Source organism: Hyperolius riggenbachi, chromosome 11 (assembly GCF_040937935.1).
Source record: "Hyperolius riggenbachi isolate aHypRig1 chromosome 11, aHypRig1.pri, whole genome shotgun sequence".
Lineage (NCBI taxonomy): Eukaryota > Metazoa > Chordata > Amphibia > Anura > Hyperoliidae > Hyperolius > Hyperolius riggenbachi.
The window spans coordinates 248,109,056-248,214,719 of NC_090656.1; the positions used below are offsets into that span (position 1 = coordinate 248,109,056).

Sequence of the window (105,664 nt, forward strand, 5' to 3'; positions counted from 1 at the left end):
CTATCGGTGATCCCGAGCTCAGGTCGGGGTAGGCATTGCAGAGCTTTACTTGTAGTTTTGGAGTCCCGTGCGCGATCTCGCTGCGCAGCGGGACTCCAGCCTCTCTCCCCAGCAGTGTGGGGTCTTTCCCTGGCCACCAGGATCCCCCATGTCCCCGCTATTCTTCCGGGGACCTGGCAGCCAGTTGGAGCAGCGCAGCTGTGGTGGTGGCAGCAGAGCGGTGGTGGCAGCGTGACGTCATCGGGGGCGGGGCTAACATTGAAAACGAACTTCTCTATATTAGAGAAATATAGAGAAGTTCGTTTATATGTATATTAGCGCCATCTTGTGGGCAAAGAGAAAACTGCAGCCCAGGAGCCCAGGAAGGTAAAAAAAAATTATTTTGCTGCAGATCTCCCTGCCAGAATGATTTTTTTTCAGGTTTTAGGGTCTGAAAGAGTGAAAAAAAATTGCACCGCTTTTAGACCCTAAAATCTGGAAAGAATCAGACCGCCAAGGAGGTTAACTAACAGGAGATATCTCGCTGCAGAAGCTGCAATGGGAGGAGGAAGAGCAATTTTTACACGTTGCCCTGGGAACAATTTAGCCTAGAAACTGCCCTTCTTCGCACCCTTAAAGGGAACTCGAAGTGAGCAAAATTATTTAAAATAAACACATGACATAGCTGCAAATGAATATTACATACTTACCTCACCATCAGCTCACCATTTTCTTCTTACAGTGATCCCTTCCAGTTCTGCCAATATTTTGTTAGAACTGAAATATACCAGTTGCTGTCAGTTATATATCAGCAGCTGTCAGTTACAACTGAATGTGCAAGGTCATGTCCATGTTTCCCTATGGCTCAAGTGGGTGATATTACAGTTTAACAGTGTGCTGAGCAGGAAGCTGTTATGGGGTAATGGCCATTTTTAAAATGGAGGACGGAGAATTCCATTGATCACAGTGGACAAATGGGACGCAGGAGAGGAGAAAGAGATTGAGGAGTAGACTACACAGGAGGAAAGTATGACCTGTGTATGGTTAGTTTGACTTTTTATTTTCAGTTCAGGTTCTCTTTAAAGGACAACTGAAGTGAGAGGTTTATGGAGGCTGCCATATTTATTTCCTTTTAGACAATACCAGTTGCCTGGTAACCCTGCTGATCTCTTTGGCTGCAGTAGTGTCCGAATCACACCAGAAACAAGCATGCAGCTAATGTTGTCAGATCTGACAATAATGTTAGAAACATCTGATTTGCTGCACGCTTGTTCAGGGGCTATGGCTAGAAGTATTAGAGGCAGAGGATCAGCAGGATAGCCAGGCAACTGGTATTTCTTAAAGTGAACCAGAGACGAAGCACCATCATGTATTTACTATAGATGCTTGATTCACTAAAGTGTGCTAAATGTTAGCACGCCAGTGAAAAGCCCCTTGCACGTGCAAAATGCCTTTGCATGCGCTAATATGCGCACAAACTTTAAGCGCTGCGCGGTGTGCGTAAAACATTGAACCGGTGCGCACGAAACGTCGCACCGTTCGTGTGCAAAATAGCCTGATAAGCGTACTTTGCATGTGGAGGGTGCAACATTTCACGCACACCGGTGCAACGTTTTGGGCGCACCAAACAGCGCACGATCAATAACAGCTTTGCCCGTGCAAACTACTTAGCACTCTAGTTTGCATGTGCAAAGCTTTTAGGCGTGCTAACTGTGTTAGCGTGCTTTAGTGAATCAAGGCCTATATATCAGTGGGAACATTAGAGAAAACACCTACCCTGCTCTCTGTTTCATCCTTCACTGCTCAGCCTGCTTGTTATCAGCCCTGAAAAAATCCCCAACTGAGCAGTCAGTCTGGCTTTGCTCGGGAATCTGAGTCTGTCTTCTCTAATGTCTTTTCAAGTCCAAGCCTGCCCCCTTCTGGCTCTGCTTTCCTGTTCTGTATATTCACAGCATCATAGAGAGCTGTGATGAGGTGGGAGGAGCTGGTAGTGCCGAGGAAGGAGCTATATCTGTTGAAAAATGTTTTTTTTTTTTATCTATATTAGTCATAAGAGGTTTTTAGAAATGGTGATTTCATTTTGCACACAGCCCACTAAATAATATGCTTTTCTGATAAACTGTGTTCTGCATGGAGTTTTAGTAAAAAAAACAAAACACAAAAACCGGCACACCAGAGCGGCGAAAATACCAGGTCTAGTATTTATTTTGTAAAATCTATCGGAGGATATGTTTGTTTTCTGCCAAAGCGTTCATCTCTGGTTTCCTGTAAAAGGAAATAAACATGGCAGCCTCCATATACCTCTCCCTTCAGGTTGTATATAATAAACAGAGGAGCCAAAAGTATAAAATTAGATTAAATGAGCTTAAAAACCAACCTAATTGGCAAAAATGAAGGAGGAAGTGGTGGTCTTACCTCCCTCAAGCAGGCACGACAATGTCTGTGATTCAGACAGTCAAACACATTTATTAGAAACTCCCAAAAAATGTCAACGCGTTTCGCAGGCTCAATCCCGCTTCATCAGGCAATACAGGGAGGAGTATCAAGCGATCTGCACAAGGATTCAAGATAAGCGCCTCTGTTTTTTTCTCTGCCTTCGGTTGCACTTTCCAGCATTGGAATGCTTCAGCAATAGATATTTTTAATCTAAACAGAAACAAATAAAAAAAAAATACACTTGATGATAGGTGCATGCCAATTAGCTTGATGTGATAAAACAAAAAAATTAGGTGCAACTAAAATACTTTATCACTAACACCGTTCCGCAAGCTCCATCTGTAAAAAAAAAATAATAATAATAATAGGTGTCTTTCAGATCTCAGTGAGTCTTTTTTTTACTTATAAACTATTGCTATTATATCTCTCACTTAAATGTTATCTTCATTTCAGCAAATTATGAGTATTTTGTAGATTGTCGCTTGGCCTTCAGCCTATGCCGGTTGTCATTAGATTTTCATCTGCCCTGTATGCCCTTCACCGACCCCCACCCCCCATCCTTTTACTATAGCTGAGACTACAGTATATAATATACATTTGTCAGCCAGCTTGTCATACTTAAATTAAATATCAAGGTATTAAGCATCCGAGGTCTCATTAGGCTCGGCTTATTATCGATCTGGCGAGGAGAATTGTCCTTGCATTTTTCAGTCAGGATTATTTCCCCACGACGCAGGTAGTTATTCGCCTTGCTTATTGCAAAGCTAAGTCCACTACAAACAGTGGCAGATGGTCGAGACGTAATTAGACCATGTGGTTGTTGGTGAGTAATACCGCTATATTATATTATAAACCACAATACCATCTTTCTTATGAATTTGATATTGTCAGGGACCGTCGTGATGTCATTGGCTTTGTAAATATACCGGCTGTTTTAGTGCGTGCATGAAACGAGGGCGTGAAGAAAAATGGGCACCGGGTGAAGCTGCTATAAGTCAAAATGATAAGTACCGTTGTGAATTGGGCGCCAAATGAAATAAACACAAAAAAAATATTTACAGTGGTGATGACGATAGTAAAACATTGGTAAATTTTACCGAAATTTTACTACAACTAAACCTAACCGTACTCTCATATACTGTAGAACCCTCCGCTCTCCAACGCCTGACATTAAAACCCCTCTTCCTGACACCTAAAACTAAAAACCCCCTTCCTGATGCCTAACCCTAAACGCCCCCTTCCTGATGCCTAACCCTAAACCCCCTTCCTGACGCCTAATCCTAAACGCCCCCTTCCTGACGCCTAACCCTAAACCCCCCTTCCTGACGCCTAACCCTAAACGCCCCCTTCCTGACGCCTAATCCTAAACGCCCCCTTCCTGATGCCTAACCTAAAACGCCCCCTTCTTGACGCCTAATCCTAAACACCCCCTTCCTGATGCCTAACCCTAAAACGCCCCCTTCCTGACGCCTAACCCTAAACGCCCCCTTCCTCACGCCTAACCCTAAACGCCCCCTTCCTGACGCCTAACCCTAAACCCCCCTTCCTGACACCTAACCCTAAAAGCCTCCTTCCTGACGCCTAACCCTAAAACCCCCTTCCTGACGCCTAACCCTAAAACCCCCCTTCCTGACTTCTAACCCTAAAACCCCCTTCCTCACGCCTAACCCTAAAACCCCCTTCCTGACTTCTAACCCTAAAACCCCCTTCCTGACTTCTAACCCTAAAACCCCCTTCCTGACGCCTAACCCTAAACCCCCCTTCCTGACGCCTAACCCTATAACCCCCTTCCTGACGCCTAACCCTTGCCTTCCTGGAGATCCCCCCAGGAAGGCAAGGTCCCAGCATGCTTCAAGAGGTCGACCATCATCCCCGTCCCCAAAAAACAGGGAATCACCGACCTCAACAACTTCAGACCTGTGGCTCTCACATCCGTCATTATGAAAGCTTTTGAAAGCATGGTCATGCCTCTTCTAAAAGTCTCCACAGAGCCCCTGCTGGACCCACACCAATTCGCGTACAGAGCAAACAGGTCCACTGACGACGCCATTAACATCTGCCTGGAGACAGTCTATGAGCACCTGGATAGACCAAACTCATTTGCCAGGATCCTCCTCCTTGACTTTAGCTCAGCGTTTAACACCATCAGCCCTCAATTACTTCAGGAGAACCTTGCTGAGCTCAAAGTCCACCCCACCCTGCGCCTGTGGATAACTGACTTCCTCACAAACAGATCTCAGGTCGTCAAGCTAGGTACCATCCTCTCCCAACCAAGGTCCACCAACACAGGGGCCCCACAAGGCTGCGTCCTGTCACCAGTCCTGTTCTCCCTGTACACAAACAACTGCAGATCCACTGAAAACTCTGTCAAAGTTATCAAATTTGCAGATGATACCACCATTGTGGGCCTCATCACCAATAATGTTGAGCAGGCATACCGTTATCAGGTTGAGAGAATCTGCAACTGGTGTAAGGAGAACGGGCTGGTCCTCAATTCCGCAAAAACCGTTGAGATGATCATCGACTTTAGGAAGCGTGCACCCACACCACCCCCAATCCACATCGACGGCACGGAAGTCACACGTGTCCCCTGCGCTCGTCTCCTGGGCACAACCATCTCCAACGATCTGAGGTGGAAGGCAAACACCACCTGCACCCAAAGGAAAGCCCAACAGAGACTATTCTTCCTCCGCCAACTGAGGAAGTTCGGCATGGACCAGAAACGTCTGACGAGCTTCTACTCAGCCACTATCGAATCCGTCATCTGTTCTTCTATCCTTGTCTGGTACGCTGGCTCCTCTGCCAGCGACAGACACAAACTACAGAGAGTCATCAGATCTGCAGAAAGGATAATCGGAAAACCACTTCCCCCACTGGACCTACTCTACAACACCAGACTGCGCTCCAGAGCCTTGCGGATAGCAAATGATCCTTCGCACCGAGGCTCCCGCTTTTTCTGTCGTCTCCGTTCAGGCCAGAGGTATCGGGCCGTCTACACCAGGACCTCAAGACACAGGAACAGCTTCTTCCCCTCAGCTGTCAAATCACTGAACTCTCTGGGCTCACTCCCATCCCCTACCACCAAAGGAAGAGCGGCCCCTCCTTAGGCCGCTGGCTTTACTAGATAGAATAGTCTTTCTAAGCATGCCTGCACTGAAGTACTCTTCTTTTTGAAAAGGGTTGTTATCCAATTACTTGTACCACATTGTATTTTGTTTTGATGTATTGCTATCTGTGGTGTGTGTCTTTTAATGTTTCTATGCCCTGCCTGTGCCAAGCCCAATTCCAGGCACGACCCAGTCGTGCCTGGCGAAAAATAAATTCTGATTCTGATTCTGATTCTGATTCTGAAAACCCCCCTTCCTGACTTCTAACCCTAAAACCCCCCTTCCTGACTTCTAACCCTAAAACCCCCCTTCCTGACGCATAACCCTAAACCCCCCTTCCTGATGCCTAACCCTAAACCCCCCTTCCTGACTTCTAACCCTAAAACCCCCTTCCTGACACCTAACCCTAAACCCCCCTTCCTGATGCCTAACCCTAAACCCTCCTTCCTGACACCTAACCCTAAACCCCCCTTCCTGATGCCTAACCCTAAACCCTCCTTCCTGACACCTAACCCTAAAACCCCCTTCCTGACGTCTAACCCTAAAACCCCTTTCCTGATGCCTAACCCTAAACCCCCCTTCCTGACTTCTAACCCTAAACCCCTCTTCCTGACACCTAACCCTAAACCCCCCTTCCTGACTTCTAACCCTAAACCCCCCTTCCTGACACCTAACCCTAAACCCCCCTTCCTGACGCCTAACCCTAAAACTCCCCTTCCTGACGCCTAACCCTAAAACTCCCCTTCCTGGTGCCTAACCCTAAAACCCCCCTTCCTGACACCTAACCCTAAAACCCCTCTTCCTGATACAACGCCATGTGTGGATAATGTGAGGATCGACTTCCCCGTTCCGCTGGGCTCCTGCTTTTACAGGGAACACAACACCCACTGTGAACGTAGCCTTAAAGAATAAAGAGAACCTGAGGAGGATTTTCTAAATCTTAATAGGACACAGAGACATGTTCTCTGCCCAATGACATGCCTCCGTGTCTTTCTATTGCCGCTGCCAGTCCCCCCCCCCCCCCCTTGGGCTTTGCTGTTCCCCCTGAAAAATACCGACCGGCTAGCGACAAACTGCTTGTCGCTAGCCTTCTGTTTACCTGCAACTTGTCAATCACCGTGTGCCTCCCTAATTTCATGGCTCCCGCCTCTGTCCCCTCACTCCCCGCCTCTGTAAGTTTCCTCCAATCGGGAGCTAAGCTGCAACCTGGAAGTACTTCAAATCCCATAGTTCTATTTCCTCTTTAAAAGCTAAAAAAGTAGGTTTTTAAAGGACCGACTGGTGGGTAATTTGGGTCAATCACTACCTATGGTGGCCTGCCAGGATGCTCTTTGAACCTGGAGTGGTAGCTTACGTTTGAGACACATCAGGCAGCTCCCCCCCCCCCCCGCATCTCTTGGCAGCAGTACAGGGCTGTCATACTCTATCATCTGTGCTTGTGCAATCTGTGGCTTGGCACAATGCCGTGGCAAGCTGGCTGCCTATAGCTGAGGAGGAACAGCCTGTACTGTACACACTTTATATAGGTAAACACAGGGAACATACATACTGCGTGCAAGAACTGAACACGTACACACGCTAGATCCATTCATGATTGTTTCTGGCGACAGACTACTATCGTGTGTACAGGTGTACCCGACATCAGTGACCTTCCCTTCACCAGTGTGCTGAGTTGGATAATAGTCAGCTGACTGCTGCTGTAGTTATTATTATTATTATTATTGATTTATAAAGCGCCAACATATTCCGTGGCGCTGTACAAAGTAAAAAACAAACATGGGGTACATAATACAGACAATGGTGTACACTAATATACAAGATACATAATTGGTGACAAAATACAAAAATGATACAGCAGACAGAATACAAAGTACAGAAGTGGTAATGACAGTGATAAAAGTAACATGATGAATAAAATGTATAATGATTTCCAAGACACAAAAGGGGGAGAGAGCCCTGCCCTTGCGAGCTTACAATCTAAAGGGAATGGGGGGAAACAAGAGGAGGGGTAGTATGCAGCAAATATATAGAGGCTGTGTGTTTTAGGATACCTAGTAGGAGTGCAATTTGGTCTTAGGACAAAGGGAAGTGGCCTAAGGTAGCGCATATGCTTGTCGGAACAAATGAGTTTTTAGAGAGAGTTTAAAAGTAACAAAGGTTGGCGAGTGATGGATGTGTTGTGGGAGGGGATTCCAGAGAAGGGGTGAAGCGCGTGCAAAATCTTGTAAGCGTGAATGTGAGGAGGTGATTCTAGAGGAGGACAACAGAAGATCGTGTGCAGATCTGAGATTGGGAATTGGGATTGGGTTTGTATCTGGAAATGAGTGATGATATGTACCGGGGAGAGAGATTGTGGAGAGCTTTGTAGGTTAGGGTTAGGAGTTTGAACTGAATCCTCTGGATAATTGGCAGCCAGTGAAGAGCTTGACAGAGAGGAGCAGCAGAGGAAGATCGAGAAGAAAGATGAATGAGACGAGCAGCTAAGTTCAGTACCGACTGGAGCGGGGCCAGTTTGTTAGAAGGTAGTCCACAAAGTAGTACGTTGCAGTAGTCCAGACGAGAAATTATAAGAGCATGTATTAAAATTTTAGTTGTGTCTTGGGCGAGAAAGGGACGGATGCGAGATATGTTTTTGAGTTGGAGATGGCAAGAGCTGGTTATGGAGTTAAGATGAGGAATAAAAGAGAGAGATCAGTCGAATATTACCCTCAAGCACCGTGCTTTGGGAACTGAAGTTATGGGAGTGTTATTAACATTTATAGTTACTTCAGGCAGGGAGGTGGACAGAGACGGTGGAAAAATTATTAGTTCAGTTTTACTCATATTAAGTTTTAGGAAGTGAGAGGACATGAAGGAGGATATAGCAGACAAGCAGTCAGGAACACGTTTGAGGAGGGAGTTAGGGTCTGGGGCAGAGAGGTACAGTTGTGTATCGTCTGCATACAGGTGGTATTGAAGTCCGAATGAGTTGATTAAGTCACCAAGACCGTGCATGTAGATGGAAAAGAGGAGGGGACCAAGGACTGAGCCTTGGGGAACCCCGACAGACAAAGCATGAGGAAAAGAGATCTGATCTGAGTAGGAGACTGTGAAGGACCTTCCAGAGAGATAGGAAGATAACCATGTGAGAGCAAGGCCCTTTATTCCTACATTTGAAAGTATTTGTAAGAGTAAGGTGTGGTCGACCGTATCGAATGCTGATGACAGATCAAGAAGGATGAGTATGGAAAATTGACCTTTGGATTTAGCTGTAAGAAGGTCATTGGCCACTTTGGTAAGGGCTGTTTCGGTGGAGTGGTTAGAACGAAAGCCAGACTGGAACTGATCAAGTAGGAAGTTAGCAGATAAATAATGGCTTATTTCTGCATGTATGTGGCGTTCAATTAGTTTGGATGCAAATGGGAGAAGTGACACTGGGCGGTAGTTGGCAAGTGTGGTAGGATCTAGAGATGGTTTTTTAAGTAGTGGTGTCACAACAGCCTTTTTGAGTGGCGACAGAAAGATGCCAGTAGAGAGGGACAGGTTAAATAGCGTTGTTAGTGCAGGCAAGAGAGATGAGGATAGCTGCGGAATGAAATGGAGGGAATAGGATCCAAAGAACAGGTGGTTAGATTAGCTTTGGCAATTATAGAGGAAAGAGAGTGTGCAGAGAGTGGAGAGAAGGCAGTTAGAGAACAGTCAATGAGAGGTGTGGAGGTGGGATTTGAGGGCTGCATGGAGAATTCACTTCTGATTTTGTCAATTTTATCAGTGAAGTATGTTGCAAATTCTTCAGCTGATAAGCAAGATGAAGGAGGAGGAGGAGGGGGATGGAAAACGGAGTTGAAGGTGCTGAACAAGCGTTTTGGATTGTGTACTTGGGCAGATATTAGGGAGGAAAAATAGGACTGTTTTGCCACAGAGAGTGCTTTACTACTTAGTTCCTACTTATCCACCTCCCTCCTCTCTACACAGGACAGAGCAAGCTCCTCAGATCCACGCCAAACAGCTCATCTGTACACTGATCATCAGCAAACTATCACCCAAAGTTATCATGAAGGATTATTTGCGGCATAATGGATACTAAGGGCTTGATTCACTGTGCAGTGGTATGGCAGTTTGGACGTCTTAAAAGGTTAAGACGTCCAAACTGCAGTGCAAAGGACTTTGTGCGCCGAAAACGTCGCACTGCATGCAGTGCCGCGGTGCGGCGAAAATGTTGCATGCGAGGCACCGAAAATGGGGCATAAGGTGCCCCTTTAACGTCGAACCAGTGCGCCCTAAAGGTCGCACCATTGGGTGCACTGGTGCAACGTTAAAGGGACTCCTTATGCCCTGTTTTTGGCACACCTCGTCGCACGGCGCGATGTTTTTGGCGCACCGCGGCACCGCGCGCAGTGCGAAGTTTTCGGCGCGATGTAGCTTTGTGCAACTATTAGTGCGCGCAAACCTACATGCGCTAATGGGCTTTTCACTCCGGCGCTAACACTTAGCGCCGGTTAGTGAATCAAGTCCTATGTGTGTACACAGCTAAAAGAGCATCTGCCTTAATGTTTTTACTACCCGGCCTGTAGCATCTGCCTTAATGTTTTTACTACCCGGCCTGTAAGTAATAATAAACCTGAACCTTGTAAAAAATAAAGACCAGCGGGCCTGTCTGGGATTGAGGCGTTTGGCTGCTTCAATACACTACCTCATTGATGAGCTCTTGGAAGACGGCGGGTGCGTTGCACAACCCGAAGGGCATAACTAGGTACTCGTAGTGCCCGTCGGGTGTGTTGAACGCCGTCTTCCACTCATCACCCTTTCTTATGCGGATCAGGTTGTACGCCCCTCTGACATCAAGTTTAGTAAAAAACACCAGCGTCAGTAATCTGAGAGAATAAATCATTAATCAGGGGAAGTGGGTAACGATTCTTTACGGTAATTTTATTTAAACCCCTGTAATCAATACATGGAAAACCACCGTCCTTTTTCTGCACAAAAAAGAAGCCTGCCCCGGCCGGGGATCTGGCCAGATGAATGAAACCTTTGGCCAGATTTTCTTTGATATAGTCTTGCATGGCAAGTTTTTCAGGCCCAGAAAGATTGTACAGATGGCCTCTAGGGGGCATACAACCTGATCTCAGCTCAATGGGACAGTCAAAACTTCGATGAGGTGGAAGTTTGTCTGCTGCCCTGGGACAGAAGACATCGGCAAAATCTGAGTACTGAGTAGTGTTGGGCGAACAGTGTTCGCCACTGTTCGGGTTCTGCAGAACATCACCCTGTTCGGGTGATGTTCGAGTTCGGCCGAACACCTGACGGTGCTCGGCCAAACCGTTCGGCCATATGGCCGAACTAAGAGCGCATGGCCGAACGTTCCCCGAACGTTCGGCTAGCGCTGTGATTGGCCGAACGGGTCACGTGGTTCGGACCCGAACGCGCTCTGATTGGCCGAACGGTCACGTGGTTCGGGTAAATAAATACCCGAACCACGTCATATCTCCGCCATTTGTCTGTGGGTTTAGCTTTGGGTAGGCAGGCAGGGTAGTTCGCGCTCCAGCCACGCTAGCCAGGGTCCCCCCTGTCATTGTGTCACTGCTGGGAACAGTAGTACACCGCTTGCTCAGCCACACTATATAGCATTCTGTTTACTGCCACTCTGTGTACCTCGCTCAGCCACACTATATAGCATTCTGTTTACTGCCACTCTGTGTCTGCTGGGAATAGTGGTACACCGCTCGCTCAGCCACACTATATAGCATTCTGTTTACTGTTCTGTGTCTGCTGGGAATAGTAGTACACCGCTTGCTCAGCCACACTATATAGCATTCTGTTTACTGCCACTCTGTGTACCTCGCTCAGCCACACTATATAGCATTCTGTTTACTGCCACTCTGTGTCTGCTGGGAATAGTGGTACACCGCTCGCTCAGCCACACTATATAGCATTCTGTTCACTGTTCTGTGTCTGCTTGGAATAGTGGTACACCGCTCGCTCAGCCACACTATATAGCATTCTGTTTACTGTTCTGTGTCTGCTGGGAATAGTGGTACACCGCTCGCTCAGCCACACTATATAGCATTCTGTTTACTGTTCTGTGTCTGCTGGGAATAGTGGTACACCGCTCGCTCAGCCACACTATATAGCATTCTGTGCACTGTTCTGTGTCTGCTGGGAATAGTGGTACACCGCTCGCTCAGCCACACTATATAGCATTCTGTTCACTGTTCTGTGTCTGCTGGGAATAGTGGTACACCGCTCGCTCAGCCACACTATATAGCATTCTGTTTACTGTTCTGTGTCTGCTGGGAATAGTGGTACACCGCTCGCTCATCCACACTATATAGCATTCTGTTCACTGTTCTGTGTCTGCTGGGAATAGTGGTACACCGCCCGCTCAGCCACACTATATAGCATTCTGTTCACTGTTCTGTGTCTGCTGGGAATAGTGGTACACCGCTCGCTCAGCCACACTATATAGCATTCTGTTCACTGTTCTGTGTCTGCTGGGAACAGTAGTACACCGCTCGCTCAGCCAGAGTATATAGCATTGTGTTTACTGCCACTCTGTGTACACCGCTCAGCCAGACTATATACCATTGTTTACTGACACTCTGTGTACACCGCTCAGCCAGACTATATACCATTGTTTACTGACACTCTGTGTACACCGCTCAGCCAGACTATATACCATTGTTTACTGCCACTCTGATTCTGCTGGGAACAGTAGTACACCGCTCGCTCAGCCAGACTATATAGCATTGTGTTTACTGCCACTCTGTGTACACCGCTCAGCCAGACTATATACCATTGTTTACTGACACTCTGTGTACACCGCTCAGCCAGACTATATACCATTGTTTACTGAAACTCTGTGTACACCGCTCAGCCAGACTATATACCATTGTTTACTGCCACTCTGATTCTGCTGGGAACAGTAGTACACCGCTCGCTCAGCCAGACTATATACCATTGTTTACTGACACTATATAGCAGACTATATAGCATTGTGTGTACACCGCTCAGCCAGACTATATACCATTGTTTACTGACACTCTGTGTACACCGCTCAGCCAGACTATATACCATTGTTTACTGCCACTCTGATTCTGCTGGGAACAGTAGTACACCGCTCGCTCAGCCAGACTATATACCATTGTTTACTGACACTCTGTGTACACCGCTCAGCCAGACTATATACCATTGTTTACTGCCACTCTGATTCTGCTGGGAACAGTAGTACACCGCTCGCTCAGCCAGACTATATACCATTGTTTACTGACACTATATAGCAGACTATATAGCATTGTGTGTACACCGCTCAGCCAGACTATATACCATTGTTTACTGACACTCTGTGTACACCGCTCAGCCAGACTATATACCATTGTTTACTGCCACTCTGATTCTGCTGGGAACAGTAGTACACCGCTCGCTCAGCCAGACTATATACCATTGTTTACTGACACTCTGTGTACACCGCTCAGCCAGACTATATACCATTGTTTACTGCCACTCTGATTCTGCTGGGAACAGTAGTACACCGCTCGCTCAGCCAGACTATATAGCATTGTGTTTACTGCCACTCTGTGTACACCGCTCAGCCACACTATATAGCATTGCGTACTCTGCCAGTCAGTGTGTATATTGCTGGGATCAGTAATACTCCACTCACCGTCAACCACTATATGAGCTCAACATGAGTTCCCCAGAGACCTCCGCTGTGAGCAGCACTCCCAACAACAGCAACAGCCAACGCCCCACGCAAGCTATAACATCCACCCCAGCAGCCAGTGGTCAGCAGCAGCCCTCCCCGGAGGAGAACGTTGTGTCCATCAGTCCGTCGCCAGAGCGATTAATGAGGGCTGCCATTGAGGAGATGATGGGGCCTGATGTGGAGGAGGAGGTCTGGCTCAGGCCAGCATCCCAAGTTAATGTTGAGGACGATGAGGGGTCTGTGTCTGGGGATGTTGGGGTGGCAGAGGTGGTGGGTGGGTCAGACTCAGGAGAAGAGTTGTATGATGAGGATGATGATCGGGACCATCTGTATGTGCCTCAGAGTCCGACCCCGGAAAACATGTTGTATCGTGTGTTTAGGTACTAAAATCTGCGTTCCCTCCCAGTAGTGTTGGGCGAACAGTGTTTGCCACTGTTCGGGTTCTGCAGAACATCACCCTGTTCGGGGTGACTATATAGCAGACTATTTAGCATTGTGTTTAATGCCACTCTGTGTACACGGCTCAGCCACACTATATAGCATTGTGTTTACTTCCACTCTGTGTCTGCTGGGAACAGTAGTACACCGCTCACCCGCCACTGTATAGCATTGTGCTCTGTGTCACTGCTGACAATAGTGGTACACCGCTCACCCACCACTGTATAGCATTTCTGTACTGCCACTGTACTGCTGCCAGTCAGCGTGTACTTTAAGGATAAGTGAAATGAGGAAGAAATCCGGTGAAAGAGGGAGGGGCAAGGGAAGAGGTGTTTCCCCTGACGGTTCACGTACAGGCCACAGGGGAGCACCCAAGAAAACCCACTCAATACTGCCCATGTTGTCCAGGACAACAACCCTCACAGATCCAAAAGAACAGGACCAGATAATTACTTGGATGACCTCTCAAGCGTCCAGCAGTGGGTTAAGCAGCACCAGCCAGGGCCGGCCTTAGGTTTCACGGCGCCCTGAGCGAAACCTGAATTTGGTGCCCCCACCCCCGTCATCCTACACACACAGTTGTCCTAAATATAGGTAGCCAAGCATAGATGCCTGCAGTATAGGAAGTTAGGTGTAGGTACCCCTCCATAGATAGCCAGGTGTAGGTGCCTCCAGTATAGGTAGCCAGGTGTAGGTGCCCTCAGTATAGGTGGCCAGGGAAAGGCGCCTCAGTATAGGAAGTCAGGTGTAGGTCCCCTCTGTATAGGAAACCAGGCACACGTGCCCTCAGTATAGGTAGCCAGGTTAAAGTGCCCTCAGTATAGGTAGCCAGCTATAGGTGCCCCCAGTATATGAAGTCAGGTGTAGGTCCCCTCTGTATAGGTAACCAGGCATAAGTGCCCTCAGTATAGGTAGCCAGCTATAGGTGCCCCCAGTATATGAAGTCAGGTGTAGGTCCCCTCTGTATAGGTAACCAGGCACAAGTGCCCTCAGTATAGGTAGCCAGGTTAAAGTGCCCTCAGTATAGGTAGCCAGCTATAGGTGCCCCCAGTATATGAAGTCAGGTGTAGGTCCCCTCTGTATAGGTAACCAGGCATAGGTGTCCCCAGTATAGGTAGCCAGGTTAGAGTGCCCTCAGTATAGGTAGCCAGCTATAGGTGCCCCCAGTATATGAAGTCAGGTGTAGGTCCCCTCTGTATAGGTAACCAGGCATAAGTGCCCTCAGTATAGGTAGCCAGGTTAGAGTGCCCTCAGTATAGGTAGCCAGCTATAGGTGCCCCCAGTATATGAAGTCAGGTGTAGGTCCCCTCTGTATAGGTAACCAGGCATAGGTGTCCCCAGTACAGGAAGTCAGGTGTAGGTGATCTCTGTATAGGTAACCAGCTATAGGTGCCCCATGTATAGGAAGTCAGTGTGTAGGTGCCCTCTGTATAAGTAACCAAGCATAGTATAGTTGCCCCAGTAGATGTAGCTAGTATAGTTGCCCCCAGAATAGGTAGTTGTTTCGCCAGCTTATGTAGCTAGTATAGTTGCCCCCAGTTTCTGCTCAGTCAGTTTCTGCGCTCCCCCTCCAGATAGTGTCAGTGGACAGCAGGCGGAGAATTACTCACCTGTCATCCACGTTGCAGACTTCCAGCAGCGACGTCACTCTTCTCTCCCTGCTTCTCCCCGCCTCCTCTCTGTCTGTAATTGGAGCGGGACTACAAGAAAATGGCCGCCGATGTCCGCATTTGTGGACATCGGCGGCCATTTTGTTGTAGTCCCACTCTAATTACAGACAGACGGCAGGGAGAGACAGAGGCAGAGCGGGCGGCAGAGCGGCGACACTGTACTGTGCGCCCTTGTAAGCTGGCGCCCTGAGCGACCGCTCCGGTCGCTCAGGTCAAAGGCCGGCCATGGCACCAGCACATCACGCACGAGGTCCGAGTCCTCAGCCAGTTAAAGTCTGGGCTTTCTTTGAAGACTGCACTGAGGATGTTACCATGGCGATTTGCAAGGTGTGCAAGACCCGCCTGAGCAGGGGGAAAAGTATTAACAACCTCTCCACCACCAGCATGAGCCGCCACATTCTATCCAAACATCCCACTCTGTGGGCAAACGCGGCAGGACAGGGTACCACCAGCAACACTGCCTCCCTTGGGTTCACCAGACTCACCACCAGACCCGCCTCAGCAGCAGCAGTAGCCCAGCCATTGCGTGGTTCACAACATTCACAAACATCAGACGATGCTGACACTGTCACTTTCCGGACTAGTGCTCTTGAGGTCTCCCAGTGTTCATCAAACACAACAACCAACAGCCCTTCGGTGTGCAGCGCTACGGTTGAGTTGTCTGTCTCTGAGATGTTTGAGCACAAGAGGAAATTGCCAGCAAATGACCCCCGGGCCGTGGCAGTAACAGCCAGCCAGCATAGCCAAGCTTCTGGCCTGCGAAATGCTGCCATATCGAGTGGTGGAGACAAACAGCTTCAAGGGCATGATGTCAGTGGCCATCCCACGTTACGTTGTTCCCAGCCGCTACCACTTTGCGCGCTCTGCAGTGCCTGAGTTGCATGAGCACGTGGTCAGCTAAATAACCCGAAGCTTGAAGAATGCCGTTGCCTGCAAGGTTCACCTCACCACTGACACCTGGACGAGTGCGTTCGGCCAGGGTCGATACATCTCCCTTACCGCGCACTGGGTGAACCTTGTGGAGCCTGGCAGCGATTCCTCACCTGCTACGGCGCGGGTGTTGCCCACGCCGCAAACAGCTGGATAACAACAGCAGCACCTACCTCTCTGACTCCTTCTCCTCCAACGCATCTCAAAGCTGTACCTCATCCGGAAATGCTAACCCAGCACCAGCAGCAGTAGGATCGTGGAAGCAGTGCAGCACAGCTGTTGGCATGCGTCAGCAAGCGTTGCTGAAGCTGATCTGCCTTGGGGATAAGCAGCACACAGGGGAGGAAATTTGGAGGGGAATAAAGGAACAGACGGATTTGTGGCTGGCACCGCTGGACCTGAAACCGGGCATGAAGCTAGACACCTGGCACGAACTGGCAATGTACGCAATAGAGGTGCTGGCTTGCCCGGCAGCCAGCGTTATGTCGGAACGCTGTTTCAGTGCTGCCGGAGGCATCATCACAGATCGGCGTATCCGCCTCTCCACAGAAAATGCAGACCGTCTGACTCAAATTAAAATGAATCAATCCTGGATTGGAAACGACTACGCAACACTCCTGGACCCCAACCAAGTAACATGACCGATGAACATCTGGGATGGTTTAGCGTTTCCGGTCCCTGTTTATTGAACCTCTCATCTGTATTACATTTATGACTGCATGGCGGCAAAAAGCATTGCTGCTATATCCGCACGCTTTTTGTCCTCATGCAAGGCCTGGGTTGTTGTGTCTCACAAAGCGTGGCCTTCTCCTCCTGCGCCTCCTCCTGTTCCATCACGTGTGCTGCTGCTGCTGCTGCTGCTGCTGCTGCTGCTGGGTTACCGTTGCCGGTCCCTGTTTATGGAACCTCTTATCTTTATTACATTTATGACTACATGGCGGTACAAAGCATGCTATCCGCACGCTTTTTGTCCTCATGCAAGGCCTGGGTTGTTGTGTCTCACAAAGCGTGGCCTTCTCCTCCTGCGCCTCCTCCTGTTCCATCACGTGTGCTGCTGCTGCTGCTGCTGCTGCTGGGTTACCGTTGCCGGTCCCTGTTTATGGAACCTCTTATCTTTATTACATTTATGACTACATGGCGGTACAAAGCATGCTATCCGCACGCTTTTTGTCCTCATGCAAGGCCTGGGTTGTTGTGTCTCACAAAGCGTGGCCTTCTCCTCCTGCGCCTCCTCCTGTTCCATCACGTGTGCTGCTGCTGCTGCTGCTGCTGGGTTAGCGTTGCCGCGTGGTCCCTGTTTATTGAACCTCTTATCTTTATTACATTTATGACTACATGGCGGTACAAAGCATGCTATCCGCACGCTTTTTGTCCTCATGCAAGGCCTGGGTTGTTGTGTCTCACAAAGCGTGGCCTTCTCCTCCTGCGCCTCCTCCTGTTCCATCACGTGTGCTGCTGCTGGGTTAGCGTTGCCGCGTGGTCCCTGTTTATTGAACCACTTATCTTTATTACATTTATGACTGCATGGTGGTACAAAGCATGCTATCCGCACGCTTCTTGTCCTCATGCAAGGCCTGGGTTGTTGTGTCTCAAAGCGTGGCCTTCTCCTCCTGCGCCACCCTCCTCCTGTTCCATCACGTGTGCTGCTGCTGGGTTAGCATTACCGGTCCCTTTTCCTGGAACCTCTTATATGTATTACATTTATGACTGCATGCCGACAAAAAGCATGTTACCTGTGCAAAGAAAACAGACATTTCCCGCATTTAAAAGACAGTTTTCCCTTTGAAACTTTAAAATCGATTTTCTCAAAAACTATAAGCTCTTTTTGCTAAATTTTTTTTTCCTCTTGTACCCACTCCCAAGGTGCACATACCCTGTAAATTTGGGGTATGTAGCATGTAAGGAGGCTTTACAAACCACAAAAGTTCGGGTCCCCATTGACTTCCATTATGTTCGGAGTTCGGGTCGAACACCCGAACATCGCGGCCATGTTCGGCCTGTTCGGCCCGAACCCGAACATCTAGATGTTCGCCCAACACTAGTACTGAGTAGGCAACCCTCCACTTGAACCTTGGTGGCACATACCGTGACTTTCTCCAAACAGTGATGATTGCAAAAGGAGAACCAACTTAAGAGTTGTTTGGAACTCCAGTCAATCTGAGGGGAGTGTTTTTGGAGCCACGGCATACCAAGGATAACGGTGGAGGTAGCCATTTTGAGAACAAAGAATTGTATTTGTTCTCTATGCAAAGCCCCTATCTGACATAACAACTCAGGAGTCTGAGAGAGGAATCGTGTCCCCTGCAGTGGAGAATCGTCCACTGCAGTAACAACGAGCTGATGTCCCAAAGAAATGAGAGGGAATCCAAACTTAATAGCAAAATCATAGTCCATAAAATTGGCTGCGGAACCGAGTCTATAAAGGCCTGAGTAGCCTGGACTTGCCCTTTCCATGTAATAAAACACGGGAGAAGTAGACGACTATCTCGTAAAGGCAAGACTGGATCGTCTAGAGTGGTGCTGCCAACCACAATGGAACGATAAAGTCTCTCTGTCTTATTGGGACAATCCAGGACCACATGCCCTGTCTCTGCACAATGCAGACAGAGTACTTCAGAGTCCTTCTTAACCTCAATAAATCTGGCCTGTCCGACTTGCATCGAGTCAGCCTGAGGAGAAGAAGGAGCACTAGAGGAATATCTCTCTGGGGCTCTACCGCGAGTCTGCTTTTGGTATCGGACTCGTCGGTCAATTTTAATTGCTAATGAGATTGCCTCATCTATAGTCCTGGGCTCAGGATGACCTAACATCAAATCAGCTACAGCATCAGATAACCCTGAAAGGAAACAGTCAAGAAGAGCATGTTGCCCCCATCTGGCTAACACTGCCCACCTTCTAAACTCTGCGGCATAAACCTCGACAGTGTTATGTCCTTGTCTGAGGATCTTGAGCTTCCTTTCTGCTGTCATAGCCAAATCGGGATCACCATATATAATTGCCATAGCTTTGAAGAATTCCTGAATTGAAGCTAAAGCCTCATGGCTATCGGGGAGACTGTAGGCCCATGACTGCGAATCTCTGGATAACAATGTCTTTATTAAAATGACTCTCTGACTCCCAGACCCTGATGAGATAGGACATAACTCAAAGTATGAAAGGCACTGATTTTTAAAATTCAGAAAATCGGCCCTATGCCCTGAGAACCTTTCCGGGAGAGGCAATCTGGGCTCCAAAACCAGAGGGAATGGCACTGATGCATCAGGTGCTTGAATGGTGTGCACCTCCTCAGACAATTGACTAATCTGAGTCTGTTGGGTGTTAACCGTGAGCGTCAACTGGTTAACAGCCAAGATTAAAATCTCAACATGATTGCACAGTACATCCATCGACATTTTTCGGGTCTGCTGTTCTGTAACGATTGGTGTAGCAACACACACAGACGTCTGATTATGTGTGATCTGCAGAATCACCAATAATACAGACGCTATACCTGATTATGTGGTGATCTGCAGAATCACCAATAATGCAAGTATAGCTAGCAAGGTGTATAGTGCTTGGTGCAACAGTAACTGAATAGTTTTGCTAGACCTCACCAGAGGAGCTGGTGGGTACTATTAAAGAGCACCTCACCAGTGACAGGGCTCACTGGTGAGTAGAATAGACAGACAGGCTAAGATCAGTAAAAGGCGGGAAGGTACAGTACAGAATCGGCAGGCAAGAGAGTAGTGAGATATCAGGCAGAGTTCAGCAACAGAGTCAGATGGGCAGAAGTACAGAATCGATTAGCAAGAGCAGGGTCAGAGGGTAGACAGAGTCATACACAGAATATCAATATACAATAATACAATAATCCTAGTCTTGTGTGAAATCCCTGGTTTCCTCTCAGATCAAAACACACCGGATACTATCTAAGGTCTGAGCGCTAACACGGATGTATTCGCAACAGCAGACAGGTTGCGAGTGAAGACTGAAGGCTTTTGAAGCAGAGACCCCACTGCCGCGCCCACCACCAATCAGCCAATCCGGAGAGCCGTGAGTCTCCTCTGACGTCAGCCGACCGGCTGGTCAGCTAACACGCCTCCTCCCCGCACAAAGGTACCGTCTCCACGCGCGCCTGCGCGATACAACAACCCTATGAGCAATGGACAACCCCGTCCTCGGCGTACTAGACGCCAGAGGAACGGGCGAAGTCCCAGGGCAGGGAAGCGATGCGGCTGCGGAGACACCCTGCGTGCCCGCAGCCGCTGCTTTCAGTTACCGATCACCGATCCGTGTCCCCAGCAGAAAAACCGAAGCGCTCTTACAAGAGGCTTCAGTCTTTCTGCACGTAACATTTTCCATGTCCCCCTTGTGCTTCCGGTTAGCGAGAAGCACAAGGAGGAAAAAAAAACTCAGGTGGCCATCTTGTGGCCAAATAGTAAAACTACATCTACATATTTTTTACATTACAATTTACATATATAATAACATTAAAAATTAATTGTTTATTTCCCACACCAAAATATTACCCAAATAAAATTTTTAATGGAAAAAAATACAATAAAGAAAAAAAAAAAGACATAAATAGTTACCTAAGGATCTGAACTTTTTAAATATGCATTTGAAGGGGGTATACTACGAACATTTTTTAAATTATAAGCTTGTAAATAGTGATGGACGCAAAACGGAAAAAAAGCACCTTTATTTCCAAATAAAATATTGGCGCCATACATTGTGATAGGGACATAATTTAAATGGTGTCATAACCGAGACAAATGGGCAAATAAAATGCATAGGTTTTAATTATGGGAGCATGGATTATTTTAAAGCTATAATGGCCGAAAACTGAGAAATAATAAATTTTTTCCATTTTTTTCTTATTAATCCGGTTAAAATGCATTTATAAAAAAATAATTCTTAGCAAAATGTACCACCCAAAGAAAGTCTAATTAGTGGCGGAATAAAACAAGATATAGATCAATAAATTGTGATAAGTAGTGATAAAGTTATTAGCGAATTAATAGGGTGTAAAAATTGCTCTGTTGCATAAGTTGAAAAATCCCCGCGGGCTGAAATGGTTAAACAGAAGAGTAGTGATGTCGCGAACCTCCGATTTTCGGTTCGCGAACCTCTGCGGAAAGTTCGGTTTGCCGCAATAGACTTCAATGGGGAGGCGAACTTCAAAAATTTGAAAAATTTCTACTTGGCTGGAAAAATGATATAAAACATATTTCAAGACATCTAATACCTGGAGGAAGAGGGTCTCATCTGCCAGGGAATTACAGTATTTCAAAAGCCAGCTTACATACCGTGGCTGGGAATTGAACCCAGGTCTCAGTGTATGGTAGGTAACTAACATATCCATTATACCACCAACACTACTAGCTGAAACTAGCTGAAACTAGCTGAAACGAGCCTAGCATGTACCATTTATGCTCCAACCAAGAGATAAATTAGACAAGACAAATAACATTTATATCACACTTTTCTCCTGGCGGCAGTGGCGGCTCCAGCTTTAGATTTTTGGGGGGGCTCAAAGGGGGCACAAGGTGGCAGGTGTGGCTTACGGGGGGGATTTGCGGTGCGCTAAGCATGCCGTGCCGAGAAAAAGGGGCGTGGTCATTATGTCATGTGGGCGGGGCTAACAGTAATGTAGTTGTACCAGCTAATGTAGTTACATAAAAAAATTATGAAGTAAATGCATATAATGACAAACAGCGTTTCACCAGTAAATACACGTAATGACACAGCCTTTCACCAGTAAATGCACATAAGAGACAGCTTTTCACCAGTAAATAAACATAATGACAGACAGCCTTTCACCAGTAAATGCAAATAAGAGATAGCGTTTCACCAATAAATGCACGTAATGAGACACAGCCTTTCACCAGTAAATGCACATAAAAGACAGCTTTTCACCAGTAAATGCACTTAATGACAGACAGCCTTTCACCAGTAAATGCACATAAGAGATAGCTTTTCACCAGTAAATGCACGTAATGACAGACAGCGTTTCACCAGTAAATGCACATAAGAGACAGCTTTTCACCAGTAAATGCACGTAATGACAGACAGCATTTCCCCAGTAAATGCATGTAATGAGAGACAGCATTTCACCAGTTAATGCACAGAATGACAGACAGCCAGTGTTCCCAGGTAGCCAGGTGTATAGATGTCCCCAGTATATGTAGTCAGGCTAGTGATGGTGGGCTGGGGGACCCAGGGCACCTCAGGCCTGGCTGGTGGTGGGCATGAGGCCTCAGGCCTGGTTGGTGTGGTGGGAAGGCCTCAGGCCTGGCTGGTGGTGGTGGGCTGGGGCACCTCAGGGCAGCTCAGGCCTGGCTGGTGGTGGTGGGCTGGGGCACCTCAGTGCAGCTCAGGCCTGGCTGGTGGTGGTAGTGGGCTGGGGGCCCCAGGGCAGCTCAGGCATGGCTGCGGGTGGTGGGCTGGGGCACCTCAGGGCAGCTCAGACCTGGCTGGTGATGGTGGTGGGCTGGGGGGCCCAGGGTAGCTCAGGCCTGGCTGGTGGGGGGGAGGCCTCAGGCCTGGCTGGTGGTGGTGGGCTGGGGCACCTCAGGCCTGGCAGGTGGTGGTGGGCTGGGGCACCTCTGGGCAGCTGAGACCTGGCTGGTGCGCTGGGGGCCCCAGGGCAGCTCAGGCCTGGCTGGTGGTGGTGGGCTGGGGCACCTCAGGCCTGGCAGGTGGTGGTGGTGGTGGGCTGGGGGCCCCAGGGCAGCTCAGGGCTGGCTGGTGGTGGTGGGCTGGCTGGTGGTGGTGGGCTGGGGCACCTCAGGGCAGCTCAGGCCTGGCAGGTGGTGGTGGTGGGCTGGGGGCCCCAGAGCAGCTCAGGGCTGGCTGGTGGTGGGAAGGCCTCAGGTCTGGCTGGTGGTGGGTGGGCTGGGGCCCCCCAAATGGGCGCTCAGAGTCAGGCCTGGTGGATGGGGGTGGTGCCGTGCTGGGCTCAGCTTAGGCTCAGGAGGGCAGCTCAGGCCTGGGTGGCTGCCTGGTGCAAAAAAAAAAAAATTGGCAGTTGGCTGGCTGGAGTGGACAGGACAGGACACCCACCCATGACCCACCTTGAGCTGCCTTGTCGGAGTTCCGAGTCCTGCTGGCTGCTGTGCTGAGCTCTGGGCTGGCTACTGGCAGTGGCTCGGCTCCAGCCTCCAGTCCTGGCTGTGCACAGTGCTGGCCACCGCGGGTGCCTGGGTCACTGGGTGTGACTGAGTGCTGGAGAGTGGAGACTGGAACTCAGTGACAGACTGACAGTGTGACGCAGTCTGTCTGACTGACTGTCTCCTGTCGGCGGATGGCGGCAACTAGCTGCGCGGGCTGGCGAGGAGAGTGAGCTGCACGTGTCACGTGACGCCGGACGTCGTCACGTGACACACATTTATATGGCAACACACAACGTACCCTTGCGGTGCGGGCCCCTCTGCGTGGCTGAGCCAGCACCCGGGCTGGGGGGCGGTGACTGATTTCTGGTGGGTGGGTGAGTGACACAGCTAGCGCCAGCCCAGGCCCTCCTCCCAGGCTCGGCACCTTCCTTGTGTGCAGCCAGTGAAGTCGGAAGTTCTCGTAACTTGCGGCGGCCGGCGGGGGGGGGGGGGGGGGGTTTAAGGGGGGCTAATGAGCCGCCAGTTGGGGCTGAAGCCTGGGTAAACCCCAGCGTGGCGCCGCCACTGCCTGGCGGACTCAAAGCACCAGAGCACCAGGTACTAAGATAATGCTGGTGATAATAAGGCAGGTGAAAACTTATCACCACACATCGATCGGTATTTAGTGCTAATTCACCAAAGAAGCTTGCCCTTATTAAGGCCTCTTGCACACTGCAAGTGATTCCGATTCCGCTTTTTAATCAGTTTTTACATCCGATTCAGATTCCGATTTGCAGTGTGCAGGGAGCAAACTGCAAATCGGAATCTGAATCGGATGTAAAAACTGATTAAAAAGCAGAATCTGAATCGGAATCACTTGCAGTGTGCAAGAGGCCTAAGGTGTAGTGATAAGTTTCCATAGTGAGACTGTTATTTTATCACTTCAGTCCTTAAGTTATCACTTCTGTCTTTATTTTTACATGCAGTAGATAGGGAGGGGAGGAGCACACGCATGCGTATGGCAGCCAGGGAAGGAGAGAGAGCGAGAGAGAGAGAGACTGTTTGTGTTTGTGTCTGGTGTGTGTGTGTCCGTGTATGTGTGTATACATATGCTCGATGTCTCACTCTTCTTCACTCTCTGTATACAGAGTCCCCTTCTTCGTAAACTACTAAAAAAATGAAGCAGACAGCTCAGAATCCTGCAGTTTACTTTGCTGTCTCTAGTAACACTCCACTTAACGACAGCTCAGGCCAGATGATAACTCCTCACACACTTTACAGTTGTTATCCCTTGCATTCATCTCTGTGAATTAACATCCTGGCCTATATGCAATTCACTTTTCCTCCTGAGTTTTTTTCTCCTAGGAGATAATTTTTCTATTTAGACTAACTTTTCAGCACTTTGCAATTGAACCAAAAACTAGGTGAACATGTAGTTTTAAAATTATTTTAAGTATTTATTTTGCTTTCTGGTAGCTTAAGGCCTTGATCACTTTGCGTTCCGTTCGCGTGTCCATCCGCGTTGGGGTTTTTTAGAGGCGTCTTTTTTTTCCGATTCCCGGCGCTTGGGTGGGCGATTCGTTTTTCTGCTTAGCGGTTTTCTCAGAGCAGTTTTGTAATTCACTCCCTGACGCAAGTCAGGAAGTGAACCTTTGACCCGGAAAAGAATAAATACAATGTATTTATTCTGTTATTCTTAAAAACGCAAGCATAATCGCCTTATTGCGCATTTTTGTACACATTCGCCGATTTTCCTATACCTTCCATTGACTCCGAATCGCCCCAAAAATGGAACACGCACCGCTTTCCTAGCCGCACCGCAAACGACCCGCGCTGATATAACCCTTCTCATAGGCATTCATTGGCCAAGCAGTCAAGGGACGTTTTTAAAAAACGCAGGCAGCCGAAAAAAAATCCTGAAACCGCCTGCAGTGTGAACAAGCCCTTAGGGCTATGTACCTGTAACGATCGGTGTCAGTACACAGAGAGAATCTGATTATTGGTGATCTGCATATATTGCTAACCTCTGGACACCTGGATAATGTGAGTGTTTGGTGTAATGGTAGTACTTTGAGTATAGCACAGGAAATTAGAGACAGTATGGGCAATACTGCTCTAAAGATAAGGAAACATTCCAGTAGCCTGAGACTCCCCAAGGGGTGGAGTCAGGCTGGAAGAAGGAAGGTCCAGAGAGTGAGTGACAATAAGGACAAATGTCACTGAGTGATCTGGAAACTATCTCTTAATAGTAGAGATAGCTCTCGAGGTCGGGCAAGCCAGGTCGGCAACACATGGACAGATAAGGTACATAGACAGAAGGCTGATTCGGTATCCAAGGCAAGCATGGTTTGGCAACAGAGTATCAGATGTGTAAGGTACCGAATCAAAGATCAGAGGAGTAGTCAGGAAAGCAATAAGTCATAACAGATATCAAACAATGCCTAGTCTGGGTGTGAGGTCCTTGGTCTCTACACCCTGGAACTAGTCTGATGTATAACAGAATGGTAACACAAGTTCCCTAGTCTGGGTGTGAGGTCTGTGGTCTCTACACCCTGGAACTAGTCTGATGTATAACAGATTGATAACACAGGTTCCCTAGTCTGTGTGTGAGGTCCGTGGTCTCTACACCCTGGAACTGGTCTAAGCATAAACAGAATACAATACAAGTAATCTGATGTTGTTGTTCTCATTGCTGAGCAACTGGGAGGGGTGATTAGGACACGGGACAGTTGGAACTGTGTCTCATGCTCCCTGTCACCTCCTTTCAACCAAAAAGATGGCTGCCCTCATGAAATCAAACATTTGCCTGTTCTTTTAAAACAGGGTGGGTAAGAGATTATATTACCTATCTATTTTAATTAACACAACTAATGTAACTTAATGACAGTATGTTTGTTTAGGCTGAAGTTCCCCTTTAAGAAATCACTCAAAAGACGGAATCCTTTTTTAAGGACACACTGAGGTACATTGCTTAGTGAATAGTACATAACTTATCGCTATGACGATAACAGTAAAAATAGCTCAGCATCTTTATTAACTACTTCGGCCTCCTGGGCGTAGCTAGTACGTGGCTAGGCCATGTGCGCGTCCGCGCACTCCCACGGCCGATCACGCACGTGCACGCGTGCTCCCGTCCCGCGGTTCGTTAGCCAGGCAATCAGTGAATGGTGCCCGATCACTGATTCCTCTCCCTCGCAGAAAAAGCGACAGCTTCTCTCGGAAGCTTCGCTTTTTCTGGCTGTTGCATGGGGGATGCGTCTCTCTAAGCGTACGTTACGCTTAGAGTGACGTCATGTAAACAAACTCATGGCCGCCATCTTGTGGCCAAAAAGTAAAACTACTACTAAAAGTGAAAAAATTAAAAGTCAACACACATTTACATTATAAAAATACTGTTTACATCCCACCCTCCCAAAAGTACCCACATAAAATGTTTAATATAAAAAAACAAAAACAAAAAAAAACATGTAAATATTTATTTAAGGGTCTAAACTTTTTAAATATCAATGTAAAGATGAAATATTTCTATATTTTTTTATTTTAAACTTGTAAATAGTGATAGATGCAAAACGGAAAAAAATGCACCTTTATTTCCAAATAAAATATTGTCGCCATACATTGTGATAGGGACATAATTTTAACGGTGTAATAACCGGGATATATGGGCAAATACAATACGTGAGTTTTAATTATGGAGGCATGTATTATTTTAAAACTATAATGGCTGAAAACTGAGACATAATGAATTTTTTCCGTTTTTTTCTTATTCTTCCTGTTAAAATGCATTTACAGTAAAGTGGCTCTTAGCAAAATGTACCCCCCAAAGAAAGCCTAATTGGTGGCGGAAAAAACAAGATACAGATCAGTTAATTGTGATAAGTAGTGATAAAGTTATAGGCTAATGAATGGGAGGTGAACATTGCTCGGATGCATAAAGTGAAAACGACTGAAGGCTGAAGTGGTTAAAGTCAAGAGATAAGTTTAGTGAATTGCGGCCATATCTGTATTATTACGTACTCCATGTTTTGTTCTTCAGCGCCACGGAATATGTTGGCGCTTTATAAATCAATAACAGTAAATAATCACAAGTTTGTACACAGCGGCAGCAAGTAGAAGATGTGCTGAAATCCAGCAGCAAATGATATGACAGCGTTGGGATGATTTATCTCCTCCATTTCCACAATCGTCCTTGTTCTCTGCCTGATCTGTTTGCCTCCTGATAATCCATTTGCCTAATTCCCTGCTAATGTTCCTCACTGTGTTTGCACAAAGACTTTGGGCCTGAAAAAAACGATGCCATTCTATGTAATCAACATTTGCATCCCTGTTTGAGGGCTCGAGGATTATTTTCACTCTATATTAAGTTTAATAATAAATGAGGTTTAATTTAACAGATTTACTTCAGTGAAAAACAAAGGGAGGGGGGGAGTAAATTATTTCATACTACATTATTTTGAAGCCATTCACCATTTCAGCCTGCAGGGATTTTTCACCTTATGCATCAGAGCAATTTTCACCTCCCATTCATTCGCCAATAACTTCATTACTACTTATCACAATTTATTGATCTAGATCTTGTTTTTTCCGCCACTAATTAGGCTTTCTTTGGGTGGTACATTTTGCCAAGAATTATTTTTTTATAAATGCATTTTAACAGGATTAATAAGAAAAAAGAAATCATTATTTCTCAGTTTTCAGCCAATATAGCTTTAAAATAATCCACGCTACCATAATTAAAACCTATTTATTTTATTTGCCCATTTGTCTCGGTTATGACACCATTTAAATGTTGTCCCTATCACAATGTATGGCGCCAATATTTTATTTGGAAATAAAGGTACATTTTTTCAGTTTTGCGTCCATCACTATTTACAAGCTTATAATTTAAAAAAATGTTTGTAGCATACTCCCTTTAAATGCATATTTAAAAAGTTCAGACCCTTAGGTAACTATTTATGTCTTTTTTTTATTATTGTAATTTTTTTTTTCCATTAAAAAATTTATTTGGGTAATATTTTGGTGTGGGAAATAAACAGTTAATTTTTACTGTTATTATATGTGTAAATTGTAATGTAAAAAATATGTAGATGTAGTTTTACTATTTGAGGGTTTTTTTTTCCCTCTTGTGCTTCTCGCTAACCGGAAGCACAAGGGGGATGCAGAAATTTTTCCGGGCAGAAAGACTGAAGCCTCTTGTAAGAGCGCTTCGGTTTTTCGGTTTATCTGCTGGGGACACGGATCGGTGATCAGGAGGAACCATGTTCCTGTTCACTGATCCCAGGGCTACCGGGGGACACCACGGGGGCGCGCACGGCACCGCAGCAGAGCAGCCACCCGGACGTGAGCTTCACGTCCGGGCGGCAGAAATGGTTAAATTGTAACTCAAATAAGTGCGACACAAACCAGTCTCTAGTTTAATTGTATTAAAAAAACAAACTTCACACTTCAATGTGCAGCAAATAACCAGCATTTAACATTGCTAGGAAATTCATTTTTGTAACCATGGCAATTGGTGGCAAAAAAAGAATATGTAGATCATTGTCTTGTGATAAGTAGTGATAAAGTTATTGGAGAATGAATGCGAGGAGCGCTGAAATGTGAACATTGCTCTGGTCCTAAAGGACAAAAACCTTAGTGGTGAATTGGTTAAACCTTAGTTGGTGAAGGAGGCATCTGGCCACAGGCTCTGATGGTGGTTGTTGCAGTTTCTGCAACCTACCATTGTGTGTATAGAATGTAATCACCTATCTTATTCCAGTTATTCAGACATACTGCACCATTCGGCTCCTGCTTTTCCTTTTGTTTCCCAGGAATTCTTGGAAGCCCCGGGGAAAAGCCACCTCTCGTTTTGTAAGGGCCTAATCACACCTGTTGTGAATAAATACAGTAAAAACCGGTATCGCTCTGCAAAAGCGCTTTGTACAAAATCGTGGCGCGCAGTGGAGCGCCCCGGGAGGGGAAAAAAATCACACAAAAAAGCGCAAAACGCGTCTGTCAGCGGTTTTGATTTTAGATGTAAACAAAGCCTAAGAGTAATCAAAGCAAATCAAATCAAAACAAATCTAGCTTTATTGCCATGACCAAGCTTCAATACAGGCATTGCCAAAGCAGGGGGAATGAGGGACCTTATTCCCCCCCCCCTCCCCCCCCCCCATCCCCATGTTAATGCTTTGTTTTGCTTTGGCGATGCTAAATGTATTTAGTCCTGCCAATAAAGCTTTTTTGGATTGGATTGGACATGCTGCTATTCCTAGTGGGCGATATTGTGGCTGGGAACGCGAAGAATCACTTGCGTTCCCAGCCTGACGGACGGTGACGGCGAAACCGGAAGTAGCCGCCGACGGGGACGGGAGGGACATGGCGAGGGCACCGATCAGCTGCAGGGGGCAGAGGGAAGCTCCAGGTGAGTAAAACTCATTTTTTTTTTTTTCCGGCTTAAGGTTCACTTTAAGTTTGGCTCCTGCTTTGGCTTCTGCTTACCCTGTATATGGATAGGTGCACAACTTCACAAGAGATTTTTTAAAGCCATACACTTACCTAAGGAGAGGGAAGGCTCTGGGCCCTGCAGTGTTCCCCAACCCTGTCCTCAAGGCTCACCAACAGTGCATGTTTTGTGGAAATCCACAGAGGTAGCTAATCAGCTCTGCTGAGATGCTAAATTCCTCACCTGTCCATGTTTGTGGTTTTCTGCAAAACATGTACTGTCATTGGGAGCGGAGTCTTCCTGAAGACAGGCGGCTCCATACAGCGCACGTGCGAGTACATGAGAGGGAGCTTGCGCGTGCGCAGTACGGAGTGGCCCATTTTCGGTAGTACTCGGGCTCCCGAAGACTTCCAAAGCCTCCTTTCGGCAGCAGACACAGCAGTATTTGACCAAATTGGTTGACTACTGCTCCCGGGGAGCCAGCGCTGGAACGAGGGCACCAGGAAAGGAGAGGAAAGGCTCTATGGGACCCAGAGCATTTCCAAAGGAGACACTTAAAATGTATGCTAATCTACATTCAGTAACTGCTTTTGAGAATTTGCCCCGGTCAATTTTAAATTTAGTTGGCCTTTAATAAATTTCACTTTAATTGGTTGACTTGATACTTGCATTACAATGGGGCTTAGATGCCTTTTTTTAGGCCTCTTTTCCACAAACAGTTGATCTGTGTGCTCAGAAAGCAGATACCAGGCAGCAGTTAGCAGTTATTAGGCAGCAGTGAGCAGTTACCAGGCAGCAGTTAGCAGTTATTAGGCAGCATTGAGCAGTTACCAGGCAGCAGTGAGCAGTTGTGGGAGTTTGAGAGGCATTTCACTGCTTTTCAACTGCTCGTGGAAAAGAGGCCTCTGGGAGATGATTTTGGAGGTTTAAATTTATTTATTTATTGTATTTATAAAGCGCCAACGTATTACGCAGCGCTGAATTGATGGACACACATAGCTGGAAAAAACGGCACCGACTGAGGGTGGCCAAAAAGGGCGCCGCAATAGACTCTAATGCAATTATCGTTAATACGGCAAAAAAAAAGCAGAAAAAAGGGCGCCAGGATAAATATCGTTAACAACATTAGAACATTAAAATTTTTTGAAGTACAGTATGTTATCGTTTTAGAAGCGTGCAACGTTAAAGTTTTTGTCATATTATTTTGTTTGTATGTGCAGATTTAACATTATCAAAGATATTATCATCTCTATGTGGAAAAGGGTGTTTCTGCAGGGGGAGTAGTTAGGGTTAGGCACCACCAGGGGGAGTGGTTAGTGTTAGGCACCATCTGGGGGAGTGGTTAGTGTTAGGCACCACCAGGGGGAGTGGTTAGTGTTAGGCACCATCTGGGCGGCGGTTAGTTTTAGGCAACATCAGGCAGGGCCGGCCTTAGGTTTTTCAGCGCCCTGAGCGTAACCAGATTTTGGCGCCCCCCCCCCCCCATTCATCCCCATCGCATTGCGTGCATATAATAGGCAGATCCCCCCTTAGTCTATATAGGCTACTAGTCTTGCATATGTAGGCAGATCCCCCTTTAATGTGTATATATATAGGCAGATCCCCCTTAGTGCATATAGGCTTAGGCTACTAGTCTTGCAGTTACAGATCCCTTTTAGTGTATTTAGGCAGCCGATCCCCCCCCTCCCCTCTTAGTGTATCTAGCATAGGCATATTCCCCCTTTAGCGTAGGGAGGTTGGGGAGCCTTACTTTTTGCTGGTCTTATATTCTTACTGTCTGCAGAGTAGTCTGCAGACTCAGCGCCATCAGATAATTCATCAAGTAGTCACATGCCATCAGATAATTCATCAAGTCGTTACATGCCATCAGATAATTCATCAAGTAGTCACATGCCATCAGATAATTCATCAAGTCGTTACATGCCATCAGATAATTCATCAAGTAGTCACATGCCATCAGATAATTCATCAAGTAGTCACATGCCATCAGATAATTCATCAAGCAGTCTCATGCCATCAGATAATTCATCAGGTCGTCACATGCCATCAGATAATTCATCAAGCAGTCTCATGCCATCAGATAATTCATCAGGTCGTCACATGCCATCAGATAATTCATCAGGTCGTCACATGCCATCAGATAATTCATCAGGTCGTCACATGCCATCAGATAATTCATCAAGTAGTCACATGCCATCAGATAATTCATCAAATCGTGGCATGCCATCAGATAATTCATCAAGTAGTCACATGCCATCAGATAATTCATCAAATCGTGGCATGCCATCAGGTAATTCATCAAGTAGTCACATGCCATCAGATAATTCATCAAGTAGTCACATGCCATCAGATAATTCATCAAGTAGTCACATGCCATCAGATAATTCATCAAGTAATCACATGCCATCAGATAATTCATCAAGTAGTCACATGCCATCAGATAATTCATCAAGTAGTCACATGCCATCAGATAATTCATCAAGTAGTCACATGCCATCAGATAATTCATCAGGTCGTCACATGCCATCAGATAATTCATCAAGTAGTCACATGCCATCAGGTAATTCATCAAGTAGTCTCATGCCATCAGATAATTCATCAAGTAGTCACATGCCATCAGATAATTCATCAAGTAGTCACATGCCATCAGATAATTCATCAAGTAGTCTCATGCCATCAGATAATTCATCAAGTAGTCACATGCCATCAGATAATTCATCAGGTCGTCACATGCCATCAGATAATTCATCAAGTAGTCACATGCCATCAGGTAATTCATCAAGTAGTCACATGCCATCAGATAATTCATCAAGTAGTCACATGCCATCAGGTAATTCATCAAGTAGTCACATGCTGCCCAATAAAAATAAAGCTGTAACAGTCAACCAGATAAAATAAATAAGTAGCCAGGTACCTCACAATAAACAAATTACATAGACAGATGCCTCAAGATAAAACAATTTAGTAGCCAAGTCCACCCTGGATACATAAATTAAACAGCCATGTTCACCAAATAAAATAATTAGATAGCTATGTGCCCATACATATCAGTAGGTAGAAAAATGTGCCCCTAGATGTTAGGTAACCATAGCGGACCCCCAATTGCTAGCTGGGTGCAGGGTGTTTGCTGGGTGCAGGTTAGGGCAGTGTGCAGGCTGGTGGCTGGGTGCAAGGCAGGGTGCAGGTTAGGGCAGTGTGCAGGATGGGACAGGGTGCTGGTTAGGGCAGTTGTGGCTGGGGCAGGGTGGGCAGTTGTGGCTGGGGCAGGGTGGGCAGTTGTGGCTGGGGCAGGGTGGGCAGTTTTGGATGGTGCAGGGTGGGCAGTTTTGGATGGAGCAGGGTGGGCAGTTATGGCAGGGTGTGCAGTTGTGGCAGGGTGGGCAGCGTGGGTAGTTGTGGCTGGGTGGGCAGCTGGGGCAGGGTGGGCAGTTGAGGCTGAGGCAGGGTGGGCAGTTGTTGCTGGAGCAGGGTGGGCAGTTGTGGCTGGAGCAGGGTGGGCAGCTGGGGCAGGGTGGGCAGTTGTGGCTGGAGCAGGGTGGACAGCTGGGGCAGGGTGGGCAGTTGTGGCTGGAGCAGGGTGGGCAGCTGGGGCAGGGTGGGCAGTTGTGGCTGGAGCAGGGTGGGCAGTTGTGGCTGGAGCAGGGTGGGCAGTTGTGGCTGGAGCAGGGTGGGCAGTTGTGGCTGGAGCAGGGTGGGCAGCTGGAGCAGGGTGTGCAGTTGTGGCTGGAGCAGGGTGGGCAGTTGTGGCTGGAGCAGGGTGGGCAGCTGGGGCAGGGTGGGCAGTTGTGGCTGGAGCAGGGTGGGCAGCTGGAGCAGGGTGGGCAGTTGTGGCTGGAGCAGGGTGGACAGCTGGGGCAGGGTGGGCAGTTGTGGCTGGAGCAGGGTGGACAGCTGGGGCAGGGTGGGCAGTTGTGGCTGGAGCAGGGTGGGCAGCTGGGGCAGGGTGGGCAGTTGTGGCTGGAGCAGGGTGGACAGCTGGGGCAGGGTGGGCAGTTGTGGCTGGAGCAGGGTGGGCAGTTGTGGCTGGAGCAGGGTGGGCAGCTGGGGCAGGGTGGGCAGTTGTGGCTGGAGCAGGGTGGGCAGCTGGGGCAGGGTGGGCAGTTGTGGCTGGAGCAGGGTGGGCAGCTGGGGCAGGGTGGGCAGTTGTGGCTGGAGCAGGGTGGGCCGTTGTGGCTGGAGCAGGGTGGGCAGCTGGGGCAGGGTGGGCAGCAGGGGCTGGGGCAGGGTGGGCCGTTGTGGCTGGGTGGGCAGATGGGGCAGGGTGGGTAGTTGTGGCTGGGTGGGCAGCTGGGGCAGGGTGGGTAGCTGGGGCAGGGTGGGCAGCTGGGGCAGGGTGGGTAGTTGTGGCTGGGTGGGCAGCTGGGGCAGGGTGGGCAGCTGGGGCAGCGTGGGTAGTTGTGGCTGGGTGGGCAGCTGGGGCAGGGTGGGTAGTTGTGGCTGGGTGGGCAGCTGGGGCAGGGTGGGCAGTTGTGGCTGGGGCAGGGTGGGCAGTTGTGGCTGGGGCAGGGTGGGCAGTTTTGGATGGAGCAGGGTGGGCAGTTTTGGATGGAGCAGGGTGGGCAGTTATGGCAGGGTGTGCAGTTGTGGCAGGGTGGGCAGCGTGGGTAGTTGTGGCTGGGTGGGCAGCTGGGGCAGGGTGGGCAGTTGAGGCTGAGGCAGGGTGGGCAGTTGTGGCTGGAGCAGGGTGGGCAGTTGTGGCTGGAGCAGGGTGGGCAGTTGTGGCTGGAGCAGGGTGGGCAGCTGGGGCAGGGTGGGCAGTTGTGGCTGGAGCAGGGTGGACAGCTGGGGCAGGGTGGGCAGTTGTGGCTGGAGCAGGGTGGGCAGCTGGGGCAGGGTGGGCAGTTGTGGCTGGAGCAGGGTGGGCAGTTGTGGCTGGAGCAGGGTGGGCAGTTGTGGCTGGAGCAGGGTGGGCAGTTGTGGCTGGAGCAGGGTGGGCAGCTGGAGCAGGGTGGGCAGTTGTGGCTGGAGCAGGGTGGGTAGTTGTGGCTGGGTGGGCAGCTGGGGCAGGGTGGGTAGTTGTGGTTGGGTGGGCAGCTGGGGCAGGGTGGGTAGTTGTGGCTGGGTGGGCAGCTGGGGCAGGGTGGGCAGCGTGGGTAGTTGTGGCTGGGTGGGCAGCTGGGGCAGGGTGGGCAGCTGGGGCAGGGTGGGTAGTTGTGGCTGGGTGGGCAGCTGGGGCAGGGTGGGCAGCGTGGGTAGTTGTGGCTGGGTGGGCAGCTGGGGCAGGGTGGGCAGCTGGGGCAGGGTGGGTAGTTGTGGCTGGGTGGGCAGCTGGGGCAGGGTGGGCAGCTGGGGCAGGGTGGGCAGTTGTGGCTGGGTGGGCAGCTGGGGCAGGGTGGGTAGTTGTGGCTGGGTGGGCAGCTGGGGCAGGGTGGGTAGTTGTGGCTGGGTGGGCAGCTGGGGCAGGGTGGGTAGTTGTGGTTGGGTGGGCAGCTGGGGCAGGGTGGGCAGCGTAGGTAGTTGTGGCTGGGTGGGCAGCTGGGGCAGGGTGGGTAGTTGTGGTTGGGTGGGCAGCTGGGGCAGGGTGGGTAGTTGTGGCTGGGTGGGCAGCTGGGGCAGGGTGGGTAGTTGTGGTTGGGTGGGTAGTTGTGGCTGGGTGGGCAGCTGGGGCAGGGTGGGCAGCTGGGGCAGGGTGGGTAGTTGTGGCTGTTACAGACCTCAGATCTCGCGGCGACCGATCCCCGCAGCCTGTCCCCGCTCTTCTCATGGAGACTGACAGACCTCAGATGGCAGCGACAGCAGAGTCACAGGCCGTGCACGCTACCCGCGCTCAATGTACTCCAAATACGGAAGTGACGTCAGAGGTCAATGACGTCACTTCTGCATTTGGAATATATTCAACGTGGATAGCGTGCACAGCCAGCAACTCTTTGTCGCTGCGGTCTGAGGTCTGTCGGGACTCGGGGACAGGCGGCGGGGGCAGAGGCGGCATCGGGAGGGGAGGCATGGCATGTTCTGAAACCCACAGCGGCAGTTTGCTGGTCTTCGCCCCCAGCGGCACCAAGGGGCGAAGCAAGACGCTCAGCGAGACGGACCCCATCTGGAGCCTGCAGCAGCAGCCGGATAATGTATGCGGCCAGGAGCGCCCCCTGGAAGCCGGCGCCCTGAGCGACCGCTCCGGTCGCTCAGGTCAAAGGCCGGCCCTGACACCAGGGGGTGGTTAGTGTTAGGCACCACCAGGGGGGTGGTTAGGGTTAGGCACCACCAGGAGGGTGGTTAAGGTTAGGCACCACCAGAGGGTTGGTTAGGGTTTGGCACCACCGGGGGGAGTAATTAGGGTTAGGCGTCACCAAGGGAGTGGTTAGTTTTAGGCATCAGCAGGGGAGGGTTCTGTGTGAGGGTAGGGTTGGGTTAAACTGTATTGTTGAATTACATAACGATTTGTAATGTTAATATATTTTTGTTATTATTTCCGGTCTATTTTTACAACTGTATTTATAATTAACCAGGTTTGACAACAATGTTTATCATTATCAGATTTCGTTATCCTCCGGCGCCATTTCGTTATCCAGCCAGGCCCTTTTTTCATGCACACGTACACATGCGCATTAGTGTGATAAGCACAAATTTAGCATTATCGTCATCTCGCATTGTTATTCATAATTACAATGCACAGTCGTAATGCGAAATTTCAGGAAAATGATAATTTCATATGTAAATGTAATCAGGTAATTTTGCATAATTTCATGCCGATTTCAACAGTTAATAGAAAAGTCCCCATATTTGATATCATCACCAAAATTGCCACGTACTGTATGTTGAGAAGAATATTGGGAATAAAACAAAAAAGGAATTCAAAAAACATCTTGTAGCTTTTGAGATAATTGATTTTGAAATTGCAATGGAAAAATCATTTTGAAACTGGCATTTTTCTGTATAAAAAATGTTTTCCCTTGCAATTATTAAAATCTATTTTCTCAAAAACTAAAAGGTCTTTTTGAAAAAAAAAAAAAAACCTTATTTCCACCATTCCCCTTAAGAAATGTAGCAATTTTTGTGATGATAATATGTATAGGGAATCGCTGAAGTTGGCATAAAATTACGCAAAATTACGAACGGATTACATAAAATCAATTGAATGTCCAAACCGTAATTACTGAAAAATTAAGCAAAACTACACGTAATCGTAATTAGCAGATTACAATCTTCACTAATGGGCGCATAACAATAGGACTCCCGGGGGAGGGGGGGACTATTGTTAGGCAGTGAATAGCAGTGGCTGGGTAGTTTGATTCGAATCTCGACTCTTCCTGCTCAGTAAGGAGACCTTGGGCAAGAATCTCCGCACTGCTACTGCCTATAGAGCGCGCCCTAGCGGCTGCAGCTCTGGTGCTTTTAATTTCCCAGGGCTCAAGCAAGTTATAAATGTTCCGTATAGTGTGTATGCGCATGCTGTGCTCCACTCCTTAAAGGGGGGCTCAGCGGGGTCACAGAGGCAGGCCAGACTTATGTGTGCGGGGGGGGGGGGGTTAGCATGGGTCCACACAAAGTTTTGGCACTGTGATTTGGAGTTGGCCCAAACAGTTCCTGGTGAACTTTCGCTGTTTGTGTTTGTGACCCCTTACCTCACAGTCAGTGGACACATGGCAGCCAATCAGCTAGCACCCCCTCCTGGACCCCCCCTATTAAAAAGCAGTTGCGGTGGCCATATTGGAATCATTCTCTACTGGCTGCTGACTGTTAGTGAGAGCAGGGTCAGACTTGCTGCAGATACGTAGGGAAAGCATTAGCTAGGCCTGTGCTCTTGTTCCTCATTGACTACTTGCTGAAAGCACCCCAAATAGCCCTTTTGAGGGCTAGAACATCTGTCATTTGTGTTTTTTTTTTGTGTGTGTGACCCTCCACAGCCCACTGACACCCATAGCTGTGCACAGTACTGCTATTGTGGCCACATTAAGTTGCAGGCACAGAGTACCACTCCAGTGCATTATTTGTAGGCATGTGATGTGATTTCTGCCCTTTATTAGCGATTAAAACACAGCTGCGTCAAATGCATAATTTTTGGTGAGAATTTTGGCATGGATCCCCCTCCAGGTGTTAGGCTGCTTGAAACAACTTTTCCATCACTTTTGTTGCCAGAAACAGTCTATGTAGGTTCTAAAATTCGCCTGGCTATTGAAGTCAATGGCGGTTTGCATGTTCGCAAACATTTGTGGAAAAATGTGTTGTTCGCAACATCTCTGCTGTAGATAAGCCTCTATAGACAAGTCTTTTTTCATCCTAGATGACCAGGTAACCTGAGTTATGTATCGTCAGCAGGGACACCAAATTGTGCAACGAACAAGGAAAAATAGCGCTGAAAAACAGAATTATCGCACCTGTCATCTTATGAATTTTAGGATGTTTATCAAAACTGCACTCACCTTTGTAGTGTCATACATACAGGGTGACATTTAGAAAGAAATGTGAGTTTTTGAACCAGAGGGAGAATGTCTCAGGAAATAGAGCTAAAACTACTTTCCAGGAGGAAGTTCTGGAGAATGTGTGAATGTGTACCTTTAACATTGTTCGCTCATAGGTTGTATAATTTGTGTTGTCAGTAACGTGCCATGTGAGCTCTCAGGTCGATCTGAGAGCTCACATGGCACGTTACTGACAACACAAATTATACAACCTATGAGCGAACAATGTTAAAGGTACATAATATACTGACCATACACACAAAAACACAACACTGACCATGCAGCATTCTCTAGAGAAGGGCACCAATTTCCTAATATCCCGTGTAACTCACAATTACCATGCAAAATCATAATGCAAAATTTTAGGAAAAGTCTTAATTCATTTTGTTTGTGAACGTAATAAGTAACTGTAATTTTGGCGGTGAATAGCAAAGCTCCCACATAGGCTATCTTCACCAAAATAGAGATGGCTCGAACCTCCGATTTTCGGTTCATGAACTTCTGCAAACAGTTTGGTTTGCGCGAACTTCCGCGAAACGCAATAGACTTTAATGGGGAGGCGAACTTGGAAAACTAGAAACACTTATGCTGGCCAGAAAAGCGATGGAAAACATGTTTCAAGGGGTCTAACACCTTGCCCCCCAGGTGGCGGAGTGGGATACATGGCAAAAGTCCCGGGGAAAAATCTGGTTTTGACGCAAAGCAGCGTTTTAAGGGCAGAAATCACATTGAATGCTAAATTGCAGGCCTAAAGTGCTTTAAAACATCTTGCATGTGTATACATCAATCAGGTAGTGTAATTAGAGTACTGCTTCACACTGACACACCAAACTCACTGTGTAACGCACCACAAACAGCTGTTTGTGTAGTGACGGCCATGCTGGACTGGTGCACACCATGGCGAGATTGTTCTGTGATGTCAGGTAATGTCTGACTGCCTTATCAACTTTCAATGGTTCTTTCTCTAACATAGTTAAAGCTTACATCTATTTTTTTTAATTACTTTTTCTGCTGGCTGTTCACTGCCTGTAACGAGAATCTGTTATGGAGGGCAAGTCTGCCATTGCGAGTGACCACGGGTAATGGCCGGGGAATTCTGGTTCGATTCTGGTCTGGAGTGGGAGTCTAAGAAACGGCTACCACCACACACATCCAAGGAAGGCAGCAGGCACGCTGTGGGCAAAGGAGCAGGAACGGCTACCACACATCCAAGGAAGGCAGCAGGCATGGCAGGCACGTCCCGAGGTAGTGACCAAAAATAACAATACAGGAGGACTTTCGAGGCCCTGCTGTATATGAGATGAATCAACTTGAAATCCTTTAACGAGAATCTGTTATGGAGGGCAAGTTTGCCATCCATTTAAGTGAAAGGCGTTGGTGGAGGGTGGATCCGGAAGCACTAAGTCAAGGTGTTAGACTAAAGGATGTCCGCATGTCTGACATCACCATGAGATTGCTGGAGCGTCCAGTCCTTGTCTGCGTGGACATGGGAGAAGGATTACTGGCAGTGGTACCTTTATTGCGTTGTGCTGTGACATCACCCTTAAACGCATTGTAAAGCATAGTTGCCAGCTTGTTCTGCAAGTGCTGCATCCTTTCTGCCTTCTGGTGATTTGGAAACATCTCCGCCACTTTGTGCCTATACCGAGGGTCTAGTAGTGTGGCCATCCAGTACAGCTCATTCCCCTTGAGTTTTTTTTATACGGGGTCCTTCAACAGGTTGGACAGCATAAAAGACGCCATCTGCACAAAGTTGGATCCAGATGTACTATCCATCTCCTCTTGCTCTTCCTCAGGTGGGTTCTTACGTCAGGTAAGTCCTCCTCCTCCCTCCAGCCATGAACAATACCACGGGAACGTCGAGCAGCACAAGCCCCCTGCGACGCCTGCTGCGGTTGTTCTTCTGCCGCCGCCTCCTCCTCCAAAGAAACTCCTTCCTCATCATCTGAGTCTGACTCCTTTTTCCCCACGACTCTTCCTCCTCCTACCCCCTCTGTGCTGCCGCAGGTGTTGAGGAAACATATGTTGTTTCTCCGCTGAATGTCCGCAAAGCATGCCATGGCCGTATAAGACCGCCTGAAATGCCCACACAACTTCCAGGTCTGCTTCAGGACGTCCTCTAAGCCCGGGTACTTTGTGACAAATCTTTGCACGACCAGATTCAGCACATGTTCCATGCAGGGTACATGTGTCAGCTTTCCCAAATTCAACACGGAAATGAGATTGCTGCCGTTGTCACACACCACGTTGCCGATCTCCAGTTGGTGCGGGGTCAGCCACTGATCCACCTGTTTGTTAAGAGCAGCCAGGAGAGCTGGTCCAGTGTGACTCTCCACTTTGAGGCAAGACATGTCTAAGATAGCGTGACACTGTCGTACCTGGCATGCATTATAGGCCCTGGGGAGCTGGGGCTGTGTAGCTGGAGAGGAGATGGCAGCACCAGTAGAGTTGAACTGCCACTCAGCCAAGGAGGAGGAGGATGATGACAGCGAAGAGGATGTAGCAGGAGGAGAGGAGGTCACAGGAGGCCAAGCCGTGGAGGTGTCACATTGCTATTTTAGCAATAAGAATCAGCAAGGAGCAAGCTAAGAAGCCTACAAGAGCCTAACTAAGCTTTCCCTGAGAGAGTCTGCAGCAGCTGTCCCTTCTCTATTTACTGCAGGCACACGAGTGAGTAAAATGGCCGGTGATGCCTGCCTGTTATAAGGGGGGGAGTGGCTCCAGGAGGGAGTGTAGCCTGGTTGGCTACAATGTGCCTGCTGACTGTGATGTAGAGGGTCAAAGTTGACCCTAATGGTGCACTATGGGGGCGAATCAAACTTCCGGTAAAGTTCGCGGTTCTCCGCGATCGCGAACCCCCGGAAGTTCGCCTGGTATCGTTCGCCGGCGAACCATTTGGGCCATCTCTAGTCTCAAGGCAGACAATCCAACGGACAATGCACACTGCTGGGTTCTACGGATGCAGGCCAAGGAGGACGCCACTTCTCCAAATAAGGCACACAAAAGCTCGCTTGGCCTTTGCAAATACTCATCTGGACAAAGAAGAAGACTTCTGGTTTTCTGTGTTATGGTCAGACGAAACAACATTTAAATTGTTTGGTCACAATGAGGTTTCCTTAATTTGGCGTAAAAAAAAGGAGCCTTCAACCCAAAGAACACCATCCCCACTGTCATACATGGTGGTGAGAACCTAATGCTTTGGGGGTGTTTTTCAGCCAATGGACCAGGGAATCTAATTACAAACGGCACCATGAAAAAAGAGCAATACATGAGGATTCTCAACGACAACATCAGGCAGTCTGCTTAGAAACCTGGCCTTGGGCACCAGTGGACATTTCAGCATGGCAATGACCCAAAACACACAGCAAAAGTGGTGAAGAGATGGTTAGCAGACAACAACATTAACGTTTTGGAGAGGCCCAGCCAGAGTCCTGACTTGAATCCAATTGAGAATCTGTGGAAGGAGGTAAAGATCAGGGTGAGGCAAGAAGACCCTCCAACCTGAAGGATTTGGAGCTCATTGCTAAAGATGAATGGACAAAAATACCTGTGGAGACATGCAAAAAGCTGGTCTGCAATTATAGGAAGTGTTTGATTGCTGTAATAGCCAATAAAGGCTTTTCCATTGATTATTGAGAAGGGTAGGAATAATTCTGGACTGGACACTTTTTTCTCAAAGGTAAACAAAAGCTGAGAAATGTTTTCCATAATAATGCCTCTTGTACATCACCTTATTATCTGTTGGGAGACACCTATGTCATTTACCATCAAAAAAAATTACTTGCTGGTTGAATAAAATTTGCCAAGGTTATGAATAATTATGGGCAGTACTGTATGTATTGTAGTCTTGAGCCAATTTAGTGGGAAGCCAATTAACGTGTCTGTATGTTTGTTTGTTTTTTTTGTTTTGTTTGTTTGTTTGTTTTTGGGGGGCTGGAGTGCCCCGGGGGAAACCCACGTAGACATAGGAAGAACATACAAGCTCCATGCAGATAGTGGTAAATGGTAAATGCCTGCACAGCTACACGTATCCTTTAAATCCCTGATCTCTCCTGAAGAGCACAATTAAAGAGTTGACAATGTCAAATAAATGAAGCAATCTTTAAGCCAAACAACGAAAAGAATGGCACAGTCTGAATCCCTGTCTGTTTATGCCAAGCCTTGTGTGTGCCAAGCACGATTCCCAGCCAAGTTTCTATTGGAGGATAAAAAAACAATATCGGGGTTGTGTGGCCAGACAGTACCTGATTATACCGCAGTGTGTAATGTAGGTCAGCATTTATCAAGTGACGCTTACACTGTCGGTGTATGTACAGTATACTTAAAGGTGCTTAACATTATTAATATGCATTTATATAGCATCTTCTGCAGCACATTACAGAGTACATAGTCATGTCACTGACTGTCCTCAGAGGAGCTCACACTCTAATCCTACCATAGTCATAGTCTAATGTCCTACCATATTATTATTATGTATTTATATAGCACTGACATCTTCTGCAGCACATTACAGAGCACATAGTCATGTCACTGACTGTCCTCAGAGGAGCTCACAATCTAATCCTACCATAGTCATAGTCTAATGTCCTACCATATTATTATTATGTATTTATATAGCACTGGCATCTGCTGCAGCACATTACAGAGTACATAGTCATGTCACTGACTGCCCTCAGAGGAGCTCACACTCTAATCCTACCATAGTCATAGTCTAATGTCCTACCATATTATTATTATGTATTTATATAGCACTGGCATCTGCTGCAGCACATTACAGAGCACATAGTCATGTCACTGACTGTCCTCAGAGGAGCTCACACTCTAATCCTACCATAGTCATAGTCTAATGTCCTACCATATTATTATTATGTATTTATATAGCACTGACATCTCCTGCAGCACATTACAGAGTACATAGTCATGTCACTGACTGCCCTCAGAGGAGGTCAAACTTTAATCCTACCATAGTCATAGTCTAATGTCCTACCATATTATTATTATGTATTTATATAGCACTGACATCTTCTGCAGCACATTACAGAGTATATAGTCATGTCACTGACTGTCCTCAGAGGAGCTCACAATCAAATCCCTACCATAGTTATAGTCTAATGTCCTACCATATTATTATTGTGTATTTATATAGCACTGACATCTTCTGCAGCACATTACAGAGTACATAATCATGTCACTGACTTCCCTCAGAGGAGCTCACATTCTAATCCTACCATAGTCATAGTCTAATGTCCTACCATATTATTATTATGTATTTATATAGCACTGACATCTCCTGCAGCACATTACAGAGTACATAGTCATGTCACTGACTGTCCTCAGAGGAGCTCACACTCTAATCCTACCATAGTCATAGTCTAATGTCCTACCATATTATTATTATGTATTTATATAGCACTGACATCTTCTGCAGCACATTACAGAGCACATAGTCATGTCACTGACTGTCCTCAGAGGAGCTCACAATCTAATCCTACCATAGTCATAGTCTAATGTCCTACCATATTATTATTATGTATTTATATAGCACTGGCATCTGCTGCAGCACATTACAGAGTACATAGTCATGTCACTGACTGCCCTCAGAGGAGCTCACACTCTAATCCTACCATAGTCATAGTCTAATGTCCTACCATATTATTATTATGTATTTATATAGCACTGGCATCTGCTGCAGCACATTACAGAGCACATAGTCATGTCACTGACTGTCCTCAGAGGAGCTCACACTCTAATCCTACCATAGTCATAGTCTAATGTCCTACCATATTATTATTATGTATTTATATAGCACTGACATCTCCTGCAGCACATTACAGAGTACATAGTCATGTCACTGACTGCCCTCAGAGGAGGTCAAACTTTAATCCTACCATAGTCATAGTCTAATGTCCTACCATATTATTATTATGTATTTATATAGCACTGACATCTTCTGCAGCACATTACAGAGTATATAGTCATGTCACTGACTGTCCTCAGAGGAGCTCACAATCAAATCCCTACCATAGTTATAGTCTAATGTCCTACCATATTATTATTGTGTATTTATATAGCACTGACATCTTCTGCAGCACATTACAGAGTACATAATCATGTCACTGACTTCCCTCAGAGGAGCTCACATTCTAATCCTACCATAGTCATAGTCTAATGTCCTACCATATTATTATTATGTATTTATATAGCACTGACATCTCCTGCAGCACATTACAGAGTACATAGTCATGTCACTGACTGTCCTCAGAGGAGCTCACACTCTAATCCTACCATAGTCATAGTCTAATGTCCTACCATATTATTATTATGTATTTATATAGCACTGACATCTTCTGCAGCACATTACAGAGCACATAGTCATGTCACTGACTGTCCTCAGAGGAGCTCACAATCTAATCCTACCATAGTCATAGTCTAATGTCCTACCATATTATTATTATGTATTTATATAGCACTGGCATCTGCTGCAGCACATTACAGAGTACATAGTCATGTCACTGACTGCCCTCAGAGGAGCTCACACTCTAATCCTACCATAGTCATAGTCTAATGTCCTACCATATTATTATTATGTATTTATATAGCACTGGCATCTGCTGCAGCACATTACAGAGCACATAGTCATGTCACTGACTGTCCTCAGAGGAGCTCACACTCTAATCCTACCATAGTCATAGTCTAATGTCCTACCATATTATTATTATGTATTTATATAGCACTGACATCTCCTGCAGCACATTACAGAGTACATAGTCATGTCACTGACTGCCCTCAGAGGAGGTCAAACTTTATTCCTACCATAGTCATAGTCTAATGTCCTACCATATTATTATTATGTATTTATATAGCACTGACATCTTCTGCAGCACATTACAGAGTATATAGTCATGTCACTGACTGTCCTCAGAGGAGCTCACAATCAAATCCCTACCATAGTTATAGTCTAATGTCCTACCATATTATTATTGTGTATTTATATAGCACTGACATCTTCTGCAGCACATTACAGAGTACATAATCATGTCACTGACTTCCCTCAGAGGAGCTCACATTCTAATCCTACCATAGTCATAGTCTAATGTCCTACCATATTATTATTATGTATTTATATAGCACTGACATCTCCTGCAGCACATTACAGAGTACATAGTCATGTCACTGACTGTCCTCAGAGGAGCTCACACTCTAATCCTACCATAGTCATAGTCTAATGTCCTACCATATTATTATTATGTATTTATATAGCAGTGACATTTTCTGCAGCACATTACAGAGTACATAATCATGTCACTGACTGTCCTCAGAGGAGCTCACACTCTAATCCTACCATAGTCATAGTCTAATGTCCTACCATATTATTATTATGTATTTATATAGCACTGGCATCTGCTGCAGCACATTACAGAGCACATAGTCATGTCACTGACTGTCCTCAGAGGAGCTCACACTCTAATCCTACCATAGTCATAGTCTAATGTCCTACCATATTATTATTATGTATTTATATAGCACTGACATCTCCTGCAGCACATTACAGAGTACATAGTCATGTCACTGACTGCCCTCAGAGGAGGTCAAACTTTAATCCTACCATAGTCATAGTCTAATGTCCTACCATATTATTATTATGTATTTATATAGCACTGACATCTTCTGCAGCACATTACAGAGTATATAGTCATGTCACTGACTGTCCTCAGAGGAGCTCACAATCAAATCCCTACCATAGTTATAGTCTAATGTCCTACCATATTATTATTGTGTATTTATATAGCACTGACATCTTCTGCAGCACATTACAGAGTACATAATCATGTCACTGACTTCCCTCAGAGGAGCTCACATTCTAATCCTACCATAGTCATAGTCTAATGTCCTACCATATTATTATTATGTATTTATATAGCACTGACATCTCCTGCAGCACATTACAGAGTACATAGTCATGTCACTGACTGCCCTCAGAGGAGCCCACAATCTAATCCTACCATAGTCATAGTCTAATGTCCCACCATATTATTATGATGTATTTATATAGCACTGACATCTTCTGCAGCACATTACAGAGTACATAGTCATGTCACTGACTGTCCTCAGAGGAGCTCACAATCTAATCCTACCATAGTTATAGTCTAATGTCCTGCCATGTTATTATTATTATTATTATGTATTTATATAGCACTGACATCTTCTGCAGCACATTACAGAGTGCAGTCATGTCACTGACTGTCCTCAGAGGAGCTCACAATCTAATCCTACCATAGTCATAGTCTAATGTCATATCACATATTATTATGTATTTATTTATCACTGACTGCCCTCAGAGGAGCTCACAATCTAATCCTACCATAGTCTAAGGCCTCTTTCACAGCGTGACGTTAAAGTCGCACGTTAGAAAATGTTTTAACGCAGACTAACGCACAGCAATACAAAGTCTGTGCGACATTCACAGTGCACACGTTGCGTTTGTGTGTACCGTGTAGCGTTATTAGAAAGTGCTGCATGCTGTGCGTTATACACGTTATTAGCTGCGTTGGACTGTTTGCACATGCTCAGTAATGACTGGAAGCATACTTTCATTGCCTGTATGCTCTACTGTATGCGACCATAACGGGGCATTAAGTTGCGTTGTGAGTTTTTGGGACGTTGCTTAGTTAGTTTGTGTTGCGACTTTAACGTCGCATCAAAACGCAACGTCCCACTGTGAAAGTAGCGTTAGTCTAGTGTCCTACCATATTATTATCATTATGTATTTATATAGTGCTGACATCTTCTGCAGCATGTTACAGAGTACATAGTCATGTCACTGACTGTCCTCAGAGGAGCTCACACTCTAATCCTACCATAGTAATAGTCTAATGTCCTACCATATTATTATTATGTATTTATATAGCACTAACATCTCTGCAGCACATTACAGAGTGCATAGTCATGTCACTGACTGTCCTCAGAGGAGCTCACCATCTAATCCTACCATAGCCATAGTCTAATATCCTACTATATTATTATTATGCATTTATATAGCACTGACATCTTCTGCAGCACTTTACAGAGTACATAGTCATGTCACTGACTGTCCTCAGAGGAGCTCACACTCTAATCCTACCATAGTCATAGTCTAATGTCCTCCCATATTATTATTATTTATTTATATAGAACTGACATATGCAGCACTTTACAGAGTACATAGTCATGTCACTGACTGTCCTCAGAGGAGCTCACACTCTAATCCTACCATAGTCATAGTCTAATCTCCTCCCATATTAATATTATTTATTTATATAAAACTGACATATGCAGCACTTTACAGAGTACATAGTCATGTCACTGACTGTCCTCAGAGGAGCTCACACTCTAATCCTACCATAGTCATAGTCTAATGTCCTCCCATATTATTATAATGTATTTTCGACAGCACTGACATCTTCTGCAGCACATTACAGAGTACATAGTCATGTCACTGACTGTCCTCAGAGGAGCTCACAATCTAATCCTACCATAGTCATAGTGTAATGTCCTACCATATTATTATTATGTATTTATATAGCACTGACATCTCCTGCAGCACATTACAGAGGACATAGTCATGTCACTGACTGTCCTCAGAGGAGCTCACACTCTAATCCTACCATAGCCATAGTCGAATGTCCTATCATATTATTAGTATGTATTTATATAGCACTGACATCTTCTGCAGCACATTACAGAGTACATAGTCATGTCACTGACTGTCCTCAGAGGAGCTCACACTCTAATCCTACCATAGTCATAGTCTAATGTCCTACCATATTATTATTATGTATTTATATAGCACTGACATCTTCTGCAGCACATTACAGAGTACATAGCCATGTCACTAACTGTCCTCAGAGGAGCTCACAATGTATTCCTACCATAGTCATAGTCTAATGTCCTACCATATTATTATTATGTATTTATATAGCACTGACATCTCCTGCAGCACATTACAGAGTACATAGTCATGTCACTGACTGCCCTCAGAGGAGCTCACAATCTAATCCTACCATAGTCATAGTGTAATGTCCTACCATATTATTATTATGTATTTATATAGCACTGACATCTCCTGCAGCACTTTACAGAGTACACAGTCATGTCACTGACTGTCCTCAGAGGAGCTCACACTCTAATCCTACCATAGTCACAGTCTAATGTCCTACCATATTATTATTATTATGTATTTATATAGCACTGACATCTTCTGCAGCACTTTACAGAGTACATAGTCATGTCACTGACTGTCTTCAGAGGAGCTCACACTCTAATCCTACCATAGTCATATTCTAATGTCCTACCATATTATTATTATGTATTTATATAGCACTGACATCTCCTGCAGCACTTTACAGAGTACATAGTCATGTCACTGACTGTCCTCAGAGGAGCTCACATTCTAATCCTACCATAGTAATAGTCTAATGTCCTACCATATTATTATTATGTATTTATATAGCACTAACATCTCTGCAGCACATTACAGAGTGCATAGTCATGTCACTGACTGTCCTCAGAGGAGCTCACCATCTAATCCTACCATAGCCATAGTCTAATATCCTACTATATTATTATTATGCATTTATATAGCACTGACATCTTCTGCAGCACTTTACAGAGTACATAGTCATGTCACTGACTGTCCTCAGAGGAGCTCACACTCTAATCCTACCATAGTCATAGTCTAATGTCCTCCCATATTATTATTATTTATTTATATAGAACTGACATATGCAGCACTTTACAGAGTACATAGTCATGTCACTGACTGTCCTCAGAGGAGCTCACACTCTAATCCTACCATAGTCATAGTCTAATCTCCTCCCATATTAATATTATTTATTTATATAAAACTGACATATGCAGCACTTTACAGAGTACATAGTCATGTCACTGACTGTCCTCAGAGGAGCTCACACTCTAATCCTACCATAGTCATAGTCTAATGTCCTCCCATATTATTATTATGTATTTTCGACAGCACTGACATCTTCTGCAGCACATTACAGAGTACATAGTCATGTCACTGACTGTCCTCAGAGGAGCTCACAATCTAATCCTACCATAGTCATAGTGTAATGTCCTACCATATTATTATTATGTATTTATATAGCACTGACATCTCCTGCAGCACATTACAGAGGACATAGTCATGTCACTGACTGTCCTCAGAGGAGCTCACACTCTAATCCTACCATAGCCATAGTCGAATGTCCTATCATATTATTAGTATGTATTTATATAGCACTGACATCTTCTGCAGCACATTACAGAGTACATAGTCATGTCACTGACTGTCCTCAGAGGAGCTCACACTCTAATCCTACCATAGTCATAGTCTAATGTCCTACCATATTATTATTATGTATTTATATAGCACTGACATCTTCTGCAGCACATTACAGAGTACATAGCCATGTCACTAACTGTCCTCAGAGGAGCTCACAATGTATTCCTACCATAGTCATAGTCTAATGTCCTACCATATTATTATTATGTATTTATATAGCACTGACATCTCCTGCAGCACATTACAGAGTACATAGTCATGTCACTGACTGCCCTCAGAGGAGCTCACAATCTAATCCTACCATAGTCATAGTGTAATGTCCTACCATATTATTATTATGTATTTATATAGCACTGACATCTCCTGCAGCACTTTACAGAGTACACAGTCATGTCACTGACTGTCCTCAGAGGAGCTCACACTCTAATCCTACCATAGTCACAGTCTAATGTCCTACCATATTATTATTATTATGTATTTATATAGCACTGACATCTTCTGCAGCACTTTACAGAGTACATAGTCATGTCACTGACTGTCTTCAGAGGAGCTCACACTCTAATCCTACCATAGTCATATTCTAATGTCCTACCATATTATTATTATGTATTTATATAGCACTGACATCTCCTGCAGCACTTTACAGAGTACATAGTCATGTCACTGACTGTCCTCAGAGGAGCTCACACTCTAATCCTACCATAGCCATAGTCGAATGTCCTACCATATTATTATTATGTATTTATATAGCACTGACATCTCCTGCAGCACATTACAGAGTACACAGTCATGTCATCGTCATCATTTTGCTGTTGCAAATCTGTTCTTAGTAAGACAACCACACAACAGATCTTCTATTGGTAACAAAATGTTTATTTTATTCTTCTGCCCTGTCAAAACTGAATTCCAGGAAATAAGGAAGTCATTTTACAACAATGCAGATGTAAATGAATCAAAGTGACTTGTGGTCATGTTGAGTCCGGCATGCTACACCCAATTAGCTTAGTCAAAGAGGAACACAGGCGATGCCAATTCTTAAAACAACAAAACACTCATTGGAAATACTCTACATGTGAAATGCCAAAATACTTTGCATTCCGCCAGTCTTGCGAGTCAGATGGTTTTTGACAGCCCAGCTCAATGCCACAGGCTGCAGACAGTCTGACTTTTACCCTTCATTTTTCATTTTGCCACTTCCATGTAGCATGGGGGCCAACAGATATTGAACACTATGAGGAGATTGTGTAAGTAAACTCTCATACAGCATGGAAGGGGGTAAAATCAGTGGCGTCACTAGCATGGCTGGATTCCAGGCAACGCCACAAAGGCCATGGCCTAGGGCGCCAGGCAGAGAGGGGCAGGCAGTGGGCTGGCACACTCATGCAGTCAAATTGAAAAACATGTGAACTGTAGCAATCGGGTAAGTGTCTGGGACTCAGAAATGGACACCAAACGCAGGCAGCTTATTGTCTGTGACCTGAACTGTCACTCATCATCAGCATCAAGCGCACTTTAAGTCCAACTCCGCCCTCCACCCAGCTCCAACCTATCAACTCCGCCCTCCACCCAGCTCCAACCTATCAACTCCGCCCTCCACCCAGGTCCAACCTATCAACTCCGCCCTTCACCCAGCTCCAACCTATCAACTCCGTCCTCCACCCAGCTCCAACCCATCAACTCCGCCCTCCACCCAGCTCCAACCCATCAACTCCGCCCTCCACCCAGCTCCAACCCATCAACTCCGCCCTCTACCCAGCTCCAACCTATCAACTCTGCCCTCCACCCAGCTCCAACCCATCAACTCCGCCCTCCACCCAGCTCCAACCTATCAACTCCGCCCTCCACCCAGCTCCAACCCATCAACTCCGCCCTCCATCCTGCTCCAACCTATCAACTCCGCCCTCCACCGAGCTCCAACCTATCAACTCCGCCCTCCACCCAGCTCCAACCAATCAACTCCGCCCTCCACCCAGCTCAAACCATTCAACTCCGCCCTCCACACAGCTCCAACCTATCAACTCCGCCCTCCACTCAACTCCAATCTATCAACTCTGCCCTGCACCCTGCTCCAACCTATCAACTCCGCCCTCCACCCAGCTCCAACCAATCAACTCCGCCCTCCACCCAGCTCCAACCAATAAACTCCGCCCTCCACCCAGCTCCAACCAATCAACTCCGCCCTCCACACAGCTCCAACCTATCAACTCCGCCCTCCACCCAACTCCAATCTATCAACTCCGCCCTGCACCCTGCTCCAACCTATCAACTCCGCCCTCCACCCGGCTCCAACCTATCAACTCCGCCCTCCACCCGCCTCCAACCTATCAACTCCGCCCTCCACCCAGGTCCAACCTATCAACTCCGCCCTTCACCCAGCTCCAACCTATCAACTCCGTCCTCCACCCAGCTCCAACCCATCAACTCCGCCCTCCACCCAGCTCCAACCTATCAACTCCGCCCTCCACCCAGCTCCAACCTATCAACTCTGCCCTCCACCCAGCTCCAACCCATCAACTCCGCCCTCCACCCAGCTCCAACCTATCAACTCCGCCCTCCACCCAGCTCCAACCTATCAACTCTGCCCTCCACCCAGCTCCAACCCATCAACTCCGCCCTCCACTCAGCTCCAACCTATCAACTCCGCCCTCCATCCTGCTCCAACCTATCAACTCCGCCTTCCACCCAGGTCCAACCTATCAACTCCGCCCTCCAACCAGCTCCAACGCATCAACTCTGCCCTCCACCCAGCTCCAACCTATCAACTCCGCCTTCCACCCAGGTCCAACCTATCAACTCCGCCCTCCAACCAGCTCCAACGCATCAACTCTGCCCTCCACCCAGCTCCAACCTATCAACTCCGCCCTCCACCCAGCTCCAACCTATCAACTCCGCCCTCCAACCAGCTCCAACGCATCAACTCTGCCCTCCACCCAGCTCCAACCTATCAACTCCGCCCTCCACCCAGCTCCAACTTATCAACTCCGCCCTCCATCCTGCTCCAACCTATCAACTCCGCCTTCCACCCAGGTCCAACCTATCAACTCCACCCTCCAACCAGCTCCAACGCATCAACTCTGCCCTCCACCCAGCTCCAACCTATCAACTCCGCCCTCCACCCAGCTCCAACCTATCAACTCCACCCTCCACCCAGCTCCAACCCATCAACTCCTCCCTCCACCCAGCTCCAACCTATCAACTCCGCCCTTCATCCAGCTCCAACCTATCAACTCCGCCCTCCACCCAGCTCCAACCAATCAACTCCGCCCTCCACCCAGCTCAAACCATTCAACTCCGCCCTCCACACAGCTCCAACCTATCAACTCCGCCCTCCACTCAACTCCAATCTATCAACTCTGCCCTGCACCCTGCTCCAACCTATCAACTCCGCCCTCCACCCAGCTCCAACCAATCAACTCCGCCCTCCACCCAGCTCCAACCAATAAACTCCGCCCTCCACCCAGCTCCAACCAATCAACTCCGCCCTCCACACAGCTCCAACCTATCAACTCCGCCCTCCACCCAACTCCAATCTATCAACTCCGCCCTGCACCCTGCTCCAACCTATCAACTCCGCCCTCCACCCGGCTCCAACCTATCAACTCCGCCCTCCACCCGCCTCCAACCTATCAACTCCGCCCTCCACCCAGGTCCAACCTATCAACTCCGCCCTTCACCCAGCTCCAACCTATCAACTCCGTCCTCCACCCAGCTCCAACCCATCAACTCCGCCCTCCACCCAGCTCCAACCTATCAACTCCGCCCTCCACCCAGCTCCAACCTATCAACTCTGCCCTCCACCCAGCTCCAACCCATCAACTCCGCCCTCCACCCAGCTCCAACCTATCAACTCCGCCCTCCACCCAGCTCCAACCTATCAACTCTGCCCTCCACCCAGCTCCAACCCATCAACTCCGCCCTCCACTCAGCTCCAACCTATCAACTCCGCCCTCCATCCTGCTCCAACCTATCAACTCCGCCTTCCACCCAGGTCCAACCTATCAACTCCGCCCTCCAACCAGCTCCAACGCATCAACTCTGCCCTCCACCCAGCTCCAACCTATCAACTCCGCCTTCCACCCAGGTCCAACCTATCAACTCCGCCCTCCAACCAGCTCCAACGCATCAACTCTGCCCTCCACCCAGCTCCAACCTATCAACTCCGCCCTCCACCCAGCTCCAACCTATCAACTCCGCCCTCCAACCAGCTCCAACGCATCAACTCTGCCCTCCACCCAGCTCCAACCTATCAACTCCGCCCTCCACCCAGCTCCAACTTATCAACTCCGCCCTCCATCCTGCTCCAACCTATCAACTCCGCCTTCCACCCAGGTCCAACCTATCAACTCCACCCTCCAACCAGCTCCAACGCATCAACTCTGCCCTCCACCCAGCTCCAACCTATCAACTCCGCCCTCCACCCAGCTCCAACCTATCAACTCCACCCTCCACCCAGCTCCAACCCATCAACTCCTCCCTCCACCCAGCTCCAACCTATCAACTCCGCCCTTCATCCAGCTCCAACCTATCAACTCCGCCCTCCACCCAGCTCCAACCTATCAACTCCGCCCTCCATCCTGCTCCAACCTATCAACTCCGCCTTCCACCCAGGTCCAACCTATCAACTCCGCCCTCCAACCAGCTCCAACGCATCAACTCTGCCCTCCACCCAGCGCCAACCTATCAACTCCACCCTCCACCCAGCTCCAACCCATCAACTCCTCCGTCCACCCAGCTCCAACCTATCAACTCCGCCCTCCATCCAGCTCCAACCTATCAACTCCGCCCTCCACCCAGCTCCAACCTATCAACTCCGCCCTCCACCCAGCTCCAACCTATCAACTCCGCCCTCCACCTAGCTCCATACTATCAACTCCGCCCTCCACCCAGCTTCAACCTATCAACTCCGCCCTCCACCCAGCTCCAACCTATCAACTCCGCCCTCCACCCAGCTCCATACTATCAACTCCGCCCTCCACCCAGCTCCAACCTATCAACTCCTCCCTCCATCCAGCTCCAACCTATCAACTCCGCCCTCCACCCAGCTCCAACCTATCAGAGTGGAAAGCATCGGTTTTGGCCCAAAAATAGAATAAAAATTATAGCCATTCCGATCATTTCAGATGTAATCGATCCTCAAAACAGACTGATAAAATGATTGACATATTGGTCATTTGTAGTCGATTGACACCATCAGAACTGTCCATTCCAATCAATCAGAACATTGATCGTTCAGTAAAATTGCATCGGTATTAAGCATCTTTAAATACATTGATTACTAGGACCAATAAAAGTGTGTGTAGGGGGTTTGCTGTTTGTCAGGGGGCAGCTGGTGACAGTGGCCTTGGGCAGTAATAAGTACAAATCCGGCCCTGGTCACTAGGGGGGTGCGGTAGGTGAGGACCGTACCAGGCGTCACCCGCAGAGGGGGTGACACCAAGCTTCAGGCTCAGGGAGAGTGGAGTAGTCTAAGCTAATACAGACCAGACTAGTACCTGATGTACTACTCCCTCCTGCTCTTCCCCCTCCTGCTCTTCTCCCTCCTGCTCTTCTCCCTCCTGCTCTTCCCCCTCCTGCTCTTCTCCCTCCTGCTCTTCCCCCTCCTGCTCTTCTACCTCCTGCTCTTCCCCCTCCTGCTCTTCTCCCTCCTGCTCTTCTCCCTCCTGCTCTTCCCCCTCCTGCTCTTCTCCCTCCTGGCTGCTCAGTGTTCAGTTGATAATGGAGTTCAGAGGCCCCCAGGGCCATGTGGTTATCATCTTATCATCCCCTATAACAAGCAACGTTACTACCCAGTGATGTCGGGGGTAAGAGGGGGTGACGCCATGAGTTTCCGCTAGGGGCATAACTAGGAATCACTGGGTTTCCCTGTGGAGCTTTGGATGGGGCCCCTCCCCTCCCTTTCTGCACAGGTAAACTGAGAACCAATGTTATTCAGTTGGCTAGAGCACACTTGTATGTGTTTCCCCCATGCAGATAAAACAGACAGCAGTGAAGCACTGGGAGCATTTTCTCTATCAATTACATTAGCTTCTGTGATAAAATGGATTCGACTCACGCTACAAATCAAATGCAATTTTTCAATCAAAACGTGATCTGTCTTTTGATCTGTGTTTCCATTGACTTGCCTTGAAAGACGAATCATGTTTGCACACAAAACTGCCGTTCAAATTTAAAACGCCAACACAAATTAGCAGATGAATGCAAACAGAATGAAATGTCATTGAAATACATTATACGCGCGGCAAATGTGTTTTCGAAATTTTGCAAATCGGATGCAATTTCTAATAAGGGTGAGCAGTGTCAGTTCTGCTTGCTGCCTGAGGCAAACTTGTGAGGATGCGCCCCCCCCCCCCCCTCTACATCTCAACACAATACCACACTGGCTGTGAGTCTGTGACAGACAAACCGCTCACCCTCAGCCACTCCATTCCTCCTCAGTCAGGACAGCAGTGCCAACTCCTCCTGTCTGCTGTGCAAGTCACATGAAACACTGCTGCTCTCCTGCCTCCCCCCTCCTCACTCACTGTCAGACTCCTCACACAGCACAACATGCTGCTTTTCCCCAATGATGCTCTCCTGCCTCCCCCCTCCTCACTCACTGTCAGACTCCTCACACATCACAACAAGCTGACTTTCCCCAATGATGCTCTCCTGCCTTCCCTCCTCACTTACTGTCAGACTCCTCACATAGCACAACAAGCTGCTTTCCCCCAATGCTGCTCTCCTGCCTCCCCCCTCCTCACTAACTGTCAGACTCCTCACACAGCACAACATGCTGCTTTTCCCCAATGATGCTCTCCTGCCTCCCCCCTCCTCACTTACTGTCAGACTCCTCACACATCACAACAAGCTGATTTTCCCCAATGCTTCTCTCCTGCCTCCCCCTCCTCCCTCACTGTCAGACTCCTCACACAGCACAACATGCTGCTTTTCCCCAATGATGCTCTCCTGCCTCCCCCCTCCTCACTCACTGTCAGACTCCTCACACATCACAACAAGCTGATTTTCCCCAATGCTGCTCTCCTGCCTCCCCCTCCTCCCTCACTGTCAGACTCCTCACACAGCACAACAAGCTGCTTTTCCCCAATGATGCTCTCCTGCCTCCCCCCTCACTGTCAGATTCCTCACACGGCACAACAAGCTGCTTTTCCCCAATGATAATCCCTTCACCTCGCTCTCCTCTTGCTTCTCCTCCTACTCTGACTGCATGCTGTTAGTGTAAACACAGTACAAACATGCCACCCCTGTAATCTCTGCACCTGATGAAAGTGTTTCACCTTTCTTCATGAGAGAACCGGCTAAGTGTAAGCCCTGCCAAAAGGGGGCCATACATCAGCCGATTTAGCAGGCAATCAACCATTCATCTCGATAATAATAATAATTGGATCGGATGAAAATCGGTTCTGCCAAGAGCATGCCCGATCAAAGATCAACAAAAAGTGTATCGGAAGTGCTGCAAGATGTAGGGCCAACATGCTCCACTGGTTGCGCGGTGGTGATAGCGAGCAATATCGGGATGAGCGACGAACGTGACGGAACCCCGGGCACTGTCCCCCTTGAGTAAAATGTGCCCCCCTGGTGCCCCCTGCAGTATACTCTACCTGTCCGGTGTCCGCCGCTGGCTCCGTCCTCATACACGCATCCCACATGGTTGTGACATCACACATGCGCACGTGTTATGCCGGTAACCAAGTAGCGCAGGTAAAGTAAACTGCACTGGGCACCAGGGGCCACACTTTACACTGGGGGGACAGCGCCGAGGGAGGTGAGGCGGCAGATGCGGCGTCACAGAGCTGATATTCTAGAGATTTTGTGCTGAAATCGATAGGGAAGCGGCCTGCAGTGTATAGGCACCCAACAGATCTCTCTCTGTGAGCGCTGTAATCACAGCGCAGGAGATTTGAGCGCACACTGAGTAACTTCGGCGCCATCAGAAGTTACATTTTACAACACTATAATTCGGCCCCCAGCAATAGCTGGAATCGAATTACATCATTCCCCACTATCCACAGGGACCTGGAGGGGGAATAGTAATTAACGCCGCTCGGACTTGTGCAGCAGCAGGATCAGCCGTATATCAGCTGTATCTTGCGCCCAAGTCTCCCGGCGGCGATTACATATGTACCCCTCTCTCTGATCAGATCCGATCAGAGAGAGATCTGTCTCTTGGTTGATCTGCCCAAACATCATTTGATATATGGGCACCTTAAAGGGACTCTGAGCTCTAAATATAAACAAAAGTGGTACTTACCTAGGGCTTTCTGCAGCCCAGCGTCGGTCGGGTGGTCCCCTGGCGTGGTCCTGGCTCCTCTCCCGGTCCCTCCGCCGCATACCGCACTGGGGACATGTTCGATTTAACCACGCATGCGCAGTACTGTCACGTCGGCCGCCGTGATGATGCGCAGCAGCCGGCGTAATGACGAACAGTGACCCGGTTCAGAAAGTGGGAGCCCGACACCCGGCGTGGGTGTCCCCGGTGCGGTATGCGGGAAGGGACCGGGAGATGAGCCAGGAGGACACCGGGGACCTCCCGACCTACGGTGGCCTGCAGAAAGCCCCAGGTGAGTACCAATTTCGTTTATTTTTTGAGGTCAGTCTCCCTTTAACTCCTCACTGGCAGATTGGTTGCATTTTCCACGTTTAGTCGTCCCTGTTGGCTCCGCCTCTGTTTACCAGCCGCTGATTTGGAAATGAATGAGCAGAAGCCTGAACAAAATGTAATTTCCCGTATTTTACAACAGCCCTGGTTATGCAAATCCCAGAGTACATATTTGCTGGAGGGAAGAGGTGGAAAACAAGAGGGAGCATCACAATTAGGAGAGATAGAGATCTGCACAGAGCACAAAGCTGCTGTCTGTGCGTCCGCTTAAGGTTCCCGGGAAAAACAGGACAAAACACGCGCGGCTGCCAAAAAGCTGAAAAGTGGTTGAGCGCTGCCCCCTGCTGGTACACACTGAGGATCACCTGAAGACTGCAGGTGCACCAAGCCAGCCACAACACTGCGAAGTGCTAAGAGTCAATGTATCATGGAGAGAAAAAAGTGTAGATACGCTGGCACTGCAGTGAATCCTTATGAGAAAATGGGAGGAGGGGGAAGGAGGCGGCACGATCACCACGACAGGCATGGAGGGTGTAAATACTCAGCGTGCTCAGGCAGAAATGGTGTCTGCATATAGGAGGAAAGAGAAGAGAAGCGCCGGCACTGCTGTCATTACTTTTATTAATGGTTCCAAAACAAGATAAGGCTAAAAGCTCACATAAATTGCAGAAAAAACACACATACCCAAGGTGGAGGTGGATCAGGTGCGGTGGGTGCAAAGGGAGAGGAGCCTGACAGCCGTTTCGGGCTATGCGCTTCTACGGAGGCTGCCGTTTCGCAAGTCAGACTCAGAGCCCGCTTCATCAGGCAATAAGCAACAGGCGTATCACACAGCACGGGGTCCAATCAAAGCTTGGCACCTCTGGGGCTCTGACCTGCGAAACGCATTGCCACTTGTTTTAGGAGTATCTATATATATAATTGAGTAAGTGCCTCAACCTTCCAGCAAGAAGAAGAAGTACTTTGCATGAGAAAATGTATGCGTGCTCAAAGACCAAGTTTGAGTCCTCATTTCCACGGACTGTTGAGCTGTGTGCTCAGCAAGCAGTTACCAGGCACAAGTAAGAAGTTATCAGGCAGCAACAAGCAGTTATCAGGCAGCAACAAGCAGTTACTAGGCAGCAGTGAGCAGTTACTAGGCAGCAGCAAGCAGTTGAGAGAGTTTGAGAGGCATTTCACTGCCTAATCAACAGTCCATGGAAAGGAGGCCTAACCCTAGCAAGTCTGGCTTTGCAAATCTTCTATCTATCTATCTATCTATCTATCTATCTATCTATCTATCTATCTATCTATCTATCTATCTATCTATCTATCTATCTATCTATCTAATTGAGTAAGTGCCTAAACCTTCAGGCAAGAAGAAGAAGTAGTGCCCTGCCCCCAGGGCGTGCCTCAACCTTCAAGCCAGAAGAAGTACTTTGCATGAGAAAATGTATGCATGCTCAAACACCAAGTTTAAGGCCTATTTTCCACAGACTGTTGAGCTGTGTGCTCAGCAAGCAGTTACCAAGCAGCAGTGAGCAGATACCAGGCAGCAACAAGCAGTTACCAGGCAGCAACAAGCAGTTACCAGGCAGCAGCAAGCAGTTACCAGGCAGCAGTGAGCAGATACCAGGCAGCAACAAGCAGATACCAGGCAGCAACAAGCAGTTACCAGGCAGCAGTGAGCAGTTGTGAGAGTTTGAGAGGCATTTCACTGCCTATCAACAGTCCATGGAAAAGAGGCCTTACCCTAGCAAGTCTGGCTTTGCAAATCTAGCCTAATTGGCTATTCATGAGGCAATGCTCATGCAAATGCATGCACAAACCAATACCGCAAAGCGGTCACCCTGCTACATGCTACATTAGCACTATCCAGGAGCGCCACGGGGCGGAGCAGTGCTTTTCAGCGCTGCTAGATTTGGGCGCAGCCGGCGCCTCCATAGACTTCAATAGGAATCATTCCTATTGAAGCGCTCAGTGAGTAACGTCGGCTCCGTCAGAAGACGGAGCCGAGGTTGCTTAAAAACATAATAATTCGGTCTCTAGCAATCGCTGGAAGCCGAATTATTTCATTCCCCCACTATCCATGTCGGCCTGGAGGGGGAATAGTAATTAAATCGGCCCGTACTTGTGCAGCAGCAGGATCAGCCTTATAGCGCTGTATCCTGCGCCCAAGTTTACCGGCGCCGATTTCAAATGTACTCCCACGGAGAGGATTCCCAATGCCCCCTTTTTATACAATCGGGGGGACCGCAGGGTCCCAGGCTCTCTCACTGCCTGGGAACCACAGCGGCACCCCGGAGGGGGAGGTGTGGCCAGCGCCGGGCGCTCAAGTGTGGCCAGCGCCGGGGAGAGCTGTCTGCACCCACCTCCCAATATTAAAAACAGGCACTTACCTTAACGTCCATTGCGTTCTGCTACATGCGCATTAACTTGGGGGCCCCACATGAGAAAGGAGAGAAGCATGGGTCACCCCAAGCTTTAGAGCTCAGGGCTGGCTCACACACAACACTGCAGAGGGGGGGGGGGGGGGGGAGGACAGGCACAGACAACTCACTCCGGGGTTCACACCACCGGAGCAAGCCATCCACCACCTGCCTCCAAAAGGATACAAACTGCACAAAATGCTTTCCATGAGAAAATTAATGCGCATGTAGCAGAACGCAATGGACGTTAAGGCAAATGCCTGTTTTTAATATTAGGAGGTGGGTGCGGACGGCTCTCCCCGGTGCTGGCCACGCTTGGGGGGGTTGGCTGCGCCAACCAGCCTCCCCCTCCAGGGAGCTGCTGTGGTTCCCAGGCAGCGAGAGAGCCTGGGACCCCGCGGTCCCCCGGTTGTATAAAAAGGGGGCATTGGGAAGCCTCCCCGTGGCGCTCCTGGATAGTGCTAATGTAGCATGAACTAATTCCCGCAGGGCAATTGCTTTGCGGTATTGGTTTTTGGACCCTGCATAGTTTGTCATGCGAAAGCAAATGCATATTTGCATGAGCATTTCCACATGAATAGCCAATTAGGCCGGATTTGCAAAGCCAGACTTGCTAGGGTTAAACTTGGTGTTTGAGCATGCATACATTTTCTCATGGAAAGCCTACTTCTTCTTCTTGCTTCAAGGTTGCGGCATGTACTCTATTAGATAGATAGATGCGGCGTATGCTACGACGCGGGGTGGCTAGTGTGAATAAATTGTGTTTTACTTCAATCAACAGCAGTTGTGTCTGTATTGGGGCGGGCAGGTCCACCACCGCCACCCTAACATTTTAAAGGGAAGGTTCAGGGTGGCTCTTAAAAAAATAAAAATGTCCATCCACATACCTGGGGCTTCCTCCAGCCGTGGGCAGCCAGGACGTGCCCTCGGTGCCGCTCCGCAGGCTCCCGGTCCCCTCCGGTGGCCGACCCGACCTGGCCAGGCCGGCTGCCAGGTCGGGCTCTTCTGCGTTTCAAAATGCGCCTCACGGGGGCGCGCTGACGTCATCGGACGTCCTCCGGGCTGTACTGCGCAGGCACAGAACTACTGCGCCTGCGCAGCACAGCCCGGAGGACGTCCGATGACGTCAGCGCGCCCCCGTGAGGCGCATTTTGAAACGTAGAAGGGCCCGACCTGGCAGCCGGCCTGGCCAGGTCGGGTCGGCCACCGGAGGGGACCGGGAGCCTGCGGAGCGGCGCCGAGGGCACGTCCTGGCTGCCCACGGCTGGAGGAAGCCCCAGGTAAGTGGATGGGCATTTTTATTTTTTTAAGAGCCACCCTGAACCTTCCCTTTAAACGTTTTTAGTGATTTTTACCCTTCTGGCGCCTCTGTACATCTCTCTACAAGATATCCACCCTTGGTGGAAGGGTGTTACACCCTCCTTTTTCTTCTATCTACAGAGAGCGACGTCTTAGTCCTGAGTCCCCACTCAGGTTTGTTCTCCCCACCTGCTTCTACAGTGGTTGCCTTGGAGGTAACCCAGGTTTGTAAGTATAATACTTACGATTCATATTTTTATCCCATTCTCCAAAACATACTACACTATATTGTGCTCTCGGTTTTCTGCTTTTTATACTAATGATCCACTCTTTTTTTATCCAATTTTACCAAATCTATGTAGTAAAGGTGAAACTCGAAAAATTAGAATATGGTGCGAAAGTCAATTTATTTCAATAATTCAAAATAAAAGGTGAAACTTACATTTGAAATAGGAGCCCTTTGCAGGTGTTTTGGATGAATTAGCTGATTAAAGTCTAAGGTTTTGAGCCTCGAATATTGAACCTTTTCTAAATAGTCTAATGGATTGAGATTTTGGGGTTCCAACTTCTCATAAGCTGTAATCCATAATCCTCAACAATATAAGAAATAAAGGCTTGAAATATCTCGGTTTGCGTGTAATGAGTATTGTAGGTACCTCATGGTACCTTGCACACGCTGAAGCTTCCCTGTACCTGCAGAAGCAAAACAGCCCCAAAGCATGATTGACCCCCCGCCATGCTTCACAGTAGGAAAGGTGTTCTTTTCTTTATAGGCCTTGTTCTTCCTCCTCCAAACATAGCGTTGATCCATGGACCCAAACAGTTCTAATTTAAATGACCATAAATTCTCTTCTGTACCAGGAGATATTGGAGGAAAATGTGATGCGGTCCGTCACAAACCTGAGGCTTGGGAGACGTTGGACCTTTCAACAGGACAATGATCCCAAGCATACCTCCAAGTCCACTAGAGCATGGTTGCAGATTAAAGGCTGGAACATTTTGGCGTGGCCATCGCAGTCACCAGACTTAAATCCAATCGAGAACCTCTGGCGTGACTTAAAGAAAGCAGTTGCAGCGAGCAAGCCTAAGAATGTGACTGAACTGGAGGCTTTTGCCCATGAAGAATGCGCTAAGATAACCGTAGATCGCTGCAAGACACTTGTGTCAAGCTATGCTTCATGTTTTGAAGCTGTTATAACTGGAAAAGGATGTTGTACTAAGTACTAAGAATGGCTTGGAGGAATACAAAAAGTGAAAAACCGAGAGCCCAATATAGTGCAGTATGTCAAGAACAAAGGGGTATAACACAAAGTATGAGAATGATATACTCACAAGTCTGGGTTACCACAAAGGCAACCACTGGATATGCAGGTGGGGAGAATTATGACCTGACCCCACTCAGGTATAAGAAGTCGCTCTCTGTAGACAGGAAGAATTGGGGATACATCCCTCCACCGAGGGTGGACTAGATCAGTGAATAATAGGTGATAACAGAGGCGCCAAATTAGAATAAAATGATTAAAAACCGTTTAAAAGGAGGGGGGTATGTGGACACCACCCTCAGGTATATAATGACCAGCCAATGAGTCGTTATAAATAAACAATAAAATTTATTATAAGATCTAGTCTCCAGGTATGTAATGCGTTTCACGGGTCAACCGCCCGCCTCATCAGGCAATCAGAGATTGGAGATACACACTGCTGTGTCGATAACTGGGCCAAGTGTCTACTAAGTACTAAGAATGAATGTCAATTGGGGTTGAATAAAATGGATAATGATGAGAGCACAGAAAAGACGTGTGGTTATTTCATTATAAATGTTATGTTATATTTGACTTACAAGTGCCTCTTTGATTTAATTGTAAACAAGATGACTGAAATTATCAAAATCCATGTCAAACTGGCCTAAACACTCAATTTCAGTGGGGGTTGAATTTTTTTTAACACAAATCTTGTAAATCTAATCTAAAGATCTTGTAAAGAAAGGATTAAGAGAAATTAGCGTGGATAGCTGGAGTATAGGGGACGCATAATATGTTTGTGTTACTTATTCAGTTCAGTAGTAAATAAAAAAAAATAAAAAATATTTTTATTTTTTTTATTTACTACTGAACTGAATAAGTAACACAAACATATTATGCGTCCCCTATACTCCAGCTATCCACGCTAATTTCTCTTAATCCTTTCTTTACAAGATCTTTATCTCACAGGACTCCGGTCCTGAGCACACGTTGTTTGTTTGTGTTCACACTTCAGTTTCCTGTAGCTTAATCCTCCCTGCCAGGCAGATCCGGAAACTCTGCTAAACCAAGTCTGGATCTCATTCTGCTGTTTATTTAGAAAGCCGGCGCACAATGTCAGGTTTAATTATTTAATTATTTTTTTATTATTATTATTTTTGTATTTATTTCATTTTATAGTATTCATTATTATTATTTATTATGTAATTTTTTTTTTTTTTACTAAATTCTGAATGTAGCTGAGTTACTAATCCGCAAAACATCAAATTGAACTTCCGCACACTCATGCAAATCCTCATGCGAATCCACTTACAAAAATCATGCAGCAATCAATGCTGTCCCTACAGCTAAGTTAAAAGCTGGGATCTTCGTTACAAGAATAAAGTCTCCTGCGTAGTCACATACACCGCGTAGAGGTAGCCCAGTGTCGTATGTGTCCTAACTCTGGCCCTGTAACATGCATAGCACAAACATGCACGCATTCAGCGCAACCTATCTAGGGAATAGGAGCACATATCCTTAGCGTCCTCCCTGGGACAGATAGTGCATCTAACTAATCCTGCAAGGGAGCTGCTAGTACCTGCACATGTACCATGCGAACACACCAGCAAGCTGTGTACTAAGATCACTAATAGGGGAAGAGGGAGAGCACTAGATAAAATCCTGGCCACAAAGGATCAAATACAATTTAAAAAACACAAAATCCAGGCTCCTCGCCTTCCGGAAAAGTTTGTGGTTCTACACGATTGCGAACCACCGGAAGTTCGCCGGGAACCGTTCGGGCCATCTCTAGTCAGAAGACTGAGGTCAAGGCATTTATTGATACCAATCTGGAAGTGTTCTCTCAGGGAGAAATGGATTTAGGTTGTGCTGACCAGATTGCTTATCGGATAAATACCGGAGAAAATCTACCTATATGGGAACGTCATCGACATTTGTCTCCTCTTATGTATCAGGAGTTTAAAAGTATGATCAACTAGATGGTTCAGGTGGGAGTGGTAGAGGAAAGCAAAAGCCGGTGGGTGGGCGGCCCCTATCATTTTGGTGAAGAAAAAAGATGGTACCTTGCGTTTTTGTGTGGATTATAGGAAATTGAATGCTGTTACTGTGCGAGATGCCTATCCTCTCCCTCGGATTGATGATTCCCTGATGACGTTAGGAAAGGCTAAATATTTCTCCACTTCAGACCTCCACAATGGTTATTGGCAGATATCAATGGATCCAAGAGATAAGGAAAAAACTGCTTTCGTGACTGCCATGGGATTGTTTCCGTTTACTCGAATGCCGTTTGGACTCACTTATGCTCCCGCTACTTTTCAACGCGCCATGGAGGCGTGTCTCTGGGACTATAATTATGAACATCTATTGATCTATCTGGACGATATTATTGTTTTCTCTGCTTCTTTCTCTCAACATATACAACATTTACAATTAGTTTTTCAGCGCTGACGGAATTTTGGATTTAAACTCAGGCTACAGAAGTGTCATTTATTCAAGAAAACCATTTCTTTTTTGGGTCATCAGATTATGCAGAAAGGAGTTCAACCTAGCCCAGAAAAGGTGGAAGCTATTAAGAACTGGAGCCCCCCCCCCTCCCCCCCCAGGAATATTACTGAAGAACGATCATATTTGGGAATGGCCAGCTATTATCAAATTTATTCCAGTGATGAGCGAAAATGCAAATATTCTTTTCGCCAAATTTTAGCCGAAAAAAACACTAATTTCTTTTCAACAGGCGAATTTTCGATCAAATATTTTCGCGTTAATTTTCGCCTAATGCCCGTTTTTTTTGCGTTAAATACATAGTTTATCGCGTACATATTTCCGCGTAGTCGTAGTACCGCTATGCGAAGCTTCGCCCGCTATGCATAGCTGACGTATGTATTGCGAAGTCAACTACGCGTGCGGTAACTGCGTCTATACGGATCATTACGCATGCGCAGAAATATTATTGCCCTTCTATACGTATACAATTCCGCATTGGAAGGTGGAATGTACGCATGTATTAGATCACCCATGCGCCTACTTAGCGGATTATTGCGGAAATTTTTCCGCATAAGGGCATAAGCGTCCGCATACAGCGGATTATTGCAGAAAGTTTTCCGCATAAGGGCATAAGCTTCCGCATACAGCGAAGTTTCTTTAATTTTCGCTGCTGGTCAAAAACGCAAATATTTCTGAAGATTTTGCGAAAATTTGCCGAATTCGAAAACAGGATTTTCGATGCAAAAATGACTTGGGCAAAAATTCGCAAGCAACACTGATTCATTCCCAAGTTTGCACAGCACGCAGGCCCATTACATTTGCTTTAAAAAGGGGCCAAGGCCAAGTCTGGGAAGGAATTGATCTCGTGGGGTTCAGAACAACAAGACTCATTTGAATGGTTGAAAGAACGGATTATCACACCTCCTATTCTAGCTTTTGCAAATTTTGATGAGCCTTTCAAAGTTTGCACCGATGCCAGCATGAAGGGTTTGGGGGCTATCCTAACTCAAGTACAGAGTGGCAAGGAGCGAGTAATAGCCTTCGCAAGACGGAGTTTGAGAAACACAGAGAAAAAAATGGAGAGCTATAGTTCCTTCAAATTAGAATTATTGGCGGTAGTTTGGGCCATCACGGAAAAATGTGCTGAATATCTAACTGGATTTAAGTTTACCGTATATACCAATATTTACAGTATTTACAGACTGCAAAATTGGGCCGCAAGATGCGTGTGCGGATTCATTATCCAGATACCCTTATGAGATCCCAAATACAGACATTGATTTGGAATTGGAGGAAGTGGAATTGACCCCAGTGAGGCAAAAAGAACTAACCACCAGTGGAATCCTACAACAAATAGAAATTTAATCGGACGGATACAACTGGGTTTTACTGCAGGATAAAGACCCAATTATCGGTCAACTTAAGATATGGGTACAATCTAGAAAAAAAACCTCTTTCAGTTTAAAAAAAACAATGGATCAAGAACTTATCAAGTTGTAAAAATACAGAGAAATGTATCGTACCGAGAAGTAAAATTGAAACATCAACTACAGGCCACAAGACAAGTGGTATTATCACAGCATTTGGCCAAGGAGATTTTACCATAATTTCATCCACAGTTAGGTCACTGGGGAACCGAAAAGACGCTGCAATTATTTCAAACTCGATTTTACTGTAATAATGCCAAGTGGTTCATAGAGCAAGTTTGTAAACACTTTCCACAATGTGAAGTGAACAAGGGAGCTGAGGCTAAAGGGTACGCCTTGAAATGGAACACTTCTGCACCACTGGAAGTACTGACTATGGACTTTTTAACAGTAGACACCTCCACCGATGGGTATAATCACATTTTGGTTATGGTGGATCATTTTACTAAATATACAATAGCTGTGCCCACCAAAAGTCAGACTGCAGACGTAGCCGCTAAATGTATTTGGAGAGAAGTAATTTAAAAATATGGTTGCCCAAACAGCATACCTTCTGACCAAGGTCCTTGTTTTGAAAGTTCATTAGTAAAAAAAATCGTGTGAATTATATGGGGTAGACCGAACCCATTCCTCACCTTATTATCCCCAAGGGAATGAAGCGTGTGAGTGGTTCAATAGAACCTTAATTCAATTATTAAGGTCATTGGAAGAAGAATAAAGTGTGTGTGTGTGTGTGTGTGTGTGTGTGTGTGTGTGTGTGTGTGTGTGTGTGTGTGTGTGTGTGTGTGTGTGTGTGTGTGTGTGTGTGTGTGTGTGTGTGTGTGTGTGTGTGTGTGTATATATATATACACACTACAGTATATATCTGCAGGAGTTGATTTGGATTTACAATCATACCATTCAGGAGAGTACTGGGTTCACCCCTTATCAAATGATGTTTGGTAGAGATGATATGGGACCTATTGATTTAAGATTTGGACTCTCTGGGAAGCAGCAGTTTCCACTCCAGAAACTTGGGAAACTATGCATCAGAAAAGGATGAAAGAGATGCAGGAATTAGTAAAAAGAAAACCACACCTGGAACAGAATGAGAGGAAAGACAATTTTCCTATTCTACACATAGGAGATAAGGTTCTATTGCGATGCAAAGGAGCTCATCAGAGAGGAAAATTGTTATCCGTGTGGCAGCCCGAACCATGGATAATCACACGGCAGCCTTAGAAAGGTATCCCTGTTTATGAAATAAAGCGGACAGATGGATCTCGAATTATTAAATGCATACACCGTTCACTGTTGAAATTGCACAAATCTTCTTCAGGAAGATTTTGGTCTCATCTGACCAGAGCACCATCTTCCACATGGTTGCTGTGTCCCCCACATGGCTTGTGGCAAACTGCAAACGGGACTTCTTATGCTTTCTGTTAACAATGCCTTTCTTCTTGCCACTCTTCCATAAGAGCCAACTTTGTACAGTGCATGACTAATAGTTGTCCTATGGACAGATTCCCCCACCTGAGCTGTAGATCTCTGCAGCTCGTCCAGAGTCACCATGGGCCTCTTGACTGCATTTCTGATCAGCTCGCTCCTTGTTCGACCTGCGAGTTTAGGTGGATGGCCTTGTCTTGGTAGGTTTACAGTTGTGCCATACTCCTTCCATTTCTGAATGATCGCTTGAACAGTGCTCCGTGGGATGTTCAAGGCTTTGGAAATCTTTTTGTAGCCTAAGCCTGCTTTAAAATTCTCAATAACTTGATCCCTGACCTGTCTTGGACCTTTCTTGTGTGTTCTTTGGACTTCACGGTGTTGTTGCTCCCAATATTCTCTTAGACAACCTCTGAGGCCGTCACAGAGCAGATGTATTTGTACTGACATTAGATTACACACAGGTGCACTCTATTTAGTCATTAGCACTCATCAGGTAATGTCTATAGGCAACTGACTGCACTCATATCAAAGGGGGCCGAATAATTATGCACACACCACTTTGCAGTTATTTATTTGTAAAAAATGTTTGGAATGATGTATGATTTTCGTTCCACTTCTCACGTGTACACCACTTTGTATTGGTCTTTCACGTGGAATTCCAATAAAATTGATTCATGTGTGTGGCAGTAATGTGACAAAAGGTGGGAAACTTCAAGGGGGCCGAATACTTTTGCAACCCACTGTATACTGTCAAGGCATCTGCCTCCTAATTTATACAGATACTAAAAGATGATAAAGACATGAACTGCTTGTTTATAAGAGGCCAGGAGTTGTCTTGAGAGGATAGGATACTTACCTAGAGTCCTTTTGGTGCTGTAGATGCTCCAGAAGCCTGAAAAAAAAGAAGAAGATTAATACAAATAAATTACCAGTTTAAATGGAAGTTATTGGTTAATTACCATTTGAAAGACTGTGTGTAACGATTGTGGAATTATCTCCGTGATCAGCGCACAAGGCGTGCGCTGACACGGCGGAAAACCTCCACAAGTGTATGAAAGGAGAGAACCCAGCTTTGGTGCAAAGCACCAGTAGAGGAAAATTCCCACCGGCAGGTGGAGCTGTGGATTGCAGAGGAGCAAAGCCTCTGCACTACCACAGATGCCAGATAGGAATTGTCCGAATTGCAACCGAGCAGGGCAAGATAGCCCCTAAAGAGAGAGAGCAAAGCGGCAGGGTGTATGTGTATCCACCAATCTAGTCGCCAACCCACGACGATGAACACACAACCGTGAAGATCAGGTGGGAAAGCAATCGCAAGAGATGGCGATTGCTAATAGCGACACAAGACTGAATAAGCACAGAAAAGGGATGTATGTATGTCCACCAATCTGGTCGCCAACCTGCGACGGTGAACACACAACAGAGGAAACCAAGTGAGAACGCAATCGCAAGAGAAGCGATTACGAATGAGAATGAGCACAGGGACAGAATATATGTGTGCACCAATCTAGTCACCAACCCGTGACGGTGCACACACAACAGCAGAAACAGAGTAGGAACGCAATCGCGAGAGAGGCGATTGCCAGAGGTGACACAAGACTAAGCAGAGGTAAACCCAGGAGCAGAGCAAAGGCACAGCAAATCATACAATGAGAATGATAAGGAAAATAACAAACGCTAACTAAACACGAACACCGCACTCATTCGCAACAGCGAACGCGTTTACAGCACGGTCTCCGCACGTTAAGCGCAACAGAGACAAGCACGCCACCCTAACTAACCTACCGACACACAAACACGAAACAGAGAACGCAAGCGCTTGCTTAACGGTTACCTCACAGAGCCTACAGCAAGCGTTCATATCAGACAAGACAGACAGACGGACGGGAAACAGCAATATGAGAGATACGATCCACCGCTCTTCCGTCAGAGCGAGTGCCATCCGGGTTAAGGGACAGGAAAGATCCACTGCCCTTTCCGCCAGAGCGAGTGCGATCTGGGTTCAGGGACAGGATAGGAAAGATCCACTGCCCTTTCCGCCAGAGCGAGTGCGAACCAAGCAGGGAAACAGAGTTAGCAGGATCCACTGCTCTTTCCGCCAGAGCGAGTGCGATCCAAGTATAGAAACAGAGTTAGCAGGATCCGCTGCACTTTCCACCAGAGCGAGTGCGATCCAAGTAAAGCAACAGAGCTAGCAGGATCCACTGCTCTTTCCACCAGAGCGAGTGTGATCCAAGTATAGAAACAGAGTTAGCAGGATCCACTGCTCTTTCCGCCAGAGTGAGTGTGATCCAAGTACAGCAAGATGAGGTAGCCAGTAGCAACCGCTGCTCCAGCTTACCCTCCAAGAATACAGATCAGAAGGATCCACAGCCGCTACCGCTAGAGGCAAGTGCGATCCAAGCAGATGAATAGAAGGAGTTACCAGTAGCAACTGCTGCTCTGGTTAGCACCCACAGACAGACAGAACAGGCAATACAAATAATACAACCTGACTGAACTAGAGGGGTGTCTAATACAGCTCCCAGCATTACTCACAGTACTTCAAATTATATTATATCTCTCAATCACCTTTGGTGAAAGGTGATTGAGAGATATAATATAATTTGAAGTACTGTGAGAATAAGTGTAACTATGAATATGTATTGGATTTTAAAGATATTTTATTTGATTCTGTACGAAATATTGTAAACAATGCCCATCCGAGTGAAAGGCAGCTAGTCCTCCAATCAGGAGGCGGCAGGGATTATGTAACCAGACGTCAGGCGTCAGGAGGCGGAGCCCCTGATGAGTCTGGCGTGAAGACGAAACGCGCGTAGGGCGGAGCTATACGCTTGACGTTGTTTAGGTTGAGAGGCGCATGGACCGGCCGGTCAACAAGGAAGCGCATTAGGATACACCCTGCGGGCAAACGTGAAGGCGGAACGGGAGGACGTGGAAGTCTCGGAGCGGACCCGGGAGCCAGACGGATGGGCATTGACATCCACCTGTACAATATGCGCATAAAGCTTCAGGAGGCGTAAGTGCAATATTTTGGCTGCGCACTGGAGCATTGTTATCAGTAATACGCTATATGCGGTTTTTGTTTTTATGTTTTTATGTTTTGAGCTACAATTTTAGTGAAAATAAATGGAAAGCCTTTGCTAGAGGCGTGTTTGAACCACTGAGGATCGTGTGGAGTTATTGGAGTACAAAAGCGCAATATCCACCTGTGCATAGAGGTGGGCTGCATCTGGTGAGCAGTGTGGCATGTAATTTGGTGCAGGAACACGATCAACGGGTGGTGTTGCACGATTGGAGTGTATGTAGCACTGGGATTGCCTGAACTGCCTTATTTTGAACTGTACTACTCTATGTGGAGTTTTTTTTCTGATTTACAGGAACAAGTGAATATATTGATATTGACAGGCTTAAGATCCACCTGAAAGACTGAGGTGGTAACAATCTGGTGAGCATCTAGTGAGAGGGGACAAGGAATAAGTGTGTGACACCGGGGGAGCACGAGACACTGGTGTAAATTGGGGCACAAAACTTAAACAATATTGCCCTATGTGGAGTGTGTTTTTTGTTTCAGGATTGGAGAGCGCAGCAGCATAATTGAATTATATGATACAATAGGATTGCCCAGTTCTAGATACTTACCGTAAAGGTGTCAGTGTGTTGGGATGGTTGAGTTGGGGATCTTTTCCTGGAACAGCCAGAGTTGCCTATTATAAAGAGATACGAGTCTAGCTGATGGTGTTATAAGCCTTCTGGTATTTTTCATTGGTCGAGATTTCATGTATTTTTGCTAACTTCATTTTTCTTGTATTAATAAAACACATTTTCTTTTTCTAAATTACTGTGTAGCGGTATCTGATTGATTTCCCCCCATCAGCCCTGTTTCATTCTGGTTACAACAGTCCTGCCGAATTCAGGACGGTTGGGGGGTATGCCGCGGATGAAGGATCACCGCTGTAGCCAGCAGCAGTGATCCTTCATCTCTCCCCTCCGTGGTCGGATCGTTAAAAAAATGCCCCTGCAAGCAGAATATCTCACCTTACCTGGTTCCTGCGCTCATGCTGCAGCCCCAGCTTCCATTCACCGCGCTGCACTCAGCCCTGTGGGGCTGAATATCCGGGTCCTGACTTGATGACGTCATCAAGCCGGGTCCTGAGTGTTCGGTATCAGAGGGCTGCGTGCAGCGCGGTGAATGGAGGCTGGAGCTGCAGCATGAGCGCAGGAACCAGGTAAGGTGAGATATTCTCCTTGCAGGGGCATTTTTTTTATCGATCTGGCCATGGAGGGGGGGGGGGGGGGCTGGGTGTTAAGTGGGGGGGCACATCTGGCTATCCATAACAGAGGGTGGGGGTTCTAAATGTGAAGGGGGGGGTTGAAATGATTATTGGGGCCCATCAGGGTAACGGGGGTGGGGGATTTCATAATCGAGGGCACATCTGATGGTCCTAAGGGACATAACTTAATACTGGGGGCACATCTGGCTATAATGGGGAACACTGATCCTGGGGACACATCTGGCTATAATGAGGGGTGCCTTACTGGGGTACGCATCTGTGTGTGTGTGTATATATATATATATGTATATATATATATATATATATATATATATATATATATAAATCGGATGTATGTATGTGTGTGTGTGTGTGTATGTGCCGCGATCACTCGAAAACGGCTTGACCGATTTAAACGAAACTTGGTAGACAGTAGTGTTGATCGAACAGTGTTCGCCACTGTTTGGGATTCGGCAAATTTTGTGGTGTTTCTCCTGACGGTTCACGTACAGGTCGTGGTGCGCCACCATGGCCTGTACGTGAACCGTCAGGAGAAACACCACAAAATTTGCCGAAGAAAACCCCCTCAATGCCGCCCATCTGCCCCAGTCAAAAAACATACCTCACTAATCCACAAGAACGGGAAGATGTAATGAATTGGTCAGTGGCGTATCTGGGTAAAATAGCGCCTATGGCAAACACTACAATTGTGCCCCCCCCATCCCCAGCCCCGCCCCCAAGCAGAGTCTTATTCCCCCATAATAAAAGCAACCAGGTGCCTCAAGATAAGGAAATTAAATAGCCAGGAGCGCCAAGATAATTAAGTAGCAAAGTGCTGCGTATATACATAATTTTAGTAGATATGTTCCCCAGACAACCCAATTAGGCAGACACATGCTTCTAGATGTTAGTATAAGGTAGTCATCTGTGCACCTCACATTTGAAAAATACTCTTCAGTCAGTGGACAGTCAGTGACATGACTATGTAATCTGTAAAGTACTGCAGAAGATGTCAGTGCTATATAAATACATAATAATAATAATAATATGGTAGGACATTTCACTATGACCATGGCAGATATTAGATTTTATGCTTCTCTGAGGACAGTCAGTGACATGACTATGTACTCTGTAAAGTACTGCAGAAGATGTCAGTGCTATATAAATACATAATAATAATAAAAATATGGTAGGACATTAGACTATGACTATGGTAGGATTAGAGTGTGAGCTCCTCTGAGGACAGTCAGTGACATGACTATGTACTCTGTAAAGTACTGCAGAAGATGTCACTGCTATATAAATACATAATAATAATAATAATAATATGGTAGGACATTAGACTATGACTATGGTAGGATTAGAGTGTGAGCTCCTCTGAGGACAGTCAGTGACATAACTATGTAATCTGTAAACAGATGTCAGTGCTATATAAATACATAATAATAATATGGTAGGACATTAGGCTATGACTATGGTAGGATTAGAGTGTGAGCTCCTCTGAGGACAACCAGTGACATGACTATGTACTCTGTAATGTGCTGCAGAAGATGTCAGTGCTATATAAATACATAATAATAATATGGTGGACATTAGACTATGACTATGGTAGGATTAGAGTGTGAGCTCCTCTGAGGACAATCAGTGACATGACTATGTACTCTGTAACGTGCTGCAGAAGATGTCAGTGCTATATAAATACATAATAATAATAATATGGTCGGACATTAGATTATGACTATGGTAAGGATTAGAGTGTGAGCTCCTCTGAGGACAGTCGGTGACATGACTATGTACTCTGTAATGTGCTGCAGAAGATGTCAGTGCTATATAAATACATAATTATAATAATAATAATATGGTAGGACATTAGACTATGACTATGGTAGGATTAGATTGTGAGCTCCTCTGAGGACAGTCAGTGACATAACTATGTAATCTGTAAACAGCTGCAGGAGATGTCAGTGCTATATAAATACATAACAATAATATGGTGGACATTAGGCTAGGACTATGGTAGGATTAGAGTGTGAGCTCCTCTGAGGACAAACAGTGACATGACTATGTACTCTATAATGTGCTGCAGAAGGTGTCAGTGCTGTATAAATACATAATAATAATATGGTAGGACATTAGGCTAGGACTATGGTAGGATTAGATTGTGAGCTCCTCTGAGGACAGTCAGTGACAAGACTATGTACTCTGTAAAGTGCTGCAGAAGATGTCAGTGCTATATAAATACATAATAATAATATGGTAGGCCATTAGACTATGACTATGGTAGGATTAGAGTGTGAACTCCTCTGAGGACAGACAGTCAGTGACATGACTATGTACTCTGTAAAGTGCTGCAGGAGATGTCAGTGCTTTATAAATACATAATAATAATATGGTAGGACATTAGGCTAGGACTATGGTAGGATTAGAGTGTGAGCTCCTCTGAGGACAATCCTGACATGCCTATGTACTCTGTAATGTGCTGCAAAAGATGTAGCTACTTGGATTTGAAATGTAAATTATACAGCGGTGACCGTGGGAGATGGGGGTTAACTTGTCCATAAGTCAGTGGGATCCTATGCATTCCATTCGCGTCACATGCAACGTGTGACGTGTTCCCCACGCCAGTATCGCGCTTTCTACTTCAAGCCAGAAGAAGGAAGTGCGGTAGTGACATGGAATGTGTCACACACATTGCGTGTGACGTGAATGGAACGCATATGATCCCACGGACTTATGGGTAAGGTAACCCCCATCTCCCACGGTCACCGCTGTATAATTAACATTTCAAATCCAGGTAGCTACTCAAAAGCCCATCCCTGCTTAAAAGTACCTTTTAAGGGAGGTAGGATAGATGGGGGGAGACAAGCAGGGAGAATGGAGATTGTGATGGGGAAATGGAGGACAGTAAGAAGTGTGGGAAAGGCAGGGGGTGGACACAAGAGAGGGGGGGGGGGGGGAAAGAGTAGGAAAGGTGGGAGATAAAGAGATGGAAGAACAGACTTTGTGGAAAGGGAGAAATCTCACCCGGGCAATATTCACCAGTCCCGTTTGGAGGAACATCACACCACAACCATGCTGCACTTTATAGGAGAGAGAGAGGGCAGAGAAAGGAGAGGAGCACATGCTGGAAGCAGAGAGAGGACAGGAAGTATTCAGCAGTAATCATCTTATCTATATTGTCAGGAGCTGCCTCTCTCTGCTCCGGTAACCTGATACACATGACATATGCTATCAGATTCCTCATCCTCACCGCTGCGCTCATCTCCTGCCTCTCCTGCAGTAAGAACACACTCACTGTCTGTGTCACTTAGGTTCAGCTACGCAGACTCTTGTTCTCCTCTATGCTCCATCCCCCATCAGCCCCAGCGGCAGCAGCAGGGCTCCATGCAGCCAATCAGGAGGGAGATGTGAGCAGTGCCGACGTTGCCTGGGCGACTAAGCAGCAGAGGTGAATGGGACACGGAAAACGTTACCTACTGCTGTACGGCGCTCTGGGCGCTGGCAGCCCAGCTAGATCATCGCCATGGGAAGGAGCCAGGAGGTGCTCAGACCTGGCTGGGAGGGAGAGGGGATTTTCTAATTTATGCGCCCCCTGGGAGGTGTGTGACAAGGGCGCCCATAGCAGCTGCCCTATGTGCACGCCTCCAGATCCGCCTCTGGAATTGGTTGACCTCTCAAGCGTCCAGCAGCGGGTTAAGCACCAGCCCATCCTTGTCAGGCACGAGGTCCTCTGCCAGTTATATGGAGCCAGTGGGCACATAGGTGACACAACCAGCAGTCTGAACAATTCTTGTACGACACACTGGACTATTCGGAGGAGCTATTCGCACCCGCACAAACTGCCATCTGTGAAAGGTCAATGGAACAGACACAAATCTTGTGCCCTGATTCACAGGCAGTGGATGGTGAAAGTCCAGTGCCGCTTCGGCCGCACTCACCAAGTTGCAGCAGCGCTTCAGTCTACCCAACCATCGCTTGGTGTCTGATGTCCCCACGCGGTGGAATCCTACGCTACCCATGCTAGCACGTCTTTGCGAGCAGAGGAGTGCAGTAGTCCAGTACCTGATGGAGCAGTACCGAGGTGCATCCGGTCAGCTGCCAAACTTCTGTGGATCAGAATGGGCCACCATGTCGGACCTCTGCGAAGTCCTCCAAAATTTTGAGCAATCCACGTTGCTTGTGAGCGGTGATAACTCTTTAGTCAGCATTACAATACCACTGCTGTGTTTACTGAAGCAATCAATGTTGCAGATCAAGGAAGAGGCAATCAGAATGGAAGAGGAGGAAATGAGAGAGGACAACGATCAGCGTGATGATACCCACATCAGGCAATCTGCCTCAGGAACCGCTGGTCCCAGATATGATGAAGAAGAGGACGAGGAACAGCTGGACTTGGAGCAGGACTTGGATGCCTCCACTGCCGAGGAACATGGCCGTGCACGTTTGACTTCCACAATTCAGCGGGAATGGACAGGAGAAGAAGACCAGGAAGAAGGTGCTGGTGAGGGTGCATCACAACAATCAAGCACAGAACATGATGAGCATCCTGGTTGGACTTTGGTTGGCACACATGGCTCAGTTCATGCTAGGCTGCATTTAACGCGACCCACGCATTGTCAGAATTCTGGCCGCTGTGGGTTACTTGGTTTATACCCTTCTGGATCCACGCTACAAAGAAAATGTTCACACACTGATTGAAGAAAGTGTCAGACAGGTCAAAATGGAGGAATACCAGCAGGCCCTTGTGGAGAAATTAGTGAGGAGATTTGCATCCTCCTCCAGCCACGTCAACAGACTGACTTCCGCTAACCCAGGACTAGGAGGGGAGCAAAGAACACAAGCTGCAGCTAGTGCCCACAAGGGAATGGTATCGGCAGTGTCCAAGGTGTGGCAAACTTTTCTGACACCTAGGCAGCAGCCCACAGAACAGCATTCGCCCAGTTCCACCTCCAACACCGATCGCCTGCAGAAGATGGTCAAGGACTACATGTCAGATGGCGTAGCCGTGTTCAACAATCCATCAGTCCCCTTTAACTATTGGGTCCCTAAGCTAGACACCTGGCACAAACTGGCAATGTACGCAATAGAGGTGCTGGCTTGCCCTGCAGCCAGCGTTATCTCCGAACGCTGTTTCAGTGCTGCCGGAGGCATCGTTACAGATCGCCGTATCCGACTCTCCACAGAAAATGCAGACTGTCTGACACAAATTAAAATGAATAAATCGTGGATTGGAAACGACTTTGCAACACCCCAGGACCCAACACCATGAACATCTGTGCTGGGTTAACGTTTCCGCTCTTTTTAAGGAATATCTCATTCTATTATATTTATCACTGCATGGCGACAAAATGCTTTGCTGTACGCATGCATTTTGTCGCCATGCCAGACCTGGGTTGTGTCACAAAGCGTGGCCTTGCTCTCCTGTAGTACCTCCTCTTCCATTCTGTTTGCTGGCTTAGCCAATAGCCAGCACACAGGATGGCAGAGCGGGCACAGGAGAGCAAGGCCACGCTTTGTGACACAACCCAGGCCTTGCGTGAGGCCAAATTGGATACTGAAAGCAATGCACTTTGTCGTCATGCATTGAATGGCTTAGCGTTGCCGGTGCCATTTTCAGGAATATTTCAATGTTATTATATTTTTCAATGCATGGCGACAAAGTGCATTGCTTTCAGTATCCAATTTGGCCTCACGCAAGGCCTGGGTTGGGTCTCAAAGCGTGGCCTTCTCCTCCTGCACCTCCTCTTCCATCCTGTGTGCTGCGTGGTTAGCGTTGCCGGTCCCATTGGTAGTACAACGACAGCTTTCCAGGATCTCATTTGCCCCCCCCCTCCACTATTTCCAAGCCAATGTGCAGAAGTTTCCCTCATTCTTTAAGGTTTTTATGGCCTGCAAAGCAGAAATATTGGGGTCCCCATTGACTTGCATTGGGTTCGGTTCGGCCCGAACATGCCGAATATCGGCGACGTTCGGCCGAACCTGAACATTTTGGTGTTCGATCAACACTAGTAGACTGATCCCTTACAAGCTGGGATGATATGTTCTGGGGGTCTCGTGCCCCCCCTGCTTACCTGGGCGGAGCTACAAACAGCAAATCAGATTTCACCCATTCATGTCAATGGAAAAAATGTAAAAGGCTGCCATTCTCACAATAATCAAGCCAGAGTCCCCACACTTGGCACAGTTGGTCACTTGGTGACCGAGGTTACAAATCCAGGAAAAGTGGGCGGAGCATAAAACAGCCAATCAAATTTCAGCCATTCATTTTTAATGGGAAAATGTAAACTGCAGCCATTCTTACACTGTTAATCGCAGGGTTCTCAAACTTGGCACACTTGGTCACTGGACGAATGCGATTAAGATTCAAGAAAATGGGTGGAGCCTACAACAGCCAATCAAAATTCACCTATTGATTTTTAAGGGGAATATTTAAACTGCTGCCATTCTTACACTGTTAATGGCAGAGGCTTTTAACTTGCTACAGTCGGTCATTGGGTGACTGGGGTCCAAATTCACTAAAGGGGTGGGGCCACAAACAGCCAATCAGATTTCCTTGGTACATAAACTGCTTCCATTCACACATTTTTGATGCCAGGAACCTGAAAGCTCACAAGCTTTGTCATTGATTGACTGTGTGTCAAGGTTACAAAAAGTGGGCGGAGCCAAACACAACTTTCACTGGGAAAATATAAACTGTAGCCATTCTTACACTGTTAATGGCAGAGTTCTCAAACTTCACAGTTAGTCACTGGGTGACTGGAATAATATTCAGAAAAATGGGTGGAGCCTACAACACCCAATCAGAATTCATCTGTTGATTGTTCAAGAGGAATATTTAAATTCCTGCTCTTCTTACACTGTTAATAGCAGGTGCCTCAAACCTGGTACAGTTGGTCAGTGGGTGACTGGGGTTCAAATTCAGAAAGGGGGCGGAGCCACAAACATCCAATTAGATTTGTTTAATTTCAATGGGAATATACAAATTATTAATACCAAGGACCCCAAAGCTCATAAACTTGGTAATTAAATGACTGTATGTCAAGGTTAGAAAAAGTGGGTGGTGCCAACAACTACATTTTTTACATGGGGAAAATATAAACTGCAACCATTCTTACACTGTTAACGGCAGAGTTCCCAAACTTGGTACAGTTGGTCACTGGGTGACTGGGATTGATTGATCTTCAAGGGGATTATTTACATTGCTGCCCTTTATTCACTCTTAATGGCAGAGGCCTCAAATCTGGTACAGTCAGTCACTTGCCTGCCCCCTTTTCAACTCTGAAAAGGGGGCAGGCCACAAACAGCCAATCAGATTTGTTTAATTTCAGTGAGAAATTAAACAAATGACGCAGCTGATTAACTCAGTCGGAGAGCTCAGAGAAGCTCTTTTTGCATAGATAACAAGTGAAGTTTCTTAAAGAGAAACCGAAACCAAGAATTGAACTTCATCCCAAAGTTGCTGTTCCCCCGGTCATTTTTTTTTTAAGCCATGGGACCTAGCGGTGGTCCCATGGCGGTCATTTTGGCGCCGCAGGAGGCGTCGCTTATGCCATGGAACCTTGCGGTGGTTCCATGCCGGTCATTTTGGCGCTGCAGGAGGTGTCGCGTAAGGTATGGGACCTGGCGATGGTCCCATGGCGGTCATTTTGGCATCGCAGGTGGTGTCGCATAAGCTATGGGACCTGGCGGTGGTCCCATGGCGGTCGTTTTGGCACCGCAGGAGGTGTTGCGTAAGCTATGGGACCTGGCGGTGGTTCCATGCCGGTCATTTTGGCGCCGCAGGAGGTGTCGCGTAAGCTATGGGACCTGGCGATGGTCCCATGGCGGTCGTTTTGGCATTGCAGGTGGTGTCGCGTAAGCTTTGGGACCTGGCGGTGGTCCCATGGCGGTGGTTTTGGCGCCACAGGAGGTGTCACGTAAGCTATGGGACCTGGTGGTGCTTCCGGGGCGGTGGTTTTGGCGCCACAGGAGGTGTCGCGGAAGCTTTGGGACCTGGCGGTGGTTCCATGGCGGTGGTTTTGGCGCCGCAGGAGGTGTCACGTAAGCTTTGGGACCTGGCGGTGGTTCCATGGCGGTGGTTTTGGCACTGCAGGAGGTGTCGCATAAGCTTTGGGACCTGGCGGTGGTTCCATGGCGGTGGTCTTTGCGCCGCAGGAGGTGTCGCGTAAGCTTTGGGACCTGGCGGTGGTTCCATGGTGGTGGTTTTATCGCCGCAGGAGGTGTCACGTAAGCTTTGGGACCTGGCGGTGGTTCCATGGCAGTGGTTTTTGCGCCACAGGAGGTGTCGCGTAAGCTTTGGGACCTGGCGGTGGTCCCATGGCGGTGGTTTTGGCGCCACAGGAGGTGTCGCATAGGCTATGGGACCTATACAAAATGGTTGGGATAGGTGAGATAGCTAGGGAGCTGGTTGCTAACATAGGATTGATTGGTTTTTGTTAACACTGTAAGTGGTGCTGAAATAATTCCGATTTTCATGAAGAAATCAGTTTGGGTGGTTTTTGTAAGCCTCTGATTGGTGCAGAAATTCCTATTTTCATGAAGAAATTCTGTTGTTCTCACTTTAAGCTTCTTCTAGGGGCTTTCTTGTGATTGGCTTACAAATTTCCGCATTCCGCCGGAATTACGCATCGTTCCACGGAATTTCCACTATAGCGCTAAGGCAATTCCGTTCCGATGCAACGGAACCACCAAATTCCGTCCGGAATCACGGAAAAATTAATTTCGCGGAACATGGTGAGCATCCCTACTCTCTATGGCTAATATTAGAGATACCTCCTTTGCCGGACACCTCCTACTCCACCAGTTTGCCGGATTCTGTGCCGGCAATATAAAAGGAAGGGAGGGGTTCCTCCAATAATTGTAAAATATTTTATATTTGTCATCATGCAGCTGAAAAAAGGCAGCTATTTATTATTATAATTTAGAAAATAGATTTTTATTTCTGAAATCTTGTATTTTTAATTTGGATCCACTTTAAGGGGAAAAAACTGTGATCCTGAAGTGGTTAAAACTATAATGGCTGAAAACAGAAATAATATGTTTGTTCCATTTTTGTTTTCTAATTATTCCCCTTAAAATTCATTTAGAATAAAATAATTCTTAGCAAAAAGTACCACCCAAAGACAGCCTAATTGGTGGCAAAAATCCCCCAAAAAACAGATATAGATAATTTCAGCATGACAAGTAGTGATTAGAGATGTTGCGAACCTCCGATTTTCGGTTTGCGAACCTCGTTCGTGAACTTTCGCACAAGGCTCGGTTCGCGTGAACTTTCGTGAACCGCAATAGACTTCAATGGGGAGGTGAACTTAAAAATTTTGAAAAATTTCTGCTGACTACAAAAATGATAGAAAATATGTTTCAATAGGTCTAATACCTGGAGGAAGACATGGTTGAGTGAAATAAACATCAAAAGTCCCAGAAAAAGATCTGGATTGAATACAAAGCAGTGTTTTAAGGTCAGAAATCTCATTGAATGTTCAATTGCAGGCCTACACTGCTTTATGACACCAGGAAACCCTCCTCCATCGGGAGGAGGGTCTCATCTTCCAGGGAATTGTAGTATTTCAAAAGCCAGCTTACATACTGTGGCTGGGAATTGAAGCCAATGTGAGTTGGCTTTTGACATGGTACAAAATCCTTAAGCAAGCTAATTTTTCTCTTGGATTGATCATAATGGTACATGCTAGGCTGGCTTCAGCATGTAGTGTTGGTGGTGGTATAGTGGTTAAGTGAGTTACCTACCACACACTCAGACCTGGGTTCTAGTCCCAGCCAATGTGAGTTGGCTTTTGACATGATACATATCCTTAAGCAAGCTAATTTTTCTCTTGGATTGATCATAATGGTACATGCTAGGCTGGCTTCAGCATGCAGTGTTGTGGTGGTATAGTGGTTAAGTGAGTTACCTACTACATACTCAGACCTGGGTTCTATTCCCAGCCAATGTGAGTTGGCTTTTGACATGCTACAAATCCTTAAGCAAGCTAAATTTTCTCTTGGATTGTTCATAATGGTACATGCTAGGCTGGCTTCAGCATGTAGTGTTGGTGGTGGTATAGTGGTTAAGTGAGTTACCTACTACATACTCAGACCTGGGTTCTATTCCCAGCCACGGTATGTAAGCTGGCTTTTGAAATACTACAATTCCCTGGAAGATGAGACCCTCCTCCCTCCGGGAGGAGGGAGTGGGTAATATAAGGATTAACAATCAGCTAGGAACAAGGCTATAGGAGCCTAACTAAACTCTCCCTAGCAGAGTCTGTCAGCAGCTGTCCCTTAACTAATTACTGTAGGCAGACGAGTGAGTAAAACGACAGGAGAACCTTGCCTTTTATAAGGGGAGGGTGGGGCTCCAGGAGTGAGTGCAGTCTGATTGGTGACAATGTGCCTGCTGACTGTGATGTAGGCGGTCAAAGTTCTGCTCAATAGAGGATTATGGGGCGAATCGAACTTCTGCAAAAGTTCGCCTTCGCCGGCAAACGAGAACCACCTAATGTTCGCCTGGAACCGTTCGCGGGTGAACCGTTCGGGACATCTCTAGTAGTGATAAAGTTATTGGCAAATGAGTGGGAGGAGCGCTAAAAGGTGAACATTGCTCTGATCTGTAAGGGGAACACCACCTGTAGTAGTCGAGTGGTTAACGGCTATTTATTTGGGACAGGAACATAACTGTGTAACTGTGACAAGAGTTGAGGAGGTTAATGTCCTTCCTTTTTCCAATCCCCCCTTCCGTTTTTTGCTGACAGGTTCTCAGTTTCCTCATGGTCCGTGTAACTGGAGGTGTCACAGAGGCAGTCGTGTTATTGGCCTAAACTTTTTTGCGTTGAAAGGCGTTCCTCTTTTCCATTTTTGGAACGTTGGCGGGTAGGATTGTGGCTTTCACCTTTGCCAGGTACAGGGCCGCTCACACATTTGACAGCTCTGTCTATCCAGCGCCACCTGCACGGCGATCTCCACTGCAGGAAGTAAAGCATGCCTCCAAGCGACGAGAGTATCAGGAAGTGTGTGGTTCGATTATAAATATATTTTTCACGATGGCAATTCTTGGAAGCTCTCATTTCCTGTGTCATCAGGGCCAGCTGCAATTAGTTTATACAAATACTTGGCTAGTTTGCAAATTGCGGTGCAGCTTTCCTAGCTATGTGCCGGTCCTGACCTGCGGAGCTGTGTCATGTCAGGGAGAAAAATGGCTGAGAGGGAGGGCAGGATGGATAGGTACTAATACCAGCGTCACTATGCAGCCATATGGAGTGATGACAGCGTGATGGGCGGGCATGGCTGCCAGTGGCAAGGGGACACTTATTGATGATGTGACACAGGACAGAAGCAGCTGAATTAATTCTGAGGTGTTCAGAGACATACTGGCCCATAAGCAATTCACGTCTTGTCCTGAGTTTACTCCTAGGTTATATTTTCACAACTTGTAAATAAAATGCCTTAACACCCCCAGCAAGCAAACAAATACTCAAAATAATTCTGATAGAACTTTTTCACCTAATTTTTGGTTCTTTTTCCATTGCAAAGTGCTAAAAAGTTCATTTAAATGAAGATGAAGAATTATCTCCTAGGAGTAAAGGCAGGAGAAAAAGTGAACTGCATATGGGCCCTTGTCATAAAAGGCCTTTTAAAGGGAACCAGAGACGAAGCACCCTCGTGTATTTTACCATGTATATCAGTGGGAACATTAAAGAAAACACCTACCCTGCTCTCTGTTTCATTCTGCACTGCTCAGCCTGCTTGTTATCAGCCCTGATAAAATCCCCCACTGAGCATTAAGTCTGGCTTTGATCAGGAATCTTCATAGCTGAGTCATTATAGCAGCAGAGCCACAAGGGGGCAGGCTTGGGCTTGAAAAGACATCAGAGAAGACAGACTCAGCTATAATGATTCCTGAGCAAAGCCAGACTGAGTGCTCAGTCGAGGAATCTATCAGGGCTGCTAACAAGCAGGCTGTGCAGTGAAGGATGAAACAGAGAGCAGGGTAGGTGTTTTCTCTAATGTTCCCACTGATAGATATGGTAAAATACATGAGGGTGCTTCGTCTCTGGTTCACTTTAAGCCACCAGGCAGCAAGCAAGAAAATGCTCAAAATACATTCTATAGTACGTTTTCAACTATTTTTGGGTACATTTTCAATTGTAAAATGCTAAAAAGTTAGTTTAAAGAAAAGATGACAATTATCTCCTAGGAGATAACTCAGGTGAAAAAGTGAATTGCATGTGGGCCTGCCACTGGGACATATGCAATTAACCTTTTCTCCTAGGAGATATTTTTTTATCTCATATTTAAAATAACCATTCAGCATTTTGCAATTAAAAAAGTACTAAAAAATAGTAAAAAAAATATCAAAGTTATTTTGAGTATGTTCTTGCTTGCTGGCAAATTAAAATGCAATTTATTTACAAGTTGTGAAAATATCACCTTGGAGAAAAAGTCAATTGCAATATGGGCCCTGATCTCAACCCCATTGAGCAGCATTTCACTAGCTAAAGACTAAACTTCGGACAGAAAGGCCCAAAAATAAACAGCAACTGAAAGCTGCTGCAGTAAAGGAAACCCCGCCTTCTGATGACGCCGTGAGAACGGCGAAACATGTAAAGGACGTGCTTGCATGAGACGCCGTCCCTTCCTGCAGCACTTCTCCGCTGGCGCTACATCAATACTAAATAATAATAATAATCTAGTGATGTCCATGAGTTCAGGAGGACTTCAGGCTGTCATTGTCAGCAAAGGTTTTTTTTCCCAGTTATTAAATTTGTTCAATTACTTTTGAGCCCGTGAAATGAAGGAATTTTGCCCCAAAAATGCTTTCATTTGGCTCACATTTTATGCAATCGTTTTGTTCACCACACTGAATTAAAACTGAAAGTCTGCACTTCAATAGAGATGTCGTGAAACATCAAATTTTGGGTTCGCGAACAGGTGAATCTGGCGAGCCGACCATAGACTTCAATGGGCAGGCGAATTTTAACACCTACAAAGACTGTTTTTGGTCACAAAAGTGATGGAAATGTTGTTTCAAGGGGTCTAACACCTGGACTATGGCATGCCGGAGGGGGGTCCATGCCAAAAGTTCCACCAATAATTATGGAGTTGACATAAAGTCGGGTTTTAATCCCTAAAGGGCAGGAATCACATTATGCACAGCTCTGGGTGTCAGTGGGCTGTGGAGTGTCTCACACAGAGAGATACAATAGTACTATCAGAATACAGTGACATAATAATGCATTGGAGTGGTTCTGTGCCTGGAACTTAATGAGGCAACAGCAGTAGTGTGCACACAGCTCTGGGTGTAAAAGACACAGGAGACCGGTGTGCTAGCCCTCAATAGGGTTGTTTGGGGTGCTTTCACAGAAAGTGAGAAACAACACAGGCCTAGCTAATGCTTTCCCTACCTATCTGCAGCAAGTCTGAGGGCCAGTGCACACCAAAAACCGCTAGCAGATACACAAAACGCTGGTTTTTGAAGCAGATTTCAGAGCGATTCTAGGCATGTTTAGAGAGGTTTTCTAAACATGCCTAGCGTTTTTTGGAGCGTTTTTGTGTAGCAGATTTCATACATTGCTACAGTAAAGCTGTTACTAAAATCTAAAAAATGCTGCAGCCCCCGAGTTTGCGTTTGTGGAAAAAACGAACCGCTCTGGTGTGCACCATCCCATTCACTTTCATTAGCCAAGCGGTTTTCCCCCTGCAAGCGGTTTTAAAAACGCTCCAGAACCGCTCTGGTGTACGCCAACTCTGACTCTGCTCTCATTAGCAGTCAGCAGCCAACAGAGAATGACTCCAATATGACCACCGCAACTGCTTTTTGATTGGAGGGGGGGGGGGGGGGGGGGGTTGGTCCAGGAGGGGTTGTGCTAGCTGATTGGCTGCCATGTGTCTGCGGACTGTGAGGTAAGGGGTCAAAGTTTAGCTCAATGGGGGCGGGTCGAATGCGAACAGCGTACTCTCCGCCGGCGAACTGTTCGGGCCGTCTCTACACTTCAACTGCACCTCAAGTGTTTCATTTACAATTCATTGTGGTAATGTACAGAGCTGAAATTAGAAAAAGTTGTTTCGGTCCAAATTTTTAAGGACCTCACTGTATGAACACCCGATTAACGGATTAGACAAGACAAGACAAGACAAATAACATTTATATTGCGCTTTTCTCCTTGCGGACTCAAAGGGATTACCTGCTGATATCATGGGCCTGAAAATGTAACATTTGATTCTGTGGGAGCAAGTACATTTCTTTTCATAAAACCTTGTAGTTTTTGAAAAAAATCGATTTTAAAATAAAATTAAAGAAAACATGTTTTTTTAAACTTACATAAATCACAAATGACAATGTGAGCCAGACCAAAGCATTTTCTTAACACACTCACTTCATTTCAGGGGCTCAAAAAGTAGTAATATAGTAGAAATAACTGGAAATAAAATGTTCATTTCTAATACTTGGTTGAAAACCCTTTGCTGGCAGTGACAGCCTGGTGGACGGATCGGTCTTCTTTTTGTTTGGTCTTATTAGCATAGAGCCTGTGGATTTCCCTTCCATATCCAATAGCCCTTTTTGGAATGTCTGAGCAATCGCAGGAATCACTATTATCCAGGGGTCTAGTCCTGGGAAAAGAAGTGAGTGGACTCACTTGGAAAACCCCTGTGCCGCGCGTCAAAATGGGCGTGGTCAAGCATAATGTGGGCGTGGTCATGGGTGGGGCCAAATATACATGACCTTAGCCGTGATGTAAAAGGTCTGCCGAGGAAGTTTGAGCTCTGCCGTAGTGTATCCCCCAAAATAGATGTAATCTGACAGCATTTCACCAAAAAGACAAATAATCTTGTAGAAGTTCCTTCAAAATACAGATAATATGGAAGTGGTTCCCCCAAAATAGACAATGTGGCAGCAGCAGTTCCCCCAACATACACATAATTTGGAAGCAGTTCCCCAAAATACGCGAAACCTGGCAGCGGATCACCCAAAGTACACGTAACACCCAAAAGACATGTAATCTGGCAGTAGTGGTCCCCCAAACATACACAATCTGGCAGCAGTTCCCCAAAATGCACGTAATCTGGCAGCAGCCGTTCCCCTAACATACACATAATCTGGCAGCTGTTCCCCAAAATACATAACAGTGGTTCCACAAAAATGCAGATAATCTGACAGCAGTTCCCCCAAAATAGGTACCCCCAGGTAGCCAGGTCTATAGGTGTCCCCAGTATAAGTAGCCATGAGTATCGTAGTCCCCAGTATATGTAGCCAGAGGTATATGTGCCTAGTATATGTATCCAGGGGTATATGTCCCCAGTATATGTAGCCAGGGGTATATGTGCCCAGTATATGTAGGCAGGGGTATATGTGCCCAGTATATGTAGCCAGGGGTATATGTGCCCAGTATATGTAGGCAGGGGTATATGTGCCCAGTATATGTAGCCAGGAGTATATGTCCCCAGTAGATGTAGCCAGATGTATATGTCCCCAGTAGATGTAGCCAGGGTTATATGTGCCCAGTAGATGTAGCCAGGGGTATATGTGCCCAGTATATATAGCCAGGGGTATATGTGCCCAGTATATGTAGCTAGAGGTATATGTGCCCAGTATATATATGCTCAGTATATATAGCCAGGGGTATATGTGCCCAGTATATATAGCCAGGGGTATAGGTGTCCAGTATGTGTAGTCAGGGGTATATGAGCCCAGTATATATAGCCAGTGGGATATGTGTCCAGTATATATAGGCAGGGGTATATGTCCCAGTATATGTAGCCAGAGGTATATGTGCCAAGTATATGTAGCCAGGGGGATATGTGCCCAGTATATGTAGTCAGGGGTATATGTGCCCAGTATATATAGCCAGTGGGATATGTGCCCAGTATATATAGGCAGAGGTATATGTGCCCAGTATATGTAGCCAGTGGGATATGTGCCCAGTATATATAGCCAGGGGTATATGTGCCCAGTATATATAGGCAGAGGTATACTGTATGTGCCCAGAATATATAGGCAGAGGTATATGTGCCCAGTATATATAGGCAGAGGTATATGTGCCCAGTATATGTAGCCAGTGGGATATGTGCCCAGTACCGTATATATAGCCAGGGGTATATGTGCCCAGAATATATAGGCAGCGGTATATGTGCCCAGAATATATAGGCAGAGGTATATGTGCCCAGTATAAGTAGCCAGTGGGATATGTGCCCAGTATATATAGGCAGGGGTATATGTCCCCAGGTAGCCAGGTGTGCCCCCAGCAGAAGGGGAGCAGCACAGAGAAGGAGAGCTATGGGGACAGCGGGGAAGGGCGGACGTCTCCCCCCCCCCCCTTCCCTCACCTTCGTGCTCCCCTTCCTGCCTCTCCCCTCCGGTGTTTTCAAATGTCGGGCCGGCGGTGAAAGTGGGTGGAGACTTACTGCCTTCTTCCAGCCACAAGGGATGCTCTGCTCTGTGTGCGGCTAATCTGGTCTTCTAGTCGCACACAGAGCGGAGCATCCCTTGCAGCTGGAAGAAGGCGGTAAGTCTCTGCCCACTTTCGCCGCTGGCCCGACATTTGAAAACACCGGAGGGGAGAGGCAGGAAGGGGAGCACGAAGGTGAGGGAAGGGGGGGAGACGTCCGCCCTTCCCCGCTGTCCCCATAGCTCTCCTTCTCTGCGCTGCTCCCCTCCACACAAGCCAGGGTCCACCCACGTCCACGCAGGACTCAACCCCTGTTATCTAATTCTTTAGGAACAAGTAAAAATAAACAATCACAAAGGGGGTAATAAGTGTATAAAACTGAATTAAAAACAAATAAAAAAAGAGGGGAAGTGGCTTACCTCAAAATTGACACACACACACACACACACACACACACACACACACACACACACACACACACACACACACACACACACACACACACACACACACACACACACGCTGATGTCCCGGCGTTGCCAGGGTATGTATTTATTTGGCTGGTGTTGGCCCCGCCCACTTTTTCTAACCCTAACACACAATGACTCAATGACCAAGTTTGTGAGCTTTGCAGTAATTTGCATTGAAAAGAAACAAATCTGATTGGCAGTTTGTGGCTCAACCTTTTTTCTGAATTTGAACCCCAGTCACCCAATGACCAGCTGCACCAGGTTTGAGGCTTGTGCCATTAACAGTGCAAGAATGGCAGCAATTAAATATTCCCCTTGAAAAGCAATAGGTGAATTTTGATTGGCTTTTGTAGGCTCCACCCACTTTTCTGAAATTTAATCCCAGTCACCCAGTGCCTCATTACTGCATTCTGCTATATGTTACTACAGGGCCTCTTTACTGCATTCTGCTATATGTCACTACAGAGCCTCTTTACTGCATTCTGATATATGTCACTACAGGGCCTCTTTACTGCATTCTGCTATATGTCACTACAGAGCCTCTTTACTGCATTCTGATATATGTCACTACAGGGCCTCTTTACTGCATTCTGCTATATGTCACTACAGGGCCTCTTTACTACATTCTACTATATGTCACTACAGGGCCTCTTTACTGCATTCTGCTATATGTCACTACAGGGCCTCTTTACTGTATTCTGCTATATGTCACTACAGGACCTCTTTACTGCATTCTGCTCTGTCACTACAGGGCCTCTTTACTGCATTCTGCTATATGCCACTACAGGGCCTCTTTACCGCATTCTGCTATATGTCACTACAGGGCCTCTTTACTGCATTCTGCTATATGTCACTACAGGGCCTCCTTACTGCATTCTGCTATATGTCACTACAGGGCCTCTTTACTGCATTCTGCTATATGTCACTACAGGGCCTCTTTACTGCATTCTGCTATATGTCACTACAGGGCCTCTTTACTGCATTCTGCTATATGTCACTACAGGGCCTCTTTACTGCATTCTGATATATGTCACTACAGGGCCTCTTTACTGCATTCTGCTATATGTCACTACAGGGCCTCTTTACTGCATTCTGCTATATGTCACTACAGGGCCTCTTTACTGCATTCTACTATATGTCATTACAGGGCCTTTTTACTGCATTCTGCTATGTGTCACTACAGGGCCTCTTTACTGCATTCTGCTATATGTCACTACAGGGCCTCTTTACTGCATTCTGCTATATGTCACTACAGGGCCTCTTTACTGCATTCTGCTATATGTCACTACAGGGCCTCTTTACGCCAGTGACCGTGGAGTTGAGCAGCATGAATGTCGCTGGAAGGTTGTTTATGACACTTCTTGGTACCTGAGATGACGATAGGTGGCCTCTGCTTTTACAAGGCTTGGCACAGACTTCTCTCGTAAATCTTGTCCATCCTGTCAGCTCCACCTAACTATACAAACCGGAGCCATGTGTTTGTCATTGTCAACAAACCCCAAGCAGGTGCGCACAGCGCCTGTCAGAGCCTGGTTCAGCCACGCTGGGCAATCCTGAAGCAAACATAAACTCAGGAGACAATGAAATGTATGTGTAGAACAGCTAAGAAATAGAATGTTAGTAGGAAAAGGAAAAAAGTCATGTTGTTTTGCAGCACAGGACGAGCTGAGAAACTTCAGTTATTATCTATGCAAAAGAGCCTCTCTGAGCTCTTCCACCATCTGGGTGGAATACAGTCCTGTTTTTGGAAGCACTTAAACAGACAAAAAAAAAACAGTGAGAGAAAGCTTGAGATAAGGCTTTACTGCGGGAAAGTTGAAAGGGTCATTATTTCTACTTTGTTTTATAGCTTAACCACTTTACCACCACGGGTGCGTATATCTACGCCCCTTTAAACACCCTTTAACCACCAGGGGCGTAGATACACGCACCCCCGCCGCTACCGCCGCTGTCCGCGTTCCCGCTCGCTTCCGCGCTTGTGCACGCCGCCTGCTCGCCCGGAGATCAATGAATGGGAAAAACCATTCCCGTTCGTTGATCTCAGCTCCCCAGCAATGATCGGCTGCTTCTATGAGTGAAAAAAAAAAAAGTTTCCCAGCTTCCCTGAACTTCCTGCAAGTGTACTTCCTACGCTTGCAGGACACATTTACAAAAAATTATTGTGGCCATCTTGTGGCCAAATAGTAAAACTACAGTCATAAGCATTTTTCATATACAAATACATTATTTTACATTATAAATTAACTCATTAACTCCCGCACTCCCCAATTGTTACCATTTTTTTTTGTAATAAAAAAAAAAAATTACAATAAAAACAAAACAAAAACAAATAGTTACATAGTTAACACTGTTACTTTATAAACTACGGGCTTGTAATTAGGGATGGCCGCAAAACTGAAAAAAAATGCACCTTTATTTCCAAATAAAATATTGGCGCCAAACATTGTGATAGGGGCATAATTTAAACGGTGTAATAACCGGGACAAATGGGCAAATACATTTCATGGATTTTAATTACAGTAGCATGCATTATTTAAAAACTATGATTGCCGAAACCTGAAAAATAATGATTTTTTTCCCCCACATTTTGTCCTATTTTCCCATTAAAACACATTTAGAATAAAATAATTCTTGGCATAATGTCCCACCTAAAGAAAGCCTAATTGGTGGAGAAAAAAACAAGATATAGTTAATTTCATTGTGATAAGTAATGATAAAGTTATAGACGAATGAATGGAAGGAGCGCTGAAAGGTGAAAATTGCTCTGGTGCTCAGGGGGTAAAACCCCTCAGTGGTGAAGTGGTTAAAGGGCCACTATCACGATTAAGTGTAAAATACATGTGAACACATACAAATAAGAAGTACGTTACTTCTAGAGTAAAATGAGCTATAAGTAGCTAGTAGAAATCGAATGGAACTGACAGGTTTTTGACTAGTCCATCGCTTCATGTGGTATTCTCAGTATTTCATTTATTATTTAAAAAAGCACTCCTTGGAAAGAATCTTGACAAAGATGCAGGCCGCCCCTCCAACCAGTTTGCACACTATTCTGGCAGGTGGACTGAGCAAGTTCCGTTCACTAAGTGCTTTAGAAAATAAAAAAAACTCTGAGAACCCACTATGAGGAGATTGGCTAGTCCAAAACCTGTCAGTTCTGTCAGATTTATATTACCTATTGTAAGTGACAGCAACATAGGAGAAAATTAATTCATAGCACATTTTACTCTTGGAGAAATATACTTTTTATCTAACTGTTTTCATCTATTTTACATTTTACAATTTTTCCCGATAGTGTGGTGCTTTAAAAGACAGAGTGTGGATTCTATACTGCAACTGTGACAGAATGATGCAATAAAAAAGCTATATAACTGAAAATAAAGCAGCAATTGTAGAGGATGAAAAGTGAACCGGCACTGCTGTGACGTAGCTTTTATTGATATCCAAGTTTAAAACATCTGCTTGTCAGGCCTAGTTTCATTACATAAATAGGTGGATAATACTTGCACATACCATGTGGGTGAGAGCTGATGTTGGGTGCGGTGGGTGCTGGGAGCAGGAGCCTGATGGCCGTTTCGCACCAAGTTGCGCTTCTACAGAGGCTGAGAGAAAAGTGATGTCTGTGTAGTGTCAGCCCCTTTCCTTCTAAAGTATATGATAACTGAAAATAAAAACATGAGACTCTTTTCTTTGCTACTAACGTTCTATTAATTATCCGTACTACACATACAATCTATTATATCATATATTTTTTTTTCACTTCAGGTTTGCTTTATAGGACATCCAGTGGGCAGACGAGTGTGGGGGCTGCCATTACTGGCTTACTTTTGTCAGTGTTAGCCTCCACACTGTAATGCTGATCCCGTGGCTACAATAATTATGTAGTCACTAACATGGAACATGCATTCAAATCAGTAAAGTCAGAAGTGATGTTCGCAATGTGCTAAATTCGCATACGCAAAATGTAGCTAAGATTTCACCGTTATGATTACTTGTCATGATAATCTTGAAATTTAATTGGTTTTGCTTAATCCATCTGTAAATTTTCCATGTTACGAATGCAACAGTCGTAGCATTTTCACGTACATTACAAAAACAAAAAGTTAGCACAAACCAGAATGGTTGGGGGAGCAGTGGGAACAAGTCGAAAAAAAAAGTTTTTGTAGTTTTTGATAAAATTTTATTTTAAAGAATCCAAAGAAAAAAGAAATGTTTAGACTCAGTAAAATGGTACAGTTTTGGGCACATCAATAAAATGACATTGACCTTCTACAACGGATACAATGACAGACAACTAAATTAATCAGAGATAGACGAGCTCACTTACCAAGAAAGGTTGGACAACAAACTGGATTTATTTAGCTTGGAAAAAAGGGGGCTGAGAGGTGACCCTATTAGCATGTATAAATACATGAAAGGGCAATACAAAAACTTAGCAAGTGAGTTTTTTGTGCCTAGGGTTGTACAACACACAAGGGGATATGATCTGCATAGGGGGGGAAAAAAAGTTTCTGCCATCTATTTAGAAAGAGGTCCTAGTTTGCAGTAAGATTGGTCGAAATCTGGAACATCTTACCTCAGGAAGTAGTTATGGCAAACTTAATATCTGCCTTTAAAGAGGGCTTGGATGCTTTCCTAGCATTGGAAGGCATTCACGGCTATAATTACTAGGTAGTTTCTGGAGGTGTTGATCCAGGGATTTATCTGACTGCCATCTGGAGTCAGGAAGGATTTTTTTTTCTCCTTTTAAGGCTAAGTGGCCCAGGCCTTGTAAGGTTTCTTTGCCTTCCCTTGGATCAACTGGGATATATGCGGGTTAGGGATAGTGATTTTTTTTTCTGAACCTGATGGATGTCTTTTTTTCAACCAAACTACAGTAGTAGAATGCAGTAAATTATTCAGGATACCCACTTTTATGTTATACTGGTTTTAGCATCAGAAACACTTCCTATATCTAGAACAAGATACCAGACTCGGATTTCCTGGAAGGGTTCGGTCTAGCCAACCCACCACCACATTTTCCGTTTTTTTAATTCTACCAAATATCAAGTTATAAACTCAAAGAAATCAGGTCTCTAGGTTCTATTAGGACGGAATTGTCCAATTTTGAAAAATGGTTTCTGGCTAAGACTAAACCCCTGGGGAGCTTGTCGCTTTTGTATGGGTCGCTGCTGCAATTCACAGGCACTTTACGAGGCAGGATTAGGGAGAGGTGGGAAGGTAAACTGAAAATTACTCTGGAAGATACAAGTTGGTCGAGTTTTATAGAGAATGTTTGGATGCCTAAAAATACACTACTTCAGTAAAAATATAAAGTAATTATGTGCTTTGGTATTATACTCCGGATGCTATTAATAAATTTCTGTTCCCTCTATTTGCTGGAGATGTTCTCGTCCAGTTTTAAATTATTCCCACATATGGTGGTCCTGTCCCCCAATCCAGAAATTCTGGAAAAATGTCAAGGATTTTCTAAGAATAAACACAGACCTAGACCTCTGTATTAGTGAAATAGAGGTAATATTTGGTCAGGGCCTGCAAACCACTACTGAGTTATCTATGGACCTTTTAATGTTTTCGACCTTGATTGGTAAGAAACTAATTATTGAACACTGGGGTACCAGGGGTTGGACAAAATAATGGAAACACCTTGAAAATCAACAAAATATATATTAATATGGTGTAGGTCCACCTTTTGCGGCAATTACAGCCTCAATTCTCTGAGGTATTGATTCATACAAATTGTGAATTGTTTCCAAAGGAATTTTAGCCCATTCATCAGTTACAACGTCCTCCAGTTCTTTTAGAGACGATGGCGGTGGAAATCGACTTCTTACTTAAATCTCTAATAACGACCATAAATGCTCAATAATTTTGAGGTCTGGGGATTGTAATTGCCGGATGAGATGCTCAGCTTCATTAGAATGTTCCTCGTGCCATTCTTTAACAATTCTAGCTGTATGGATTGGGGCATTATCATCTTGTAATGGCATTCCCTCCGGAAACAGTTCTTGAACCATAGGATGAGCTTGGTTGCCCAAAATTTCTAAATAGTCTCGGCTGTTAATTCTTCCATGAAGGGAAATCATAGGCCCGGCGGATTTCCAAGAAATAGCACCCCAGATCGTCACAGAACCCCCGCCATGTTTTACGGTTGGGAAAAGGCAGTCTGGATGAAATGCTTCTTTCGGTTGTCTTCAAACGTACACTCGGTTGGAAATAAGGTAAACGATGATTCGTCAGAGAATATCACATTTTCCCACTGCTTGAGGGACCAATTCTGGTGGTTTCCACACCACTCTAAACACGTTGAAACATTTGTCTTTGAGAGCAGAGGTTTTCTAATTGTAGTTCTTCCATGGAATCCAGATTTGTGCAGCTCCCAACGAACAGTTTTTGTGGAAACTGGGTTCTGTAGGTGTTCATTCAGCTCTGCAGTGATTTTAGGAGGATTTCTAACAATTCGATTTAGAGTCCGACGATCTCTCTCAGACAACTTCGACTTTCGGCCACAACTGTGCTTTGCTGAGGACGTTTTTTCCTTCTCTTTCAAAGGCAGTCATTACCTTTGAGACAGCACCTCTTGAAATGCCAAGCATTCGGCCAGTTTCTGTTACAGTAGCGCCTGCCATACGAGCACCAACAATTTGGCCTCTTTGAAAGTCTGAGGGATCTGCCATTTTTATACATTATAACCAACTTTGGTTTAAATATCTGTAAAAAACAATGATTTTAATGAAAAATATCAAATAACAAAAATAATAAACAAAAAAAATTAACATATGTCAAGTTTTGATTACTGAAAACATGTTCAAAGATTACGATTCCAAAATGTTAGGTCTTTCCATGATTTTGTCCAACCCCTGCCAGATTTATCCCTACAATAAAGTTGGCTCACCAGATTTAATGAGCTCTTAGGGTGGCCATACATGGTACAATTTTTCACTTTTTTTTCCATTAGATAATTTAGTTCGATTATTCCGTTGGATGGAATATAAAGATTTATCCAGCATGTCCGATCTCATTTTTCGCGAAAAAACGGGATAATTGTTCGAATTTCTTGATTGAAAAAAAATATATTTTCTACTTTCATTCGATTCGATCATTTAGATTGAATAAATGGGATAATCAAACGTCTTTATTGTACCATGTATGGCCACCATTAGAGATAGAATACTCACATCCCCCTGAGGCCCCTATGACTGTTACCAATGAACAACGAACAGATGAATAAAGCTGTACAATTTCTGTTCTGAGAAATTCAAATGCTAGCCATACTATATTAATGGTAGTGTTAATTAGCTATTATATACATCTCTACACTTTTCCTTCTGTGATTTCTCTTCTACTTACCGCGTTCTCCGGCCGGTGGGACGACTGGTTCTGGGTGTGAACAGGTACTGGTGTGTGTGCAGGGGCAAACGCAGGATTTTTAAGGGGGGGGGTTCCTGAAAGGTCCAGAAGCACGTATGTCCCAAGTGCTTCCGAATACAGGTGGCTCCATACTGCCCATGCACAAAAGTGCGCTGGCGTATTACGGAGCTGCCTATCTTTGGAAGTACTCAAGGACACGAGTGTTTCTGAGGGCTTCTGGTAGCAGCAAATGTGAACAGGGTACAGCGCTGGAACAACTCCCCAAGAGAGGAACAGGAGATAGACTTAGTTTGGACAATTCAGTGGAATATGCTACATAGTTTCACATAGCGCAAGCGATACCCATATGATGCAGGGATATATGCATCTGCGGAAGATGTTGGCGCTACATAAATACTAAATAATAATATTTTGCCTCACCAGGATTGCACTTTTATTTAGCTTTCCTGTAAGACAAGAACACACAGTCAGCTCTAGGGGAAGAGGGAAACAAAGGTGAATGAAGGAGGCTGGTGCACACCAAGAGGGCTTCTGAGCGTTTTTCAAATCAACAGTGATTTGAAAAGCGCTTGGCTAATGTTACCCTATGTGGGTGTTCCCACAGCAGCGTTGTGATTTTTTCAAAATCGCAGGTATACTGCATGTAGCATGTTTTTGAGCAATTCATTCAAAAATCGCTCTGAAAATCACTTCACAAAATCACACTCACAAATTGCTAGCGATTGCTATTGTCATTTTGGCGTGCACTAGCCCAGAGAGAGGAGTGGATAAATTGAGAATAGCCTGAGATGGAGCAGAGAACTTATCTGTATTGAAGTCCCACATCACACAGGCTACTTGCCTGTAATCGGACTCCTGTCCCTGTCAGTCTCTCACACAAGTCAGAAAGAAGCCCTCCTGGAGTCTAGGGACTGTCAAAAACTTTTCAGCTTGTTATCCACACCTTACCCACACATGCAGTCATTATAACAATGGGGAGAGACCAGACAGATGTTTGCCCACGGACCCTGAGTCCAGGCAAGCTCTGCATCATGCTGTGTATATTTACCAGCTTGCCTGCACTCTAATTTCATCATGTCTGACACTTCTGTGCTGTGGAGAGTCCGGGACTCCATAATCAACATTCTCTCACTGCAGGCTGCATCTTCTTGTGAGGGAAGCTGGGCTGCCTCTCTCATTCTATTAGCTGGAGGGAGGCACCAGAAGTAAGAAGGGAGGGAGAATGAGGCTGTTTATATTATGCGGGCTTCCCTGGCTGAATACACAGCTCAGTGCAGGGGGGAGGTTCCAGACACCCGGAATAGCCCCCTCAGTTCGCCAGTGGTGTGTCTGTGTGTATAGTATGTATAGTGTGTGTGTGTGTATTGTGTGTGTGTGTATATGCGTATAGTGTGTGTGTGTGTGTATAGTGTGTGTGTATAGTGTGTGTGTGTGTGTGTATAGTGTGTGTGTGTGTGTGTATAGTGTGTGTGTGTGTGCGTAGAGTGTGTGTGTGTGTGTATATAGTGTGTGTGTGTGTATAGTGTGTGTGTGTGTGTATATAGTGTGTGTGTGTGCGTATAGTGTGTGTGTGTATGCGTATAGTGTGTGTGTGTATGCGTATAGTGTGTGTGTGTGTAGTGTGTGTGTGTGTATAGTGTGTGTGTGTATATGCGTATAGTGTGTGTGTGTGTGTGTGTGTGTGTATAGTGTGTGTGTATAGTGTGTGTGTATAGTGTGTGTGTGTGTGCGTATAGTGTGTGTGTGTGTGTATAGTGTGTGTGTGTGTGCGTAGAGTGTGTGTGTGTGTGTGTATAGTGTGTGTGTGTGTATAGTGTGTGTGTGTGTGTGTGTATATAGTGTGTGTGTGCGTATAGTGTGTGTGTGTATGCGTATAGTGTGTGTGTGTATAGTGTGTGTGTGTATAGTGTGTGTGTGTGTGTAGTGTGTGTGTGTGTGTAGTGTGTGTGTGCGTAGAGTGTGTGTGTGTGTATAGTGTGTGTGTGTGTGTGTATATGCGTATAGTGTGTGTGTGTGTGTATAGTGTGTGTGTGTGTGTGCGTAGAGTGTGTGTGTGTGTATAGTGTGTGTGTGTGTGCGTATAGTGTGTGTGTGTGTGCGCGCGTATAGTGTGTGTGTGTGCGTATAGTGTGTGTGTGTGTGTGTGTGTGTGTGTGTGTGTGTGTGTGTGTGTGTATATATAGTGTGTGTGTGCGTATAGTGTGTGTGTGTGCGTATAGTGTGTGTGTGGGCGTATAGTGTGTGTATGCGTGTGTATAGTGTGTGTGTGTGCGTATTGTGTGTGTGTGTGCGTATAGTGTGTGTGTGTGCGTATAGTGTGTGTGCGTATAGTGTGTGTGCGTATAGTGTGTGTGCGTATAGTGTGTGTGTGTGTGTATAGTGTGTGTGTATAGTGTGTGTGTGTGTGTGTGTATAGTGTGTGTGTATAGTGTGTGTGTATAGTGTGTGTGTGTGTGTATAGTGTGTGTGTGTGCGTATAGTGTGTGTGTGTGTGTGCGTATAGTGTGTGTATAGTGTGTGTGTGTGTGTGTAGTGTGTGTGTGTGTGTGCGTATAGTGCGTAACTACTGTGCACACTAGTGCATGGTGTGTGACTACTGTGCGCACTAATGCATGGTGTGTGACTACTGTGCGCACTAATGCATGGTGTGTAACTACTGTGCACATTAGTGCATGGTGTGTGACTACTGTGCGCACTAATGCATGGTGTGTGACTACTGTGCGCACTAATGCATGGTGTGTGACTACTGTGCGCGCTAATGCATGGTGTGTGACTACTGCGCACACTAATGCATGGTGTGTGACTACTGCGCGCACTAATGCATGGTGTGTGACTACTGTGCGCAGTAATGCACGGTGTGTGACTACTGTGCGCAGTAATGCACGGTGTGTGACTATTGTGCGCACTAATGCATGGTGTGTGACTACTGTGCACACTAATGCATGGTGTGTGTGACTACTGTGCGCACCAATGCATGGTGTGTGACTACTGTGCGCACTATTGCATGGTATGTGACTACTGTGCGCACTAATGCATGGTGTGTGACTACTGTGCGCACTAATGCATGGTGTGTAACTACTGTGCGCACTAATGCATGGTGTGTGACTACTGTGCGCACTAGTGCATGGTGTGTGACTACTGTGCGCACTAATGCATGGTGTGTGACTACTGTGCGCACTAGTGCATGGTGTGTGACTACTGTGCACACTAATGCATGGTGTGTGACTACTGTGCGCAGTAATACATGGTGTGCAACTACTGTGCACACTAGTGCATGGTGTGTGACTACTGTGCGCACTAATGCATGGTGTGTAACTACTGTGCACACTAGTGCATGGTGTGTGACTACTGTGCGCACTAATGCATGGTGTGTGACTACTGTGCGCACTAATGCATGGTGTGTGACTACTGTGCGCACTAGTGCATGGTGTGTGACTACTGTGCGCACTAATGCATGGTGTGTGACTACTGTGCGCACTAGTGCATGGTGTGTGACTACTGTGAGCACTAATGCATGGTGTGTGACTACTGCGCGCACTAATGCATGGTGTGTTACTATAGTGCACACTAATGCATAGTGTGTGACTACTGTGCGCAGTAATGCACGGTGACTATTGTGCGCACTAATGCACGGTGTGTGACTACTGTGCGCACTAATGCATGGTGTGTGACTACTGTGCGCACTAATGCATGGTGTGTGACTACTGTGCGCACCAATGCATGGTGTGTGACTACTGTGCGCACTAATGCATGGTGTGTGACTACTGTGCGCACTAATGCATGGTGTGTGACTACTGTGCGCACTAATGCATGGTGTGTGACTACTGTGCGCACTAATGCATGGTGTGTGACTACTGTGCGCACTAATGCATGGTGTGTGACTACTGTGCGCACTACTGCATGGTGTGTGACTACTGTGCGCACTACTGCATGGTGTGTGACTACTGTGCGCACTACTGCATGGTGTGTGACTACTGTGCGCACTAATGCATGGTGTGTGACTACTGTGCGCACTAATGCATGGTGCGTGACTACTGTGCGCACTAATGCATGGTGTGTGACTACTGTGCGCACTAATGCATGGTGTGTGACTACTGTGCGCACTAATGCATGGTATGTGACTACTGTGCGCACTAATGCATAGTGTGTGACTACTGTGCGCACTAATGCATGGTGTGTGACTACTGTGTGCACTAATGCATGGTGTGTGACTACTGTGCGCACTAATGCATGAGGTGCGACTACTGTGCGCACTAATGCATGGTGTGTGACTACTGTGCGCACTACTGCATGGTGTGTGACTACTGTGCGCACTACTGCACGGTGTGTGACTACTGTGCGCACTAATGCACGGTGTGTGACTACTGTGCGCACTAATGCATGGTGTGTGACTACTGTGCGCACTAATGCATGGTGTGTGACTACTGTGCGCACTATTGCATGGTGTGTGACTACTGTGCGCACTAATGCATGGTGTGTGACTACTGTGCGCACTAATGCATGGTGCGTGACTACTGTGCGCACTAATGCATGGTGCGTGACTACTGTGCGCACTAATGCATGGTGCGTGACTACTGTGCGCACTAATGCATGGTGTGTGACTACTGTGCGCACTATTGCATGGTGTGTGACTACTGTGCGCACTAATGCATGGTGTGTGACTACTGTGCGCACTAATGCATGGTGCGTGACTACTGTGCGCACTAATGCATGGTGCGTGACTACTGTGCGCACTAATGCATGGTGCGTGACTACTGTGCGCACTAATGCATGGTGTGACTACTGTGCGCGCTAATGCATGGTGTGTGACTACTGTGCGCGCTACTGCATGGTGTGTGACTACTGTGCGCACTAATGCATGGTGTGTGACTACTGTGCGCACTAATGCACGGTGTGTGACTACTGTGCGCAGTAATGCACGGTGTGTGACTATTGTGCGCACTAATGCATGGTGTGTGACTACTGTGCGCACTAATGCATGGTGTGTGTGACTACTGTGCGCACCAATGCATGGTGTGTGACTACTGTGCACACCAATGCATGGTGTGTGACTACTGTGCGCACTATTGCATGGTATGTGACTACTGTGCGCACTAATGCATTGTGCGTGACTACTGTGCGCACTAATGCATGGTGTGTGACTACTGTGCGCAGTAATGCACGGTGACTATTGTGCGCACTAATGCACGGTGTGTGACTACTGTGCGCACTATTGCATGGTGTGTGACTACTGTGCGCACTAATGCATGGTGTGTGACTACTGTGCGCACTAATGCATGGTGTGTGACTACTGTTCGCACTAATGCATGGTGTGAGACTACTGTGCGCACTACTGTATGGTGTGTGACTACTGTGCGCACTACTGCATGGTGTGTGACTACTGTGCGCACTAGTGCATGGTGTGTGACTACTGTGCGCACTAATGCATGGTGTGTGACTACTGTGCGCACTAATGCATGGTGTGTGACTACTGTGCGCACTAATGCATGGTGCGTGACTACTGTGCGCACTAATGCATGGTGTGTGACTACTGTGCGCACTAATGCATGGTGCGTGACTACTGTGCGCACTAATGCATGGTGTGTGACTAGTGCACGCAGTAATGCATGGTGTGTGACTACTGTGCGCACTAATGCATGGTGTGTGACTACTGTGCGCACTAATGCATGGTGTGTGACTACTGTGCGCACTAATGCATGGTGTGTGACTACTGTGCGCACTAATGCATGGTGTGTGACTACTGTGCGCACTAATGCATGGTGTGTGACTACTGTGCGCACTAATGCATGGTGTGTGACTACTGTGCGCACTAATGCATGGTGTGTGACTACTGTGCGCACTAATGCATGGTGTGTGACTACTGTGCGCACTAATGCATGGTGTGTGAATACTGTGCGCACTAATGCATGGTGCGTTACTACTGTGCGCACTAATGCATGGTGCGTGACTACTGTGCGCACTAATGCATGGTGCGTGACTACTGTGCGCACTAATGCATGGTGCGTGACTACTGTGCGCACTAATGCATGGTGTGACTACTGTGCGCGCTAATTCATGGTGTGTGACTACTGTGCACGCTACTGCATGGTGTGTGACTACTGTGCGCACTAATGCATGGTGTGTGACTACTGTGCGCACTAATGCATGGTGTGTGACTACTGTGCGCAGTAATGCACGGTGTGTGACTACTGTGCGCAGTAATGCACGGTGTGTGACTATTGTGCGCACTAATGCATGGTGTGTGACTACTGTGCGCACTAATGCATGGTGTGTGTGACTACTGTGCGCACCAATGCATGGTGTGTGACTACTGTGCACACCAATGCATGGTGTGTGACTACTGTGCGCACTATTGCATGGTATGTGACTACTGTGCGCACTAATGCATTGTGCGTGACTACTGTGCGCACTAATGCATGGTGTGTGACTACTGTGCGCAGTAATGCACGGTGACTATTGTGCGCACTAATGCACGGTGTGTGACTACTGTGCGCACTAATGCATGGTGTGTGACTACTGTGCGCACCAATGCATGGTGTGTGACTACTGTGCGCACTATTGCATGGTGTGTGACTACTGTGCGCACTAATGCATGGTGTGTGACTACTGTGCGCACTAATGCATGGTGCGTGACTACTGTGCGCACCAATGCATGGTGTGTGACTACTGTGCACACCAATGCATGGTGTGTGACTACTGTGCGCACTATTGCATGGTATGTGACTACTGTGCGCACTAATGCATTGTGCGTGACTACTGTGCGCACTAATGCATGGTGTGTGACTACTGTGCGCAGTAATGCACGGTGACTATTGTGCGCACTAATGCACGGTGTGTGACTACTGTGCGCACTATTGCATGGTGTGTGACTACTGTGCGCACTAATGCATGGTGTGTGACTACTGTGCGCACTAATGCATGGTGTGTGACTACTGTTCGCACTAATGCATGGTGTGAGACTACTGTGCGCACTACTGTATGGTGTGTGACTACTGTGCGCACTACTGCATGGTGTGTGACTACTGTGCGCACTAGTGCATGGTGTGTGACTACTGTGCGCACTAATGCATGGTGTGTGACTACTGTGCGCACTAATGCATGGTGTGTGACTACTGTGCGCACTAATGCATGGTGTGTGACTACTGTGCGCACTAATGCATGGTGTGTGACTACTGTGCGCACTAATGCATGGTGTGTGACTACTGTGCGCACTAATGCATGGTGTGTGACTACTGTGCGCACTAATGCATGGTGTGTGAATACTGTGCGCACTAATGCATGGTGCGTTACTACTGTGCGCACTAATGCATGGTGCGTGACTACTGTGCGCACTAATGCATGGTGCGTGACTACTGTGCGCACTAATGCATGGTGCGTGACTACTGTGCGCACTAATGCATGGTGTGACTACTGTGCGCGCTAATGCATGGTGTGTGACTACTGTGCGCGCTACTGCATGGTGTGTGACTACTGTGCGCACTAATGCATGGTGTGTGACTACTGTGCGCACTAATGCATGGTGTGTGACTACTGTGCGCAGTAATGCACGGTGTGTGACTACTGTGCGCAGTAATGCACGGTGTGTGACTATTGTGCGCACTAATGCATGGTGTGTGACTACTGTGCGCACTAATGCATGGTGTGTGTGACTACTGTGCGCACCAATGCATGGTGTGTGACTACTGTGCACACCAATGCATGGTGTGTGACTACTGTGCGCACTATTGCATGGTATGTGACTACTGTGCGCACTAATGCATTGTGCGTGACTACTGTGCGCACTAATGCATGGTGTGTGACTACTGTGCGCAGTAATGCACGGTGACTATTGTGCGCACTAATGCACGGTGTGTGACTACTGTGCGCACTAATGCATGGTGCGTGACTACTGTGCGCACCAATGCATGGTGTGTGACTACTGTGCGCACTATTGCATGGTGTGTGACTACTGTGCGCACTAATGCATGGTGCGTGACTACTGTGCGCACTAATGCATGGTGCGTGACTACTGTGCGCACTAATGCATGGTGCGTGACTACTGTGCGCACTAATGCATGGTGCGTGACTACTGTGCGCACTAATGCATGGTGCGTGACTACTGTGCGCGCTAATGCATGGTGCGTGACTACTGTGCGCGCTAATGCATGGTGTGTGACTACTGTGCGCGCTAATGCATGGTGTGTGACTACTGTGCGCACTAATGCATGGTGTGTGACTACTGTGCGCACTAATGCATGGTGTGTGACTACTGTGCGCACTAATGCATGGTGTGTGACTACTGTGCGCACTAATGCATGGTGTGTGTGACTACTGTGCGCACTAATGCATGGTGTGTGACTACTGTGCGCACTAATGCATGGTGTGTGACTACTGTGCGCACTACTGCATGGTGTGTGACTACTGTGCGCACTACTGCATGGTGTGTGACTACTGTGCGCACTAATGCATGGTGTGTGACTACTGTGCGCACTAATGCATGGTGTGTGACTACTGTGCGCACTAATGCATGGTGCGTGACTACTGTGCGCACTAATGCATGGTGCGTGACTACTGTGCACACTAATGCATGGTGCGTAACTACTGTGCGCACTAATGCATGGTGTGTGACTAGTGCGCGCAGTAATGCATGGTGTGTGACTACTGTGCGCACTAATGCATGGTGTGTGACTACTGTGCGCACTAATGCATGGTGTGTGACTACTGTGCGCACTAATGCATGGTGTGTGACTACTGTGCGCACTAATGCATGGTGTGAGACTACTGTGCGCACTACTGCATGGTGTGTGACTACTGTGCGCACTACTGCATGGTGTGTGACTACTGTGCGCACTAGTGC

At 46.6% G+C, this 105,664-nt stretch overlaps 1 long non-coding RNA gene across 1 annotated transcript; it reads right to left on the bottom strand.

Annotated features, from left to right (window-relative positions):
- Positions 1–2,553: 2,553 nt before the first annotated feature.
- LOC137539221 (uncharacterized) lies at positions 2,554–72,044 on the bottom strand. Its single transcript, XR_011024968.1, has 3 exons — positions 71,980–72,044; positions 69,194–69,229; positions 2,554–2,625 (listed from the first exon to the last, which is right to left on the bottom strand). It is a non-coding gene; the product is annotated as an uncharacterized lncRNA (long non-coding RNA).
- Positions 72,045–105,664: the final 33,620 nt, after the last annotated feature.